The sequence below is a fragment of the Miniopterus natalensis genome, chromosome 22 (genome assembly GCF_054644295.1).
Source record: "Miniopterus natalensis isolate mMinNat1 chromosome 22, mMinNat1.hap1, whole genome shotgun sequence".
NCBI classification, from domain to species: domain Eukaryota; kingdom Metazoa; phylum Chordata; class Mammalia; order Chiroptera; family Miniopteridae; genus Miniopterus; species Miniopterus natalensis.
The window spans coordinates 1,391,758-1,535,936 of NC_142102.1; the positions used below are offsets into that span (position 1 = coordinate 1,391,758).

Here is a 144,179-nt window from a genome sequence, read left to right on the forward strand (position 1 = left end):
TTCATTTATTTTTATTGATTTTATAGAGAGGGAAGGAGGGAGACAGAGAAATATGAGAAACATGGACTTGCTGCTCCGGTCATCCACGCATCACTCTTGCGTGTGCCCTGACCGACTGGGGATGGGGCTTGCAGCCTTGGTGTATCAGGACAGTACTCTAACCAACTGAGCTACGGGCGGAGGGGAGGGGGGTCGCTAGGGTCAGGGGGAGGTTTACTGATTAAACAATTCGCAGGACACTCATGGGAATCTTCAGTGGGGAAAAAGCACGAAGACTGCATACCGGAGAAAACATATAAACAGCACAACTCGACTCCTAATAACTCTCTGCCTGGTCCCGAAGATCAAACACCCACAGTTCACTTTCCCAAGAACGGGAGTGACCTTCTAATACCCAACCTTATTTGGGGGCAACTTTTCAGATTCCACTGCTCTGAAATCTCTCCTATCTAAGACGTCCTTTGATTGCATTTGCTCCAGAGAGGCCACACATGCTGGGCAAAGCCGTCTGCAATCCAGAGAACTTGGTGTGCGTCACTCCCCTCGGGACCTTTCATGTCTACTATCTCTTCCCTGCCCTGTGCCCCAAATGTTTCCCACTGCATCCTCAAGACAAAAAACAGTCCCCATTTCTCCACGGTCCTGTCACGTCCGAATCTCAGCTCCGACGCTCTCTACCAGCCTGGACCCTCTGGCTCTCCACGTCTCAGCTCGGACAGCACCGCCTCCAGGAAGCCTCTCAGGTGGTTTCCAGACACAGAGGCGCCTGAGCCCAAAGCACGTTCCCTATGGCGGTGCTTCTGTCTGGATTTCAGATAAACCGCCTATCTGAAAAATCCAACTGCCGCCAGGAAGAAACTGACAGAGGCACTTATAATTTCCAAAGGCTGAGCACCTGAATTCATCTCAAATATAATCGTATCACTTATAAGTTGCAGAACACACATACTCACGCAAACGGGTTTAAGTTTATTTTTCCGTAAGTTTCTCTTTCCTAGGCCTTTGCCCCTATACACTCCCCTCCATCCCGGACGCAGCAATCAAGGAGGTGACGCAGCGCTGGACAATGTACCCTTGAATGGCCGAGGCCAGGCAGGCCCCACCGGGAGTCAAGATATCTTATCAAGACATCGCCAGATGACCAAGAACAAAAGCTGACGCCTGCGGACCTCCGGGGCTGCACGTAGCTGCATTCCGTTCCCAGCCTCAGTTTGCCCCATTTCCCTAAGTAACCGGATCCCTCGGGCCCCTGCCTAGGACAGGTTTTGGATGCTGTAGGCTCCGTCTCCTGGGTTGGTGGCCTTCTCAATAAACGCCTTAGATGATCCAACCCGGCCTCTGCTGAACTGGACACAGGCAGGCAGCCCAGACCCCACCGGGGCGTCCCAGTAACAAAACCTCCAGGATGAATGGGCCTTTTCTTACCAACTTGTGAGCCCCCACAACATACACAGAGGCCGAGTCTCTGCCCCTCGTGGGCATTCAACAAGAATAGTTTAATTGTGTAAGTCACAGGTCAGCCACCCTCTTCTGGAAAGAGCCAGATAGTAAATATTTTCGGCTTTAAGGGCTGCAGGTCTCGCCCTGGCCGGGTGGCTCAGTGGGTTGGAGCAGCGTCCTGACACGCCAAGGCTGCAGGTTCCATCCCCGGTCAGGCCACATACGCACGAATGCACGAACAGCTGGCACAGCAAGTTCACGTTTCTCTCTCTCTAAAAATCGATCAGTCGATAAAATTGTCTTCAAAGAGCTATAGGTCTCTGTCGAAACTACCTCACAACTTCGCTGTGCTATAAAAGCAGCCGCAGACGCTGCAGAAAATGGGCGTGACCGTCCGGTAAAACTTTACTTGGGGGTGCTGACTTTAGAAGAAACAGAACCCGCCTTTTCATCTTTTTCCAGCTACTTAAAAACATAAATCTCTGTGTGAGCTCACAGGCCGCACACACACAGGCGGCAGTCAGACGTGGCCACGGGTGGCCCTTTGCTGACCGCAGGATAAGTGAGTACAGTTTAGGTCAGTCCCAAATGTGTGTTTCTGGTTTTCCAGTTACCTGCAGACTCTTCCGTATCTTGCCGGAGGACCACCCCGATGGGACTCCCTCAGCGCCTGCCAGGTACCCTCCAAGCGTGTCACCTGCGTATCTAAGACCCCCGGCCTTGCCCCGGCCGCGGTGGCTCAGTGGTTGAGGGTCACCCCACATGACAGAAGGTCGCTGGTTCAATTCCCAGTCGGGGCACGAGCCTGGGTTTTGGGTTCCACCCCTGGTCAGGGTGTGTATGGGAGGCATCCGATTGATGTCTCTCACATGGACGTCTCTCTATGAAATCAATAAAAATATATTAAAAAACAACCACGCCCCCCCCCCCCCCCAGGCCTGGCCTGTTTTCTCCCCACGTTTGCGAGGCAGGTCTTTTGCCTCTTTGGCAGGGCCTCTGATGTGCTCAGGTTCCTGGTCTGTGAACTTCCACCGAATCCCTCCACTTCCATACCCCGGGTGGGCTCAGCCCTGAACCCCAGCCCACTGTCCTCTCCCCTAAGGCTCCCTACCAGGCTACTCTCCTCTGTGCTCCCGGACACCCTGGGCTCAGCGCATCGCCCTCCCTGACAGCAAGTTGTCAGCTGCCCGCAAGAGCTGTAGCTGTCTTGCCAACAAGTCCACAAACGGGCCAGCAAAGCCTGAATTTCCCGTCAACGCTGCAGAATCAAGGTCTCGCCGCTGGGGGACACGTTCCAGTGGAAAGAGGAGCCCACGGAAATAAACTGGACGTCATTTAGGGCACCTGGCATCCTTGCTCGGAGAGATAGGGACGCGGGAGAGGACTGCGACCGGGCAAAAGTAAAGAACGGAGGAATCAGCGGGTCCCTGTGGGTCAGGACAGGCTGGGGGACGCCCGATGCCCGGGGGGCGGCTCCCAGGACCCGGAGCCCCAGCCCCAAGGCCAACGCTCACTGCTGGGAACCTGATACCCGGGATACTGAGATTTTTAAAGAAAAACAGGTAACTGGTTACCGTCCCCCTTCAGGCACAGAGCTCCCAAAAGCCTGGAATGTTCCTTTGATGGGAGTAAGGTGTCTTTTGTTGTGTTAATAAGGTGACTCTGGGAGACAAAGAGAGGGTAGGAGTGGGCTTGGTTGCCAGGGGAACCGAGTGATTGGAACCTTGGAGCTCTGAGTCCCACCCCGGGCCTTGGGGGAGGGGAGAGGGGCTAGCGGTTGCACCGGTTTTTCAACGGTCAACGATAATTTTTTTTATCCGTGCCCGAGGACATGTTTATTTTTATTTATTTTTTTAATTTAAAAAATATATATATCTTTATCGATTTCAGAGAGAAGAAAGGAGAGGGAGAGAGAGAAACAGAAACATCAATGATGAGACAGCCACTGATCGGCGGCCTCCTGCACGCCCCCGAATGGGGACCGAGCCCGCAACCCGGGCATATGCCCTGACTGGGAATCGAACCCCGATCGCCTGGATCCTAGGTCAACGCTCAACCGCTGAGCCCCGCCCGGCCGGGCCCGAGGACGTGTTTATTGATTTTGGAGAGAGAGAATCCAACTTGAGAGAGAGACATCCATTAGTTGCCTCCTGTACACACTCCGACTGGGGGCTGAACCTGTAACCTAGGTGTGTGCCCTCCACCCGAGTCCACGATTTAATGGGTCCCGCCTATGCAATGAAGCCTCCATAAAAACAGAAAAGGACCGGGTTCGAGAGCCTCTATGTTGGGCAACCACAACACTTTCACGTACCACGGTGTCAGGTCTAAATCCATGGGGACGGAAGTCCCTTTGCCTGGGACCTTGCCCCCACACCGACGCCAGCTCTGGAACCCACTGCTGAGGAGACAAAGACCCAGGGGTGGGGAGCTGACGAAACTGGTTCCCTTGGGGTCTTTCCCTGAAATCCTCCAAACAAATCGCCTCCCTTAAGCTTCTTTATTCTCTAACACCTTCTCTGAAGATGTCCCCATGCCCCACAAACCAGGCCTATAACGAAGCCATTGGAACCTACTGTTATAGAAATAGATTTGTGTGTGTATTAGAGTCAGGAATATAAGTTTGATGTGTGTATTAGACTTGAAATAAGTAACTTCATCTTGTGTGACCGAGTGTCACTGTGAGGCCTGCGTGCCACGATAAGATTAACACTTTGTAGCCCTGGCTTCCAAGCAGGCCCGCGCTCTGTAGGACCCTGATGAGACACACTGAAGACGCACCACACCTTCAACTGAACTGTTAAAAGCAGCGGCTTTTCGGCCACATCTTTGGATGCTTGTCTGCCCTCCACAGACTTCATCCCCAGCTCCAAGAAAGCTGACCCTGCCTTGCTCTGCCCTGCACCTCTCTGCGGGAACTTCCAGAGGGCAGCAGTGACCGAAGCCGTCGGGCCGCACCCCAGACCTCGTGTGTGTCTTTCAGCGGATCCTCCGGGTGGCCTGCTGGTGCCAAGAACCATTGGGAACTGGTAAATAAACCCTGTGTGATTTGCTTTGTGTTTGTCTCTGTCTCCCTTCTTGAAACTTGAATTATTGGTTCGGTCTCATTGAATTAAAGTGTCTCTCGACCCTCACGGTGGTATAGCCACGTATTGGGAGTTAGACCACCTGCGTTTACGTCTCCAGAGAAACTGGGACACCTACCCTTTCCGTGTAGACATAGGTCGCTTAATGTTTAAACCGCGGGGCATAGCGAGATGGTGACCAGTCCCTGGGTCGATAACTTGGGACATACTGGTCAAACACCCGCTCGGGGCCAACTATAGATAACATCCCGGTTCAATGTTTCTGTTTCTCCATAGAAAGGAATGGTCACAGGACAGTCATTTACAAGCTGACTTCAGAAAACAGTGGAGACTCAAGGTCATCCCTGAGGCACATGACCCTCCGACAGAGCCTTAGAGTCTAGTCCTGGAGACCTTATCGAGAGACCAAAGACCACAGGCATTTACCCAACTCCCCCTCCCACTCCCCGCATCCCGCTGACAAATCTTTAACTTAGTCCAGCAGTAAATGGACTTGAGGCAAGGCTGACTCCCATCCTCTTGGTGGGTGTAGGCACCCCCTTGATCAATAAACCCTTCCTTACTCCTGACGTGGGGTAGGGCAGGCGAGAGTGATGAGGAAACTGACGCACGATGTCCTCACGGGACCTGGCCAAGGCCTCAACTCTTCTGAAATAATAAGGCTCAGAAAATCCCAGGGGATCAACAAGATGCAGACGCAGACAGCACTGCAGATGTGGGTGACGTTACACATGCCCAAGAGCTCGCTGCAGAATGCGCAGCAGCAACGTGGGGGGACATGGGAGAAGCCAGGACAAGCATCGCTGGTGGGAACTGAGACGCTCGGTGATCCAAAGGAGGAATTATGTCAGCGAGACCTTTGCCCACTGAACTCAAAGGCAGAAACTCCTGAAATGATGCCATTACATGAAGATGCTCCAGGAACATTAGGAAAAGAGTTCCAAAAGCTGAGACATGATCTTTTTTATATATCTTCAGAGGAAGGGAGAGAAACATCAATGATGGGAGAGTCATTGATCCACTGCCTCCTGCACGCGCCCCATCGGGGATCGAGCCCGCAACCCGGGCATGCGCCCTGACTGGGAATCAAACCTCGATCTCCCGGATCCTAGGTCGACGCTAAAACGCTGAGCCACGCCAGCCGGGCATAAGGAGAAACTCTCAATTATCTTGGGGGAGTTTCTAGATTATTTTCCTCTACCTGAGAGAAATGTGAAAAACATTCAAGAATCAATTGCATAGCTGTCAGCCCTACATGAAATAGATGCACCTAAATAGACTATTTGATGTTCAGCATGACCCATAGTCTAGATTAGTGATGACCACCTTACGGTGATCTGTTACTTGAGACATTAAGATCCAACCCAAACGAGAATAGAGGCCTTTCATCAGTAAAAAGATGTCTCTTTGCCTGGCCAGCGTGTCAAGCGGTTGAGCATTGACCTAGGATCCAGGAGATCTGGGTTCGATTCCCGGTCAGGGCACAGGCCCGAGTTGTGGGCTCAGTCCCCAGTGGGGGGTGCGTGGGAGGCAGCCAGTCAGTGACTCTCATCATTGACGTTTCTCTCTCTCTCTCTCTCTCTCCCTTCCTGTCCCTGACATCAATAAAGATATGTTTTTTGTGTTTTTTCTTTTTTTAAAAAAAGGATGGTCTCTTTTCCACACAGGACTTAAAAGTACCTTGTAATTCACAAATATGGAAACATGGAGGACCACTGGATAAGTAACACCAATTGCAAATCAAAGTACCTAGTCTATTTTTTGTTGTTGCTGTTAATCTTCACCGAGGACATTTTTTTCCATTGCTTTTCAGAGAGAGTGGAAGGGAGGGAGGGAGAGAAACACATCAATTGGTTGCCTCCTGCACACGCACCAACTGGGCTGGGGGCCTGAACCTGCAACCCAGGTACCTGCCTTTGACCTGGAATCGAACCCAAGACCCTTTGGTGTTCAGGCCAATGTTCTATCCACTGAGCCACACCAGCCAGGGCCCCTGGGCCATCTTTATTGTATCCTTAAGGTGACACAAGCTGCAACCTGTTACGCATTTGCCAGCGGTCCTCTCTCACCCGGCCAGGCTTCGGCGTTTGAATTGTGACCGACAAGAACACAAGTAAAAAAAATATTCTGCACTTGATCACTGTGAAGCGTTTAATGTACCTCACTTCCTACAATGTTCTTTGGAAGGTTTTTTTGTTAATTTGCAACATCGCTCATTCAATGCTTTCCATTTGAATTTTACGGCAGTTTCTTTTATGGATTTTGAGTTCCACTTGGGGCTCAAACCCTTGATATTTAGGATTATGGAAACGGCATTTAATTTGCACATGGTTTTCAACTGATGCACTATCCGATATGCTAAATGTTTTAAAATATTGCCACCTTCTACATCTGTTCCCTGTGTATTGCCTTTTTTAGATGTTTTAAAATGGAATATAAAAAACTAATGGATAAAGCTAGCATGAAAACCATATTTTAATGAGTATGATACACCAAGTGACCTAGTGATGTTATATATGAAATTTTTTTCTTTCCACCATATTTTTTTTACATTTTGTTTTCCAATTACTTTACATTCAATATTCTTCTGTATTACTTTCAGGTGTACTGCATAGTGGTTAGATAATCTTACACTTTACAAAGTGGTCCCCCTGATATTTCCAGTACCCACCTGTCACCACACAGAGTTATTACAATATTACTGTGTTCCCTGCGCTGTACTTGCATCCCCGTGACTGCTCTGTGACTGCCAATCTGTACTAGGAAATCCCCTCAATTTTCCCCCCAGCCCCCCAGTCCCCTCCCCTCTGACAGCTGTCAGCCTGTTCTGTGCATCTGAGTCTGTTTCTGCTTTGTTTATATTGTATATTAAACTATTGATTCTGTTCATTATTACCAACACGACTGTGTTCATAAAAATCTTACTATAAATAAAATTCTCTATCAACAAAACTCAGAAGCAGCACAAAGCTAACTGTGAAGTCCCTGGTAGCAAAAGACTGTGCAATCACAAAGGAAATGAACGTGAAAATAAATGAGAGCAGCAGTAGAGCCGCTTGCAAATGGCGGGGTCAATGAAGACAGCTCAAGCGGGGCCTGTGACGGGAACTCTGCCGGGTGAGAGCAGCCGGATCGGTAAAATCCCGCAAAACCTGAGCAGGCCATGCAGAGCTGGAGGGAGCTGGGAGGCACCAAGCTCACGGAGGAGAAGGGTGCGGGGCATCGGCGGGAGGGGCAGGGCCCTGAGGCTTGGACCCCGAGGAAAGAATTTGAAGAGGAATCTGATGCCCGATCGCCCAGCCTTTCCCGGCAGCTGTCTTTGGTGGCGCCGAGAACAAAGGCTACGGGGAAGGAAAGAAGAAAGAAAATCCGAGGAATGAATCATGCGCCTGCATATTTCCTCCTGTGGAATCCTGAACAACTTACTTAACGTAAGGCCAACAAATGTAATTTCTTTTTCTTAGAATCACAGAAAATAAAAACAAATAAAATAAATGAGCTTGTAGCAATGTACTTCCAATTACAAGACAGCTTTTTAAAAATCGGTTAGAAGTCCATTCTAATAATGTATAGAAAGAAGGGACAGGACTTGGGGTCCCAGATTTCTAGACACGGCGAACAATCCTCTGAGAATGTAAACTAAGGACATAGGCAGAATGAAAGAAAAATATCCATGATAAATTACCCTTTGCCCTCTTAAATAAAACAATATATTGGTCCATCCCACCCCTGACCTTTAAAAAGTAATAGGTCACCCATTCGGCGTTTACTCAGAGCCCCAACCACGGCGAAAGTTCAATCTTGAACAAACATGTGCTGAATCTTTAGGCAAACTTGTCACCTCCTTAATTCAATTTTACTTGAAAAAATATGTATTTCCCTGGCCAGGTAGCTCAATCGGAGCATCATCCTGATAGGCCAGGGTTGCGGGAATGATCCCCGGTCAGGGCACATACAAGACTCAACCAATGATGCATCAATAAGTGAACAGCAAATTGATCTCTCTCTGTCAATAAGTAAAAATTTAAAAAGAAAAACATGTCTTTTTCCCTCGTGGCAGAGACTGGTGTTGACAGAAAAACCAGCATGCTGACCCTGACCTCATGTCCACTATCGAGCAGGAAACTAAACACTGGGCCCAGCTCAGAAGGAAACGGGCATATGCCTCTCACGGGAGACTGGGTGGCAGCCCACGGAGGGTTGGCTGGGCCCACCCAGGAGTCGGACAGACAGGCTCCCACCCTCATTAAGGGACACCCGAGTGACAGGGTCCCTGCAGCGTCCCCTGAGCCAAGGTCTCTTGAGGTCCTGGGTGCCTACGAGCATTCCCCATCCTCTTTGATGAAGCCCCTTTCATTTCCCTAAAGCCTGCTTGCATTTTTGTGACATTTTCAGTGTTTGATATTAAATCTGACGCCTGCACTGTGCTCCTCTGGACTGGGAACGGAGGGGAGGGGAGGGGAGGGAAGGGGAACAGAGGAGGGGAGGGGATGGGAAAAGACAGAAGGGGGGACACTCACTGGGAGGGAGGGTAAGAATGGGCAAATAAGGAAATCCCTGGGATTGGATTGGGGTTGAAAGTATTATTATGAATACATGAAAACACACACACAGGGTGGGGCAATGATAGGTTTATAGTTGTGAGTATGCAAAACAGAGTTTATTCTAATATTATTAGTGATTATTGTATTATTTGTTATAACTGTACACCTACTTTTGCCTGCCCCTGTATAGTTACACAGAACCACATAGTTATTTATACATATACGTCTATGTATTGTCATATATACAGAGCTTTTTATCTAAAAGCAGAATAAACTGAGGAACAAAACAGATCCAGAGACATAGAAGCATGGAGCAGGCTGAGGGACCTCAGAGGGAAGGGGGAAGGCGGACGGCAGGGGGTGGGGGTGGGAGGAGGGGGTGTGTGGATTGATCAAAGAACATACCCATAACCCATGGACACAGAAAATAGCCTGGAGAAGGCCTGGCAGGGTGGATGCGGGGTGGAGGGGATCAATGGGGAAGAAAGGGGACATCTGTAATACATTCAACAATAAAGATAAATAAAAAATTAAAAATAATAAAGTAGAGACAAGAACATATTAGCAGCACTGAGATACTGGTTTTGACCTTCCCCGGAAAGATTCGGGGGCGAGGCGGGGGAGGAGGCCTTTGTTATGCTAGAGCGCCAGCTACAAAACACTGCAGGAGTCCTGTCGTTTAAAAAATCATTTAGGAAAAAACAAAAAAAAATCATTTAGGACCACGGAAGAAAAACTGCTATAACCACACAAAGGCATCGCCTAACAGTCCCGAGGGCACGTCGGACAGACCCCAGGGTGGGCATCCGTCACTGACCCGAGCTCCCAGGTGATCGCCAGGGGGAAGGCAAAGCAGGCGCCCACCGCTGCAGGCGACAGAGTTCACCAGAGGCAGGGCGGCCTCATGGATCCACAGGCCCCAACCAGACCTTCAGCAGAAAAAAATGCTACAAAGGACGTTAGTGGGACAAGGGAAGAAACTGGAATGTGGGCTGTAGATTAGATGAAAGGGTTGCACAGCTGTTACATTTCCCGGATCAGTAGTAACTGTGCGGTTATCTCAGTGCACGTCCCTGTTCCCAGCAGATAGGCATGTGGTGTGACGCCTGCACCCTTCCCTCACATTCCTCAGGACAAACAAACAAGTTTACACGGGAGGGGAAGGGGAAATGACAAAGCAAATGGGGCGAAACACTTGAAACCAGTGAGTCTGAGGGAAGGGTAAATGAGAGTTCTTGTTAATATGCTTTTTTAAAAAATGTGTTTTTATTGGTTTTAGAGAGAGGAAGGGAGAGGGAGAGAGAGAGATGGAAACATCAGTGATGAGGGAGAAACGTCTATCGGCGCCTCCTGCACGCCCCTCACTGGGGATGGAGCCCGAAACCCAGGCCTGTGCCCTGACCGGGAATCGATCCCTGACCTCCTGGTTCATGGGTGGATGTTCATCCACTGAGCCACACCCGCTGGGCAATATTCTTGCAATTTCTAAAAGTTTAAGGTTGTTTAAAACACAAGTTAAATAAAAACAGCATGACTATGCCTGTTGTTTAGTATACGGGCTGTGGAAGCCAGCACTACACCCATTTGTTTAAAAACAGAATCTGTGCATGTATTTATTTCTATGTACATAGAATTATTTTATTGTGAGTAAAGGTTGGATTTTCAAAGCAGCACAGATATTTACCTTTGTACTTCCAGTGGTACTCACAGATCTACCTAATTTTTCAGAGAGTACTTTATATTCTACTCTACGGATATTCCAATAATTCAGCCAGTTTCCAGGGCTTATGAATATTTAAGTGGCTCCTTATATAATTAGATGCTTACTTTTAATGTATTTGAGTCGCTACTATAGTCACAGAATTTAAAACTCAACATTTATGAAACGATGTACAGTGAGAAGCCGGCTTTCACCCCGATGGCCACGTGTCTCCGTTTCTGGGTGAAGACTCAGTGTACAAGGGCCCAGCACAATTATGAGCAGCCCTTCCTTCTGTCAGAGCTGCGCTGGCCGGGGGGCCAATGACAGGCACGCTGCTTAGGGCCTGATCCCACCACACCGCCACCCGGGACACACAGAGCCACCCGTTACCACCGTCTGCAGTGGTGGGGGAATTTTTTGCTATATAAGTAAACACATCCACAGGTTCTGTTAAAATTGTTTTCTTATTCCTCACCGAAGGATCTGTGTTTTTTAAAAAATTGATTTTTAGCAAGAGGAAGGGGAGAGGGGGAAGAAGGGGAGAGAGGAACAGAGGGACAGAGAAAGATCGATTGTTACCTCCCATAAGCACCTCAACTGAGGATTGTACCCACAACCTTGGCATGTGCCCTGACTGGAATCGAACCCGCAACCTTTTGGTGTCTGGCTCAGTGCTCCAACCCACTTAGCCACCTGGCCGGGGCATAAATTCTGTTTTTTAAAAAAAACAAATAAATGGGTTGGGGAGAAAAAGGAACAACTGTGATACTTTAAACAAAAATAAAAGTTAAAAAAATAAAGTAAAAAATAAAGTAAAATAAAATGGGTATATCCATGCTATTTTTCCTTAACATTAATTTTGAGACTACCTTAAGCATACAGACAACGTAAGAATGTGAAAGAGTTTGCCAACGTGGTTTATGTTCTGAGCCACTGTCACTTTCGCCTGGGTCTCAGCCCCAACCTCTCTCAAACGTCCTTCTAAATGGTTTGGAAAAGCCGATGCTCAAAGAAGACTCCATGGAGACAATAGCGGAAACTTCGTGAAGGGGACACTGGCAGAAACGGAGGCTGTGCCGCGTGGGGGCGCACAAGGGGGACGAGCGACCCTGATTCTGAGAATCACAGGATTGCAAAGTCTGTAGGCACACAGACGCCGTCCTCTGTGACTGAAGCCAGCACTGGAAATCCCTCGCCTCCCAGGAGCCCTTTATAAGCTAATCGCCGACAGGTGCACCCTACACTTGCAGGCACATGTGCAGAGAAAAAACAGACTGAAACGTTCGCTTCTCCTACCTCAGTCCTGAACGACTCCAGCGCAAGCCTTCATGCACGATTCTATTTAAGTCAACAGAGAAAATCATACATGGATTTTGTCCGCATTGTGTTCACAATCCAATAAAGAGCTGGAGCAAGCTGATGGAGTTTGCACTTAAGCAGCCAGAAAAACAGCACAGCTAAACCAGACTCCTCCGCCTCTCCGCCCCCCCGGAGCCTCCTGCTAGGCACGCAGGCCTCTCTTGGTAAGTCGCACTTGCCAGTGTTCATACTGCTAAACGTAAGGGCCTGGTGTCTGCCGATATTTAGGAGCTGAGGGTCTAAGGAGACGCACACAAAGATGCTCACGGCAGCAGTGTCAGTGAGAACGCAGACTACACAGGACCCAAACCGTCAGGTACGGAGGGACCCATCTCTGGGACACGTGCAAGATGTAACGGCATCTGTAGGGTCAAGGGAGGATACAGCCCGATTCCCCCTCCCAGGCAGTGAAACAGCATCCACCTGGCCCGCAGCCACAAGGAGAGGAGCAGCTCACACCCAAGTGTTTCCCACGTCCCCGACAGCTAGCAGGCCTCACCAGGCTGTCTGTCCTTGGCCGGCACGCAGGCCTTTCCCAGCAGAGCTCCCTCACCCTACCCTCTGCTAGATAAGCCCCTAAGCCTACCCTGGCCAGGCGCAGAAACACCCCGCCGAGCTGGCGCCATCGGTCTTCCCCAGATGTAAGTCATCAAGGCTATGACTTTCCCCCTCTGTTCCCCTATGTGTTTTTTTCGGACTAGCAAAGAACGGCGTGGCACTCCCGGGGTTGGAGCTCCTGCAGTACAATCTCATTTACATACATAGACGGATACTTCGCATCACTGTATGTACACAAATATGCGCAAGTGCACAGACATGTACATAATGCATGTGTATGTTCCACCCATACAGACTGGCACAGCTATATACGCTGTGGTCCTAGAGCTTTAATCCGCAATCACAAGGGATACCTTGTAGAGAGCAGCATGGAGGACGCACCTCCACGGGGAGAGGAGGGCGAGACTGGGAGGGATACCTGGCACTCGGGGCATCTTCTATTTCTTTCCCTGGGCGTGAGCCTCTTGTGTGGCACTCATACCACCTGTAACATGGAATATTCCACGGAAAGAAAAATCCACGGCCACACAGAACACATACTCAGAAGATTCCGGCTGGTCCTGGTTCCATTTATACCCCACTGTCCAACAATCTTAGGCTCTGCTCAAAAGCGCACCTGCTTTCGCGGGGCGAGCAGGACCACAGGGAGGTGGTCTGCATGGCTGTGCCCTCTTTCATTTCAGCACAGGCCACTTGACTGGAAAACGCAAAGTAGCAAGCAGGACCGGAACCCAACAGAGAGGCCATTTCCCGAGTCCCAGGCTGACCCGTTCCCTTGGTGTCAGCCCGTCTCTGGCTGCAGCCCAGTAACCACAGCACAACTTGGAGAAACCGACCCTGCGTGTTGCCTGGATTACAACCAACCCACAAGCCCTGGGATTCTGCATCAGTTACTCCCACTACCTTACCTGGAAAACGAGTTGGGCTCTTTGCAGACTAACAGCAGATGCTTCTCAAGTGCAGGCAGCCATGACTCCCAGCTTACTCTGCAGCAACGCTTTTTGGGAAGGACCAGAACTCTCCAGGATCCACAGTTTTCAAGCATCTAAAAGCATGCACCTGCTTCCTTATTAATTCCAAGTCGGCTCAGGGAAAGCTCAGTTCAGCTGTGTAACATCACTCCTCTTTAAGGGCCGCTTCAGACCCCTTCACAAAGCTCAACTGCAGTTCAGTTCCATTGACTTTAGGTCAGATCCTGTCATGCGTGAAGTCGGAAGAGTCTTGGGCAGTTGGAATATTGTCAGTCTTTGGATCTATGCCACTTCTAGAACTTGCGAATGTCCCACCAGGCAAATCCTGGGGTGTCCTGTCAGTTAGAAGCTGTTCTGAGGGCAGGGAAACTAGGACTCCTGTAGGGCATGGGCTTTAACTCCCTCCTACCTGGAAAGGCACCACACCTGCCAACACGAGTGTTCAACAGTTTAGACTTAGAACATAACCATAAAGCATCAGCCCTCCAAGCGGTCTCTGAGCCAGGCTCTGCTTCTGGGACTTGGGATTGGGGAGGCCGTCTAGGGCAGTGCTCTTCAAACTGTAAGGAACATGGGAATCACTGGAGATCTTGCTAGGGTTTGGATTCTGATTCTGTAGGTCCGGGGTGGGAGCTGAGACTTGCATTTCTAACAGGACCCCACATGATGCCAGTGCTGCTGGTTCACGAACCTCACTTGGAGGAACAGAGACTGAGCGTGCTGCTCACGGGCATACTTGTCAGGGAGACTCCCCAGTTTAACTGCTGTGGGACCTTGAACAAGTCCTCTCCCCTCCAGAGTTGAGTCTATGACTAATCCCCATTCCTAATGAGCGAGTTTGAGTTTGTAAAGCCCTCATTTACATAGTAAATCAGGGTTTAGCTCTACAAGCTCAGATGTGGGGCACTTCCGTGGTGTTCTCTACCCCAGGTAAGTGACCCCCAGTCCCACTGGTGGGCTATTACTTTTCTCCAAGTGTCGGCCTCAGGTCCACCCTGAAACTTGATAAAAAGGGCCCCAAATCAGACCTCCTAAATGAGAAACCCTGGGTGGGGAGTTGCGTGCAGTTTTACCAAGCCCTCAGGTGCCGCTAGTGCACAATCAAGGGGGTGGGGGGCACTGCCTTTGCCAGAGATGGATAAAGAGTTGAGCAGAACCACTGCAGAAAAGCAAATATCCAAAACTGAGGAAACAGCTAAATTATGGGGGTTTTATTTGAAATAATAATTGTTTCAGGAATGTGTGTGTGTGTGTGTGTATATATAGATATATGTATATAAAGACGTGCAAAATTTGTGACTAAATCTTTTACTGCATAAACTGCATGGACTAGTCTCTCATTCTAAAAAGGAAAGGGCAGGCTCCTATGTGTACTTTGTAAGGTTTTGAAGTCTTTTTTATCCCCTATAATATGAAAAATGTTTCTGACGTTAAAAAAGCTTCCTAAGTGTCTGTAACGGATGCAGGGTGATGAGCGCAGGGCACCGACAGGCCAGGGCTCGGGTTTCCACACACTTGGGGGACGAGACCCTCGGCGACCGGCGAGGGGGCCGCAGAGCCCTGGAGGGGGCCTGACCCCTAAGCTCAGCCCCGAGCGCTGCGGCCAGGAGGCCGGGTCGCGGCCGGCAGTGAATGCAAATGCCCAGCCAGACAGCCACGCGAGAACGCCGTGTCCTAGGAGAGGGGTGCGGGGGAAAGGGCCCTTTGCAGCAGCCTCGCCTCCCGCACGCTCGCACCTGCCCACGTCCACGTGCCGCCGGGGGCTGCGCCCCCCGGAGCAGGGACGCGCGGGGGAGGCCGCAGGGCGGCTGGACCCAGAGGAAAACGATGGGGAACGCCTGTGAGGAGGGCGCCTCGGGCACCGCGGGGGGTTTACCATCAAACTTACTGAAAAAAAAATCTTATTTTGATAAATTTATTAAAAATGTTCTGGCCACCATGGCCAGAAGAATATACCTAAGGAACTAACAGTACAGGTAGAACAAGACCCCTACTGTACAGGACAAGGCCCGACAAGCCAGCCCAATAATCGCAGCCCCCCCAGTTCCCATAGAAAGAACCAGTCACGCTCGGGCCAAGCATGACCCCATTACTCATTGTAAGACATTGTGTTTAAATCGTTCCTTTTGTGTTGCTAAAGGTCCCCCATTCGTTCCTGTACCCAAAGCTGACAGCCTGACAAATTCTTGGAAACCCCTTTCCCGCAGTGCCTTTGTGGTTCCTGAGCATAAAGTGAGAGAAAAGCTGAGGGCCGGGGCTGCCGTTCAGCCCTTACATGGGGGAGACCGTCTAAGAAAGGCGCCAAAATTCAAACACAAACTCCGGGGGGCGTCTGTCGCGGGTCCCCCCAGAACAAAAACACAAAACGTTGTTTGAAAAGGCAGGCACACAGACAGACTTGCCCCGATGGTGTCTGCGGCCGCAGGATTCACGGAAAACGGTTTCGTTTTGCTCTGTGTAAATCTCTCCAGGCCACGTTTTAAACCCGGGAGGGAAGGCAGCGCGGAAGACTTGTCCTTTAAAACCCGGCTGCTAGGAGTTCCTAAGAGCGGAGGCGCAACCGCCGCCTTAAGTCCCAAACGCCGGACCCGGGACCGGAAACAGCAAAACCAGAAACTAGGAGAAAACGAGCCGGCGTCCGGGCCCCCGGAGGCGGAAACGCGCAGGGAGGACGCAGGAAGCGCCGCGCCGCCGCCTCCCACCCGCAGGACGTCGCCCTCCCAGAGCGCCCCGCGCGCGCGCGCCGGCGGCGCCAGGTGATGACGCGTTTCCGCCGGGCCGCTCCGCCGAGAGGGTCCCGAAAACCACAACAGCGGAAATGAGCCAAACGGCCCGCGATTATTTTCGTTTTCAAAACGGGCTGCACTGGTCGGAGACACCAGCTCGGAATTTCTAGTTATTTAAGGTGATTCCCACGGATGAGCTAAAAAGCACGCGTTGGAAACCATTAAAATGCCACCACCCTACAAGGTGTCCCTTTCGAAAGCGGGGTGCAGCCCCCCGTCCAAGGATCTGTTTACGATTTAGACATTTAATGGTGACAAAGTCCTGTGTGACATTGAAAAGAAATCGTGATTCAGAAGTAACTGAATCACTTAGGGGGAAAACATTTCAAAGTCAGTTTTCCTTACTTTAGTTATATTCCTTTTTTTTTTTTTTTTTTTAAGTATCTGGCCTTCAAAAATTGGCCCTTCAACTTCCAAACTTGGCACAAACTACCTTCTTAACTAATGCACGCGGCCACCGGCTAAATTTAATACAATTCACAGGATGTGAACCAAATTGCGATACAGATAAACACAATAAAGGTATTAAATGTAGGTCTGAAAAGAAGGAAACCAAAGTGCTGATGTGGGCTTTAATTTCCTAATTTTTGAATTGGTTAATCTTTCAGTTCGTCACATTAGCACACACTTCCTTTACAAATAAGTTCAACGTGGCAAAAAATATATAGGCATATATCTGATTATTTAAAAACACTAGAAATCATTAAAGATCATTCCTCAATACGACTCTAGCAAGTGTTTCCTGTTGGAATTATTCCCTGCCTCCCCCTTACCTTTCCTGTAGTCCTAACAGTTTCTATCATTGCATTAAAAATGTTTTTAAGTCAAATTCAAAAAAAAGGGGGGGGAAAGAAAAGGAAATAAGGACTTAATGATTTTTGCAGTAGTTTAGAGCACTGACTGCTCAAACTGTGGAATGCTTTTGCTATACTGTATTTGTAAGATTGAACGAAGTGGGTGGAGACCAGCCCCAGGGACAGGGTCTCTCTCATGACCTTGCTGAGGCAGAAGGGTGACCAGTGTGAGCTAGAGAGGGAGGAAGGGACCAGACACAGTGGGGTGACAATAACGAGGTTCAGTAGCTACTTCAAAGAATTCTGAGACTGACTTCAAAAGTTTGCCAAACCAAAAAAAAAAAAATGTCAAAGAACATTTTTTTTTTTTTTTTACAACTTACACATACTTTATTTACTTGATTGAAAGCCTTCTTATGGTACATACGCTGTTTTACGTAGGTCATCTTGATTTTGTTCACAGTGACTTCAGCAGTTGTCTTTGGGTCTCTGTGCTGGAGACTCTGCTCAGTGGCCGATGTTACGGTGGGTTTGTTTTCTTTCAGGATCGAGGTGGGCGCTTTCACATAAAATCTTGTTTTTAATTCCTTCTCTGGTGATTCTTTCCTGAATTCTTAGCTTTTCATAATTACACCTACAATGGAACCAGTATACGGAAGTCACCAAGATAAATCCTCTTACTCCAACATCACATAATCTTCTAATTCTACTAGTTAACAAACAATGTGAGGCGGGCCACAACAGATGCTAAGGGATGGCTCAGCACCGAGTCCCCCGCACAGGAGGGTCCCTGGCGTCGGCCATTCCCAGGAGATTAGAGGCCCTTCCCGGGCTCTGCAGTTTAGGCACAAGCGGCCGAGGGACGAATACTTGTAAATGTCAAAGAACATTTTTAAAGGTCAAAATTCAATTCTTTTTAACATGAATCTTGAAGCTCAGGTGAAACCTTGTCCCACTTAGGAAAATGTGGAGTTGGTGTGATGGAATTTCTTAAAAAGGAACATACTAAGGAATGCAAGCCAAAACTTAAATTTTAACTTTATGAAAATGGTATTCCCACTTAAATAAACAAAGCATAATAGCTTCAACGCACTTTTTATTTTAAAATTTAGATCAGTGAAATCAGATGAGAAATAAAAACAGTATTATAAATGTTTAAAAGTGGCGTTTTACAGACAATACATATAAAACAAAAAGCCTATGGAAGTACAAGGCCCCCACTTTATTTTTCTGAGTAAAGGCTAATTACTCTATTTGGAAATCCTAAAATCAAACCTAAGAGTCACCCCTCCCCCTCCTCGGAGGGAACCGGCAGGGGAGAGACCGGGGCCGCCGCTGGGGGTCTCCCGGACCCGCGCCAACTGCTCGAAATTCCCCAAAGGAACGAAATCGCAGAACCCGCGGAGACGGAGCCCGGAGGCCGAGGGAAGTGGCACCCGGCCCCGCCCCTCACGCCACGTCATCCCGTGCGGGCCGCCATGTCCCGCCGTCCACGTGACCTCCCAGGCGCGCCGCGCTCCGGGAAGCACAGCGCGCTGCGGGGCGGGGCCCACGTGCTGCCGGGGCCCACGTGCTGCCGGCGCCCCGCCGCCCGGCCTCCGCCTCCCGGCCCCGGCTGCGGCTGCGGCGGCCCGGAATAAGAATATAAATTAACAGAAACTGAAAGTGGCTGTGCCGTAAGAGGTGCTCTTCCCAAGAAGCGCTACAAAGTAAAGCTCACGGTGCGCTGGAGCAAACCAGGTCCCGCGCGGCTGCCCCCGCGTCCACGGGCGCTGACGGACGCACAGTGAAGGCTGAAGTCAAATGAGACAAACACCACATGATCTCGCTTATAGGCGGAATCCACAGAACTTGATAAACTGATGGGCAGAACAGACTCAGTGACACGGAGGCACAGAGGAGACCGAGGAATCAGAGGGAGGAGGCGGGCGGGCGGAGGGAGAGCGACCAAAGGGTTCATAGGCAGATACGCAGGACCCAAGGCGCGGACAGTGGTGGGGAGGCCTGGGGAGGGAGGGGACGGGGTGGAACGGGTCCTTGGGGAGGAAAAGGGTCATCTGTAGTATTTTAAACAAAAATAAAATTTAAAAAATAAAAAAATAAAATGAACAGACTTGCCCGGCGGGCGGGGCTCAGCGGCTGAGCATCGACCTGGATCCAGGCGATCGGGCTCGGTTCCCGGGCGGGGCACAGGCGCGGGCTGCGGGCTCCATCAAGGACTCTCATCATTGGAGTTTTTCTCTCTCTCTCTCCCCTTTCCTCTCTCTGAAATCAATAAAGATATTTTAAAAAAATTTTTTTAAATGAACAGATTTTAGTTAAAGCCTCAACTAAGTGCGGGCTCATCGTTGGGGGAGGAGGGGGGGGGAGTGGGGACAAAACTTTCCCAGAGAATTAACCAGCTAAGCTGGATGCTCTATTTTTAATGCAAAGGGGGGGGGATGTTATTTTCAAACCTAAGAGCATGTTTTCAAGAATTAGAGGAACTCTGATGATTCTGACTCTGATTGCAAAATCATATAGGAAAGTAAGTAAAAGTGGCCGCACAACTGGAGGAAGCGCCACAGGGCTTCAGCTGTCAGGAGGACGGGCCAAAGGGAAGGTCACCCAGCCAGAAGCGGAAGCAAAGGCGAGGCGAGGACGACCCTCCCCCTGCCCCAACTGGGGCTCAGAAAGGTGCACGAGCCGCCTCCAAGGACAGGCCGGGACGCCACGGCCCCTGCGGCCACCGCGCGGCCGAGGAGGGGCAGGTGCGCCCCCACCGCCTGCAGAGCGGCGCTCCCCTCGCCACGGACTCCTGGACGCGTTTCACAGTCAATGAGCTGCGGGGGCGGCTGTGACTGCAGCGCCGGGTGCTGTGGGTGTGCTCAGCCCACAAGCAGGGTGCAGAGCAACCTTAACACTTAGCCACAGAAAGTGGCATGAAAGCTGGATATGGAGCCAGGTTGCCCTGCATTTTTATTTTTAAAAAATACGTCTTTATGTATTTCAGAGAGAGGAAGGGAGACGGAGAGAGAGAGAAACATCAATGATGAGAGTCAGTGATCAGCTGCCTCCTGCACACCCCCTGCTGGGAATTGAGCCCGCAACCGGGCCTGTGCCCTGACCGGGCATCCAACCTCGGTCTCCTGGACCCTAGGTTGACGCTCAAGGCACACTGAGCCACACTGGCCAGGCTACCCTGCATTTTTATTGTGAATAATTCTGAGTTGTGTTTCTCTCTTGGAAGCAAAACATAGCGTTATGTTTCAGTTTAAAAATAAAGATTTAAAAAAACCCACATTCCTACTTGATTGTAGTTATTTCTGGTTCTCAGACCCACTTGTTCTTTTCTCCCTTCAGCCTTGAAAATGTATCTTTCTCTCAGTTTCAACTCAGCATTTTCTCCAGCAGAGACTGAGGACAACTTGCTGGGAGCTTCTGAGTGAGGCTGACTGTGTCCGGATTTCCTCATGCCAGGTGGCACTGCAGTCCAGTGGACCAAGTAAAACCTGCATTCCCGACACCTGATGGATGAAGGCATGCAAGGAACTTGTGCATTGAATGAATATTCATGGTTGACCTGGTGTCCTGCACGGGAAAGTCCAAGCAAGTGAAGAGACTGGTGCCAACTATAAACCATAATTCCCTGTGGCTCCCCCTTGGCATTCAGGGTGTTTTTTCCCTCTCTGCCAAACCCCCTACTTTTTTTACCTGTATACTCTCTCTAAAACCAAGGGTTTACTTTAGGAACTTGTCAGACATCAATAAATAAAACAATTTTCAACTTATAGTCACACAGGTGGCATTCCTATGAGAAAAATGTCAAATGTAGCTAATAATGAAGAAGAATGGCATAGAATCAAGTGATTACAGTCACATTAAATACTCTTGAAGTATAACTCCATCATGTAATCAACTTGATTCAGACATGAAATATTCTCTACATACGGTGTCTCAAACATTTTGTCACCTGTTCATACTGTTTCCTACCTCAAACAGAAATCCTATTTTTGCCTTTCCTGCTCTGTTTTTCTTGAGTTTCTACTACTTAACCCTTTAAGTCTCTAGTCATAATTTGCCTCCTCCAGGGAGCCTTCTCTGACCACTTAGGTGTGGACTACATGCCCATACATCCTCTGAAATCCTCCAGGACTGTGTACAATCCAAATCATAGAATTTCTACTATAGGGGAGCAAAAAAGATTTTTTTGCCGCCTTTCTAGACTCTCAGCTGGGGCTCTATAACAAAAGGCAGATTAACGAGAGAAAGCTCGCTCTCCTTCCCAAAGCATGCCTGTGCCTTTCCCCTCCCCCTCTTCTTCCCCCGGCACGTGACCCATTTGATTTTCCTCTTTCGTAAGCTCCACGGGCCCTTCTTTTGCCTCTGTAACTTGTTTTCTGGGCCCATTTCTTCTAACTCTGACTTTCTAAGTAAACTTTCTCCTAGATTTTGAAAAAAAACAAAAACAAGAGAAAAACATACTGGTTTATTTGTTTTACATGGTACAGGAGGCTTCATAAGGAAAGGACCCATAGAAATGGTTAAAACTGAGTTTTTTATACGAGGTTTGATGAGGAGTGGAAAGTCATGGGAAACTGTGATAGGACAAAGGGAATGAGCTAAGTGTAGTAAACTGAGGAACTTAACAAGGCCTGTTCACTCAGAGTCCTCTTGGTGTCCCTCTGTCTTCAGAGATAAGGATCCTCCTTTCCTCCCAATATAAGGAGGGCACCTCTCCTGCGAGCGTCTTACCACCTGCTTCAGGCAGGAGGGTCAGAGGTCTTCTAGCACCTTCCCTTCATCAAATCCCGTCCGCTTAAATACTGAATATGCCAAGGTGCTGTATTTGGGGGTAGATTGTCCGGACCTCTGTCACTAACCCAAATTTAACTGCCCCCTCATTCACCTGAACTCCCACTCCACTGATGTCAAGCACCAGGGGATGCTCTATTTTTCCTTCACCTGTCCAATCACTACAAGCAACAAAGAACGTCACATGGTTGCCAATCCGATTGTTTGTACACAGGCACAATGTCCTTATATTCACCCTCCCTTCCCCAAATTAGGCACAATTTTGCATGTAAGTAGCATGACCCTAAAATCCAAAAATATCATTAGACTTTTTACCACACTGAAATACCTCAGTTTCTTTTAAATGCACTGAGGTGTGGACGAAAAAGGAGCCACATACTGAACCCGACAAACTCAGGGGAGGCCTGCACGGCAGCCTTACAAACTCAAGAGACAGAAAGTAACCACATAGGGTCGCCTAAAATTCAGACTACCTAACTAAAAGTGAGTCACAGGGGGTAGTCACCACCTAGGCCAGTACGTTCCTTGACAAAGGTCAATATTTGCCTTAACTGAGCCTGTCTGTAGTTTTTGAATCTACAAAGGCCTTTGGAATGTCAGTGATTTCTTTTTCCAGACCCCGCAGGGTACAACCTCCCACCAGAACAGAGACCACAGAGCCCCTCATTGTTAACTTGTTGCCCAAATACCACCTCTGTGTGTTGTAAATGTTAACGATTAACTATCCTGAGCCCACCTATGTAAAAGAAGTATCTGTCTCTGCAGTTTGCTCTCTATCCAGCCCCAAAGATTTCCCAGGTTCCTTTCCCCCTCCTCCTTAATCTATCAACAGTGGATATCATATAACTCTCCTTTTACCTCCTCTTTGATTCTAATGTATAAAATAAGTTGCAAAACTGCACTTCCCGAGCATTTTTTCAATGAGCTGATGTTTTGCTTCCCAGAAACAGTTGTAGTTTGGCTTAAATAAACACATAAAAATTCTCTAAAGGTCTGGATATTTCTTATGTTGACAAAGGTAAAATAACATCAGTGTTTCATACCTGTTTGAAGAGCTTCAAGACATGACGAGATTTTTGTCTCAATGGTTCTAAGACAGATGTGAGAAAAACTGGAAACATTCATAGTAGAAAACTGGCAAACTTCATCATCATGGTTCACTGGGTTGCAGAGAGCTGGGCAGGAGGTTACCCTACAGGCAAGCTCCAGAGGGATCCTGGCTCCCAAGAGAACTGTGGGGACACAAGGGTTACAGTCTGCTTGAAGTCCATCAGGGCATCACAGGTGGCTTCCAGCCCCTCTTTTGCCCAAAGCAGTTCTGGCTAGGAGGGGCAAACATTCAGGGCAACGGGCGGCCATCACCCTGAAGAACAGTGATTTGTCCCAGAGAGTTACCTCGGTTTCAAAGAAGAAATGCTCAACCAGGGGCCACCAGGTTACCATGCAACCTGAGCTGTCCATTATGACCTGGGTGTGATGTCACCCCCAGAATCATAAAGAGGCCAACCGCAGGAGGACTACACCAATTTAAAGTGGTACATACAGGATCGAACCTGGGAGAACCAAAGCAGTAACAGAAGAGTTGGCCCAATTGCCCTCGTTCCCCTCTGCTATGCAAGGGATCCCTCTTTCTGCCTAGACTCGTAGGCTCATGGGGAGCCTCCTGTGACCTGTTAACAGAGGGAAAAAAGGCCAGGAGTGACTTACAGATAATTTTGCATGATATCAATGATCAACAAGAACCAGGACAACGGCAGCACGACAGATAATCTCTAGATATTCCTGGAGGATGGTGGGTAATGTAACCACAACGGGCAGAGTTTGGGAGAGTTCACCTCCTCAATCACTTTGCTTGGATGAGAAATGACCACATATGCAAGCAGATACTGATTCAGGACTCTGGCCGTTATTTTACAACAACAGTCATGGACATGAAAGAAACATGACTGGAAGGTCCTTCACCATGACTATGGGCACAAGTTTGTTGGCCAGTCCTCACTCCTTGGGCAAAAATATCCAAAATCTTTGTGTCTTACATACTGTTCATCACAGTGAAGCCTCCAAGTGGAGGATTTCATCAATCAAGAAGACAAAGTGGCCCATTCTATAGTTTCTATTTTCTGTGGAAATTAAAAACACAAACAAATGAACAAACAAAATCTCCTACATACAGACAAAATCATGGTGGTTACCAGAGTGGAAAAAGCATGAGTGAGGACAGGAGGGCAAAGGGGTCAAATACAAGAGGACAGAGACTAGACTTTGGGTGAACAGCACATATTGGACATGTTATGTTATATTATAAAGTTGTACACGTGACTATATTGATATAAAATTATTAACCATGTTACCAGCAAAAATTTATTAATGAAATAATTTTCCAAAAAAAGTGTTAGTTGTTCTCTTGTCCAAGGAAAGTAGGAAAAACTTGTCCATTTTTGAATACTATAAACATATTTTTGTCTACTTACCTTTTGTTCACTGAGGGTGAGGTGCATCCTCTGCTGAGACTGGGCAGTAGAAGGTGTGCTGTAGGGCGTTAGCTGCCAGACAGTTAAGGAAGATTACTTTATATGAAAAGGAGAGAATCAATCATTAATAGTTCAAAAGTCAATTTCTGATTCCAGAGTCCATCCCACCAAGACAATATCTGAATATTGGCTGCAGCATCATGAGATGCAGGAGTGAAGAGCCTTGGGTCAATCCAATGGGTTTCCTGCTATCTAGTTTCAATGTCTGTAGTAATGACATAGTGGTCCTGAAATATTTCTGAGTGGTCCACAATAGCAGGCACAGACGTGTCCCTTGATTTATATTCAAGACTCCAGGTTCAGCTGGAAGAGCTTTAAGACATGAGTAGATTTTGGTCTCAGTGGTTCCAAGCCAGATATGAGAAGAACTGAAAGGTTCCTGGTAGGAAGCTGGCAAACCCAAACATCCTAGTTCACTGGGTTGTAGAGAGCTGGGAAGAAATAACTCCAGAGGCCAAGCACCACAGGCTTCCTGGGTCCCAAAAGACCTGTGGAGAGGCAAAGGTTCCCGTCTCTGGCTGAAGTCCATGAGAGCATCATAGGTGGCTTCCATCCCCTCTTTTGCCCAAAGAAGTCCTAGCTAGGAGGGGCAAACATTCAGGGCAAGGGGCTGCCATCGCCTGAAAATGGACAGTGATTTGTTCCAAAGACTTACCTTGGTTTCAAAGAAGAAATGCTTAACCAGGAGCCACCAAGTCACCATGCCACCTGAGCTGTCCATTATGACCTGGTATGATGTCACTCACGGAGTCATAAAGAGGCCATTCAAAGGAAAACAACATCAATTTAAAGTGGTAGATACATGATCAAACCTGGGAGGACCAAAGCAGCAACAGAAGGGTTGGCCCAATTGCCCCTGTGGTTCTCTGCTGTACAAGGGATCCCTCTTTCTGTCTAGACCTGTGGACTCAGGGAGAGCCTCCTGTGACCTGTTAACAGAGGAAGGAAAGTCTTGGCAGGGGTACAGATAATTGTGCATATCGATGATCAACAACAAAGTGGACAGTTGCAGCACAACAGATCGCTGGACATTCGCAAAGGACAGTGGGTAACGTAACCTTCACAACGGGCAGAGTTTGGGACAGTTCACCTCCTCAATCACTTTGCTCGGATGAGAAATGACCACATATGCAAGCAGATACTGTTTCAGGACTCTGGCCGTTATTTTTCAAAAGCAGTCATGGACATGAAGGAAACATGTTTGATAGGTCCTTCATCATGACACTGGCACAAATTTCTTAAACAACTCTCATGCCAAGGGCAAAAATATCCAAAATCTTTGTGTCTCACATACTGTTCATCACAGTGAAGCCTCAAAGTGGAGGATTTCATCAAGAAGACAAAGTGGCACGTTCTATAGTTTCTTCCGTGGAAATTAAAAAACACAAACAAAACGAACAAAGAAACAAAATCTCCTACGTACAGACAAAATCATGGTGGTTACCAGAGGGGGAAAAGCATGAGTGAGGACAGGAGGGCAAAGGGGTCAAATACAAGAGGACAGAGGAGACTAGACTTTGGGTGGAGAGCACATATTGGAGCATGTTTTGTTATAAAGTTGTACGTGTGACTATACTGATATAAAGTTATTAACCACTATTAACCACGTTACCACAAGAAATCTCTGAAATAACTCTCCAAGAAAACTGTTAGTCGTCCTCTTGTCCAAGGAAAGGAGAAAGTTTCTGCTTTTGAATAATATAAACATATTTTTGTCTACTAACCTTTTGTTCACTGAGGCTGAGGTGGATCCTCTGTTGAGACTGGGCAGTAGGTGTGCTGTAGGGCGTCAGCCGTGAGTTAAGGAAGATTCGTTGACATGAGCTGCAGCATCACGAGACGCAGGAGTGAGGAGCCCTGGGTCAATCCAATGGGCTTCCTATCTACCTTCATCTTCTGCTGTGAGGACATAGTGGTCCTGAAAAGTTTCTGAGTGGTCCACAACAGCAGGCATGGATGTGTCCCTTGATTTATATCCAAGACTCCAGGTTCATCTGGAAGAGCTTTAAGACATGAGTATATCTCAAAGGTTCCAAGCCACATATGAGAACAACTGAAAACTTCCTGGTAGGAAGCTGGCAAACCCGAACATCGTGGTTCACTGGGTTGTAGAGAGCTGGGAAGAAATAACTCCAGAGGCCAAGCACCACAGGCTTCCTGGATCCCCAGACACCCGTAGGGAGGCAAGTGTTCCAGTCTCTGGCTGACGTCCATGAGGGTATCACAGGTGGCTTCCCTCTTTTGCCCAAAGTAGCCCTGGCGAGGAGGGGCAAACATTCAGGGCAAGGGGCTGCCATTACCCTGAAGAAGGACAGTGATTTGTCCCAGAGAGTTACCTCGGTTTCAAAGAAATGCTCAACCAGGGGCCACCAAGTTACCATGCAACCTGAGCTGTCCATTATGACCTGGGTGTGACGTCACTCGCAGAGTCATAAAGAGGCCAACCGCAGGAGGACTACACCAACTTAAAGTGGCACATACAGGATTCACCTTGGGCAGAGCACGAAGGAACAAAGAACCTATGTAAGCAGTGGCCCAAATGCCCTTTTCCCTGTTGCTGTATAATGTGTCCTCTCTCAGCCTAGCCCTTGCCCCGGGGTGGTCTCCCTGTGAACAGTAAACAAAGCCTCCTTCCCTGGTAGTTTTGCACATTATGAACAGAACTCCAGAGACTGGACAGCAGCAGCACAACACACCATCTTTGGTAGCCCTCCCAAGGGACATAATTTTGGGCAGTTCAGCTCATCCCTCACTTGTCTGGGAAGAACCAGATATCGAATCGCAGGCTGATTCATGAGCTCTGGCCAACATTTCCGATCAACGATCAGGGACCTGGAAGAGTATTATCTGAACATGCTGACGTGAGAGCTGGGGAGGAGGTTGGTGGATAGATCTCCTCAATGGGCAAAAACACCCTGAAGATGTTTGTGTCTCACGTGATGCTTGGGACAGTGTGGCTTTGGAAAGGAAGATTTCAATAATCGGGCCGATAGGATGACATAGTCTGCCATTTCACTCATATGTGGGATATAAAACTGAAAGCCACAGACAGACAACTGAAAAACCAACTCACAGATACACATAATGAAATGGTGGTTAGTAGATGGGAAGGGGAATGGGAGCAGGACAAGAGGGCAGAGAGGGTCAAGGTCAAGGTGATGAAAGATGAGGAGACTTTGGGAGGTGAGCACACAACAGAGTATGCAGGAGCTGTGGATTATGAAGTTGTACCCTTGAAATTTATATAGTGTTATTAAATAATGTTACCTCCAAAAATTTAATTATAAATCATTTTAAAAGGACCTTCTGCCCAGCTGGGCAGGGCTCAGCAGTTGAGCATCGGCCTACGATCCAGATCGAGGTTCAATTCCCAGTCAGGGCACAGGCCCGGGTTGTGGGCACCTCGATCCCCAGCAGGCGGCGAGCAGCAGGCAGCCGATCAGTGACTCTCATCATGGATGTTTCTCTCTCTCTCCCTTCCTCTCTCTGAAATTAATAAAGATTTATTAAATAAATAAATAAAAAGGACCTACTGAGCCCCCCTTTTCAAGAAAAGAGGAAACATGGGAGGGGGTGGCAGGATTGAGCAAAAAAGGAAAAAAAGTGAGAAAAAAATCATGGACCTGACAACAGTGTGGTGATGGCTGAGGAGAGCGGCAGGGGGAGGGCGAGGAGGGTAAAGGGGGGACGAATGGTGATGGACAGAGTCTTGCCTTGGGGTGGTGAGCACACAATACAGTGTCCAGATGGTGTGCTGTGAGACTGTGCACCTGAAACCTGTATAAATTTGTCAACCAATGTCACCCCAGTAAATTCAATAAAAAGAAAAAAAATCACATGCAATGAAAAAGAGAAATGGAGACATCCTTCTTTCTTTGAAGTAACATGAGACTGTTTCCATTCCATTCCCATTGGTTTGCGTAGGGTCTGGAGAATCGTGGTTGAACCCGGCGGTGCAGGACGTGCCGTGTGGTGAGGTCATCAGACATTCAGTGAGGGACAGTTTCCATGAAAATAAAAAGTACAAAGGTTAAGAGTTAAAAAAGCAATTTCTAATTCCAGACGTTAGAGCGTCGAGAAAATGTCTGGATATTGGTGTCAAGCATCCCCGGGCGGAGGAGTGGGGACCGCCGTGGCAACCTGGTGTGCTTCCTGGCCTGCAGTGTCATGTGCGTGCTGACGGCAGAGACGGCGTGAAATTCCTGAGCGGCAGCAGGCATGGAGTCTCTGGTTCACAGTCACTGGTGGGCTCCTAGACGAGTCCATCGAAGTGTCCACATTCAGCTGGACCTGCTTCAGTAAATGAGGTTTAGTCCTCAGTGGTTCCAAGTCAGACAAAAGCACAAAATGAAGGCCTAGTCTGGAGAGTTGTAACCATACACTGGAGAAACCTAGAATAGTTAAGGATGGTCCCAGAGTGGGAAAATGTGAGGAGGAAACACAAAAGGGTCCTAAGCGTAGTGACCACGCCCGGGGCAGCTGCCACCTGAGCAGGACTCAAACCGCAGGAGGGCCCAAAAGGTGGGCATCAAACAGTGACCTTGAACAAGCGCTCATCTATGAAAAAAAATTGAATTTTCCAATTTATTCAAACAGAAAAATATGGACTATATGAGGGAATGTCTAAGGGGGAACATAAATTAGGATAGGAACAAATTAATAATTTTAGACCCAACAGAGTCAGAATTTAGATCTATGGCTTTGGCCAATAGAAAGAGCTCTAAGAGTGTGTTCGGATTGAAGGTGCAAACACAACTGCACACGTTACATGCTCAGTGACATGGACCAGCGTCTTCTCCCTGCGAGAGACACGGATGGGCCTCTTCTCAATGCCAGTAGCATGGACCTTCTGTATCGCTGCCAGTGACAAGATCAGCCTCTTCCCTCTGCTAGTGACATGACCTGTTCTTTGCCCCTGCCACTGACATGGAATGAACCCAATTCAATGCCACTCCCTTGGACTTGCTCCATCTCCCTGCCAGTGACACGGATGGGCCCTTCCCAATGACACTGACCTGGAGCCGGTCCTTTTCTCTGCCAGTGAAATAGATCGCCCCTTTTCTCTGCTGGTGACATGAACCTGTTCCATCTCCCTGCCAGTGACATGGATCAGCCCCTTCTCTCTGATAGTGACATGGACCTGTTCCTGCTCCCGCCCAGTGACATGGAGAGGGATGTTCTCAATGCCAGTGACGAGGACCTGCTCCCTCTCCCTGCTGGTGACATACATTGGCACGTTCTCAATGCCAGTACCATGGACCTGTTCCATCTACCTGCCAGTGACTTGAATGGGCCACTTTTCAATGTCACTGACATGGACCTGGTCCTTCTGCCTGCCAGTGACATGGGTAGGCCCCTTCTCAATACCATTGATGGAGCTGTTCTTATTACTACCAGTGAAATTGATCTGTCCCTTCTCTCTGCTAGTGACAGGGATCTGTTCCTTCTCCCTGCCACTGACATGGATCGGTCCACTATCAATGCCAGTGACATGGACCTGCCTCATCTCCCTGTCAGTGACAAGGTTCATCCAATTCTCAATGCCACTGACTTGAACCTGCCTCATCTCCCTGTCAGTGATATGGAACTGCCCCATCTCAATGCCAGTGTCTTGGACCTGTCCCATCTCCCTGTCAGTGACATGGATCAGCCCTTTCTCAATACCATTGATACAGATGTTCCTTCTCCCTACCACTGATAATGATCAGCCCGTTCTCTCTGAGAGTGACAGTGATCTGCTCCTTCTCTCTACCATTGACATGGATCAGTCCCTTTTCAATACCAGTAACATGGCCCCGTTCCACCTACCTGCCACTGGCATGAATGGACCACTTTTCAATGTAACTGACATGGACCTGCTCCATCTCCCTGCCAATGAAATGGATTGGCCCCTTCTCAATGCCAATGACTTGGACCTGCCTCATCTCCTTGCCAGTGCCATCAATCAGCCCCTTCTCAATGCCAGCAACATGGACCTCCCTCATCTCCCTGACAGTGAAATGGATTACTCTCTTCTCAATACCACTGATAGAGCTGTTCCTTCTCCCTGCCAGTGAAACTGATCAGTCCGTTCTTCTCCTTTTCCTTCACAGTGACATGGATCAGCCCCTTCTCAATACCAGTGACATGGACATGGTCCATCTCCCTGCCAGTGACATGGATTGGCCCATTCTTAATGCTACTGACATGGACCTGTTCATTCTTCTGCCCAGAGACATGGATGGGCTCCTTCTCAACGCCAGTGACTTGGATCTCCTCCATCTCCCTGTCAATGACATGGAGAGGCCCCTTCCCAATACCGTTGATGGAGATCTTCCTTCTCCCTGCCAGTGAAATTGATTGGTCCCATCTCTCTGCTAGTGACATGGATCGCCCCTTATCAATCCAGTGACAAGGACCTGTTCCTTCTCCCTCCCAGTGACATGGAGAGGCCCTTTCTCAATGACAGTGACTAGGATCTGCTCTGTCTCCCAGCAAATGACATGGATCAGTCCCTTCTCAATACTAGTGCCTTGGATTTGCCTCATATCACTGTCAGTGACACAGAACGATCCCTTCTCAATACCACTGACATGGAGCTCATCCTTTACCTGCCAGTGATACGTATCAGCCTCTTCTCTCTGCTAGTGATATAGATCAGTCCCTTCTCAATGCCAGTAACATGGACATGTTCCACCTACCTGCCAGTGGCCTGAAGGGGCTACTTTTCAGTCACTGACACGGACCTGGCCCTTTTCCCTGCCAGTGACATCAACGGGCCCCTTCTCAATATCAGCGACTTGGACCTGCACCATCTCCCTGCCAGTGATATGGATTGGCCCCTTCTCAATACCAATGACTTGGACCTGCCTCATGCCCCTGCCAGTGACATGGATTGGCCCCTTCTCAATGCTAGTGAAATAAAACTGACGCTTTTCTCTGCCAGTGAAATTGATTGGCCCTTTCTCTCTGCTAGTGACATAAACCTGCTAAATGTCCCTGCCAGTGATATGGATCGGCCTCTTCTCTCTGTGACTAACATGGATCCATTTCTTCTCTTGGCCATTAACAAGTATCAGTCCCTTCTCAATGCAAGTGACATGGACCTGTTCCTTCTCCTTGCCAGTGCCTTGGATCAACCCCTTCACAAAGCCAGTGACTTGGACCTGCCTCATCTCCCTGTCACTGACATGGATCGGCCTCTTCTCAATACCATTGATAGAGCTGTACCTTCTCCCTGCCAGTGAAATTGATCGGTCCATTCTCCCTGCCAGTGACATGGACCTGTTTCTTCTCTCTCCCCGTTATTGATCGGCCCCTTATCAATACAGTGACATGGACCTGTTCCTGCTTCCTGTCAGTGACATGGACAGGCCCCTTCTCAATGCCAGTGACTTGGACCTGCCTCAGCTCCCTGTCAGTGACGCAGAACGAAACCTTCCCAATGACACTGACGTGGAGCTGATCCTTTGCACTGCCTGTGAAATACATCAGGCCCTTTTCACTACCAGTGACATGAACCTTCTCCATTTCCCTGCCAGTGATAAGGATCAGCCCCTTCTCTCTGTTAGTGACAGTGATCTGTTCCTTCTCCCTGCAATTGACATGGATTAGTCCCTACTCAACCCCAGCAACATGGACATGTCCCACCTACCTGCCATTGGAATGAATGGGCCACTTTTCAATGTCACTGACATTTACCTGGTGCTTCTCCCTGCCAGTGACATGAACAGGCCTCTGACTTGGACCTGCTCCATCTCCCTGCCAGTGACACGCATCCACTCCTTCAAAATGTCAGGGACAAGGACCTGTTCCTTCTCCCTGCCAGTGACATGGATCGGCCACTTCTCAATACCAGTGAAATGGATCAGTCCCTTCTCAATGACAGTGACTTTGACTTGCCTTATCTCCCTGACAGTGACATGGATCAGCCCTTTCACAATGCCAGTGACTGGGACCTGCTCCATCTCCCTGCCAGTAAAAGAGGTTGGTCCCTTTTCTCTGATAGTGACATGAACCTTCTCCATCTCCCTGCAAGCGATAAGGATCAGCCCCTTCTCTATGATAGTGACAGTGATCTGTTCCTTCTCTCTGCCATTGACATGGATCGGTCCCTTTTCAATACCAGTAACATGGACACGTTCCACCTACCTGCCATTGGCATAAATGGGCCACTTTTCAATGTAACTGACACTTGTCTAGTGCTTCTCCCGGCCACTGACATGAACAGGCCTCTGCTCAATGCCAGTGACTTAGACCCGTTTCCTTCTCCCTGCCAGTGACATAAACGGGTCCCTTCTCAATGTCAGTAACAAGGACCTTCTCCCTGCCAGTGACATGGATCGGCCCCTTCTCAATACCAGTGACAAAGGCCTGATCCATCTCCCTGCCACTGACACAGACTGGCCCCCTTTTTCTTACAGTGACATGGATCAGCTGTTTCAATTCCAGTGACTTGGACTTGTCCCTTCTCTCTGCCAATGATATGGAGTGGGCTGTTCTCAATGCTAGTGAGAAGGACCTGTTCATGCTTCCTGCCAGTGACATGGATTAGCCCCTTTTCAATGCCCTTGACATAGACCTGTTACTGCTTTGTGACAGTGACAGGGATCAGCCCCTTCTCAATACTATTGAAAGACCTATTCCTCCTCTCTGGCAGTAAAATTGATCAGCCCCTTCTCTGTTAGTGACATGGACTTGTTCCTTCTCCCTCCCATTGAAATGGAGAGGCCCCTTCTCAATGCCAGTGACTAGGACCTGCTCCATATAGTGTCAGTGACATGGATCAGCCCCTTGTCAATATCAGTGACTTGGACCTACCTCATGTCCCTTTTAACCCCTTCTTAATACCAGTGGCATGGACCTGTTCCTTCATCCTGTCAGTGACATGGATCGGCCCCTTCTCAATACCAGTGACATGGACCTGGTACTTCTCTGTGCCAGAGACATGGATCGGCCCCTTCTCCATGACAGTGACTTGGACCTACCTCATCTCCCTTTCAGTGACATGGATCAATGCCTTCTCAATACAATTGATAAGGATGTTCCTTCTCCCTGCCAGTGAAAACGATTGGCCCATTCTCTCTGCTAGTGACAGTGATCTGTTCCTTCTCTCTGCCATTGATATGGATGGGTCCCCTTTCAATGCCAGTGACATGAGCACTTACCTGCCATTGCCATGAATGGGCCACTTTTCAATGTCAATGACATTTACCTGGTGCTTCTCCCTGCCAGTGACATGAACAGGCCCCTGCTTAATGTCAGTGACTTGGACCTGTTCCTTCTCCCTGCCAGTGACATGGATCGACCCCTTCTCAATGCCAGTGACAACTACCTGTTCCTTCTCCCTGCCAGTGACATGGATTGGCCACTTCTCAATACCAGTGGCATGGACCCGGTCCTTCTTCCTGCTAGTGACATGGACCCATTCCTTCTCTAGCCAGAGACATGGACTGGCCCCTTCTCAATGACAGTGACTTGGACCTGCCTTATCTCCCTGTCAGTGACATGGTTCATCCCCTTCTCAATGCCAGTGATGTGGACCTGCCTCATGTCCCTGCCAGTGACATGGATTGACCCCTTCTCAATACCATTGATGGAGTTGTTCTTTCTCCCTTCCAGTGCAATTGATTGGTCCCTTCTCTCTGCTAATGACATGGATCTGTTCCTTCCCTCTGCAGGTGACATGGAGAGGCCCCTTCCCAATACCATTGATGGAGATCTTCCTTCTCCCTGCCAGTAAATTGATCGGTCCCTTCTCTCTGATAGTGACATGGACCGGTTCCTTCTCTGTTCTGGTGATATGGATCAGCCCCTTCTCAATTCCAGTGAGTAGGATCTGCTCCATCTCCCTGTCAGTGACATGGATCAGGCCCTTCTCAATACCAGTGACTTGGACCTGCCTCATTTCCTATCAGTGATATGGATGGGGCCCTTCCCAATAGCAGTGAAGGGGACCTGGTCCTTCTCTCTGCCAGAGACATGGATTGACCCCTTTTCAATGACAGGGACTTGGATTTGGTCCATCACCTGCCAATGACCTGGATCAGCCCCTTCTCAATACCACTGACTATGACCTGCCTCATCTCCCTATAAGTGATATGGATCAGCCCCTTGACAATGCCAGTGACTGGGACCTGCTCCATCTCCCTGCCAGTAAAAGAGATTGGCCCCTTTTCTCTGATAGTGACATGAACCTTCTCCACCTTCCTGACAGTGATAAGGCTCAGACCCTTCTCTCTGATAGTGACAGTGATCTGTTCCTTCTCTCTGCCATTGACATGGCTGGGTCCCTTCTCAATACCAGCAACAAGTACCTGTATCACCTACATGCCAGTGACATGAATAGACCACTTTTCAATGTAACTGACATGATCCTGGTCCTTCTCCCTGCCAGTAACATGAACAAGCCTTTTCTCAATGTCACTGACAAGGACCTGGTCCTTCTCCCTGCCAGTGACATGAATCAGCCCCTTCTCAATACCAGTGACATGGACCTGGGACTTTTCTCTGCCAGAGACATACATCAGCCCCTTCTCCATGACAGTGATTTGGATCTGCCTCATCTCCCTGTCAGTGACATGGATCAGCCCTTTCTCAATACCATTGATCTAGGTGTTCCTTCTCCCTGCCAGTGAAGATGACTGGCCCATTCTCTCTGATAGTGACAGTGATCTGTTCCTTCTCTCTACCATTGACATGGATCAGTCCCTTTTCAATACCAGTAACATAAACATGTTCTACCTACCTGCCATTGACATGATTGGGCCACTTTTCAATGTCACTGACATTTACCTGGTACTTCTCCCTGCCATTGATATGAATAGGCCCCTTCTCAATATCAGTGACTTGGGCCTGCTCCATCTCCCTGCCAGTGACATGAATCGGCCCCTTCTCAATGCAATGACGTGGACCTGCCTCATCTCCCTGTCAGTGACACGGTTCATCCACTTCTCAAAGCCAGTGACTTGGACCTCTCCCATCTCCCTGTCAATGAGATGGATTAGCCTCTTCTCAATACCATTGATAGAGATGTTCCTTCTCCCTGCCAGTGAAACTGATTGGCCCATTCTGTCCGCAAGTGACAGTGATCTGTTCCTTCTCTCTGACAATGACATGGATCGGTCCCTTTTCAAAACCAGTAACATGGACATGTTCCACCTACCTGCCAGTGGCATGAATGGGCAACTTTTCAATGTCACTGACATTTACCTGGCTCTTCTACCTGCCAGTGATATGAATGGGCCCCTTCACAATGCCAGTGACCGGGACCTGCTCCATCTCCCTGCCAGTAAAAGAGATTGGTCCCCTTTCTCTGATAGTGACATGAACCTTCTCCATGTTCCTGCCAGTGATAAGGATTAGGCCTCCTTTCTACTAGTGACAGGGATCTGTTCCTTATCTCTGCCATTAATAAGGATCAGTCCCTTCTCAATACCAGCAACAAGTATTTGTTGCACCTATGTGTCAGTGACATGAATGGGCGACTTTTCAATGTCACTGACATGGTCCTGGTCCTTCTCCCTGCCAGTGTCATGAACAGGCCCAATCACAATGTCAGTGACAAGGACCTGTTCCTTCTCCCTGCTAGTGTTATGGACTGACCTCTTCTCAATACCAGTGACAAGAACCTGGTCTTCTCCCTGCCAGTGACATGGATCGGCCTCATCTCCCTGTCAGTGACATGGATCAGTCCTTTCTCAATACCATTGATAGAAATGTTCCTTCTCCCTGCCAGTGATATGGATCGGCCCCCTCTCAATACCAGTGACAAGGACCTGGTTCTTCTCTCTGCCTGAGACATGGATTAGCCACTTCTCAATACCAGTTACTTGGACCTGCCTCATCTCCCTGTCATAGAATGACGCCTTCTCTCTGATAGTGACAGGGATCTGTTCCTTCTCGCTAGCATTGACATGGATCGGTCCCTTCTCAATACCAGCAACATGTACTTGCTTCACCTACCTGCCAGTGACATGAACGAGCCACTCTTCAATGTCAGTGACAAGGACCTGTTCCTTCTCTCTTCCAGTGACATGGATTGGCCCCTTCTCAATGGCAGTAACTTCAACCTGTCCCATCTCCCTGTCAATGACATGGATCGGGCTCTTCTCAACACCATTGATAGAGATGTTCCTTTTCCCTGCCAGTGAAACTAACCAGGTGGTTCTCTCTGCTAGTGACAGTGATCTTTTCCTTCTCTCTACCATTGACATGGATCGGTCTCTTTTCAACACCAGTAACATGGACATGTTCCACCTACCTGCCAGCGGCATGAATGGGCCACTTTTCAATGTCACTGACATGGACCTGGTCCATCTCCCTGCCAGTGACATGGATCGGCCCCTTCTCAATGACAGTGAAATAAAACTGATGCTTTTCTCTGCCAGTGAAATTCATCGGCCACTTTTCTCTGCTAGTGACATAAACCAGCTCCATGTCCCTCCCAATGATATGGATCGGCCCATTCTCTCTGCTACTTACATGGATCCATTCCTTCTCCCTTCCAGTACATGGTCCAGCCCCTTCTCAATGTCAGTGACTTGGATCTGTCCCATTTCCCTCTTGGTGACATGGATTGGCCCCTTCTCAATACCAGTGAAATGGAGCTGATCCTTTCCTCTGCCAGTGAATAGATCGGCCCCTTCTCTGTGCTACTGACATGGATCCATTCCATCTCTCTCCTATTTACATGGATCGGACCCTTCTCAATGCCAGTAACAAGAAACCTGTTCTTTCCACCTGTCAGTGACAGGAATAGGCCCCTTCTCAATACCAGTAACTTGGACCTGCTCCATCTCCCTGCCAATGACATCCATCGGCCCCTTCTCTCTAGTAGTGACATGCACCTGCTCCTTCTCTCTGCCAGTGATATGGATTGGCCCCTTCTCTCTCCTAGTGACATGGACCAGCCCCTTCTCACTACCAGTGACACGGACCTGTTCCTTCTCTCTGCTAGTGACATGAATCTGTTCCTTCTTCCTGCCAGTGACATGAACTGGCCTATTCTCAATGCCAGTGACTTGGACCTGCCTCATCTACCTGCCAGTATCATGGACTGGCCCCTTTTTAGTAACAGCAACATAAGTGAGATCCTTCTCTCTGCCAGCGAATTAGTTGGACCCCTCCCTTCTCAATGCCACTGACTTGGACCCGTTCCATCTCCCTGCCAGGGACATGGACCTTCCCCTACTCCCTGCCATTTATCCGAACATCCCCATTTTGTCTGCCAGTGACAGGACCTGAACCTTTTGCCTTCCAGTGACATGGACCTCTTCCATCTCCTTCCTATTGATATGGACCTGTGCTTTCTGCCTGCCAGAGACATCGAGCTGCTCTTTGTCCATGTTAGTGCCCAGACTAAACGTTCATTGGGAAAAAGAAGATAAATAATTCCAAAAGCACAAGTAATTTTCCCTAAACTGACATTATTTCTATAAGACCCAAAATATTACTGTGACCCTACGCTCAGAGATGGTCTGTTGAGGGTCAGGTTACCAAAGGACGTTTAACTCAGGTCCTTCTTATAGTGGGTCTATTGATTCCTGGAACCCCTCCTGTGTTTGGTCCTGGTCCTAGAGTGCACAACTGAAATAGGCTCAGCTGCTGAAAGAATCCCCTCACTGGGCCACTGAGTCGGGAGTGGTACCCTGCTGGGTCAGAGTAAATGAGGCATTAGATCTGCCTATCCCCAGGTGAGTAGTAAATCAAATGCTATTCCACATACCTGGAGGAACAGATTTGTGCCACCACGAAGAGTCTGAACGAGGCAGGAGTGCTGATTTGACCACATCTACATTCAACTTCTGATTTGGCTGGTACAAAAGGAGGGAGGGAGGAGGGGAAGAAACTTACTAAATGGCAGCAAATTATTGCAAACTTTACACTTAGGTGGCTCCAAGGCTAGGGTACAAATGTGGTTTCATTGCTTAGCAAACAAACACATCCCCTTGTTCCCATATGCACCAACTGTTCTGGCAAATGCCTTCCCTGGTTTCCTTCCAACTGGTCCATTACCAGCATGATGTTATGCTGGCTGGACCCAGTGAGTGGGAACAGTACTACTCTAGACTTGATGCACTTTTAGAGTCAGAAGTTAAGGAATAACTATGACTAAAAGAATTCTTGTCACTCAGTGAAATATTTTGGGTCCAGTGATACTGAGCATGAGAGGTAACTGGTTTGAAACAATAATCAGCGCCCACTTGCAACCAAGATGGGGGCACAGCACCCAGTGGGCCCCTGGATTTTAGAGGCGGCATATTCCTCAGTGGAGTGTGTGACTCCAGGAAATTTATGGAGTGACCTGAAAGTCTGCTCCTTTTAAGTTGGAGGCTGACAAAGAGAGGGCACTGTGCCAGGTCCAGGCTGCTGTAGAAGCTGCTCTGTGAGCTGGGCCTTATATTGCAACGGACTTGATGGTCCCAGAAGCTTCACTGGCAGATACAGATTCTGTTTGGAGCTTTAGGAAGACGTGGAGGTGAATCACAGTGCAGATGCTTGGGATTTGCAGCCAAGGCCTTCACATAATGCACAAATAACTATCGCTCTTTTGAGGAATATCCCTTGGCCTTCTTCTGTGTCATTTGGCAAAGAAAGTTCTTTTACAGAAATAGAGCCTTGTGGTTGGACCATCAATCCACAGCTGAAATCATCACTCAGAAAACAAGCATTTAAGCATCCCCCTCTTGTCACTTTCATGTCCTGAATGAGAAAGGACATGGAGACCAGAACATAGGGCAGCAAGACCCTCCAAAATGTTCATTCCTCCTGAGTCACTGAGAAACAGTGAAAATGGACCCAGATTGCTGGCAAACCTGATCAGCATGGTTCACTCATTGTAGAGAGCTGGGCAAGAGGTTACACTACAGGCCAAGCTCCATAGGGATCCTGACTCCCCAGAGACCTATAGGGAGGCAAGGGCTCCAATCTGGGGCTGAGGTCTGTCAGGCATCACAGGGGTCTTCCAGACCCTCTTTTTCTCAAAGCAGTTCTGGCTAGGAGGGGCAAACATTCAGGGCAAGGGGCGGCCATCACCCTGAAGCTGGATAGTGATTTGTCCCAAAGAGCTACCTTGGTTTCAAAGAAGAAATGCTCAACCAGGGGCTACCAAGTTACCATGCAACCTGAGCTGTCCATTATGACCTGGGTGTGATGTCACCCCCAGAATCATAAAGAGGCCAACCACAGGAGGACTACACCAATTTAAAGTGGTAGATACAGGGTCGAACCTGGGAGAACCAAAGTAGTAACAGAAGAGTTGGCCCAAGTGCCCTCGTTCCCCTCTGCTATACAAGGGATCCCTCTTTCTGTCTAAACCTGTGGGTTCATGGAGAGCCTCCTGTGACCTGTTAACAGAGAAAGGAACATCGTGGCCTGGCTGAGAGATAAGTTTTCACGATATCACTGAACCACCAGGAAGTGGACAGCTGCAGCACCACAGACCATCTCTGAACATTTGTGAAGGATGATGGGTAACGTAACCTTCACAGTGGGCAGAGTCTGGGGCAGTTTACCTCATGTTTCACTTTGCCTGCATGAGAAATGAACAGGTAGACATGCAATTACACAGTGATTCATGGACTTGGGTTAATGTTTGGATCAGCAGTCAGGGACTTGAAAAAACATGACTTTAAAATTCCTCACAATGAAATCTGGGAAGAGGGTTGTGGACAGTCCTCAACAGGCACAGAAACCCCACGATACCTCTGCCTCGTGATGCTTAGAACAGGGTGACCTCACAGAGGAGGATTTCTATCATCAAGCGGGTGGGATGACACATTCTGTCATTTCCCTCATATGAAGGATACTAAAAAATAAGCCATAATGAAACAAACAAAAAAACACCTCAGAGACAGGAGTATGGTGGTCACCAGAAGGGAAGGGGGGTGTGGGGGGCAGAGAGTGTAAAGAAGGTCAAATACAAAGTGACGAAAGAAGGGAAGACTCTTGGGTACGAGCACACAATAGACGTGCAGGTGCTGTGTTATAAAGTTCTACACCTGAAATTTATATGTTATTAGCCAATGTTAACTGAGTAATAAAAATTTTAAAGAACCTTATTTTGTCCTGTCTTTCTCACGAGAAGAGGCACTCTTCTGTCTTTTTAATACTATAAGTCCATTCTGTGTGGTTACCTTTTGCTCACGAAGGTTCTGGTGCATCGCCTGTTGGACTTGGTAGCAGAGGATGTGCTGTGTGGTGCAGCCCTCAGACGTTTCTTGGGGATGAGTTCTATGAAAACAAAGAAAAAACCCAAAGTTTAATAGTTTTAAGAAATCCCTGGGTGGAGGAGTGGGGACCGCCGTGGCGACCTGCTGTTTCCTGGTCTGCAGTGTAACGTGCGTGGTGATGGCGGAGACGGGGTGAAATTCCTGAGTGGCCTGCACATCAGCAGGCATGGAGTCTCTGATTCATAATCACTGGTAGGCTCCTGGAAGAGTCTATCCAGATGTCCAGATTCCGCCTGAAGTGCTTTACAAAGAGCAGTTTTAGTTCTCGATGGTTCCAAGTCAGACGTGAGAGTCACTGTGAAATGATATGTAGTTATCCAGTTAACCCAAGTGACCATTAAAATATGTTATAGGCACATATACCCAGTTACATAGTTGTAAAACACCTAGCTCTTTTAATATTAATAGTTCGGTTTTTAAAATAACAAAAGCCCTGATAAAGACAATAGGAATCACAGGAAAGTTATTTTAACATATAAAATACTGGTTTCTCAGGCAGAATAATTGAAATGTAAAGATAAACTATTTTCCAATATCTTATTAAGAGCAGACTAATAGTCTAAGTAAACCTTGTGTTTTTAGCAGAGAAAGAGAGCCAAATCCTAGCTTTGCATTCATGTACTATTAATTCTAGGGGGGAAAAAATCAAAACCTTATAAATATATACATCCAATGTTAGCTAGCTCTGACCACACAGAGTGGTTCCTTTTCCAAGATTCCTTTCCCGCAATGCTTCGATTCCATTGTGGCTTGCTTTCTTATTTCTCATTCTCATTCAGAACAAAATTACTCTTCTTGTGTGTTTCTTGTGGGTTTTTTTAATCATCACCCAAGGATATTTTTTCAATTGATTTTTAGAGAGAGTGGAAAGAAGGGAGGGGAGACAAAGACAGAGAGAGAGAAACAGATTGGTTGCCTCCCACACGGGCCCCAACCAGGGCCGGGAATCAAGCTTACAGCCCAGGTACATGCCCTTGACCAGGAGTCAAACTGATGACCTTTTGGTGCACAGGCTGAAGCTCTAACCACTGAGAAACAGCAGCCAGGGCAATTAGTTTTTTTTTCAGTTTCAGGTAGTTGCTTTTGGGATGGGGGGTCCCTGAGTCTGAGTGCTGGCTCGCCTCTGATGACCAAGTAGGGGGTCTACATTCTAGTGACTCTAGGAAATTGAGGAGCTGGCCAGAAACAAAGGTCTGGCAGGAGTAAATGAAGCAGGTAAGGAGGTAAGGAAGGCGTATGAAAGGATGCAGAGAAGCCGAAGGGAAGCTCACCAGTGGTCAGAGGAATGCAGAGGACCAGAGCCAGAACGGAGAGGATTCAGAGGAGTCAGTGTGGGGAGAGTGCAAGTTCCCCAAAGAAGCCACACTGTTCTCCCTGTGTTAACACCAAGAAAAGAGTTAGTGACATAAAGCCATGCCAGCAGGTGGAGTGTGAGAAGGGAGGGTTTCAGTCAACCAAGAAGTTCCCACTTGCCCGGCCAGGTGTGGCTCAGCAGTTGAGTATCGACCTAGGAACCAGGAGGTCACAGTTTGATTCCCGGTCAGGGCACATGCCCGGGTTGTGGGCTCGATCCCCAGAAGGGGGCGTGCAGGAGGCAGCTGATCAATGACTCTCTCATCATTGATGTTTCTATTTCTCCCTCTCCCTCTCCCTTCCTCTCTCTGAAATCAATAAAGATATATTTTTTAAAAAGAGAGAGAAAGAGGTTCCCACTGGAGGAGCCGGACCCCTCATTACGAGCCAGGATTAAGTAGCCAACAGAAATTATTAAAAAGTCAGAGGAAACAAGTGTTGACCAGGATGTGGGGAAAAGAGAACCCTCATGCATTAGAATGTAAATTGGTACAGACACTTGGAAAACAGTATGGAGGTTCCTCAAAACCTTAAAAATAGCAATTCCCCATCTGGGAATATATCTGAAAAAAGTGAAAAACACTACCTCAGAAAAGCTACATGCACATCCATGTTCAATGCAGCATTATTTGTAACAGCTAAGACATGGAAGCCACCCAAGTGCCCATTTATGGGTGACTGGACGTGTGTGTGTGTGTGTGTGTGTATGAATATTACTGTCATAAAAAGAAGGAAATCCTGCCATTTGTGACAAGAAATAGATGGACCTCGAAGACGTTATAAGTGAAATAAGTCAGAAAAAAATGCTGTACAATCTCACTTATATGTGAAATTTTAAAAAGTAAATAAAAACAAACACATAGATACAAAGAACAGATTGGTGGTTGCTAGGGGCGGGGGGAGGAGGGGAGGGCTGGTGGTGTTTGAATTGGGTGAAGGTGGTCAAAAAGCACAAACTTCCAGTTATAATATAGGTCCTGGGACTGTAATGTAGAGCATGGTGATTATAGTTAACAATACTGTTAACAACACTGAAAGGTGTTAATGTTAAGAAAGTAAATCTTAAAAGTTCTCATCACAGGAATAAAAAGTGTAACAATTTTTGGTGACAGATGTTAATTAACTGCATTATTGATAATCATTTCACACTATAAATATATATCCGATCATATGTTTACACCTAACATTAATACAATGTTATATGTCAATTATATCTCAATTTTTTAAGAATGAGGCCAGGGAAACAATTTTTCTACAGTCCAGCAGTCAGGGCATGAACCCCACTATAAAAAGGCGCCAGGAAGAGCTTCCTCTTTAAATACCTTCTGCAGGAAGTCTGAGACTCTAACCTGGTTTTCAGAGTCTACTCAGAATAATAAATGCAGACAGCACTGGATCAGGAGTTGGGCTCACCACCAGACACCAAAAGAGCAGGAGGAGCGGGACCAGGCAGAGGTCTCTTGGCAGCTGAGATGCCCAGTTGTCACGTCTGACTGTCCAGTGATGGTTCTGATCCAGTTCCAAGTGTGGGGCCAGATCACTGTCAAAGAGAAAGCCAAACACTGGTTTAAGTGGCCGGGGCAGATTTTATCAGGCGTATACTATTGCAATAGGGAAAGAGTCCAGTATGAACTGAGCTCAACTTGGGATTTGCTCAGAGGTGACAGCCTTTTAAAGGCGAATGAGCCAATGGGGAGGGAGGAGAACGGGGACTCAGCCAGGGAACTGGAAAGTTACAAAGAGGTAAAGAGGGTAGGTCTATGTGTAACCCATCTGGGTTGGTTAACCAGCACTCATCAAAGTTAGGCCCCTGCCTTCCTGCAGAGGCTGGGGATAGGGCCCTACCTTCAGGAGCTGGTGGGCACTGTAACTTGCTGAGTTTTCTTCGGCAGGCGCTTTAGGGGGTCCCAGGGTCAACCCAGGGGTGCAGCTTGAGCTCTTGGAAACTGTTCGTGTCTATCCACGTCTTCAGAGGCCAAGGTCGCCAGAAGCTGGACGGACAGGAGGGCTCAGAGGAGCCTGGCTGGGGGGAATCTTCGTTAGAGGCGACATGACCAGAAAGAGGGGCTGCGGGAAGGGAGGGAAGGAGAGGAAATGAGGCAGCTGAGAACGATTAACATCAAGCAAAAGCCTGCCAGGCTGGGCACTAGTATGGGTCCCCCTCCCTACAAGGTACCAAGAAGCCCCCAGGTTAGCTTTGCTAACGAGGCATCGGCCAAACAGTGTCGGGAGACAAAGCAGTGGGAAGGCCTCTGCGTGAGACAATGGGGAAAGCCTGCGGTGCTTGTCCTAGGAGAGGCGCAAAGCGGCCTGCAGCGCAGGGAGGGAAGGTCCTGATAAGGCCCGCAGGCGCCCCACCACGGCACCTGGGCGCCCCCTACCGGCCCGCCGGCCACCTCCCGTTCCTGCCGCCCGGCCCCGCCTGCAGGTGCCTGGTGGCACTGTGAGCGGCCGCTCAGCGTGGTCAGCGCCTCTGTCCCACCTGCAGGAGCAAAGCCACTGAGGCCCGCGCGCAGGCGGGATGGGGTGGGGGTCGGGGGGCCGGCAGGAGCGCTCCCGGGCCCTGCCGCGCACACCGGGCGCCCTCCCTGCCCCCTTTCCTCCCCCCCCCCCCCCGAACCCCTCGTGACTGATAATTGACCCTCAGTTACCACGCCAGTGCTGTTCACATTTTATAAAATTTGTTCTATATCTAGTCATTCAAAAATATATATCTGATATCAAAACTGTTCCAGACGGTTAGAGAAAATGGTGATAAAGCTGCGATCAAAACAAGAAATCACCTGCGCTCGGCTGTACTGCAGGGCGCCTGCTGCCTGCTGTCTCCAGGCGTGTGGGCCGGTGGGACATGAATTCTTCCCTGGTGATCACGGCCTCTCAGAGCAGGTGTCTGTTCAGAGGCAAGTCGGAGAGAGAATGACAAATACTTTAGGACAGCGCATGTGTGTGGAATCTAAACAAAGCCAAGCTTGTAGAAACAGAGAGAGGAGTGGTTATCAGGAGCCGGGAGTTGGGAGATGAGGGGATGTTGCTCACAAGGTACAGACACGCAGACAAAGATGAATAATTTCCGAGTGTATCACACACAGCATAGTGATTACAGTTAACAATACTGAGTTGTACCCTTCGAAGTTGCTAAGAAACCAGATTTTAAATGCTCCCACCACCAGGAAGAAATGGTGAATGTGCGATGCAATGGAGATGTTAGCTAACTATGGTGGCAGTAAACAAACGTATCAAATCAACACCCTGTACACCTTCACTGACATCTCAGTAAAAATTAGGACTCATTTTGAACCCCCATGAAAACACAATTTGGACATAAACTTGCAAGAGATGCCCTGTGCCACCTAATGCCACAGTGAGAGCAGGCCCCTCCATGCCTCGGGCCCCCACCCGCCGGGACTCTAAGCAGGCCTGCAGGAGCTTTCGAGCTGCTTGTGTCTGTCGTCTTCTAGTCTAACGAAGGAAACACCCAGTCCTGTGTCCAACGGAATGTGACACGGACCTGTAACAGGTACACAGTCTCTCCATAAGAGTGTGTCCACGGAATGCATTGCTATAAAATGGGAAGATCATAGAGGGGCAAAGGAGAAGCTGAGGCAGTGAAAGGGCTTTTAAAGGAACAGTAACTGCCCTGGCAGGTGTGGCTCAGTGGTTAGAGCATCAGCCTCTGGACTAAAGGGTCCCGGGTTTGATTCCGGCCAAGGGCACGTACCTCGGTTGCAAGCTCAGTCCCCGCATGCCAGAAGCAACCAATCGATCTCACATCGATGTTCCTCTCTCTCCTCCCTCTCTCTCTGAAAAGCAATACAAAAAAAAATCCTCAGGTGAAGATTAAAAAAATAATAAAAAAATAATAATAATAAAGGGCCCATAATCATGCCATGTGTTCTGGGATGACAATGAACTTAATGCTGAACAGCAAGCTCGATGGTCTCTGCTGCGTGCCTTCACATTGCCATCCTGCCACTGAGGGCAGGGTCCCAAACAAGAGATGTGGCCTCATATAGTCTCAGCTCATCTCCAACATGTGGAAAATTAACGTAGTATTGGGATTTTTGACGATGAGAAAATAAAATAAATGTGTGATATAATTAGTATCATCGCTCCTACTCACTGAGCTCATTGTTGGTGCCCAACCCTGTTCAGAGCCATTCTCACAAACTGTCGGGCACAGCGATGTGTGCTATAGCCTTGTCTGACCATCTGCCACCTATGTGGGCATTTGATGGGAATCCCATTTTCCTTCAAGGCATCCTCCAGAATCGGAGGAAGAGGAGGAAAGCTACCCACTAGGGTGCAGAAATGGACAGGAGATGGGTGTTGCGTCCATGAGGACATCTAAAGTTCAGAGGGTCCTCACCTGCTCATCCTAGGATTTTCTCATGCATGTAACTAACAAACTCATTGCTCCCATATGCAACTATAGTAAGATATTGTTTTATACCTTCCTACTTAAAACATGTCCACAGAACACCTGGACAACAGTCTAAAACAACAACTCACGAGATGCAGCCACGGCGTCCTTCCCCAACATTGTCTCCTCTCCTCAGCCTCTGCAGCCTCCTCTGGTTACTTGTCCCCTGAGGATCGAGTGAAGGGCTGACCCAGTGCTGCAGAGACGTGAGAGACATTCAGGTAAGAGAAACAGAGAGTAGTGAAATAGCCGGTAAGAACAAAATGGTTAAATTATTCAAAAATTCTATATCAGGGGCTGCATACTTTATAAATATGGAAATGAATCTGAGTCTATCTAGAAAAGTGAGTAAAAAATAATTGTGCCATCTTACGACACTACGAAGATGCAGAAGGCAACTGGGCAGAATTGAAAAGTATTCTAGCCCGGCCGGGCGTGGCTCGGTGGCTGAGCATCGACCTAGGATCCAGGCGATCGGGGTTCGATTCCCGGTCAGGGCACATGCCCGGGTTGTGGGCTCCAGCCGATCAATGACTCTCTCATCATTGATGTTTCTATCGCTCTCTCTCCCTCTCCTTTCCTCTCTCTGAAATCAATAAAGATATATTAAAAAAAAGAAAGAAAAGTATTCTAAAGGAACCCCTCATTCTAGGAGTCTCTCTAACAAAAATGTGTACGTGGGTTTACTTGTATGTCTAGGGACATTTATTCCAACAGCGTGTCTCCTAGCAAACAACAATGACAACCAAGTGAAAACTAAATATTGAAATACCAAAACAATAGTAAACTGGGAAACCGCTGTGGCCCATAGATACAGTGAAACACTAGGAAAACTTTTGTCCACGACAAACCATTAGGAGCTTCAGAAGTTCCCGGGGGGGGTCCCAGCACAGTGGTGAGGAGCCTGGTCTCTGCAGAGGAAGCATGGGCTCAATGTCACGACCTTAGCGCTTCCTGCTTCTGTGACTTTGCAACTGAGTCCTCCTTACCTCTCTGCAGACTTACCATACTGCACAATGCATGCGCTGGTCATCAGTATTAATTCAACGGTGGGAAACATTTAACATCGGTACCTAGGATAGTCTACATTCCTGATAAATACTAGCAGTCATTAATATTATTACAATTCTATAGTGCATAACCACAGGTGGATGGATAAAGAAGATGTGGTAATAAACAAGCATACAGCCCAGCCGGGCGGGGCTCAGCGGTTGAGTGTTGACCTAGGATCCAGGAGACCGGGGTTCGATTCCCGCTCAGGGCACAGGCCCGGGTTGCGGGCTCGATCCATGACTCTCTCATCATTGACGTTTCTATCTCTCTCTCTCCTTCTCCCTTCCTCTCTCTGAAATCAATAAAGATATATTTAAAAACAAAACAAAAAACAAGCATACAATGAAACATTATTCAGCCATAAAAAGGAGGGAATCCTGCCATTTGCAAAAGTTGACAGCGTTATGCTAAGTGAAATAAGTCTGACAGATAACAACAAATACTGTATAATCTTATTTGTATATGTAATCTAAGAAACTGGAACTCAGAAACAGACAGTAAGGTGGTATTTGCTGGGGGCTGGGAAAATAGGGAGATGTGGGTTAAAGAGCACAAACTTCTACTTATAAGATGAGTATGTTTTGGGGATCTAATGTACAGCATGGTGATTATAGATAACAATACTGTATTATATACTTAAAAGTTGCTAAGTGAGTAGATCTTAAATGTTCCCACCACACAAGTGAAATAGTAATTATGTGACATGACTGAGGTATTAGTTGACAGTAAGGTGGTAGTCATTTTGAAATACGTAAGTGCATTAAATTAACACAGTGTATACCTTAAACTTACGTAATGTTATGTATCAATTATATCTCAATAAAGCAGAAAATTTTAAGTCATTAAAAAACATGTCTGCTAAAATATTACAAGTAGACAACCATGCAAATTTTAGGTGGTAAGTTTTCTTTCCGGTTTACCTTAATAAGTTTTAGTTAAAATCTCAATCTAGTGTGGCTTAATTTTAAAAATACCTTTTTTTTGGCAAATAATTAGAAATGATGGTCCTGGAAGAAATAAACTTCTATATTTAATACTCGACCATTCATTCCATAGAAGAGAGTAAAAATTCAAATTCAGTGATTACAGCACCAACAGCTTCAGAGACGAAAGAGCACAGGATGTGCAGAGGAGACTAGAACATGAATTTGCAGGTCCCTCTACGGTCTAACTCTGAGAGCTTCCCAGGGATGCTCAGGTGGCCAACTGAAAGCCTGTGGCCACTTCTGATGGGAAGGACGTCCTGGCTTTGCTCCTAATTCTCCTTTGCTTTCACAGACTCTATCCGTAAGGCCCACACTGATTTAGTACCTGAGACCCAGGCTTGACAATTATATGCACAGCATTCCTAAGACAGACACCTCCAATAAAGCTGAAGAATCGTTAATAAAGTCAGAACTCATGAATATGGCATCCGACGATTTCAAACCTAGGCAGACTTTATGTAACAGTTAATATTCCCACAGTGCCTGGACTTTTTATGCTGAGGCTCATGTGGCAGCACTGTTGTTTTTTTCTGTTTGTTTTTTCGCTCTCACACATGGTTCTTAGTGGTGTGGTATAGTCTGACACAATACATAGACTGGGTGACTTAAACAACAGACATTTTTCTTATGGTAAGTCCAAGATCAAGGTGCCAGCAGATGTGGTTGCTGGGGAGGACCCTCTTCCTGGCGTGAAGACAGCTGCCTTCTTACTGTGTGCTCACATGGCCTTTCCTCATCAGTGCCCTTGAAGATTTATGGTTTTATGGGGACATAACCATTGCAATTTGAGGAGCATACGTGTGTTTAGCAATAACTAGCTTGATGATGAACAAAAATAGTATAGGCCCTCTCTGTGTGTGGCTTTTCACTTTCTCAGCCCACTCTTACTCTAGATAGAAAAATACCAGGTCAGGGGGAAATCAACAATTAATATCTATGGAACCTGTAGTCTGCTCCAGTCACGATGAATTATTTAGAGCTTAGTGGGGCCTCCTGGTTATTGGATTTAACCAAGAAGAAATTAAACACTCTGTCTCTCCCACTGCATTTTCCTGTTGACCATTTGCATCGCTGATGAAATATTTTAGGGTTCAGAGATCTGTGAAGTTCGAGAGTTCATGGTGTTTTGTTTTGTTTTAACTTGAGACTAAAACAATGACAAAGTATGATTGAATTGACCATAGATCAGTGCAATATTCAGAATCTGTGTGAAAGATACACACCCGGTAAAGATCCGGAAATCCAACTCTTTTCCGTGAGCAAGGACTCTGCTGTGGGTGTGAAGACCCTGTGTCCAATTCTGAATGTAAACTGTAATTGAAAAAAAAATAAAAGAATGGGGAGAGAGTTTATAAACTTGTGTTTTGATCTATGCAGTTAAAATACTACTAATAAAGTTTGCCTTAGAAATGCTAAAAAAAAACCCAAAAAAACAAAACAAAAAAACACCCCTGTGTCCCAAGTCCTACAGACAGGAGAAAACCCTCAAACAAATAGCAAACAACAGGCCTAAAGTCCTCCCATCCCCCCCAGCTCCTGGGGCCTTAGGGACTTGGAGCTGCGTCCTGAACAGATACCTGCTCCGGGCTGTTCCATGAGGAAGACGAAGTGAGACAAGCAGCTTGGAGAACTGCAGCAAATGCCCAAGAGCCTGAAAAAACTGAACCGATATAAGGCATTTATCCAACGACATGGTGAAGAAAATGGTCTCTGCATTTAGAAAGATGCTTCAGTGTTTGACTCTATCCATTAAGGCCTTTATGAAGCTGCACCAGTTATTCTCAGAAGTTTATACTTAATGTCCTCACTCATTTAAAGGAAAAGTAATAGTACATCATGCACATTTTTTTTGTGATAAAAAAATCTCCCAAAATAGAATTCATGGTGCCATTAGAGTTCTGTGTATAATCGTCGTTTCTACCACTGTTACAGTCACATGTGTATTCACATACATATACACAAACACACATGTATGTGCACACTCTCATAGGAACACCCTCAGAAAAGTAACTCACAGAAGTATTTTATAAACAAAGTACATGTTTGGAAAGGAAACACCAAGACTGTCACACCGGTCACCACTGAAAGGGGAAACAGAGAGAGGTTCGGGATTCATGCAGATTTTCACGGTCGACACTTGATACTTGCAACATTCATAAAACAAAATTAAAATCCAGGAAGTAAAAGATGTATTTATATATTCATGAGCAAGTTGTTGAAAATTTAAATAATATATAAGTAAATCAGAAAACATGTCTAAGGATGACTCCTGTCGGACTGTTTTTGATTATAGTCTGTGTGCTCCTTTGTTTTCTACACATTTTCTACAACTTTACGAAAATTCAAGTAATTACAACTAACTTTCACAAAATGGAAGCAAACACACACATTACATTCTGATAAGAACTGATAAGAAAGAAAAAAAAATTAAAATGTAAACACATATCATGCTAAGCAAAATAAGCCAGTCAGAGAAAGACAAGTATCACATGATCTCACTCATACGTGGCATCTGATGAACACAATAACCTGATGAACAAAAGAGATCCAGAGACACAGAAACATGAAACAGACTGAGGGATCTCAGAGGGACGTGGGGAGGGAGGAGCGGGACGAGATTAACCAAAGAACTTACATGCATAAACGCCTAGCCCATGGACACAGAACAGTTCCGCAGGCCTGGGGGGCGGGGCAGGTGCTGCGTGAAGGGGGTTAACGGGGGGGGGGAAAAGGGAACATCTGTAATATTTTCAACAATAAAGGTAAATTCTTTAAAAATTTAAAAATAATAATCAAGATCATCTAGTAACCATGATCGTGATAAGAGCAAAATTTACAGGGTATCACTGCAGAGCCTTCAGGAACACCTTAGTCAGGAGGCTATCAGCCCAGACAATGAGAACAGCGCTGGGATCCTGCGGCAGGGACGACTCCAAATGCCTGCGGGGAGGAGCGCACATCCCTGCCACCGTCACCTGGGGGAGGAGGGTGAGAGGGCACATATAAGGGGCACCACGAGTAGATGTTACTTTTTCCAATTGACTGAACACTGGAGACACATCCCCCTTCTGGCACAAATACATGTTCACCAAGTTCTGAATTTTAAAGTAAGCTCCATGAAAACCTAAAGGGCAAAGTGCCCATTTTGCAGCTGGTATAAAAACATCCATTATATTTATTTCAAAAATTTGCTGGGTGAAACAACATGTTTTAAAATTAAAGAAAGCCATGCTATGTAAAGTTTATGGAAATTTAATAAAATATAACATAAGACACAGCAAAACCTCCTGCCCTTCTTGATAAGCACTAGGTTTATTACAGTGGAAAATTATAGAAATACGTGAAAGGGGAAACATTTAGTAAAATCTGCATTTCATATTGAAAGCGGCAGTTACTCAAACAACAAAAAATGTGATACTCAGCATCATTATAAACATTTTAAAATTTACATATGACTAGATTAAAACTGAATCAAGAGTCCTAAATCCCAAAACGAAAAACTCGGGTTTCACATGATGTTTTATGAGTTATGAATATGCTCTGTGAACATAAATATACCTTTGGCCCAAATTTAAAAGGTGGGACAAGCTGCCTTCAGGGTTCCCGTCCCTGGTAAGGTGGGGTAAGCACGCCGTGCCCTGTCTGTACCACTGCATGGAGCTAAGTTTGAAGACTCTGAAAGTAAATAGTAACAGGGGAATGGGGAAGAACCCTTGACTGTGAACGGCTGAAAAGGGAATAATGGGTGCAGAGTTTTCTTTCCTTTCCCCCCTGCATCTCCTAGCCTGAACTGAACACATCCAGAAACCCAGCAGTGAGCGCTGCAGTGAGAAGCCCTCCCGGTCCAGTCTGAGGATTCGAAAGGAAACCCCTAATGCTCAGGGACAGCACTTTCCCTCCCCTCCCCCTTTTTTTTCCACCTCTCTCTCCTTCAGAGATCAGGAGGTCACCCTGTTGTCATGGTGACAGTGGCAGCCAAGGGAGGTCTCCTCCGTTGGGAGGAGTTGCAGCTCCAAGGCACTGGGGACAACTCTCATTCTTTTTCATTTTTCTCTCTCTCTATTCTCTGACCACTTCACCCAGACATGGTCAAAATCATGGTCAGGGGATTGAAAAGTAAAGCAAAAGTACTGGGAAGCGTGGAGAGAGGAGCTGGAGAGTGAAGTTTGTGAATTCACAGGACCACCGGCTCCACTCTCACTACCCTAGCACCCCAATTAGTGTACCAAAGATGGAGCCACCCAGGCTCCACACTGAAATGTGGGTGGTATAAATAAATGCCAGATAGTAAATAATTTTGCCTTAATGGGATATATAGTCCGTCTCAAAACTACTGAACTCTCTCTCTGCCATTGCAGCATGAAGGCAGCTGCAGAACATTTAATGAATGGGCATGGATTCCCAATCAAATTTTATTTATAGAAAGGGATTTGGGACAGAAGTTATCTCTCAGGCTATAAATCAACAGAAATATGTGGTGATGTTCATCCCAGCACAAGCGTGAACAACAGGGCCTCTGCAGACAGAAGAAAGAATGATTTTGTGTGCTCACTCCACCACTAATTGCTGATTTAAAATTTTAAATACATTTTACCTTTTTCCCCTCATCTATACAAGTTAAATTCACAGAACAAACTACACATATATTTTCTGAGGTTTGATTTTAGGACAATAGCTAGAACCTAGTAAGTACCTGCTTAATTTAATATTACCCTTATATACTATGACTAATATATTTAAACACATATAAAAAAACAGATGTAGTGAAACACATTAATGTGTTTTATAAACATGTATAAAAAAGTCTTAATAGTGGTAGTGCCCTGGGCTTTGGCTGGGTAGCTCAGTTGGTTACAGAGTCATCGCAATACTCCAAGAAGAAACTCATATAATTCATGATTTAGGATGTTGACTGAAACAGTACCTAGATTTCAAACTCCAGGGAGGCTGAGTTAAATGAACAGGGAGACAGAGTAGCTTAATCAGTTAGAGCACTGTACCAATATACCAGGGGTGGGGAACCTTTTTTCTGCCAAGGGCCATTTGGATATTTATAAGATCACTCAAGGGCCATAAGAAATTATCAACTTAAAAATTAGCTATGAAAAAAAAGTTCCTAGATTTATTGAATTTTGAGTCCCACCTGCAGTTGCCTTGGCAGGGCCAGACCAGATGATTTCAAGGGCCATATATGGCCCGCGGGCCAGGTGTTCCCCACCCCGGCGGTACACCAAGGCTGTGGGTTCCATCCCCAGTCAAGGCACATACAAGAGTCAACCAACCAATGAATGCATAAGTAAGTGGAACAACAAATTGGTGTTTCTCTCTCTCTCCTTTCCTCTCTTTATAAAATATCAATCAATAAAAATTAAAAAAAAAAAATACAGGTTTAAAAAACAGTGGCTGTGCACTGCAATGATCAATTTCTGGAAATCACTGGTATAAGGTGGAATTTCCTTAACTGAAAAAATTACAATGTTTTTCTTTTCCATCTTGTTTCTTTTTTGTTTCTGCAAAAAAACACATTTGTCTGACCAAACTTCAGTCAGTCTCCTGAAACTCCCCCTACTTCCATCTATGCACTTCCTTATAAAATCCAGTTTTAGCAAGAACTCTGCTCAGTCGCTTTAACCACAACCTCCCGCCCCAGATGACTGATCACCTTCCATATCTAACCAGGTTCCTCATCCTCCACTTTCCCCCAGTTTGTGTCTGACAAGCCCCGTGTCTTCAGCAAAAATCTCTCTTACTCTTGCTGTTTCCTCTTAGTAATTTACTGTTATTATTATTACTTGTTAATCCTCACCTGACAATATTTTTTCCATTGATTATTAGAGAGTGGAAGGGAGGGAGGGAGATAAACATCGATGTGAGAGAGATGCATTGATTGTTGCCTCCCACATGGGCCCCAACCGGGACTGAGGGTGAATCTGCAACCCAGGAACACGCCCTTAACCAGGAATCAAACCCAAGACCCCTTGGTGGTCCGGCCAAGGCTCCAACCACTGAGCAACATCAGCCAGGGCTCCTCTTGGTAATTTTTTATATGCTGACTCCTTGGCTATAAATTCTCACTTGCCCTTGCTATATTTGGAACTGAGCCTAATCTCTCTCCCTTACAGTAAAATTCCATTCCACCAGTCGATAAACCTGTTACAATGGTCCTGAATAAAGTTGGCCTTACCGTCTTTAACACGTGTCACTGAGTTATTTCTTTAACATTACCATCGGCATATATCCCTCTTTCAAATAAACAATAGTATACTCAAAATAAAAAAGTATACAAGGTTACGGAACAAGAGAACCAACTAATTAATATACAGACCGGTGTCTTTATGTTGGGATTCTCTCCCTTTCCTTTACCTTCTGTAGTGTTGCTTACACATTTCATCACAAAGGACAAAATGGAGGTAGAATCAAAATAATTAACAACAAAAATAAAAACATACATGACTTTTGAGGTTGTATATACAGTGTTGCTGACCCTGAGCAAGGAGCTGGTTAAGCTGCAGGGTCAGAAACCACCTTCCACGGTCAAATCGCACATTTGTGCACAAAGCGCGGCTGGAACACAGCCCTGCCCTTTCCTTTATATGTGCTCGGTGGCTGATTCCACGATGGAACCGCAGAGGTGAGCCACTGCCACAGGGACCAGAAGGCCCCCCCAAGATAAAATATTTACTATTTGGCTCTTTACAGGGAAAAAAAAAAAAATCCCACCTTTGAATTACAGCTTGAGGAATATTTTTTAAAAAGAAAAGCCAGAACATAAGTCAACATTGGGAGAAACGCCGGGAGGGGCTGGGGCTGGGGGACCAGCTCTCAGGGGAGCGCGAGGCGAGGCCTGAGACGCAGCAGCTGCCGGAGGCCGGCACCTGCCACCCGCACAATTAAAAATAAAAATAATAAAGGATTATGAGAACATGGAGACGGGGGTGAGGTTGACTTTGAACCCCCTTAAAAGTCCCGCATATAAAAGACGCTTTGTTGCAACATATTTTAAAAATTAGACTCAACAGAGAACTTGAAAGACAAACTAAAAAAGATGAAAGCGGCATCCCATAGAAAAGACACTCCAGTCCAGCATTATTAGAAATAGGACGCCTTCCGCGTGAAGGCAACACACAAACTGAAAAGGATTAATATTTTAAAAGGAAGGGCACGAATTTACAGTTTTAGGCAACGTTTCTGTAACTATAAAAACAGGAAGGGGGGTGTGGAAGCGCCCAGAACATAGTTCTCTGGAAGGGGGAAAAAACACACAAAAAAAACCAAGAAAAAACAAAACAAAACCAGAGGTTACTACAGAGTGAAAAAATCAGAACGAAGACAATGACACGCAGCCTAGAGAGGAAAACTTTTGGTGAGGAAATACTCATTTTTTTAAATGTCTTTGTGGCGCAAATGACTGACAGGAAATCCGCCGCGGGAGCCTTAAAGCGGAGGGACCGGGAGAAAATGGCGGAAGCGGAAACGCGCCCGGGAAGAAAAGGGTCCTGCACCTCGCCCCGCCCCGCCCCCTCGGGGCCGACTCGCACAGGATTGGCCAGTGGGGCTGCCCTTCCTGCGAGCCACGTGACCTGCCCGCGGAGCACTGAGAGCGAGCGGGCTGCGGCGGCGCCTGTCGGGGCTGCGGCGCTAAACCGGAAGCTCCGGCCGCCGTCCCAGCGCCGGGGTGGGGCCCGCGGGGTCAGGGGCGCGGCCCAGCAGCGGGGCCCAGCACAGCGGCGCCAGCCCGCGGGTGGGGCTGCGGACGCTCCACACAGCAGCCCAGCGGGGCCTTCGGGAGACCCGACTCCTGAACTACACGCGGTCGCGGAGGGAGACGGCGTTTCTACCCAACGCGCGGGCGCAGGGCGGGGCGACCGTGGAAGGCGGCGGAAGTAGTTCCACAAGCAAATGGGTCCGGGTCACATGTGTTCGGGGCGGCGCCCCGCGCCCGGCTGCTGACCGGAACCGGTCGGCGAAGCAGCGGACGCGCCCGCCGTTACCCCGAGTGACGCGGAGCTGGGCGGCCTCCCTGAGCCTTTACTGAGAATAACTGGGAATCACCCCCGGCAGCGATGCATCACGTGTCACTTATGAAATAAATATATAGGGCGTCCCAAAAAAATGTATACGCACTTAACCGATAGCTCAGGTGACGTTCCTTTCTTTTCAGATTTAACCCATTGGAATGAGTAATTATGCAAAGTGTGTACACATTTGGGGGGGCACCCTGTATTTAAAATCCTGGCTAAATGAACACAGGCATTTCCGGCTCCTGGATCCCACCTTTTCCCCTGAATTTTTTACTCCGCTCGTCGCTGGCCTCCCGCTCCTCCCGCCGCTAGATGGCGCTGTGAGCCCGGGGTCCCTGTCGCCCCAAAGCTGCGTGGCACGTGCTCAGGGCATTTGAACAGGTGAGTGTGAGACCAGAAGGTAACCTGCGTCTGGGGCTGAGTCGCCTCTTTCTAGGAAGCGCGTCCACGGTCTGACTCGAGCAGCACGGGGCTGTTCCCTGACGACCGTGAACTTTCTGTTGGTTTCTCTCTCGAGTCCCCGCCCCACACTCTCCGTTTTCCTCCGCAGACTCCGGCTTTAGACACCTTATTTTTCCCCCTTGAAATTTACACCACTCCCAAATTCTCATCTTAGTTACACCAGCTGCGTTCCTGGCAAGCAGACCCTGATAAAGCATAAACAACTATAAAATCCAAACACATTAACATGCAATAAAGTCCTACAAAAGTCTAGCCCAGGCATGTGTTTCCAGCTCTCCCCAGGTGCTCTGAAACCTCTACTTGCCATGTGACAATGTTGACTTCCCTCCACGAGCACAAGTCCCCCTTCTGTCTTCTTTCGCCCTCATTCCCATGCCTTCTGCTGCTTCTTCATGTATTTAATCATAAACTGCTTCCTCCAGGACACCTTCAGTGACCATTTAAATCCCAGCTGTGTGCCAGCACGTCCTGTGTATTGCAACAAACTAATACACGTTCCTCCCTCCTGCACGTCTAGTCTGGTTCCCGTTGCTGATTAAATCTGTACTTGATGAGGTCTCCTGTAAAGGAGAAACTTTCTCTCTTGTTCACTTATCCAACCTCACATGTAACAACCCTCACATGCCATAAAGCTGCCACTCAATTTTTTTTTAGTTTTCAAACATGAATGTGTCTTCATATATGCCAATAATGAATAATTGGATATAGAAGTTAAAAAAATACAGAGTGTCCCCAAAAATGTATACACACTTTAATAGCTGGTAGCTCAATTTTAAAAAGGAAATGTATTTTAATAAACACTGCCTTTATAATTATTAAAAGCGTGTGTATACATTTTTGGGGACACCCTATATTTTACAACAGCATCGAAAATATGATACCCATAGGGATAAATTAAAAACGGGCACAACAGAAATTTTGGGGGGTGATGAAAAATGTTCTGAATCTTAATTATGGTTATGCTCACATGAATGGATGCATTTGTTGAAATACATTGAACTGTCTACTGGAAAATGTTGAATGTCACCTTAAAAAAACAAACTTAAAATTAAATTATCACATCAATTTCCTTATTTTTGTTCTTTCCTTCTTTATATTAGTAGTGCCCCCAAAATATTAAATATGATTATCCTTCATAGTAGAGATTTTAAATTGACACCTCCTACCTAAAGTGCTACCTGCACACTCAAACATATCTCTTGCCCCAGTTTCCACTCCTGTTTTATGAACAGGTCATTCTTCTTGCCTTGTTACCTTTGAACACCTTTACCTCTTAGTGGTCGTCCCATTGTTTCTGTAGCCTTGAAATCAATATTTGTGCTTGTTATGTGCTGTGTCTGCCCAAAATTCATGGGTTGAAGCCTTAACCCCATACTTTAGAAGGTGAGTGCATTTGGAGATAGGGCCTTTAGAGGGGCGATTAAGTTAAAATGAGGCCATTAGGGACCTGGCCGAGTAACTTGGAGCAACATCCATACAACAAGAGATTTGGGGTTCGATCCCCAGGCAGGGCACATACAGGAGGCAACTGATAGATGTTTCTCACATCGATGATTCTCTTTCTCTCCCTCTCTTTCTAAAAAAATGAATAAAAAGATTTTTTAAAAAAAATGAGGCCAGTAGGGTGGGTCCTAATCCAACCTGACGTGTTCTTACAAGAAGGGAAAATTTGGTCACACAGAGACTTCAGGGAAGATAACACAGGGAGGAAAGACCACATGGGAACACAGGGCAGGTGGTCTGGGAGCCAGAGGAAAGGACTCGGAAGTAACCAAACTGTCAACACCTTCATCCTGGGCTTCCAGCCTCCAGCACTGTGGGGAAATAAGTTTCTGTTTTCTAAATTACCCAACCTGTGGTATTTTGTTATGGCAGCCCCAGCAAACTGATACAGTGTTCTAATAACTCATTCAGCCATTATCTCCATTTAGAAACTGACTCCTGAAAACTCAGTTGTTCTTAGATACTTTTCCCTTGGATTAATAAAACACACTGAGCTGGGTTCTGCTTCTCCCTTCCCCATTATAATATCACTTTTTAATTGTACATCTTGCTCAGTGGCTCTGCTCCCATTTAATATTCTTTTTTTTTTTTTTTTTTTCAAATCCTTACCCAAGGATATTTTTTCCACTGCTTTTCAGAGTGGAAGGGAGAGAGAGAGACACACACACATCGATTGGTTGCTTCCTACACACGTGCCCCGACGGGGGCCCAGCTTGCATCCGAGGTACATGCCCCTGGCCAGAATCGAACCTGAGACCCTTCAGTCCAAAGGTCGGCACTCTAACCACTGAACCAAACCGGCCAGGACCCATGTAATATTCTTAATTTGTAAAAAGCTAATCATGCCTGGCCAGGTGACTCAGTTGGTTGAACATTGCCCCATACACCAAAAAGGTTGCCCGTTTGATCCCCTGTCAGAGCATGTATAAGAATCAACCAATGAATGCATAAATAAGTGGAACAGCAAATCAATGTCTCTCTCTCCCTCTCTGCCTCTCCCTTTCAAATCGATAAAAAAAATTAATAAAATTTTGGCATTTCAGTAGACACCATATAATAGGTTCTTTGATTTTGTGGGCTGCCATTTGCTACCATAGGCCACAGCTTGAGGCCACCCCCTATAGAGAGATTATTAGGAAAGTTGTTGTCACCAGGCCACAGGTGAGGTACCGAGGCCATTTTTCAATGTGGTGGTCAAAGAATGTGCTGCTGAGGGAGGGAAGCAGATAAAACATTTAAAATTCCAGATTTTTTTTTTTCTACTTACCTGTCATTGGCATTGGGCTTCCATATTGAGGAATGAGACTTGTGGAGTCTGACTGCCTGGGTTGATTTTCCAGTCCTGCCATTGTCTGTGTGGCTTTGGGCAAGTGTCTTAACCTGGCTGTGCTTCAGATTTCCGATCTGTAAAATAGTAACCAGAGTCTTGATATGAAATTTTGAAACTAAGAGGTGAGAACCCATTGAGATATTAATATCATGCCTGATATATTCTGGTGTCTGTATTGTCGAGTGTGGATATAGGAACTGTCCATGGATGTTCTCACTGCAGCTCTCAACAGCATGGGCACTGGGTCTTAGTTCAGGTTCTGTCCCCTGGAGTGAATCCACAAAACTAATGCGAGCAGTCACTTTTCTATGTGGAGAGTCACAAACCAGATTCCCCATGTCCATCTGTCTAGATGACTATTCTGACTCTACATTCAGAATCCCTCCTGGGGGATTCCCTCCTGACTCCTGATCCAGAACCAAGCAGTAAGTTGTATAAATAGGTCAAACCACTCATAGGGACGCTAATCTGCCTTTTCAGCGGTTTCTTCTTATGTGTGGCCGATAAACTGGCAACCTTATGAAAAATTCGAGTCTTCTATTTGTAAGAGCAAAACACAATTATCATTAAAAGAAAGAAAAAACAGCCCTGACTGGTCTTGCTCAGTGGTTAGAGCATTGGCCCTCGAACAGAAAGGTCATGGGCTCAATTCCAGGTCAAGGGCACATACCTGGGTTGCAGGTTTGATCCCTGACCCTGGTTGGGGGCCTGTGGGAGGCAACCAATCGATGTGTCTCTCTCACATCAATGTTTTTCTCTCCCTCCCTTCCACTCTCTCTAAAAATCAATGAAAATTAACAAAGAGCGAGCAAGCGAAAGAGAGAGAGAGAGAGAGAGAGAGAGAGAGAGAGAGAGAAACCAGTAAGCAGTAAGGCTCATCAATTCTTTTTTTTTTTTTTTTTTTTTAAAAAAAAGCCCCTCCAGTTTCCTTTAAACTCAGGTAACATATTGCTACATAAATGCCACAGTTTATGTCGTCTGCATGGAGCATGGATTGCTCTACATGAAGTAAAATTAAGGTGAATGGTCTAATAGGAGTGAAGATGGGGGGGGTCACTTTTTTTTACTGAGATCTGACCTTTAGATTCTGTCTATAAAGTTACGACCCCAGAGCCCCTGACTGCAGACATACACTTTGGAGTAAAAACATCCATAAAATAACAATGTTTCCTCTCTGTTCGTTGCTCACATTATCATAAACCCAGAACAAACGGTCCCTCCAGAAGAGTTCTTAGGCCATTAAATCAAAGATTGCATTACTTGCGTAGCAGACAAACACTATCGAGTCTCAGGGATGCTCCCCCTGAGGCTGCTTCCTGGACAAGAGAGCGTGTGTCTTTCAACAGGACCCTGCTGGCATTAGTGGCCCCCACATTAAAGGCCCTAAATAGGTCCCAGGGCGCTCCCTGGAGCCTTGAATTGTTCCTACCCCGATGTTGCTTTTGTGTCTCTTGGTTTTATGGGAGGAAATCTCTGTTCAACACAGATGGAGGACTCCCACTCCCCAGAGCACGCAGCAGCCTGTTCCCAAGGAACTATGTCAGACAGGGGTCGAAGGTTGAGCCCCAAACAATGGACATCCATGAGTCAGCCAAATACCAGAAAGGTGGATAATACAATTTCTGGAAAGCAGTAAAACAGGGCAAGCGCAATGTCTGCCTTTCCAAAGATAAAAATAAATAAAAATATCCGTTCTTTACTAAATTGTAAAGAGCGATGCTTAAAAAGGTTACAACAGAAAAGTCTTTGAAATACAATCATGCACACCATGCAACATACAGACGACGCAGCGCAGAACCGCGCTCTTGAAACCCATATAATCCCATGAACCAATGTCACCCCGATGCATTACAATTTTTAAGAAATATATGACTCTGGTCGCACGCAGATCACATTCCTGCAATTTAAAACAAGGCGAGTCTGCAGCCCGGAGCTAGAGCCGTGCGCAGGCCAAGCGAGCACCAAGCAGGAGCGCAGCAGGCAGGGCCCGAGGCGGCGACGTACCGCAGGCGGGGGCTTCTGGGCGGAGTCTCCCGGCGCAGCGGGCGCGGAGCCCACCGGCCCGAGCAGGGCGCCCGCGGGGAGGCCGGCGGCGGGGCTGCAGCGGGCGCCGAGCCCAGGCCCCGCCTCGGGGGGCGACGCGGGGGGACGGGGCCGAGCGAGGGAGGCGTCTGCGCTTGCGCCCCGGGCTTGGCTGCCGGGGGCCGGGAGCGGCGCGCCCGCGAGGGAACCAGCGGGAAGGTCCCGGAGGATTGCACGGTGCCCGGCGCTGAGAGCGTCTCCAGTGTACGGGGCTCCGGGGGCGCGCACCCCAACACCTGGCGCATCCCGCCGGAGGCTGGGAAACGGGATGCAGGCGCGGCGGGGCGGGGCGGTTGGCGGGCGCGGGCGTGAGGCTGCGGGGAGCGAGCCGTCCCGCGTGGCGCCTTCACGCTCGCGCGCCAGGCGGGCCGCCCGCAGCCCCGAGCCCATCCTTTCGAGCCCGGGGGTTCTGGATACGGCGCCCACTTTCCAATTCTTTCCGCTTTTCTATTTAAAAAAAAACAAACAAAAAAAACGTTTGCATGAACGTTTTTTTAATTCAATAAAAATGTCGCGGGCCAAGTTACGTCCTGGGCTGCCAGGGGAACCGGGACGCGCAACCCCGCGCATCCCTTCGCGCCTCCCCGCGGTCCGCGCAGCATCGCCGCGGGGACCAGGCTCCGCCCCGCCCCGCGCTCCGCCTCCCGCCAGGTGGCGCTGTGGGCCGGCGCCGCGGAGGGGGACCCGCGAGCCTCCCGCCGGCGCGGCGCGGGAGCCTGTCCTCGGGGCTGGGGGTGCGGGGTGCGGGGCGCGGGGAGGGGCGCGGGGGGCGGGGGACGAACACTGGGCGCTCTGGCCCTTGCCGCGCACACCGGGCACCCTCTCTGCCCCCCACCCTTGCCCCCTCCCGTGCGCAGAACCCCTCGTGGTAACGTCCAGGGGCTTCCCAAGTCGCCGGGGACCGTCCTCACTTCTTCCGTCTTCCTGACCGGCTGGGGGGCAGCGTTTCAGGAAATGACACCCAGACACGCAGGGGTCCCCACTTTCCCTCGCACCCGCCCAGCCCCAGGGTCCGCGCTGCAGGCCCCGGACGTCCTCACACGTTGCTGTCCCCACTCGCACGCGCACCGGCCTCTTCACGCGCCCGCCCGGCGGCGGGGACACGCCGTCCCTCTTCTGCCCCGTCCCCCGGGCCTCCCCCGCGCGTCCCGCCCCGCGTCTGATCCCCGCGCCCGCGTCCCCAGGCGCAGCTCTGCGCCCAGTTAGGCCCCAAGTTCCCCGAAGCCCCGCCGTCCCGGACCCCGGAGAGCACGGGGCCTTCGCCTGCGTCGCCCTCTGTGGGCTCCCCCGGGGGCAGGACGCGAGCGGCAGAGGAGGTCCTTGTACTGGCGCTGGAGGCAGGTGAAGCCATCGCGCCGCCCCAGGCCTCGCCCAGCCCTGCTACCTGCCCCCCAATCCCCAAGCCGGGCAAAGGCGAGCGGGATCCGGCTCCGAGGATGTCCCCGCAGGGTGCGCGCGACAGGGCGAGGTCCTGCCCCGGCCGGGCGGCGCCTGCACCCGGGCGCTGGGCACAAAGCGAGCCGAGGGCACCCTGCCGACAGAAATGCATCTCAGGTGCACAGGTGTGAGCAGGGCCAAAGCGAAGGGAACCGCAAATACGTGCCCGCCCGTGGAGACCTTTGCAGAGGCTCTGCCGGCAACGCTAATACCGTTTAAGGCCAATGTCACACCCGCGGCAGCTCCAAGGGCGCGGGAGACTGCTCCACGGTGCTGCCCGCCAGAGCATCGAGCGACGTAACAGTCCTGATCCGTCACTAACATCGGGGCTTCAAAGCGTGCGCCCCGGAGAAAACACCCACGGCCTCGGGGAGACAAAATGCCCCGGGCGCGCTCCAGGGCCCGCGCTCGGGGGGCGCGTCGGGAGGGGCCGGTGCGCGCAGGACGAGGGGCGCGGGAGCGGCTCTAGCGACCCAACGGCCAGGCTGACGCCCGCAGGCCCGTGCGCCCCACCCCGGGGGCAGGGCGCACCCCTCTCAGGGGCAAATGGAGCATCTACCCCAATAGCCTGGGATCTAGGAAAGTCTCAGTAGATCGTTACAAAGATTCAAGGCATTGACACTACTGTCAGCTGTGGATCAAGCCGACCAGAGGAGTGAGGAACCCGAAGAGGGGAAGTCCCTCAGCCCCGTAAGGCGCATTCACAGCACCCACGGCGGCGGCGTGCCGGCTGTGAAAGTCGGGGCTCTCCCTGCAGGATGAAATGCAGCCAAGACACCCCCTCTCGGCGATTCTCCAGCATAGTCCTGGGGGCTTCGGCTGAAGTAATCAAGCAAAGAGAAGGGAAATGCAAGTCGTACAGGTAGGCACAAGGAGGGAAAAGTACTTTCCAGAGGATATGCCAGCTACGGAGACAAGCTCCAGGGGTCACCCAACAGTACCTGCAACGAATAAGTGGCTCTGTGCACACTGTCAATAAAGTGTGTGTGTGAGTGTGTGTGCATATGCACGCACACGGCGAGCAGAACAAATTAAACACAGAACATCATGCCCTGGCAGGCGTGGCTCAGTTGGGTGGAGTGTTGTCCCATACGCAGAAAGGTCAAGGGTTCGATTCCTGGTCAGGGCATATGCCTGGGGCAAGTGTGAGAGGCAACTCATTGATGGTTCTCTCTCTCTCTCTCTCTCTCTCTCTCTCTCTCTCTCCATATATATATATATATATATATATATATATATATATATATATATATATATATATATATATATATATATTCCCCCATCTCTCTGTGTGTGTCTCTCTCTGTCTCTCTGTCTCTCTCTCTCTCTATATATATATATACTCCCCCATCTCTCTCTGTGTGTGTCTCTCTCTGTCTCTCTCCCTTTCTCTCTGTAAAAAAAAAAATCAAACATATCCTCAGGGCAAGGATTAAAAAACAACAACAATATCATAAATAGTAACATCAAAAAAAATCTTAAGTGTAAGTCTAATAAAACTTATGCAGGATCTTTATGCTGAAAATCACAGAACACTAATAAAAATCAAACAAAGCCAAAGTCAGTGGAAAGATATACTTGTTCACATAATGGACCATTCATCATGGCAAAGATGTTGATTCTTCCCAAATTGATCTGTAGATACAAAGAAATTCCTACAAAATTTCAGCAAACATTTTAGGCATATCCTAAAATTTGTATGGAAAGGCAAAGTAAGTAACTAAAGTAGCTAGAATAATTTTGGAAAAGAACAACAGAATTGGCGGAATCACACTGCATGATTTTAAGACATTGCTTAGCTGTGAGAGTGGAGGCACTGTGTGATTTGTGGAGGGATAGAGACATACATCTATGGAACAGCATAGAGGTTGTAAATAGACATACACAAAAATAGCCAAAACATTTTTGACAAAGGCATAAAAGGGATTCAGTAAAAAAATAATTTCTAAATAGTTGATGTCGGCTGTATATCCAACGTGCACAGACACACGCAAACACACGCACACAAAATGAACCTCAACTCACACCTTACACGAAAATAAACTCAAGTGGACCATTTATTGACATTTAAAATGTTAAACTGTAAAACTTCAAGAAAAATAGGAGAAAATCTGCTGACTTAAATTAGAAGAGATTTTAGATATGACACCAAAGGCACAATCTAGAAAAGAAAAAAATTGATAAATTGGGTTTATTCAAAAGTAATAACTTTTACTCTATGAAAGCTATTAAGAGACTGAAAAGTCAAGGTGAAAATATATGAAATCGGTGAAAATATTTGCAAATCATATGTCTGACAAAGGACTCATGTCTAGAAAATATAATGAACTCTTTAAACCAAATAGTAAGAAAATAAAAAATCTAATTAAATAATGGGGAAGCCGTGAAGAGACCTTTCAACAAAGAAAAGACATGAATGCACATAAGCACATGAAAGATACTCAATGTCCTTAGTCATTAGCAAAATTGATGCAACCATGAGATACTACTGTACTTAGTAAAATTATTAAAAGAAAAAGCTGACAGTATCAATTGGTGTTGGAAATACAGAATTTGAAAGCCACTCTGATAAACAGTGTTTCAGTTCCTTATAAGGTTAAAAATACACTTACCATATGACCAAACAATGTTACTAATGGAAATGTCTTTTAGAGAAGTGAAAACGTATGTCCACACAAAAATCTGTGCACGAGTGTTCACAGCAGCTTCCGCTGCAATTTTCAAAAACAGGAAATAACCCAAATACCCTTCAACGGGTGAAAGGAACAAGTGTATCTGTCCATTGGAATACTACTCAGCAGTATGAGGTCATACACTATTGATACACGATTGATACACTGTCGATGACGTGCTTGAAACTAAAAGTAGAGTCACGGAGAACAGAGCAGGGAGGGAGAGGAGTCGGGTTGGGAGGCGGTGTCACTGTCACGGAGCAGCAATGCAAGAGGATTTTCGAGGGAAATGGGAAGGTTCCGTGTCCTAAAATGCAAAGGCTGTTACACAAATCTATAAATGTGATCAGAATGTCATAGAATTAAAAAAAAAAAAAAAGGGTGCATATAAAAATGGGTGCAGTTAATGGTACCGTACCAAGGCGGGTTCTTGGTGTTGAGCTGGGGGCCTGGAGGAAGGGTCCACGGGGCCCCGTTTTCATGATCCCTCAGGTATGTCACGTGAAAAATGCAGGTTACGGTTCTGTTTCTGCCAAGCAGGTTCCCAGCAAGAGCCCGCATGTCCTTTGTGTGCTTTTACACGTGCCAGTACATTCCCTCAAATGAACGAAACCCCTTTATGGACTTTCATAGAACTATCAGAAGCGATGGATGTTAAACCACATTTCCCAGAAAACGCCGGGTCCTCTGAAAATCCAGTATCAAAATCGGAGGGACCCGACCCGAGACGGAAGCAGCCCCGGGAACCCGGCGCCCCCGGGCATCTCCACCTGCCCGGCGCTAATACAGGTGGGACCCGCCCCGCGCGCGCCTGAAACCTGAACGCACCGGGCGGAGGCGCCGGAGACGGGGGCCCAGAGGGACCAAAACGCCGCACCCAGTCCCGCCCGCCCACGCCGCTCGGGCGCGCACAGGTTGGGCCCGCGCCGACCACCGTCCTCCCGCGCGGTCACGTGGCCCTCGCCGCGCTCCGCGAAAGAGCCGGCGGCCGTGTTCGCGGCTCGGACCTCAGTGTCCGGCGGTCGGAGGCTCGCTTTGCGATCGCTTCGGGCTGGTCATAAGTCAGGGGGGAAAAGAAAAGGAAAGAAACTGTTTCCAGACGCCTCCGCCCGCGGTCAGTGCCCGCGGCGAACATAAGTGTAAAATAAACCCCTGGCGGTGGTTTAGGGGCGGAGCGTCTCCATGGCCAGCCTCCGTCTGCGGGCTTGGCGGCCGCGTCCTGCGGGCCGGTGGGGGGCGGGGCGCCGGGCAGCGTCGCCGTCGGGGGAGCCTCGGGCTGCGGAGGCGGCGGCAGCGCCCGGAGCAGCCGGTACCGGCGGCGCGAGTCGCCCACGGGGTCGGCGCCCGCCTTTCGCGGGCCCGCTTTCTATAGATGCGCGGAACCGGGCTTCACGGACGCGAAGGTCCCGGTAACACCCGCCCCGGGAACGGGTGCGGAATAGCGAGGGTTTAGGAATAACAGCCCCTCGTCTATAGAACGACCCCAGACTCTCCATTCTCGGCCGCGCGAGCGCCCCCAGGTGCTGGAGGAACGGGGTGCGCGATACGGGGGCTGTGGTACTTAGGGCCGTTCTCGGTGCAGACCGAGCTCAAGTTAATGGGAAAAACAAAAGCAACCGGATTGTAACGTATTAAGTCGTGCAAACAGGTGGTTTTCAGAAGGGAAAACCAAATTAAGGCAATAAGCACGGTGTCCTCCCTAAACTAAAGCGAGCCCCTAAGAACGAGCACAGTAGCCCCATCGAGGGGAAAATGAATCTACCGATACCCAGGCGCCGCACCTGCAGGCTTGAGACTCACACATCCTGGGATCGGCGGTGTGTTGCTGTAGCCTTTTCTGACCTGCCAATTCTATTTTTTACCAAAGGGTGCAATTGATAAGAATGTTCTTGGAAGCATTTTCTGCAAAAGTGAAGAATAATAAAGTAAAAGTGTATGCACTGGGCGTAGACAAATTAAAGAGCACGCATGCAGAGTTCCAAATGCCAACAAAAATAATGTAGCTGTATAGCTAGTAAAAAACAACATCAGTTTGGAAAAAGAAATGTATCACATATATCTCTAGTTCTATCTATTAAGCATATATATTTCTACATATTAATGATATAAACGTATGTATGTTCAGTTGGGTATATTTGAAAATGTTATGAAAAATGTGATACCCATATTTACATCTAGACCTGTGTCCAAATCTCTTTGTATAAGCATATGTAGATACTAATATAGATCCTGTCTAATATATTGGTAAGTGTCCTGAAAAATCTGAATGTATACACAAGTTTAAAAGGTAGTATGGAATGAAATAGTAAGACCACACCATTATGGTCGATTAATATTTGACAAAGGAGGCAAGAATATACAATGGAGTACGGACTGTCTCTTCAATAAAAGGGAAAATTGGACAGATACATGCAAAAAAAAAAAAAAAAAATCACCGCCTTACACCATACACAAGAATAAACTCAAAATGGATAAAAGGCTTAAATGTAAGTCATGAAACCATAAAAATCCTAGAGGAAAACATAGGGAGCAAAATCTCAGACATCTCACATAGCAGAATTTTCCAAGGGCAGGAGAAACGGGAAAAAAATAAACAAATGAGGCTACATCAAACTAAAAAGCTTCTTCACAGCAAAAGAAACGGACATTAAAATGAGAAGGGAGAACATATTTGCCAATGGCACATCTGATAAGTTAATTTCCAAAATATATAAAGAATTCATACAGCTCCAAAGGAAGACAAATAACCCAATTAAAAAATAGGCACATGCCCAGTAGGCGTGGCTCAGCAGTTGAGCATGGACCTAGGATCCAGGAGATCGCGGTTTGATTCCCGGTCAGGACTCATGCCTTGGTTGTGGGCTCGATCCCCAGTCAGGGGTGTGCAGGAGACAGCCGATCAATGACTCTCCATCATTGGTGTTTGCATCTCTCTACCTCTCCCTCTCTCTGAAGTCAATAAAGATATATTTTAAAAAATAGGCACAGGACCTGAATAGCCACTTCTCCTTGGGTTCTGATCTCTTTCCTCACAAAACCGACCCACATCTTCAGCAGCGGGCTGGGCGCCTGGGTTCTCAGCAATTTAATTCTATCCTGCTTGGGAACTTCCACTTTTGGATGACAGATGGCGCCCTAACATGGCTCTCGGACAGGTGCAGGCAGTTCCAGCACGGACGCGCCTCCCGTCGGAATGGAGTATATTTGCACTAGGAAAATGGAGTTATTCTCAGGGCTCACGCATGCCTTGAGGACGGATACTGACATCAATTTTCGCCAGCAGATTTTAAGCAACAGGGGAGTATAGGGTGCTCCCCCTGTGCTGAGAAAAGGCCGCAAACCTCCTATAATCCAACATTTTCATTTTCTGGGGCTCAGGCTATCTTTCAGATGCCAAAGTTCCAGGAACAGTAACTTAATAAACAGTGGTTCTGGGAGGAAAAAGTTGGTTTTTATTTTGAATTTTTATTATTATTTTGTGTGTGCATCTTGGTTGAAATATGCAGAAAAAAGGCATGATGAAGCTGTGGGAAAGGTACTGGAAGACTGTGAGTTAATAAAACAAATTTAAAGTGAAGGACTTGAAATGACAGGTCAATGACTCACAAAAAAAAAATTGGGGGGCCCTAGCAATTTTATTTTTTTAAAATATATGTTTATTGATTTCAGAGAGAGGGAGAGAGAGAAACATCAATGATGAGAGTCATTGATTGGCTGTCTCCTGCATGTGCCCTGCTGGGGATCCAGCCCGCAACCTGGCATGTGGCCTGATCGGGAATCGAACTGCGATCTCCTGGATCATAGCTCTATGCTCAACCGCTGAGCCACGCTGGCCACGCGGCCCTAGCAATCTTAAATCCACGAACAAGCTCTTGCTTACCCCACTTCAGTAGAAGGTCTTCCCGAGGGCTTATGGGCTTACAGAAGCCCCTGCCTCTTGCTTTTATTAAGGAGTTTATCACCTCAGGGTGGCCCATGGTGGAGAAGCGATAAAGTGAAAGTAATATTGAACAGAATACAACCCCTGCATGTCTGAAGAATTCACATATCACAAATAGGATTTCACATCAGAAGAGCAAGGACTGAAGAGTTCATTTTGGAAGCAAAATAACGTGGGAGTAAGGAAGTGCTTGAAAAACATGGGAACACATCCAAAGGTACGGAAGCCAGGCGGAAGGAGGCAGAGCCGGGGAATGTGTGAATCAAAATAAATAAAGTAGTGCTGGATTTTATCCCAAAACATGAAAATCCATGCGTCCATACTTCCATAATAAGTAATGTAACGAATGAACCAGGGGGGAAATAAGACGACCACATAGAAGAACCTTGAGTGACTTGTGTACATATTCCTACCCCCCCCCCCCCAGCTGGTACAGCATCCTCCACACTCCCCGAGTGTGGGCTGCTCAGAGTGACTTATTTCCAAAGAGAAGAGTAGGGAAAGCAGAAAAAAAGTGACTTTATAGTGGAGAAACCCGGCAAATACTACGTCAGCCAGCTGTTCAAGGTCAATATCAACAGTCATGTTAATAGTACATACCACTGATTCAACAACAAAGATAAATTTAAGAAAATGGTATATACCATTGAAATGGTGTGATGGAAATGGTACTTTTCCTCTGTGAACCTCCTCCCCAAATCCACAGACCCAGTCTAATCATGAGAAAAGCATCACATAAATACCAATTGAGGGACATTCTAGAAAATACTGGCTCAGCAGTCCTCAAGAATGTCTCATCAAGCCTGGCCGGTGTGGGTCTGCGCTTGAGCATGGACCTAGGACCCAGGAGATCGCGGTTTGATTCCCCGTCAGGGCACATGCCCAGGCTGTGGACTCGATCCCCAGCAGGGGGCGTGCAGGAGGCAGCCGATCAATGACTCTCATCATTGATGTTCTATCTCTCTCTCTCCCTCTCCCTTCCTCCCTCTGAAATCAGTAAAGATATTTTTTTTAAAAAAGTATCATAAAAAATGAGGAAATTCTAAGAACCTGTCATAGTCAAGAGGATTCTAACAAGACATGAGAAGCTAATGTGATGTGGGATCCTGGGTAGGATCCTGGAACAGATACGGTTCATCATCGGGTGAACACTAAGTCTGAGTTTTAGTTAACAATGTATCAATATTAGTTCATTAGCTGTAATACATGTGCCATACTTATGGCAGATGCTCCTGATAGGGGAGCTGGGTGTCAGACTCTCTACACTCCTTCAGTAGGAACTTTGAATAACAATGTAGGAACTCTCCGTACAATCTTTATAGTTTTCCTGTAAATTTAAAACTATTTTAAAAAATAAAGGTAGTAGTAGACTTAAACCCACTGAGAAAATGAGAACCATGAGTCTACACTGATATAAACAGTAAGTGAATGAATGAGGGTGAAGGAAAAACTCTCCTAGGCGTTCGGTTACTGACAACTAAGAAAGACTGATGAAGGAGTTGGAAAGTTATCAATTTGTGCTCAAACAGCGAGTGCAAAAAGTATCTCCCTACAAGTTATTTTTATAATTACAAAGGGAAAGTGTTAAACATGGAGAAATTAACTTTTTATTTTAATCACGAAACCTAAGTTAGCATCACCGATATTGGTATGAACCAACGTTATAAGTCACCTGAAATTATGCTTTGAGAAGGCCTCGGCATCCATTTAGTAACATTCTTGCTAAAAATGCATAACACAAATCTAACCGGGGACAAACACAAATCGAGAGATACTTCACAAGAGATACATCACTTGTACGCTTCGAAACACAAAAGTCAAGAATCACAAAGAAACCCTGATGAATTCTCTAAACAGAGACTAAAAAGACGTGAAAATGGGCTGTAATATGTGATCCAGGGTCCGAAAATATTAGTTGTAATGGACGTGATTGGTACAACTGACAAAATTTGAATAGAGATTATAGATAAAATCATAGCATTTAATCAATCCTCACTTTTCTGAGTCGTGGTTATGTACCAGAATATCAGTGTTATTGGAAATGAACTCCAAAATATTTATGTTTGAAAGAACATGATTTATCTAACTGCTTTTTAAATGTTTTGGAAATCAGTTGTGTGCATTTGTGCGAGCGCGTGCACACGCACATGTCTGGGTCTATATCCGTGTCTATATACACAAAGAATGGTGAAAATGATCGATGAAATGGGGGCCAACTATAAACATCTGATGAATCTGGGGAAAGAAACAGATGAGTCCTCTGTCCTATTTTTGCTACTTGGAGTAGAACACCGGGTACAGATAAAAAGCACAGTGAAGAAACCTCTAGGAAAGACTGGAAAACAGTGAGTAAACATGCCCTGTGTGGAGGCTCAAAAAATGGCAAGGAAACAAATCTCCCAGGTTGGGAAAACAGTGACCCATGCTGTGTTGTGTCATGGTAGGACAAGGGGTAAAGCTGTCGCCAGAGGTAAACGGGAGGCTCTACCTAATGGTTTTATGTACATTAGCGAGATGATTTCCACTGAGCTCTCTAAGCTAAGTATACGGCACAAAAGAGGTAGCTGAGCTAAAAAATGAACTGTTCAGCCCTGGCTGGTTTGGCTCAGTGGTTAGAGTGTCAGCCCAGGGACCAAAGTGTCATAGGTTTGATTGCCAGTCAAGGGCACGCACCTGGGTTGCAGGTTTGATCCCTGCTCCGGTCAGGGTGCCTGCAGGAGGCAACCAATCGATGTGTCTCTCTCCCTCCCTTCCACTCTCTAAAAATCCATGGAAAAAATATCCTCAGGTGGGGATTAACAACAAAAAAGAATGAATTGTTCATAGATAAGCAAAACTTACAGGGAAACAGAGGAATCAGAACATGTTGGGTTGGAAAATAAAACTATTTCTCATTTACAATTTCAAGCAAACACTGAGAATGGAAATAATAAATGATTATTGTTTTAAGACACTAAGTTTCGACACAGCAAAACTAAGTGCTACATCATGGCATCAAATAGTATAGGCATGTGAATTAGTCCACACTTTTATCTCTAGAATGTCACATACACATATCCTACCGTTAACCTGAAATACACTTCCCTTTCCACAGATTTCTTCCAGATATAAAAAGTCAGAAATTGAACTCCACATTTCTCTGCTTGCTACCTACCCCTTCCCCACTGCTCTACATCTCAGGAAATGCCATTGTCTTTTTTCTGGGTGACTCACTTCCTCCACCCACTCGCCCTGTCAAATTCCATCTATCTACCTTGAAACACACAACTCAAATCTACATACTTTTTATCACTAAGATAATTCAAGCAACATCATGTCTTGCCTGCACTACTGCAAAAACCTGCCAACGGCAGGGAAGTATTTTAGGATACAATGGATTTTTTTTTTTTTTTTTTACTGATTTCGGAGAGAGGAAGGGAGAGGGAGAGAGAATCATCAATGATGAGAGTCAGTGGCCGGCTGCCTCCCGCACGCCCCCTGCTGGGGATCCAGCCTACTACACGGGCCTGTGCCCCGACCGGGATCGAACCGCGACCTCCTGGATCCCAGGTCTATGCTGACCGCTGAGCCACGCTGGCGGGCATGGAGAGTTTTTTTAATTCCTCCCAGTTTTCCCTTCATTTTCTCCATTCACAGAGACAGTCATGTTCCTGCTCATTAAGTAGGTGGAGGGCTGAGCAGGGCTCCGCGCTGGAATCCCCTTCAGACCTCCCCACCTTCCATTCCCTGAAGCCCACGCCCCACACGGGAGACAGGATTCAGTGGTGAAGTTGAGTTACCTCCGTCGGAAGCAGGGAGGGAGGCTAAGCGACTCCGTCCAGCAGGCCAGAAGGAGAGTTTCATGGGCTGAGGGAAGAAGTAAAGACGAGGACCTGGGCCGAAGGGCCTGGAAACAGAGGGGACTTGGACTCAGTGTCTTCCGTGGCCATAAATGCCCCGTGGGGAGTGGAGGGGAGGCGTCAGGGCAGGCGGCCGCTGGGTATAAGGTCTGTGCGAACCAAGAAGGTGTTTTCATCATGACGCCCTGGGCACTGACATGCGTCCCAGTGGGCACCCAGCAGGCTAACACGGGGGCACAGGCGCGGATGATCCAATGAAACGCAGCTGCACAGCGCCACCCAAACAGCCCGTGTCGGGAGGCCCCGAGCACAGGGGGCTGCTGGGGTCTCCTGGTCTGTGGACACCCACCCGTCAGGGGCAGTTTGCACAGGAACAGGTCTGGGCAACGGGGTTCCCAGGACGCACGAGCAACTGTTATGCCCGCTGAGGAAGAGAAGCCTCTAGCTCCCGCTCGCCCACAAGCAAGAAGGGGGTGCGAGGGGCTGGAGGCTCAGACTGAGAAACCGGCCTGGCTCTCCGAGCCCCCCTGCGCTCGCAGCCAGCCTGCGCGGCGTCCTCGGGCCCCCTCCGGCCATAGCTCGGCCGTGTCAGTCTTGCCTGCTGCCCACGCCAGCTTTAGCCACAGGCTTCCCTGCGCCCCAGGGGGAAGCCTGCGCCCCAGCGGAAAGCCTGCGCCACAGCGGAAAGCCTGCGCCCCAGGGGGAAGCCTGCGCCCCAGCGGGAAGCCTGCGCCCCAGGGGGAAGCCTGCGCCCCAGGGGGAAGCCTGCGCCTCAGGGGAGAGCCTGCGCCCCAGGGGGAAGCCTGCGCCCCAGCGGGAAGCCTGCGCCACAGCGGAAAGCCTGCGCCCCAGGGGGAAGCCTGCGCCCCAGCGGGAAGCCTGCGCCCCAGGGGGAAGCCTGCGCCCCAGCGGAAAGCCTGCGCCCCAGGGGGAAGCCTGCGCCCCAGCGGGAAGCCTGCGCCCCAGGGGGAAGCCTGCGCCCCAGGGGAGAGCCTGCACCCCAGCGGAGAGCCTGCGCCCCAGGGGGAAGCCTGCGCCCCAGCGGGAAGCCTGCGCCCCAGGGGGAAGCCTGCGCCCCAGCGGGAAGCCTGCGCCCGCATCTGTGGTTCCCGTCGGGGCACAGGCCGCGGCTGCGGGCTCCTCGGTCCCCAGCGGGGGGCGCGCGGGAGGCAGCCGGTCAGGGGCGCTCATCACCGATGTTTCCATCTCTCCCTCTCCCCTCCTCTCTCTCAAATCAATAAAAACGTATTTAAATAAACACAGGACACAACACAGTAACCATCATCCCTCCTCGAAAGCCCCCTCCCCAAGTACTGAGTCTTGACAGCCGCGAGGGCAGGGGCACAGCGAGGTCGCGGACGGGACTCGGGGGCCCGCCTGGCTCCGGGTGCGCGGCGGTGTCCCTCCCCCCGCAGTGTGTCCGGAGGCGACACCCCCCTGGGTCAGGTCCTGGCAGCCGGCTCGCCCATGGGTGCCGTGGGAATTCCCAGCCGTCCTGTGTCCAGCAGGGGCCCTCGGCGCCCTGTCCGGGCCCGGCAGGGACACGAGTGGACACCACTCGGCGGCCCGATAACCGGGGGCCGCGCGCCCAGGTCCAGCTGGACGGCCTGGGGTGCGCCGAGGGCTGCACTCCTACAGGGTCCGGCGGGGACCCGGCGGGGACCCGGGGGCCAGAGGACACGGGCGCGGGCTCCGCGCCGAGGGGCCACTTCCCCGGGCCTTTCGCCCCCGGCTTGTCCACCCGCCCCCCGCCTCCGCGCAGCTGCGCTTTCCAAAATTAGGGCGAGTCCTTCGACCCCGGCCCTGCTCCGGTGACCCGCACAGCTCGCTGCCAAGCCCCGCACCCCAGGGGGCGGCCAGGGGACAGGGAGGGCCGCGCGGGCGCCGCGGGGTTGCGGCGACAGGTCAGAAACGAGCGCTCGGGGGCTGCGAGCGGGAGCAAAGTGACCGCGACAGGGCCAAAGCCCTCGAGTTTTCTGGAAGGTGCCAAACCCGCGCGGCCCGGGCGCGGCCCCGCAATGCCGAGGCGCCAGTGCGCAGGCGCGGCGGAGCCCCCTCCCCAGCGAAGCGGGACCCGCAGTGGGTCCAGAGTGCGCATGCGCCAGGAACCCCCGGGGAGAAGCGGACCCCGCAGTGCGGCGGGAGGAGTGCGCAGGCGCAGGAGGCCCCCCTCCTCCGCGGGGCCGCGCGCCCGTCGCCCCCCGCCCCCCGGGGCCGCGCCCGGGGTGGCCCGAGCCGGAAGCGCTGCGGCGGGTCCCGGGAAACGGGCGCCGCGGACGTGCCCCGACGCCCGCCTGCCCTTCCGCCGACGGGAGCCGGGGGCTCTGACCCCGCGGGGCGCTCCCCGAGCCCCGGCCTTAACCCGCCCCGGCTCCTCTACGCCCCGCCCCGCTGCAGGGGCCCCCGGGCCTCTCCTGCCTCAGGGTCCCTGCTGTCCCTGCTGCAGTGTCCCCTGGCCCCGCACCCCGCCCGGCGAGGCGAGGGGCTCCTTCCAGCCCCCAGGGCCTCGCGGGCACCGGTCGGGATCGCGGGCGAGCGACCTGCCGTCCTGCCGAGGGCGAGCCCCGCGTGTGGAACCGGGATCCCGGGCGGGAGAAGGGGAGCGAGCGTGGCCCCCACGGGCCGTCCCCACGCCGCCCTCGACGCCCGCCCCCTCCGCCGCGCCTGTGCCCTCGGGGAGCCCGCCCGGCGCCCGAGGGGCTCGGGGAGCTCGCAGGCGGTCAGCGCCCGCCCGAGCGCGGCTGGGCGGCCGGAGGAGACAGGCCCCGGGGCGGCGCCCGGCCCCTTTCCCGCGCCTCCAGCCCTTCCTGGGCCGCAGCGCTTTGCCGACTCAGACGCTGCGGGCACCGCACAGGTTATGCCTCCACCGTCCATGGGGCTCAGGTGACCTCCCCGTCCAACAGGCTGAGCAGAAAGCAGCCAGAACCTGGCCTGCAGGTTGCTCTGGTGGCAGCCCCACCATGGCTCCCTGGGGTCACCGTCCCGGCCCTGGTCCTCCCCTTGCCCCTCCCCACAGCATTCCCTTGACGCCAGGAATGGCTCTGAATGACCCCTGTGACTCCAGATGCGCTCCAGCCACGCTGTCCCCCCGCCAGTCCCGTGACAAATGAGCTCTCTGTTCAGCACGACCCCGCGCTCTCCAGCTCCGTTAACTCTTTCCCTCCCTCCCGTCTGCTCCACATTCACCTCGGCGAGTCCTGTCCCACCTGCCCTATTCAATCTCAAAACGTCCATTCCCCCAGACAAGCGCGCTCCATACACCTGTCTTTCTGCCCATCACCTGCTTACGACTCTATAATTTAACATACATAACATGTAAGTATGTAAATGCATTATACTTGTAAACTTGTGAGAGCAGGGAGCTTAACCGTCTACACGCATATATCTCAAGTCCCCAGGACGGTGCTCGACGCGTAGAAGGCATTCGACACATATTTATTAGATCAAGAAATATTCCTATCTCAAGAGTAAGAGGAAATGGAATGCCAGCTTAGAAACCACGAGCTGAGTGGGAGAAATGGATGGCAGGAGTAAAAAGTGGCACAGCAGAAACCGCAGGCTCCTGAGCAGCCTTCCCAAACTGTCCTTTGTGAGAAGACAATTCCAGCATAATGAGGCCGTAAGGAAACGCGAAGCACAGACGAGCCCCAGACAGACAGATCCTGAAGAGGGTTCCAGCCTCTCGGCCGCCGCCTCCCCCCGGCCTCAGTGAACCACCCCGCGGGATGCTCGCTGAGCTTGCTTCTCTGCAACAAAATCAGTAACATTTTGGCACGAAACCTGCTTTCCCTTGAAGGCCTCGGTTTCACAACTAGTGGCTTCACTTTGAGTGTTTTTGTCTCTACACATCGAAATCACATAGCCTGTTGCCAGAAGTCCACCCTGTCCCGCAGCCGGACGGGGCTTCCAGGTGATTAGCTGTCCAGAAGGAAGACTGGCCGGAGGCACCGCTTTCCTGCTGGGATCGGGGGACCTCAGAGGAGCCTCTTCTGGGGCTCATGCTTTTGTGTATCTTGCAAAATGCGAAATGTGCCTACACTTAGACGTAACTATTTTATTTTTCCATAAATAGATCTTGAAAAAGAGCAGGAATGGCCACTGCAGCATTGTTTGTGAGAGTGAGGAAATTAGAAATGATCTAATAATCTATAAATAGATGAATGACAATGAAACAAGGGGAATATCATACTGGATGTCACATAGATAAAAGGAATGAAAGAGCTATCTATGGCAATGTCGAAAATAACTAATTAAAAATAAGTTAAAAGCAACACGTGTATTTGTGTAGGGGCTTTTGAGTATATTTGTATAGGCATGAATGCCTTTGTAGGCTCTGGTCAATTTGTAACATTGATGACATCTGTTAAGTTAAATGAGACAGGAAAATTGGGCGTATGATTCATTACTACATTTACACAACCCTAGTTTGATTTAATGTTTGCAGCAACTGTGAATCAGTTTTGTTGTTTTAAACTCCCTGCTCCACTGACTTCCTCCGCCACTACATCCTTAGCCCCTCTGCACCTTTCCTGGGTCTGTTCTGGCCCCCTCCCCTCAATTCAGAACCATTTTCTCCCGCAGTTCCTGGGATTTTGGGGAGCAGTTCGCCTCTTGCGGGGAACTCCCAGTTTTGAGTGCTAGATGGCGCTGTAATCCGGTGGGTGAAGACTGTCCCAACAAGGATACCTCAAGTGGGAATGAAGATCGTTTTAAAGCAACGCATTCGGGTGGGTTAGGGGTTCACGCCTCACATTCATAGAAGGGGTGCTGGTGACCTTGTTCCAAGGCAGACATTTGAGGATTTGTGTGTAGGGGACGATTGGGGACCCTCCTGGGGCTGAAAATCTGTCAGGTCCATGATCTCACTCAGCAAACAAACAATTGGGGGCATGTTAGGTTGGAATCTACAGAAATAAGAAAATAGGCCCTGGCCGGTGTGCTCAGTGGTTAGAGCGTCGGCCTGCACACTGAAGGGTCTTAGGTTTGATTCTTGGTCAAGGGCATGTACCTGGGTTGCAGGTTCGATCCCCAGCCCAGGTGGGGACGTGTGCAGGAGCCAACCAGATACATCAATGTTTCTCCCTTTCTCCCTCCCTCCCTCTTTCCCTTCCACTCTCTCTAAAAATCAATGGAAAAAATATCCTCCGGTGAAGATTAACAACAAAACCCAAAAAGCCAACAGGAAAAGCCCAGAGGGGTTTGTTGACATATTTTGCAGCCAAAAAAAAAACAAAAACAAAACAAAACAAAAGCAAAACAAACTAACGAACAAAGCACTTGAAATAATAGACTTTAAGTGACAAGAATGGTCAATTTGAAAAATATAACCCTCCCCTCCCGGATTGTAAGTATCTTTAACTTAGTTGTTTTAATGGTGTGGTAACAACTTGATGTAAGTGGTTTTTTGGAGAAGTTTTGGCTGCTGGTACCTGCAAAAACCTCAATCTGGAGGTTGTTTTTTTAAAAGTTGAGAACGTCTGGATAAATTCTAAATATGAATGATGAGTTAAGAGGAAAACAGCTTTCAGTCTGTGTTTAAATCTAAAGTGTACATAGAAATTAATTCAAACTACTTAGAGCATCCCTAATCAGATAAAATCAAGGCATTAAAAAGAAAAATTGCTGCACCATTTGGTTGTCATCCACTTGAAATAAATGTAACTAAATCCCTATCTTAAATCATTTATAAAAATAAATCACAGTGGTCTAAAAGCAGCAAAGGGTCATAAGAAAGGGGGGAAGCCACAGGCATGGTGGACATATTGGTAAATTTCCTAACTAGATAACATAAGGAACTTCTATCAATTAGCAAGCGAAAAGGCTAAGACAGCAGTGGGAAAATGGGCAGCTCACATGAAAATTCAAAGCACAGCAAAATGGGATACAATTAAACATGTTTATCGCAATTTGGATTCCCATGTCGCTATTCTAGGCAAATGTAAGCAAACATAAGCTACTGCCCTGCAGCCAGCCGTGGACACTTGCCAGAGGTCAGGGTTAAAGGGAAGTGGAAATTCTGGAAGCAAATGCTTTTAATGGAGAAAAGCGAGTCTTTTAATTTCCTCGACATTTTCTTCTTGCGTGTGATCGTGAGGAAGTTGTATGTTTAAAAGCGTATTAGAAAGCCCCGCGGGGAGATTACGGATGACAGATAAATGAGACGCATTCTGTTACCTTTATCTTCGGGAAGTTCAAGTTGGTCGCGAGCAAGCGATATGGGAACATGTGTGAAATTAATATTTCTTGACAATTAAAATGTCACAATTTTCAGAGCATATGATACATTTCTCATCTTCGATGGGGATGCATTTTTCTCTAATCTACACCAGTTTTACGCTCACCCTCCCCAATTAACTCCTGACCGAATATTTTTAAAATGTGAGTTGGAGGGTCATGTTTCTCCCAAGTGTGAGGCTCTCAGCTGGACCTATCCATCCACAAGCCCACTCTGGGCCCCCTGCCAGGACAAGAATAGAGCCTGAAATGGTATGTCTTTGAAAGCCACAAAATATGTCAAGAGGTTACCAATGTGCCCCTTGGGGTCGCTGGGAGTTAGCACGAGAATGTCCGCACGTGGTCAGTAGGCTGCTTCCAGGAGTCCAGTTGGAGAGGATGGGGGGGGGGGGGGCTCCCGAGAGAGATGGGGTGCGGAGAGAGGGTCTCTCTATATGGCCATGAAGTGTTCACTTTCCAGTTTGCTTTTTAAAAAAATACATATATATAATATATATATTCTTTAAATATATTTTTTTATTTCAGAGAGAGGAAGGGAGAGGGGGAGAGAGAGAAACATCAATGATGAGAGTCATTGATCGGCTGCCTCCTGCTCGCCCCCTGCTGGAGATGGAAGAGCCCATAACCCAGGCCTGTGCCCTGGCCGGGAATCGAACCCCAATCTCTTGGATTCTAGGTCAACGCTCAACCGCTGAGCCACGCCCGGCTGGGCTCCAGTTTGCTTTTAAGGGGTGACTTATCCGCCCCTTGAGCCCAAGACTCTTGCCAAGGTCGCTGCGGACCCGCAAGCTGCGGACCCTGAGGCCTGGCAGCACCGGCGAGGCGCCGCCTCCCCTCCGCCCCGCGCCCCGCCGGGCCCTCGCTGCTCGCTCCTCTTCCTGCACTTCCCCAGGCCCGCGTGTTTGTTTGTAACTGTGTCCCTCCCGCATGAAGTCGCGCTCCCCCCGAGCTCCCCATCCACCCCTCGTCCCGCCCCAGCTTCTCCGCGGGCTCTCCCCGGGGAGGCGGCGGCCGGGCCACGTGCAACCCTGGCCGGTGGCACCGGGCGGCCTCCTCGGGCAGACGCAGGCGCGTTTCGTCTGCGGCCGGTAAGAACCCGAAGGTGAGCGCGCCACCGCGAGCCCAGGGAGGGGAGGGGGCCGAAGGCAAGGACGCAGCAGGCGCGACGCTGCACCCCCGGAGCCCCCGGCCTGGCACGCTGGCGCAGGCGCAGAGGAGACCCTGCATTGCGCCAGGACAACTGCGCATGCTCGGGCAGGGGCCGTCTCCTGCGCCGCGGGCGGGGCCCAGTACCCTTGGCTCCCTTGGCAACCGTTTCCCAGGAAACCTGATGTGCGCTTGGCTAGAGGGGCGGGGCGGGGGGCTGCAGGAAAATGGCTCTGAACCCCAGGTTTCTTCAGACAGGTGCAACTGGAGGCTTCTGGATTATACCAGATCCCGTCTGACACCCAACTGCTGCTTCTCTCGCTCCCCCGCTGTCCAGGTCCCAGCTATTTCGGGCCTCTGGTCAGAGAGGAACAGAGGTGACCAGGTGAAACATCAGTTTTTTTGGTGTGTTTTTTTTGCTGTTCAGTTAATTCAGGCTTCCAGAAACTTCTTGGCATCCATCTTTAAGTACTCTTGTGAAAGACGCGGCTGCCTTTGCTTTCCGCCACCATCGGGTCCATTTCCCCTGTGACCGCACTGTCCCTCCCAGGTTTGCTGGTCAGGGCATCCACTGAATGACGAGGGGACAGTCCCTCTCTAGTTACAACGAAGTATTTTTCTGCACATGGAAAACACTGTATGGCAGGACAGTGGCATGATTCAGGAGGAATGACAGGGAGGGACCACAAGGAGCTTCTGAGATGCCAGCAGTGTTGTGCTTCTGGACCCGAGCGCTGGATCCCCAGGTGTGTCCACCTTGTGAAAATTTATTAAACTTAGAGTGTGCAATTTTCTTTCCTTTTCCAAAAGAAAACAATGCACCACCACCAACAACAACAACAAAATAAGAGACAGCCCGGCTGGTGTGGCTCAGTTGGTTGAGTATCTTCCCACCCACCAGGTGGTTGCTGGTTCCATTCCTGGTCAGGGCACATGCCTGGGTTTCAGCTCCATCCCCAGTAGGGGGCGTGCAGGAGGCAGCCCATTTATGTTTCTATTTCTCCCTTCCACTCTCTGAAATCAATAAAAAAATATTTTAAAGAAAGAAACAAACAAAACTTAGGAGCCATGAACTTTTAAGTAGAGGGATGAGCAACCAAAGACACACACGCGCACACACAGAGGTAGGTGCCGCATCACACTTCCCTGCCTCGCCCCCAGACATCAGGAGGGAGCCCAGGCAAGGGTGTAAGATCCTCAATGCTGAATCAAGAAAAAACACGGTTGACCCCGACCCCTCCCAGCAAAGAGAGCTCTCTTCTGCCTTTCCTTCAACCCACCTACCACTGACATGCACCCTCCCTCTTTATCATCAGGTACAGGACTGGGCACTCCTTTTTTTTCTGACAGCCTCAAATTAAAATATTCTGGTCTCTACTTCAGGCAGTACTGTACCTTTATGTGTCCCTATCAGAGCCCCCCAGCTAGGCAAGGCCTGTGGAAATCAAAGCCCTGAATGGGGAGTGTGGTTGAAAACAGCACAGCTCGCTTCTGCGCCCGAAACCTTCGCACCTGCTTTGTCTTCAGGCAGCCTGCAGCCATTCATTAGGCATTTTGTGTATGGTTGTCACCATGGGCCTCCTAGTCATTTTAAAGACCATGTCCTCGATAAAGGCTGCGGTCTCTGTTTATTGTCTTTGCTCCTGAGCGTGCATCCCATTTTCCTGCTTCTTCATATGTGAATAATTTTGGATTGTGTCCTGGACATTTTGAAAGATAGCTATAAACAATCTTGACTGAAAAGTTTTCTGAATGGTTTATGTGTGTGAGTGTGTGTGTGTGTGTGTGAGTGTATGTGAGTGTATGTGAGTGTGTGCGAGTATCTGTGTGTGTGTGTGTGAATGTGTGTGCATGAGTGAGTGTGAGTATATGTGTGTGAGTATATGTGTGTGAGTGTGTGAGTGTGTGTGAGTGTGTGTATTTAAGGCAGGAGGTTATTTTAGTGAGACAATGACTCTGACTCCACCTCCCTGCTCCTGCTGCGGTGGGAGTGGAAGTCTTCAGGTCTCAGCTGGGTGGCACGGAGTCTGCCCTGCACCTACCTCAGGGGTCGCTCACAGAGCTGGGGAGAGTGGGAGCAGAATTAGGCGCCTCCCTCCGAGGGTCTTCGTGCTGAGGCCGCCTCATTTCCAGCTCGTGTGACTGCCCAGTCTCTGTGCTCGGCTTTTTCATGCCCGCAAAGCTGCCGATTTCACTTTTCATGGGCATTTTATCAGCCCTTCATGGACAGGGATGGAACTGCCCTCAGGCTAAAAACACCTTCAAAACCATGGGCTGACTTTTTTTTAAAAACTTCACCTGAGGATATTTTTTCCATTGATTTTTAGAGAGTGGGAGGGGGGAGAGGGAGAAAGAGACATGGATGTGAGATGAACATCCGATTGGTTGCTTTCAGCACGAGCCCCGACCGGGGCCAGCTTTGGAACCTGAAACCCAGGTATGTTGCCTTGACCAGGAATCGAACCCTCAACCCTTTGGTCTTCGGCGACGCTCTAACTGGGCCACAATGGCCAGGGTGTCAGGTCAGCTGTTTAATATCTGCCTGCTTTTGACTGCTCTCTGGTGACTTCAGAGAGTTGGTTTATATTTTACCTTGTATTTCAATCTACAGTTATATTATAAATTTTAAAGAATAGATTTTAAAGTATTTTACTATTTATGACAATGCAATATTAGTGCTATATTATTAATACAATATTTGCATGAATATAACATATTCATTTATAATTAATAGGAAACATTTAAATATCATATAGATATTTATAATTCAGTGTTTAAGACTAAATATATTTACTTAGTTTTTGCTATCTGCAGGAGGGTTTGTCCAATAGGAGTACTTGGCCATGGCCTGAAGCCAAACCCCAAGGACTGACCCGAAGTTTCATAAAGAGCTAAACATGTCCAGGGAAGACAGAACAGGTTCATTTCTATGACTCCATGGCAGAGCCTCCCACTACATACAAATGCCAGAAAACTGCATTTTCAGGCACCACGAGTTTTGGCGGGGAGTACAGGGAAAAGAGAAAGAGACCCAAAGCCAATATAGCCGCTTCCTGCACAGTCGTCTGAAAGAAAGACACAGGAGAAATGAATGACCTGCAGAGGAGCACGGAGAAGGGGTGGGCTCCTGAGACAGTGCTCCGCAGCCCGGCCGCCTGCGCCCCCTCCCCTCTCGCCCCTCACTCCAGCCCCTGTGGCCTGAGACGTGGCTCCTCGGGTTCACGTGACTGTGCTCCGTTGTCAAAAAATACAAAACATCATTCTTTGTTTTAATAAACAAAATGACACAGTCCATCCTACAAACTATACTCCCAGCTTTAGGCAGAAGCCAATTAAGGGAGCTGGGGACCTGGAACAAATAAAGCAGCAGACAGGAAACACGGTTCTGCTTTCTTTTCGTTTTTTCCTTAGAGATTGCTGTTCTTTCCACTCAGCCTCATAAAGCATCTAGACTCTCCAAGAGCTGACCTCACCCCTCGGGAAAACTCGGCGTCAATTCCACTCAAGGCTTACATCGTGGAAAACTTTCTTGAAAATCTTGTTTAATACGAAGTTTGTTTCCACAATACCTTACGCTCTTGTGATGTCTCAGTCACCTTTTTATGAAACATCTTTCATCATAGGTGCGACATGTTTTCCATTCAACTGGCACCCTATGGACCCCATCCAGCATGGGTGCCCTCTATGGCTCATGAGCACCTGGGGGCAGGTAAGAGGGTGGGAGCTTGCTGTGAAGCCACGTTTGTATTTGATCAAGGAGGGACTGCACAAGTGGAGACTGAGGATGGGTGAGCCCAGTGAGTTCTATGTCCTCAGGGTACAGGAGTGGTCTTATAGTGATCACCAAGAAGGTCCCAGAACAACGACTGGCCTGGAGGCAGAAGCATCCTGGGAACACACAGCCACCCCCATCTATTTAAGTCATATTGTAAGATTTGCCCAAAATCGAAGCTTCAAATCTACTCTAATTTTGTTTTTTAAAATATGTTTTTATGGATTTTAGAAAGAGGAAGGGAGAGGGAGAGAGAAAGATAGAAACATCCATTGGCTGCCTCCTGCATGCCCCCTACTAGGGAATCAAGCCTGCAACCACAGGATTTGCTCTGATAGGGAGTCGAACTGGCGACCTCTCTGTGCATGGGATGAAGCTCAACCAACTGAGCCACACCAGCCAGGGCAAATCCACTCTAATTTCTTACATCAAATCATGAATTAAGATTTGAGGCTAAGTTTAGGGAAGAAAAGATTTGAGGACCTGGGGCCCACGCCTTAGTGAGCAATAGTGTCCAGGTCTAGAATTCTGAATGGACAAATATAGCTAGCAAAGCACACAGTTCATAGAAATGTAATTATATTTTCCTGCCTGCAAAATCATCCTAAAAATCATGTGAGATGCGGTGTCATGTAGTCAGCAACTTATATCGTGAGTTGATCACTCAACATCTACTTCAGGACCCTCCATATGTCCAACTTCAACACCCCAGAGTTTCACCTGGCCAGAGCTGCTGGCTGTGGGCCACGACTGTTGCCATGGAGCCCTATTAACCCCTTCCCTACAGTGTCAGGGGGTGAAGCGGGGGAAAGCAGCTGCCAGCGAGCTCGGCTCATATTTCTCAGATTCGGGCAAAGCTTCCTAAGATTCATCTGTTTTCTTAATTCCGTCTTTATGGAGCCATAACTCACCTCCGAGGCTTTAACTCACTCGCTCCTTGCCAAAATCAAGGCTCTTTTCTCCCTCACTTTTTAAGGTGGAGTCCAAAACCTAACCAAGGAAATATGCCTCTCCAATAAAACAACATAATAGTACCCCAAACCCGGTAAAACACCACCACCACATAACTGAATCTGTAGGGGTAGGGTGCAGTGTGGGCCACGGAAATGAAACTACAGTAAGTCTGATCTTGTACTTTTAGATAAGAAAAGTACCTAACCAGTCCCAGGCATGTTGGATGGAGGGATAGGCAGGGAGAAGGGAATGGGGGTGGAACTCAGCACCTATCAATTTCTCTCTCTCCTAACTGCCCAATGCAGCGTCTTCCGTCAGTAGAGAGGTCCAGGTGCTGAGAAGGTGCCCATACTGCCCCGTGAACATGCGCTTGACCCTGGAAGGTCATTCTCAGCTGGTCAGTTGCCTCTCTCGTTGCCTCCTCCCCAAATGCATCGTATCAGCTTTGTTCCCAGGAACAAAGGACATAGTTGTGGGACTGGGTAACACATTTCTGCTGAAATCCCCATATAAAAAATTCTATAACTAATCTGATCAAATCATAGTCTTGTACTCAGCACCCCGTCGCTGGTCCTGGACAAGCAAAGCATCTGAGGTTCAGAGGCGAGAGAGAGAAATGCAACTAGAAGGGCACAGTGTGTGCATCGGATGCACGAACGGTACCGGCAGAACCAGCCATTGCTTTTCATCATACATTCCTGGTGGGTTCTCCTCGATTCACCCACCACTGTCTGAACTCAAATTCAATGTCCTCTTGCCCTGGCTGGTGTGGCTCAGTTGGCTGAGCTTTGTCCTGGGCACTGAAGGGCCGCTGGTTCGATTCCGGGTCAGGGCACATGCCCGGGTTGCAGGATCGGTTCCCAGTAAGGGGCGTGCAAGAGGCAGGTGATTGATGTTTCTCTCTCTTCTTCTCTCTCTAAAAATCAATAAAAATACTTAAAATTTTCAATGTTCTGTCATTTTTCATCATATAGCAAGGAGCATCAGGTTTATCTTAAACCTGCACCCCTAAACCAGAGATTGCCGTATCCCAGGCTCACTCATCACGCTTTTATATAAACATGGTAGCAGGTAGGCAGTGCGAGGGAGTTTACTTTTTGAGGAGGTATTTCTAAGCCAGGGATCAAACAAACAAAAACACTGATTAAAAATTGTAGGCATATAGGGAGAAGATTTTCAGCAATTTCTTCTCAAAAATCAACCATGTTGCTGTAGTTTAATACAAGAAAATTTGACCCATTTTAAATGTAGAGTTCAATTAGCTTTAAAAACATTGATTACACCTATGTAACCACCATAGTAATCAGTATAAAGAACTTTTCATTACCCCCAGAAGTTCCCTCTTCTTCCCATTCAATGCACCCCCATCCCTAGATAGTGTTGGGGCGCCAGTGATAAGGGAAATGTAAGTCAAAACCACGATGATGACATACCACCTCCCACCTGCTAGAAAGATTACTAAAAGGCTACAGGAAATAAACAGTGTTGGGAAGCACATGGATAAAAGGAACCTTCATACACTGCTGGTGGGATGTGAAATTGGTGCAGCCATTACGGAGCAAACTGTATGGAGAGGCCTCAAAAACATTAAAAATGAAACTATGATGTGATCCACCAATTCCACTTGTGGGTATTTATCCAAAGAACACAAAAGTACTCATTCCAAAAGATCTATGCCCTTCTATGTTCATTATTTACCATAGCCAAGATATGGGAGCAACCTGCGGGTTCGTCAACAGACGCGTGGATAAAGAAGATGTCACGCACACACGCACACGCACAGCGAAATACTACTCAGCCATAAAAAAGTCAAAGTCTTGTCACTTGTGACAACATGAGTGGGCCTGGAGGATGTTATGCTAAGTGGAATAAGTCAGGCAGGGAAATACAGGTGCCATACGATTTCACTCAGATGTGGATTATAAAACAAAACAAAACAGACTTGTAGGTGCAGGTGAAGGATTGGTGGGAACCAGAGGGGAAGGGCGTGGGGGTGGCAAAATAGGTAAGGGGGTCATTGTATGGTGATGGGTGAAAACTAGACTTTTGGTGGTGGGAACACTGTAGTGTGTACAGATGTCAAGTTATTTTTTTAATTTATATTTTTAAAAGATATCTTTATTGATTTCAGAGAGAGGAAAGGAGAGGGAGAGAGAGAGACAGAAACATCAATGATGAGAGAGTCATTGATCGAGCCCGCAACCCGGGCCTGTGCCCTGACTGGGAATCGAACCCCGATCGCCTGGATCCTAGGTCGACGCTCAACCGCTGAGCCACGCCGGCCTGGCGATGTCCAATTATAATGGCGATCATCTGAGACTTACATGCCAGCCAGGCTCTTGTGTGGGTGCCCACACCCTCAGTTACTTTGAGGTTTGTCAATTAGCCATTTCTCTGTGTTCTCACCCTCACGCCTTTCTCTTCCAACATACAGGTAGGGAAATGGGGGCCTTCAATCTACCAAGAACGCAAAGGAGAATATATTCGATAAGGTCTGTTAACAAGCTGGCGGATTTTACTGGCTAGCTGCTTGATAAATTATTGAAAGTCTCACCCCTATCCCACCTCTTTTCCTCCTTCCAAACTGGTCTCTTTTCTGAGCCGATGTCTTTCTTAGATATTTCACCAGCTGTAGGAAGAGCTGCCAGCTTCAGCCCCGGGATTCCGTTCCCCAAGTTTCCCGAGCTGCTGGCTCAGGAAGCACGCGGTTAACCTCACAGCTCACTGCAGGCAGCGCAGCAGCTCTGTCATTTGCCACCGCAAAAGAGAGATGATCATATTTCTGGGCTCCGATATCAGTTTCTGTACTTTCTGCTGCTTACCGATAAGCTAATACCACGTGTTTTGGCTTCAGTGTTATTGTAGCATGCTGATTCTCTAGTAATTCTACATTACATCGAGCTGGGTTATATTGTGGTTACAGGCTTAACTGAAAGCATCCGTGGCTTAACATGCCATCAGTGTGCCACATGCTCATGCTACACAAACCACATAGGGAGGTGCCTGTCCCCCATGTGTTCTCTCAAGGACCCAGACTGCTAGGACTATGACCCTGATGTAGCCTTTTTGCTGTTCCATTAGGCTCTTACCTCACATATCGTCAATGTTGAGCCTTATGTGGGAGCAGTTATCCCCCATCCCACCTTATTGTACTTGAAGCTGTAGTCAACAAATACTCTATTTTTTTTAAAAAACCTGTCTACTGATTTAAAGAGAGAGGAAGGGAGAGATAGAAACATCGATGAGAGAGAATCACTGATTGGCTGCCCCCTGCGTGCCCCCTACTGGGGATTGAGCCTGCACCCCTGGCATGTGCCCTGACTCGGAATCGAACCGCCGACCTCTTGGTGCATGGATGAGGCCCAACCACTGAGCCATGCCGGCTGGGCACAAATAGGCTATTTTTAAAAATCAAATTCAGTCCAAAATTTATTTCAAATCATGGAGACAGGCGAGCAGTAAAGATGAATGGACACATGTTTTAAAACCATCATTTGTAAAAATTAGGGAATAACTGGAGAAAGCGATTGATGAGCTCAGAAGCCTTCATGTCAAGAGCCAGGAAGTTGTCCTGCAAAGCGATGACTAGTGGGCACAATCACAAACATCACTCAGGGCAACAAACATGAAGCACATGCTGCAAGTCCACCCTGCTGAGCATAGATGACCAGTAGGAAGTCGTTCAGGGAAAGGCTGGCCCGAACTAGTGTATTCTCGAAACAAGCAAGTTCTAAAAGTGCAAACATTCGTGTATCTTTTAGACCCAAACATGAAGCAGTGACCCTGGCCCCTGCCTCTGTCTTCCATAAGGAGTGTCTTGTAAGGGTCAGATCATGAACTAAAGAGGTGTAGCTGGTCCACACGTTTCTAGGACCTTCTCCGGCCACGCCATCTACACCTCAGAGTCGGCTCATTCCATCTGGTGTGTCCCATAATTTCAGGTGGAAAGGTTATGAGTAGAGACACTCCTTTGAAGGTTTGTTGAATAATTCTCTGCACTGAGAGTTATTTGAATAACGATTTGAGTCATCAGACCCAAAAACACCCTAAAACACTAAAAAATGGCCAAAGGATTTGAAGAGATTTTTTTTAAAAAACATGCAGAAATGGCAAGTAAGCATGCAAAGGATGCTCAACATCACTAATCACTTGGGAAACGCAAACAGAAACTGTAATGAAATAGCACCACATACTGTTGTGGAAAAGTCACAAGTGTTGGTGAGGGTGTGAGGACACTGGAACACCTGGGCACTGCTGGTGGGAATGTTAGACGGTGTGTCCACTATGAAACAAAGCATGACAATTCCTGAAGGAATAAAAAATAGAATTACCATATGGTCCAGAGCTTCCTTTTCTGCATAAATACTCAAGAGAGTTGGACGCAGAGTCCTGAAGAGATATTTGTATACTCATGTCACAACAGTAAAAAGGTGGGATCAGTACAAATGTCCCTAGGTGGATGACTGGATAATCAAGATGCATTTACCTACAATGGAATATTATTCAATCTTTAAAAGGAAGGAAGGCCCGGCTGGTGTGGCTCAGTGGTTGAGCGTCGACTTAGGATCCAGGTGATCGGGGTTTGATTCCCGGTCATGGCACATGCCCGGGTTGTGGGCTCGATCAATGACTCTCTCATCATTGATGTTTCTGTCTCTCTCTCTCCCTCTCCTTTCCTCTCTCTGAAATCAATAAAGATATATTAAAAAAATAAATAAAAGGAAGGAAGTTCTGACACGTGTTTCAACATGGATGAATCTTCGGATGTTATGTTAAGTGAAATAAACCAATCACAAAAGGACAAATATTGTCGATTCCATTTGTGTGAAGTGCCGAGAGTAGTCAAATCCACAGAGACAGGAAGCAACATGGTGGTGGCAGGAGCTGGGGGAGAGGGAAATGTGGGGTTATTGTTTAGGGGTCTAGAGTTTCAGTTTTGCAGGATGCACAGGATTCTCAGATGGATGTCAGTGATGGTTGCAAGACACTGTGAATGTACTTAAATCACTGAACTAGGCACCTCAGCGTGGATAGCATGATAACATTCATGTTAAGTATATTTTATTTTATTTTTAATATATGTTTTATTGATTTCAGAGAGAGGGAGAGAGAGAGAGAAACATCAATGAAAGAGAGTCATGGGTCAGCTGCCTCCCGAACGCCCCCTGCTAGGCCCTGACCGGGAATGGAACCAGGATCTCCTGGATCCTATGTCGAATCTCAGCCGCTGAGCCACACCGGCCAGGCCCTGTTAAGTATATTTTACCACAATTTAAAAAATCAATTAAGAACAGTTGGAACAGCATGAGCAAAGATATCAAGTTAGGAGTAAACATGACATGTTACAGGGGCATAAAGAGACCAACTTTTCAAAGGCTGCGAATGTGTCGGAGAACAGGGGAAAATACAGTAGAATAAGTGAAGAGAAACCGAGATGAGAGGGGCCCGATTTCACATAGAAGGACGAGGGGTGACATTACAAGTGTCGGCGAGAACATGGAGAAATCAGACTCCTCATTCATCGCTGGCGGGATGACGCAGCAACTTGGGAAAACAGAGTGGACGTGTCTACAAAGTTAAACATGCAGTTATCACTTGACCCGGTAATTCTATATTTACATGTATACCCAAGATAAAGGAAAATATATATCCACACAAGTACTAGTACATGAATGTCCACAGCAGTGTTGTTCGTAATAGCCCAAAGGTGGAAACAACCCAAATGCTCATCGACTGAATGAAAGAAAAAATAAAATGTGGTATGTGCATACGATGGAATACTATTTAGCCACAAAAAGTAATAAAGCGCTGATACATGCTACTACATAGTTAAACTCTGAAAACATTTCGATGAGTGGAAAAATCTAGTCACAAAAGGCCATATATTTTACAGTAAATGTTCAGAGTAGGAAAACCATGGAGACAGAAGTAGAATAAGTGACTGCTCAGGAATAAAGATGATGGGTGAAAACCCAAGGTAGGGGGTTCTTTTTGTTGTAAATGTTCCACATGTGTTTTAAATTTTTAAATTCATTTTAGAGAGAGGAAAGGAGAGGAAGGGAGGGAGGGAGGGAGGGAGGGAGGGAGGGAGGGAGGGAGGGAGGGAGGGAAACATCGATTTGTTGTTCCACTTACTGATGCATCATTGGTTGCTTCTTGTATGTCCCTGACCAGGGATTGAACCCATGATCTTGTCATATCGGGACGACACTCTAACCAAATGAGCTACCCAGCCAGGGCTATATGTGTTTTAAATTTGATTCTAAATTGATTGTGATAATGGTTGCACAACTCTGTGAATATACTAAAATAATATGGAATTTTATACTTTAAGTGGGTAAATTGTATGGTGTGTGAATTATACCTTAATAAAGTTGCTACCCCCCCCCCAAAAAAAAAACCCCCAGCAAATGGAAAGGGCTTTAGGCTACAGCAGATGGAGGGGCAGGCAGAAGGCAAAGGCTGGGTCACGGCTCTTCCTGCTGGCCCACATCCTGCAGGCACAGGGACCACTGGGCTCCCCCAGCCCCCACGCAGACCGTCCCCAGGCCAGACAGCAGCTCGGCCCTGACATGCTGTCTCCTGCTAACTGCTGCCTATCACCAACCTTTATTCTTAGTAACCACCATATGTACAAACAACCAGGTTCCACCGGGGGCACTTATGTCTTTGAATTGGACCCACATCTTGACAAGTCCACCCTCTATTATGACCAATCGCGCAGCAGGTCTTCACAGCCTGCCTCCACCCTTCCCATGAGAAGGCTTCTAGAACACCGGAGACCACCACAGTGCGAGGCGGGAGGGTGCAGCTCAGACCTCTGGGACCTCCGGGCCCAGAATAGCTCTTTAAGTGCAACAGCTGCCCTGTTTATGACACTGTCCCCAGGTCTGGTTCCTCCCAAGCCCCGTATCCATATCGGGCACAGACAGGTGAGGTCATTTATTATCCGAGTGTGTTTTCGCATTCCCCTGCCACTTCCACAGGCCTCGCAGGGCGCTGGGGCCCAGAGGAAAGTGCGGAGAGGGGAAGCGGTGGGTGGGGCTCGCTTTCTGGGTCAGGCCACGTTCTGTTCTCTCCCGAGGGCGGCGTGGGAGGACAGTGTGTGAGGAGGCAAGAGGTGCGTGGGAAGGTGAGCAGGAAAGTCAGGAGGCCAGGTCTGTACCGTGAGAAAATTGAGGGTGGACACACCAAGCTCTCAGGCCACCACACGGCAGTTTCCAGTTTTGTCCTTAGAAATGGACTCTAGCCCTGGCAGGCGTAGCTCAGTGGTTAGAGCGTCAGCCTGCACACTGAAGGGTTAAGGGTTTGATTCTCGATCAAGGGGAGTGAGAACCTGGGTTGCAGGTTCTATCCCCGGTCCCAGTTGGGGTGCATGCAGGAGGCAATCAATTGATGTGTCTCTCTCACACCGATGTTTCTCTCTCTCTCCCCTTCCCTCCCTTCCAATCTCTCTAAAAATCAATGGAAAAAAATATCCTTGGGTGAGGTTAACAAAAAAACAACAACAAAAAGAAATGAAATCTACATAGACCGCATGTCCCCAGAAAGTCCAGATTTATACATTTTATGAAATAGGGGTCCCGATCATGCACAAGGACTAGCATCTGCCTCTGAGTCCTACTCCCACAATATTCTGGGGGATGGAGGCTCTGCCCGTGGAGTCACCATGAATGCACCTCCGAACAGACCAGATGACCCGAATTCTGCTGCTTACACATCTGAGGCCTCATGGAGTGTGCTCATTCCACTAAACACTTGCCTTACGCTGCCAGATTCCAATCTGCTTTTAATTACACGTCTATAAACATTGACGATCTGATGTTTCCTATTACTGTATTCAGAAATGCAGTAACTCAGCCCAAGTCACAGTGGCTAAGATCAAGACAGAAGTGCAAAGTACATGAAGGTGAATTTAAACGGCTGTGCACACATAAAGAAAAAATACCAATTAAAAATCTCCAGCTCAAAGAAAGTTTGGTCATTGTCAGAGAAAGAAGCTATAGATAAGCAAGGGGTAGGCTGGAATGAACCCAAGGTTCTGCACTAAAGTTATAGATATCAGCGTGAACTCGAGGTTAGTTTAGTTTATCTATATATTTACAGAAGTTTAGAAAAATGGATACAGAAGTAAATATAGATATGTGGGTGTACTTTAATGAGTATATACATATATTTCTAGCTCTGTTTGCTGAAAGGGCCTGGAAGGACTGACATGTTAGGGTCAACAAGCACAACTAATTCTGAATTACCATCATCTAACAACAGCAAAGGCAACAACGAAGCAGAGACCCTTGGAGAAATGTTTGATTTCTAGGGATAAAGCAGAAAAAATATAAGATGAGCATTATATTGCCAAAAAGTAAGGAAATACTTTTAAAATGCCATCCTAAGCCCTGGCCGGGTAGCTCAGTTGGTTAGAGCATCCTCCTAATACACCAAGATTGTGGGTTTGGTCCCCGGTCAGGGCACATACAGGGATCAATCAGTGGTGCATCAGAAAGTGGGACAACAAATCTCTCTCTCTCCCCCGTCCTCTCTTTCTAAAAATCAATCAATCAATCAATCAAATATACACGGAAAGTCCATTTTTTAATATATATTTTTAATCCTCACCTGAGGATATTTTTTCCATTGCTTTTCAGAAAGAGTGGAAGAGAGAGAGAGAGCGAGAGAAACGTTGATGTGAGAGAGACACATCGGTTGGTTGCCTCCCACACTTGCCCTGACCATGGCCAGGGGTTGAGTCTGCAACCCAGGTACGTGCCCTTGGTTGGAATAAAACCCAGGACCCTTCAGTCCGCTGGCCAACGCTCTAACCACTGACCCAAACTGGCCAGGGCAAGGAAAGTCCTTTTTAAAAATGCTATGTTATATACTTGAAAGTTGCCAAGAAAGTAGATCTTAAATATTCTCACCACAGAAAAGAAATACTAATTATGCGATAGGATGTAGGTGTTAGCTCACTCAATGGTGGTAATCATTTCACAATATATAAGCCCATGAGAACAACTCACTGTACACCTTAAACGTACAATGTTATATGTTAATTATATTTCAATAAAGTCGGAAAAAATTGGTAAGTCCATACTGATGTAAATAAATAATTGAGTAAATAAGTACATAAGAAAGGACACATCTTCTTTACATAAGAATTCAAAATAATAAATATAAAAGGAATAAGGAAAGTGGAAAATTACCATTATGACACCACTATTATAATCACTGCAGACAAGATCCCCTGGTGAAAGCTGAAATTATCAGGAGAGAGACTATCTAAAGCTAGGAAAAAATGGCTTGTTACATACAAGGAATTCTTGAATGATTAACAGTGGATTTATCATCAGAAAATGTAACACTGGCCTGGCCAGGGTGCTCAGCGGTTGAGCATCGACTCAGGAGATTTCGGTTTGATTCCTGGTCAGGGGAGTGCAGGAGGCAGCAGATCAATGACTCTCATCACTGATGTTTCTCTCTCTCTTTCCCTGTCCCTTCCTCTCTCTGAAATCAATAAAAAAATATATTTTTTTTTAAAAAAAAGAAAATGTAATAGTGGATGAAATATTCAAAATGGTGAAATTTTGAATGTCCAATAAGAATTTGATATCTACAAAGCTACTCTTCAACACTGAGGGAGAAATTAAGACACTCTCAAAATCAAAACAGGGAGAGCCCTGGCCGGTGTGGTTCAGTTGGTTGGGTGTCATCCTGGGCACCGAAAGGTGGCCGGTTCAGTTTCAGTCAGTGCACATGCCTAGGCTTCGGGCTCCACCCCCAGTAGGGGGCGTGCAGGAGGCAGCTGATTGATGGATGTTTCTCCCTCTCCCTTCCTCTCTCTCTAGAAATAAATGAAAAACAAACACACACACACACACAAAAAAAAAAACACAGGGAGAATTTACCCTTAATACTCATGCTCTACAAGGAAATACTAAAAAAGCAAGTCCCTTGGGGAGAAATGATAAGACACTATAGTGGAACTTGAATCCACACAAAGAAATAAGAGTAGAAGTGAAGATAATTTCATAGGTAAATATAAGAAAATATTGTTGGATTTTTGTAACATTTTCTTTGCTTATCTGATTTAATATACACCTTTATCAATCATTAATTATAAAGCTGTGTTGATGAGCTTATGGTGACTAAAGCTATAGTCTGTATAACAACAGGACAAAGGATTGGGGGAAGGAACAGTTACATAACAGCAATTTTATGCAGAGCGGTGAAATTACATTCATATTAATGTGAATTAGATCATTTCAAGTTAAGATGTTAATTGTGATCACCATGACAACCAATGAGAAAATGATTCCTAAGTACAGCTAATGAAGCGCCAAGGGGATTAAAAGGGTACACTAGACAATACAAAGGAAGTAATGGTGGCTGGGTGTAGGACAAAAGTGAGTTAAGACATATCAAACACATACAAAACAGAAGATATAATGCACCCTTCTTCAACTGGAACCACATTGATAATATAGAGATTAAAAATCCTATCAAAAGGCAAACAGTGTCAGAATTGATAAGAAAGCATGATCTGAATAAATGTTTTCCATAAGGGAGACATTTGAGAAAGGGTGGAGGTGGTAAAAGGGGGGAATGGTGATATCTGTAATAGTATCAACCATAAAAATAAAGCAAAACAAATGATGAAAAATACATACTACGAAAACATTATCCAAAGGGGAACTAAAGAGCTATACAAATATAGGCTGTCCCCCAAAATGCAGACACACTGTGAATGATTATAAAGTCAGTGTTTATTAACACATGGTTCCTTTTCAAAATTTAAAAGAATCTACAGAAAGGAATATATATATATATATTTGTCAACGCCTGTTTTCAAACTGATGACCATTCTGGTCCAGGCCCTGCTGATAACGGGAAGCAATGGAATTGCAAACATCAAGGATCGTGTAGTTCAGTATTTGTGCACCCTGAATTTGTCAACTGTTGCCGGTTTTGTCCCGCAAACTTTGCCTTTTATGTGTCCCCATAAAAAAGTCTAGTGGATATATTTTCTTTGTTCAAAGCTGCCTCTGGCTTCACCCATTTTTTCAAATCAGTTAAAAGGAGTGAAAATTAAGTGGCTTATCAGCTGTTAAAGTGTGTATACATTTTTGCCCCCCCCCAAAAAAAAAACAAGGACACACATTTTGAATAATTATACAGGCAGCATTTGTACTTCAACTGCGTTTTCTAATTTCCGGTAGTATCTTAGGGTGAATTTCCTTTGTTCAAAGCTTAATTTCGCTGAAAAGAAAGAAACACCAGTTGAGCTGTCAGCTGTTAAAGTGAGTATACATTTTGGGGGGACACCCTGTATTAGACAAAAGTAGATTTTAAGAGAAAAATGTTACTAACGAGAAAGGACTTTATAATGATAAAATGGTTCACCATAGCCCATTTCAATTTGAAAATTAATAACTGGTCAGAGTAGCAAGTGGGCAGAGAAAACATTTTTTAAAAATTTTAATTATTATTATTATTATTTTAATTATTTTTGTTTGTTTTTTGTTTGTTTAAAATATTATAAATGTCCCTTTATCTCCCCGATGACCCATTCCACCCCATCCCACACCCTAATTTTTATTTTTAAGATGTCTTTATTGATTTCAGAGAGAGGAATCGAGAGGGGGAGAGAGAGAGAGAAACATCAATGATGAGAGGCATTGATCTGCTGCCTCCTGCGCGCCCCCTGCTGGGGATCCAGCCCGCAACCCGGGCCTGTGCCCTGACCGGGAATCACACTGTGATCTCCTGGATCCTAGGTCAATGCTCAACCGCTGAGCCACAGCAGCTGGGCCAGAGAAAACATTTTACGACCCTGATGCACCTGCCCATTCACGGACCATCATAAAGAGATTGGTATGATCATGATCCGTCTGACTGGAAGGAGAAATGGGAAAGCAGAAAAGATACACAATTGTTACCGACCGAAGAACCGAACTGGGAGTGCCGCTTACAGGGAGCACTCCTCGTATTTTTAAGATTAGGACAGAAATTCTCAAGATACAGCTTCTTCAAAGTCTTCAGGAAGCTCCCACTGCGGTGGAAACTTTGAACCGACTCCCAGCCATTCCCTCCTTCCTTCTCGGGGGATTTCTCATGCCCTAGTTTATAAAATCACCACTCTGTAGATAATCTAGGAATTTCTGTAGCTCATTAAAGACTCTGACATCTCTAACAGTCAGGGAGAAGGCGGACAGAGGTGGAAAACTTATACAGAACTACATTGAAGCATGTTTCCTAAATAATAAGCCAGAATGTAACAGATGAGCCACTATGAGCCTCTGAGAAATGGGCAGCCACAGAGAAAAAATAATGTCTTCCAACTGACGCTAGGATGCGCCTTTCCACGTCTTTCCACTAGGGATGTAACTAAAAATTGGATAGTATACAAACATGACTGGGCAGAAGGACACAATGAGGCCGTCAATAAGTGCGAAGACATGAACTTGGGCTAAACCCCTTCTGCTGACACCTTCTGCTAATATCAGAGTCAAAACTTGCAGGAGGTTGGTAGCTAATCTCACAGAGCAAAGTATATGACTCTCAAGAAATGTCGCATCCCCAAACTCCTGATGAGCACAGATGATGGGGGGGGGGGTGTCCTGGCAGCATGAGTTGGAAAGTGTCTCAAAGGAGTCTGACTCTGAAAGATAAATTTTAGAAATACATTCGTCAGTGCATTTTGCTTACATTTTCCATCTCTTGTCATTGCAAGCGTGATAGAAAACCAACATCCATGTTTATGTAAATTTAAATGAGCCCTTTCAATAATTATATGATAAAAATTCTAAGTAACAGGAATTATTCGTGCCACAGCTTGTTGATTTTGTTCTTTCCGTGTGACGCACGCACTAATGATGCAGATCAACTTTGCAATTAGAAAACGCTGCCAGGATGAGCAAATACTGATTACTGGTTAATACAGACTGGGCATTAGTCTCCACGCTCTATGTATTATTAGTTTGTTCCATCCTCAAGTCTCAAGACATAGGTCCTGCTATGGCCCCCAAGTTCCAATTCTGTGTCTGAGCTGAAGACCTACGAGAAAGGATGGAAGGACCTCACTGATGACTAATTCTGCCTGGAGTCTTTGCATCAACTGTGTCAGACTATAGTTTCTCTTTTATGGTAAACACTTTCCACGTCTATTTTAAGAAACTTTACCCAACCCCAATGTCATGAAGCTATTTTCCTAAATTAGGTTCTCCATACTGCATTAAATGGTTTTCATATTTTAGGTCTATGATTCACATGGAATTAATTTTCTGTGTAATGTAAGGTCAAATGTCAGATTTTCTTTCCCTCCATGACTCTTCAGTCCATTAGGACATTAATTGAAAAATCTCTTTCCCCCATAGATCTTTAAAAAAAAAATATATATATATATATATCTTTATTGATTTCACAGAGAGGAAGGGAGAGAGAGAGAGATAGAAACATCAATGATGAAAGAGTCATTGGTGGGCTGCCTCCTGCAGGTTCCCCACTGGGGATTGGGCCTGCAACTTGGGCATGTGCCCTGACTGGGAATTGAACCATGATCTCCTGGATCCTAGGTAAATGCTTAACCACTGAGCCACACCAGCTGGGCCCATAGATCTTTTTAAAATACATTGTTGGCTTTTATATGCATGTCTATTTTTGAGCTCTCTCTTCATTTTTTCATTAATTTCTCTAGCTTTGTGCAAATGCCACATTGAGAAAGCCAGGCCCTATGCCAATCCTGGTCCATTCCCCTCCTTGGAGGGGGCCCAGCTTGGGTGTGACACCAAGATTCCTCCTAGAGTGGTGCCCTCAGCAGCATCAGGTATCCACCCTGACGCCTGCTACTGAGCTCTGTCCTCAGCAACAACATCTGTACAGACTTGAAAATGAGTTTTCATTAGAGTCACTGATTGACAAAATCTCATGAGTATTTGAAGCCTCAGATTTGTACCAGGCTTAATCAGCAATCTGTCCCCTTGCCATTAGTGGAAAATGATTCTAGGAAACTATAACCCAGAACGAGGAATTACATTAACAGGGAACATGACTCACGGCTCTGCAATCAGAATTGCTCATTAGCAGCAGCCAGCCTGCTCCTGGGCTTTCTGGAAGTGAAAGGACTTCAGGACCCTTAATTCACCTTTTATTAAGAGTTGTTACTCATTTCCTGGTAAATTGCACAGTCTCACCCACGGAAATCTTTATGAGTGTCCCAAAGCTCAGCGCTGTGACGCACACATGCATTTTCATCAGGCAGTAGTTCTATCTGATTACAAAAAAGAAAATAGAAAATATCCCCCAAGGACCCAAGAACTTAGTGGAGGGAGAAGATGCTAGCAAGGGCCAGGTAGCCCCCCGTCTTCTCCTATACCATGGAAGCGAGCTCAAGGTGCAAGGCCCCTACCCCCTGGAAGAAGTCATGCTCCATAGAGCCCCTTCCAAGTACTACAGTAAGAAGTGGGTCCTATTTCCCACCACCCAGCTGGCTCTCTGCACCTCCGTCCCAGGAAGATAATCTACAGAGTTAAGAGCCCAGGTACCTCATCCTCTTAGAAAACTCAGTGTCACATGGCTTGGTAAACTGTGGTCAGGTCCTGAGCCTTGGGCCTTGCCCGTGGGACCTCTGGTGGTCAGAGGTGTGGCTCAAGGGTCTCCTTCACCGAGACCACCCCTCCCAGCTACGTCAATCAGCAGAGTGGGCTGTCGAAAGTGCTGTTGATGTCATCTCAGCTTTCTAAGGCCACAGGGACCACCAAGCTCATCTTGCCTTCCCTCAGCCCCTTTTTTATTCAATACCTTAAAAAAAAAAACCCAACATTCAGAATTTGTCTTTTCCCTTCACATCTCAGGGACCCTTATATTCCACCCCAGATCCCAAATCTCAGATATGTATTTAATTCAGGCCACTGATTTTTAAATGCACCACTATTTAATGTAACGTTAAGAAAAACAACAACAAGGGCATAGCTGATTAAATAGTGAATTCCAAGATGCCACTTTCAAAGACATTAAAATGTGAAAACTTGGTATGCTAAAATAATAAGTATTTCTGGGTAAGGCCAGAGGTGGGTGAAGCGGGGCAACAAAACTGTAAAGATATTTATGTGGATTATGCTGAAAAGGGAGTTAATATCGCTGATTGGGAACCATATGAAATGAAGGAATATATATGGATACAATAGCAAATCACGGTCCCCAGGCCCACCCGACCTTCTCTATGGCCCAGGAAATCCCTGGGGTCACCAGGAGCCGGTGCGGGATCCAGGAACATTCAGCCAAGAGTGAGCAGGGTCAGGAGCGAGCTTTGGGTTGCTTTTCGGTTCTGGACCAGAAGCCACCAAGCACACAGTGGAGAAGGGATGTGCGTCCTAAGATCTGAGCAGCACAGGGACTGCATGCCAGCGACAGGGGACTGGATGGCCTCATCTCCCAAGCTCTTGAGGCACAAACATCCTCCTTTCCTTTGGGAAACTTGAGGGTGTAGGGGCCATGGAGGGTCACAAGAGGCCCCATGGACACCAAGCAGGCACCAGGGAGAGCTTTCTCATCGCAAAGGCTCGCAGACTTTCTCCATGTCCCCATGCCCCCTACGCACTTGTGTGATACCAGCTCACTTTCTCCCGTGGGAAAATGGAACCACAGGCTTAGGAGTTTCGAACAAACTTCCCTGGCCGAGCCCATTCCGCAGCGTGACTTCAGCCCCATGGCAGCCTCCTAGGCGGAGAGGGATTAGAGAGATCAGAGGCCGGTGGGAAGGGCTGGCTGGCAGGCGGGCTCCGCTGCCTGGGATCTGCTTTCCTCGGGCGCAGTTGTGCTTTTCATTAACCCGCTGCCTCCCCTCTGCCCACCGAATCCTTGCACACACACCTGCCGGAGCTGCGGCAGATGTTTCCCTTGCATTTATAAAGTTATGAGTTACTGGAGTCTCTCTCTCTCTCTCCCTCTCTCTCTCAATATATCTTTATTGATTTCAGAGAGAGGAAGGGAGAGAGAGAGAAACATCAATGACGAGAGAGTCATTGATCGGCTGCCTCCTGCACGCCCCTGACAGGCAACCCGGGCATGTGCCCCGACCAGGAATCGAACCCCAATTATCTGGATCCTAGGCTGATGCTCAACCGCTAAGCCACGCCCAGCCGGACTCTCTCTTTTTTTTTAACCCTCACCAGAGGATATTTTTCCCCTGATTTTTAGAGAGCATGGAAGGGGGGGAGAGAGAGAGAGAGAAACATCAGTGTGAGGGAGACGCATCAGGTGGGTGCCTCAGGCAACTGATTGGGGCGGGGGATCGAACCTGAAACCCAGGTACATGCCCTTGATCAGGAGTCGAACCTGTGACCCTTTGGTGCACCGGCCGATGCTGTAACCACTGGGCCACAATGGCCAGGGACTGGAGTCTCTTTCTCACTTCTCCGTCAAGGCACCTCCAGAGCCTTTGCCTAATAGCTCCAAGGTTCATGTGGAGGAATCACAGATGGGCAGAAGGGGAAAAGTTCTGAGACATTATTCAGATGGTTGTTTTCACAGTAAAAGGTCAAAAAAAACCCCACAGAGCTTGACAAAGGATTCGCTCAGAGGGAGGGGCCTGTAGGGTGGGAATGAAGCCACCAGCCCTGACATCCGTGCCGGGGTCTTCAGGGAGCCCAGATTGGGCAGAGGGCAGCAGGGGGTGTCACAGACAGTGACACTCCAGAGAAACTGCTCAGCTCAGTCACCGCTATGTATCTTCAACCCCGGAGAATCACTTGTCTTCTTTCCTTTCCCTTCCTTTCCCTTCCTTTCCCTTCCTTTCCCTTCCTTTCCCTTCCTTCCCTTCCCTTCCCTTCCCTTCCCTTCCCTTCCCTTCCCTTCCCTTCCCTTCCCTTCCCTTCCCTTCCCTTCCCTTCCCTTCCCTTCCCTTCCCTTCCCTTCCCTTCCGTTTTCCTTTCCCTTGGGATATTGGTGTCTTTGTTGCTGGTCTCTAAGAACTCGTTTATGATGAAGATGTTAACCATTTCTCAGGTGCTGCAGATGAAATACCACGTTTTTTTGCTATCATTTTACTGTGGTGCTTTATTTTTTGGTTGTTCAGAAGCAGTGTACTGAAATATAATCATGTTCTGTTTAAAAAAACATAGGCACAAAAAACAATGAAGGTGTCACAGAGAACCAAAAAATAAAAATAAAAATCTCCTCTCCAGCCAGCGTGGCTCAGCGGTTGAGCATTGACCTAGGATATAGGAGACCGCAGTTCGATTCCCGGTCAGGGCACATGCCCGGGTTTTGGGTTCGATGCCCAGTCCTGGGTGTGCAGGAGGCACCCGATCAGTGACTCTCATCGTTGATGTATCTCTCTCCCTCTCTCTCTCTCTCCCCCCTTCCTTTCTCCGAAATCAATAAAAATATATTAAAAATTAAAAATAAAAATCTCCATATCCTCCGTCCCAGCTCAGAGGACTGCAGGATTATCACAGAGACAGTTTGCTGAGACATCTGAATACCAGCCATACCCAAAGGCTTCTATTTTAAACAAAAATTGGCTGATTGTGAACATTCTTCTCAATTCCAGACTCAACATCCACAGCAGCGGGTCCACATCCTAAGCCAGCATGTGCCTTGAGGAAGCAGCAGCCTGGGCTATGGGACGAGGGGGCTGGATGGGAAACCAGCTCATGTTTGCGGTCAGAGGGGCTGCGGAACAGATGGACCCTCCACAGCCTTCTGGAAACCTCGCCACTCCCAGGCACGCGCTCCTGGACCACCTCACCTTTCACACACACCTGTCAGAATGCAGCTGTTCACTCGCTCCTTTGGCTTTACTGCGGGTCCTCTCAGCCCGGCCCAAACAATGCTGACAAGTACACGGGGACAGGGACCACGGATCCAAGCACAGCACCCTGGCTAGGTGCCATGGTTTCTCCTGATGGTGAAGGGATGAGCTTAGGGCAAAGAGCCAGGCAGGTAGCACCCTCTCCACCCCTCTGCTCCTCGGGTCAGCCCTGGAGAGGACAGACAGAAAGTACAGGGGCAAAGGAGGGTCTCCAGTAAGCCTCCGGAGCCAAATCTTGACCAGTTGTCTCCCCCAACTCTCAGCTGCCCGCCACCTGCCACTGGTTCTGTTTTCAGGAACTGCGTCTACCCAATGCTGAGTCTATAGACTGAGTCTGTGAATTAAGCTTCACAGCTTAATTTCTCCGGATAGTTCCATTTCAAATGGTTCCAACACTTTGGGGCCAAATCACAGATAAGGCACAGCATCCCCGGTCATCGGACAGATGAACCTTCTGGGGGTCAGAGGCCCGGAACGAGGACTGTACAAAGCATGGGCGCCAAGTAGTCGCCATGGTGGGCGGGGGGCCAGGGAGGTCCTGTCCTTCTCACTCAGTGTTGGCACCACGCTCTTTTCTTGCTGCTGTTAATTCTCACCCGAGGATATTTTTTCCATTGATTTTCAGAGAGAATGGAAGGGAGGAAGGAGAAGAGAGAGGGGGGCATCAGTGTGAGAGAGACACATCAATTGGTTGCCTCCCACGTGTCCTGATGGGGCCAGGGATTAAACCTGCAATCTTGACTAGGAATTGAACCCAAGACCCTTTGGTGCTCTGGTCAATGTTCTAACCACTCAGAATGCAGGCCAGGGTAGCACCAGGCTCTTGGCTCAAACATTTTTAACTTTTGTTTTATTAATTTTAGGGAGAGAGGAAGGGAGGGAAAGAGACAGAGGGAGGGGGGGAGAGAGGGAGAGAGAAAGAGAGAGAGAGAGAGAGAGAGAGAGAGAGAGAGAGAGATTTGCTGTCCCGCTTATTTATGCATTTACTGGTTGATTCTTGTATGTGCCCTGACTGGGGATCGAACCCGCAATCTTGTCATATCTGGACGCTGCTCCAACTAACTGAGCTACCCAGCTGGGCTACTTTCTTTACTTTTTACCCATGTCTTGAATTGCTATCACAGATTTTATTATCATTTCTTACTAGCCCCACAGATATCAGGACTTACTTGTAATCCCAGTAGAGCCTCGCCTACTCCGGGTAGTAAAATGGTTTAGGGGATTGACAAGGCGACAGAGTGTAGCGGGAGCGGATGAAATGTCTGATCGTCCGCATGGGGACAGACACATGGCAGCAGACTTGGCCAAGACCTAGCTGCCCTCCCTACACGTGCTGTGAGCACGGGCACAGGTACCGTGGAGACGAGCGGGGCGCAGGAGCCAGCTCCGCACTGGAGCAGAGCAGGGCGGCCCCTCGCCCTCACGGGCGAGGGCACATCCCGAGGAAGTCGTGGGGAGTCGCTTTCCACTGGCTTCCTCCTGAAGTCTGGGGCGCCCTTACTCACCTCAGTGCGCCAGCCGGCTCTTAGCAACCCCTGGCGAGCTCGGAGCACACACAGCGCGGGCCGCAGCCAGTTTCTAATTCAGCAGGTCTGGGGTGTGTTCTAAGAACGTGTTTCATTTTGTTTTACTTTATTATTTTACTTTATTATTTTATTTTTTTTGTTAACTGTCACCCAAGGATATTTTTTCCATTGATTTTTAGAGAGGGAGGGGGAGAGAGATAGAGATACACACGCGCGCGCACACACACACACACACACACACACGGATTGGTTGCCTCCCACATGTGCCCGGACCAGGGCTGGGGATCGAACCTGCAACCCAGGTACATGCCCTTGATCAGGAATCGAACCTGCGACCCTTCGGTGCACGGGCGATGCTGTAACTGCTGAGCCGCACTGGCCAGGGCCTAATAGCCTGTTTTAACCCCGGGCTCAGCTACTGGCCAAGTCCCATTCTCTTTCACTCCAGCTTCCCACTAATTTGTCAGTGTTCAGACCAGGATGCTGTCCCTCCTAGGCCCCCAAAGAGCCCAGTGGAAGCAAGGTCACAACCAGAGAGATGGGAGTTAGAGGGAGGAATGATAGGTGGGGTCACACTGCGATCTGGCCAAAAAGTGACTCCACACAAAATGACAAAACAGAGCAGAGAGTGGGGGCTGTGTTTCCAAGAGGAGGATTTTCACTGAGCAGCAAACCAATATGTGGGCACCAGGTTCCACTGTGCCCCGAGCTCCAAACAGGGGGGACAGGTGCCGTGGGAATTCTAGAGGAAGGGGGAGCACCCGATTACCCCGTATCGCCCCACGCTGCCCGCTGCCAGCATATAGCGATATTGGCCAAGACAACAGTTCTCAGAAGGCAACCATTTCAAACGCGCACACATGCATTACACTGGCATTTGAAGCCACATCTCAATGTCACGTTCCCACCCAGCAGCAAGGAAAGGATTCCGGGGATTAGTAGCCTGAGAGGAGGAATGTAGCTGACCAAGCTCACAGCTCAGATTTCCACATCCAGGAATGTTGCTTCTCTCTACTCAGACTTCATGAAGCTCCCCTGCACCCTGGACAGTCCCCTGTGAGACTCCTGGCATAGGTTCACCCCAAACATTAAGTAGGCACTATTCATATAACTCCAGGTTTCTTCCTTTTTTTTTTTTTTTTTTAATCATTACTCAAGGATAGTTTTTCCATTGATTTATTTTAGAGAGAGTAGAAGGGAGGGGAGGGAGAGAGAGGGAGAGACACATCAATTGGTTGCCTCCCCCACTCGCCCCAAGAGGGGTGGGGATCGAACCTGCAACCCAGGTATGTGCCCCTGACTGGGAATCAAACCCAGGACCCTTCGGTGCATGGACCAATGTTCTAGCCACTTAGCCACACCGGCCAGGGCACAAACACTGAACATTTTTATAAGGTTACACATACCAAATACACGACATTATTTATTAGACCCATGGCTCCCTTTTCCAACCACAGTGGGAAGACAGATGATGATTAATTACCTTCAGAACCTCTTTAGAAGTGAAAAAGCATCACTTTAACAATAATGTTGTCAGACTCCGGCAACTTTCCTTTTTCTAAATCAGTTTTACAAGCAGTCGAACTGTTGAGCCTTGGCTTTTGTTCACTGATGCAATTTAAGCATCATCTTTGACTTGAGAAATCCTTCATTGTGTCTGAGTATCTAATTCACGCTCCTTCTCATTGATTTCCTTTATGAGGAACACGGCAAATGAACAGAGAGACATCATTCTGGGAGGAGGCAGGCACCCTCGGGAAGGATGTGTGGGCTCCAAGTCTCCTCTGACTGAACCTCATCGCATTTTAAATATCAGTAGCTGCAGGAGCGTGTAATCTTTCCCACCCAGAGACTGGAAAACATGATTGACTACGACAAATACATTTTCGGCTTTTAGGTGAGCTGATGTCCAACTAATTATTTTTGTACTTTACCTGAACCCAATCAACTCTTCGCAATCAAAAAACTGTTACTGACCGCTGGGCGGGGAGGTTTAACTCACCACCCGAACCTTAAACAGAGAACTTGTCCCAACAAGCAACACAACACGTTTCCTTAACTGTGGCCCTGCTGTCCCCTCAAAACCACCCCCTTCTGCCCTCTTTATGCCAGTTTCTCATGTCTCTCTCCCAAAGTGGACGATCCAATGACACGAAAATGCATGATGACAATGACAATAAGTTGGGCAGAGAGGAATTAATGTAGTCCCGATGTTCAGAGAGATAGAAAAGAGGTAATAAGTGTCCGAGAGAACTCTGGGGCAGAGGGAAGTCTTGTACACCGTTGCTAAGGATATAAATTGGTGTCGCCATCATGGAAAACAGTATGGAGTTTCCCCTAAAACTTAAAAGTAGAACTGCCATACGATCCAGCAGTCCCATTCCTGGGTATGTATATATATCTGAAGTAAATGAAATCACTGCATTTTCTTTTTTTAAGAGAGAGGAGAGCAAGGGAGAGAGAAACATCACTTTGTCTCCTCACTCACTTATGCATAATTGGCTGATTCTTGTATGTGCCCTAACCGGGCCTTGAACTCGAAACCCTGGGGTTTGAGGGTGAAGCCCTAACCCACTGAGCTACCCGGCCAGGCTCACTAACTTGAAGAGAGAGCTTTACTCCCATGTTTGTAGCAGGATCAGTCATAACAGCAAAAGCATGGAAACCACCTGTGTGTCCATCAATGGATGAATGGGTAAAGAAAAGCTGGTATATACACACGTACATATACATAATGGACTATGTATATAATGGGATATTATTCAGCCACATAAAAGAAGGAAATCGTACCGTTTGTGACAACGTGGATGAACCTCGAAGGCACTGTGATAAGTAAAATGACTCAGACAGAAAAAGACAAGACCGTATGGTCTCATTTATATGTAGAATCTTAACAAGCTGAACCCGTAGTAACAGAGCAGGACGGTGGTTGCCAAGGGCTGGAGAGTTTGGGAAATGGGGAGATGTTGGTCAAGGGGTAAAAATGTCTAGGTATAGCCCCGGCTGGGTAGCTCAGTTGGCTGAGTATCGTCCCGATATGCTGGGGTTGCGGGTTCCATCCCTGGTGGGGGCATTTCCAGAAGTCAACCAGTGCGTGCATGGATGGGTGGAGCAGCAGATCGATGTCCCCCCCCCCCCCCTCGAATCAATGGATAGAAATTTTAAAGAAACTCCAGCTGTAAAATGAACAAGTCAGGAGATGTGATGTAGAGCATGTTGATTGTAGTAAGAATACTGTACTGTAGACTTGAAAGTTGCTAAGAGAGTAGATCTTCCATGTTCTCACAACATCAAAAAATGTAACCATGTGAGCTGATGGAGATGTTAACGAAACTTACAGTGGAGATCACTTCATGATCTGTATGTGTATGAAATCGTCATGCTGTGCACTTAAACTGACACATCCTAGATGTCCATCATAGCTCAGAGAAATGCACCTGAGATGAACATTGCTCATATTTCTCAGATCTGGGCAGAAGTTCCTAAGAATCAGCGTCATCTATTTAAACACCTAGAAAACCAGCTCCCAGTTCAAAGCTCAGTTCTTTCCAAGCCTTTAGCCTTTGAGTCTCAGGGTAGCACTCATGTCTAAAGAGAGTCTCCCTCCAGCCCTTACAAATCTTAGAAGCTGTCCTTGTGTCTCAGTAGAGATCTGTGGAGGCCACCAAATGGTGGACAAGCCAGCATGAGGTCACTGACAGGAGGAGGCAGGTGAGAGTGGCAAAGAGGCATCTTGCTCCTGCTGCCCCACACCTGCTGCTCTTCCATGTGTTCCCGGCACTGGGAAGGGGACACAGACATCAGAAAATTCTGTTCTTCGGGACAGTCTGTACCTATGAGTCCTATTCCTATGTCACAGGGCTTCCAGAAAATTCCACCAGGCACTGTAGGTTATCTTCCAGGATATTCTATGCACTTTGCCTGAAACCCCTTCAGGATGCTCGACACCAGCTTTATTCTCAATACTTCAAAAAGTGAATATTCTCGCCAGCTGGTGTGGCTCAGTGGTTGCGCGTTGACCCACGAACCAGGAGGTCTGGTTGGATTCCCAGGTCAAGGCACAGGCCCGGGTTGCCGGCTCGATCCCCAGCAGGGGACGTGCAGGAGGAGCCGATCAATGACTCTCTCATCACTGATGTTTCTCTCTCTCCCCCTCTCCCTTCCTCTCTCTCTAAAATCAATAAAAAATATTTTTAAAAAGTGCATGTTCCCAGAGGACCTCCTCATGTAAAGGAAACTGCAGTGTTCTTGGTGGAGCCCTCAGCTCAGACTCACCTGTTCCAGCCCCTCCCAGGGGCTGGCTGGTACCTCATCTGTTCTTCGGGACAATCTGTATCTAGGAGTCCAAAATGCTCCCACCCAGGGGTCCCGGGCGCTTTTCTGAATGCGCGCATAAGGCCGAGGCTGCAACACAACACAGCGCGTCGTCTGCCCCCTGCCTTGAAATCATTTCCAAGATTTAGCAGCCCCCCCCCCCCCCCCCCCCGGGTAAGGGGGCCGAGGGCAGCTCTGTCCCCACCAGCTCCCCGCAGGCCGGCGGCCTCCACGCGGGCTCCCGACCCTCACTCGGCTCATCCCCCCGCTTCGCACGGGCGCCACCCGGAGGCAGGCAGGTGGGGACGAGCATCGGGGCGCAAAGCGCGCACCTCGCGGGAGAGTCACGGTTCCGCCCGTCTCCACGGCGACGGGAAGGTGCAACCCCGCAATCGCGGTAACGAGCCCCGTGGGCGTGGGCGGGACGCTGCGCGCGAGGGGAGCCGCGGCGCCCCCTCTCTCTTCTCCGCCCACGCGGTCTCCCCGGGGCGCCGCGCGTCGGGGCCGCGGATCGAGGCCCTCTCGGTCCCGCCTGCCCCGCGACCCCCTCTCCGCGGAAGAGCCTCCACTTCAGCAACCTGGTGACAGCGTGGCCGCCTCACGACACACGACGAGTCTAACCAGGGGCTTCCGGGCTCTGCGACTGGACAGTGGGCAGCGCGGCAGGACGGAGCGCGGCGCGCAGCCCCGGGCAGGGGAAGGCCGCCGAGCGCCCACCCTGTCAGCGGGCGCGCTGTCACCGCTCCGTGCGGCCGCCTCTCTGCGCCTCCGACAGAACGACGCTGTCGGCGCAGCCAAGAAACTTAAGGTCAGTTCGACCGCGTTCACCGCGGAGATGGAGCGTACACTGCCCACCGGCCCCAGTGTCTGTCACAGCTGCTCAAGCTGCGGCCGGCCCAGAACGCGAGCCAGGCGCAGGGGTGGCTTTTCATGGTTCTGACTCTCGTGCTGTCATGCTCGCCTCCCGTCCCCGCACGCACATACAAGCACACACATGCACACACAAGCACATACACGCACATGCATGCGCACACAAAGCGCACACAAGCGCACACATGGACACACAAAGCACACACGCACATACAAACACATGCACACACAAGCGCACACAAGCACATACACGCACACACATGCACTCACACAAGCACACACGCACATACATGCACACACAAAGCGCACACAAGCGCACACATGGACACACAAAGCACACGCGCACATACAAACACACATGCACACACAAACGCACACAAGCACATACACGCACACACATGCACACACAAGCGCACACATGCAAGCACACGCACGAGCACACACATACAAGTGCACGCGCACACAAGCACACACACGCACATGCAAGCACACACACATGCAAGCACACACACAAGCACATACACGCACACTCACACACATACACATGCACACACGCACACACGCACACACGCACACACGTGCTGGTTTTTCATGACATTGCTTGTTTTCTGAGTCCTGCCTTGCTCAGGGCTCTGCAGTTCCCCCATCAGATGCCGTAACGGGTGTGGGGACGCTTCCCCTTTGCGGTGCTTGAGTTACCTGTGAGGTGATGCTTTGAGACCACACGACTATCCGGGCACCTAAACCGCAGTCTTAATAGATGATCTGGCCTGAATCGGGCATTACTTTGGGTGTTGGAAAATACTAATTTTTTCCTTCTGTCTCTCCTCTGTAGCTATTACCTAGCAGCAGGAAGAGCTCTGGGCCCTGGCCTGGTGGCTCAGTGGGTTAGAGCATCCTCCTGATACACCAAGGTTACAGGTTCCATTCCTGGTCAGGGCACATACAGGAATCAACCGGTGATGCATCAGTAAGTGGGACAGCAAATCGATGTTTCTTCATCTCCTCTCTTCACTCTCTCTCGAAAATGAATTTTTTAAAGAAGTCGTCAGCTTTAAAAAAGAAAGAAAAGCTCTTCCTTCAGTAACGCTATCATCTGTCTCTCTAGCCTCTATGACATACCTGTCTATCCCTCCACAGATCTATACCTTAGAGAGTTAAAATATAAAAGCAGCAAATATTTAAAATGTAGATTTTGATGAACATTTCGTGTCTATACAACCATGAAACAATCACCACAATCCAGATAACATTTTCATCAACACCCCTCCCCCCCAATTTTTGTGACCCTTTATAATCTCACTCCAATTTCATCGCTAGGCAACCCCTGATACGCTTTCTTCCACTGTACATTAGCTTTCACGCCTTGGAATTTCATGTACATAAAATAACTCAGCATGTGTGTTTTTCTGGCTTCTTTACTCAGTATAATGGTTTCAACGCATCTATAATGTGTATATTGATAGGTTGTCCCTTTTTGTTTCTATGTGGTATTCCATTGTCTTTGTAACATTTTAAAATTTAAAATAATTTTAGCCTGGCCGGTGTGGCTCAGCGGTTGAGCATTGACCTAAGATCCAGGAGATTGCGGTTCGATTCCCAGTCAGGGCACAGGCCCGGGTTGCGGGCTCAATCCCCAGCAGGGGGCGTGCAGGAGGCAGCCGATCAATGACTCTCTCATCACTAATGTTTCTATTTCTCTCTCCCTCTCCCTTCCTCTCTGAAATCAATAAAGATATATTTAAAATAATAATTTTAACTCTGGCTCGGTGGCTCGGTTGGTTGGGCATCGTCCTGTACACCAAAAGTTTTCAAATTCAATTCCCAGTCAGGGCACATGCTTAGGCTGCGCTTTCAATCCCCAGTATATGAGAGGCAACTGATCAATGTCTCCCCCCACCTTTCTCTAAAATCGATAGACATCTCTAGGTGAGGATAAAAAATAATACAAAATAACTTTAGATTTCCAGAATGATCGCAAAGGTAGTACAATGAATTAGCTTATACACTTGTCCCAGCTTCCCCTAATGTGAACACTCTATACCATGGACCATTCATCAAAATTACGACACAGGGCCCTTTGCCCATTTTTAATCATTATTTGTTTGTTTGGTTGGTTCTTGCTGTTGGGTTCTTTGTATGTTTTGACTATCAACCCCTACCAGATACGTGGTTTGCAAATATTTGCTCCCATTCCACAGGCTGTTTCTCCACTCTGTTGGTTGTTCCCTCAAAGAACATGCCAAGGCCTGCAGGTGTATAAAAAATTGCTCAAGGTCACTCATCATCAGGGAAATGCAGATAAAAACCACAGTGAGAGATCACCCCATGCCTGTCAGAAATGGCGATTATCAAAAAGGCAAGTGATACAAGTGTTGGTGAGGGTTTGAAGAAGGAACACTTACACGCTGTTGGTAAGGATCTAAATGGGTGCAGCCGTTATGGAAACCAGTAAGGAGGTTTCTCAAAAATTAAAAACAGAACTACTATCAACAAATGACACCTGCTGGGGAGGGTGTGGAGAAATGGGAGCCCTGGCACACTGCAGAGAAAGACAAACATCACATGATCGCACCTATATGTGGAATCTAAAGAACTTAATAAACTGATGAACAGAAATGATTCAATGACATGGAAGCATAGATGAGACTAACGAATGTCAGAGGGACAGAGGAGGGCGGGTGGGTGGAGGGGGAGAGAGTAACCAATGAACTTATATGCATATATACACAACCCAAGGACACGGACAATGGTGGGGAGAGGGACTGAGGAGGGGCTGGGGTGGAGGGGTCAATGGGGAGAAAAAGGGACATCTGTAATAGTTTGAACAACAACAAAAAATAGAACAACTATATTATCCAGCAATGCCGCTTCTGGGCACATATGCAAAGGAAAGAGAATCAGTACCTTGAAGAGATACCTCACCCCGTGTTCGCCGCATTACTCACAACAGCCCCGACGTGGAAATGATCTACGTGTCTAGGCACTTAGACTCAGCGATCATCTCAGACACTCAGCTTGACTGACGGACACGGAGACGGACTGGCACACACTTCGGCTGGTTCGTCCATGTTGTCACAGATGGCAGTATTTCCTTTTTTCTCTCTTTAAAAAAAGTTTTTAAACATATTTTTATCCTTGCCCAAGGATAGTTTAATTTAATTTAATTTATTTTAATGTAATTTATCTTTTTAGATGTTTTTAATTGATTTTTAGAGAGAGGATGAGAGAGGGAGAGAGAGATAGAAACATGGATGACAGAGATACTTCATCCATTGGCTGCCTCCCGCACGCCCCCTGTGGGGACTGAGCCGGAAACCGGGCCTGCGCCCCGACTGGGACTCAAATCCGCCACCTCTTGGTTCCTGGGTCGATGGTCAACCGCTGAGCCACGCTGGCCGGGCGTGACACATTGCGTAAGATGGTGCCTGCCAGCTTTGTCCACTGCAAAGCTGCCATTTTTCTTTATTTCTATTTGTTTGGTTTTTGTTTTGTTTGTTGTTGTTAGTCTTCACTGGAGGATATTTTCCATTGATTTTTAGGGAGAGTGGAAGGGGAGAAGGGGTGCTGGGGGGGAGGGAGTGACAGAGAGAATGACGTGAGAGACCCACATCGGCTGGTTGCTCCCACGCGTGCCCCAGCCCGGACCGAACCTGCGGGCCCTCGCGTGCTCTAACCAGGAGCACAGCAGGGACAGGCGCCACCTCTCTCTTCCCTGCGTTAGAGACCAGGTTGCCAAGCCCACGTTCAAGAGCAGAGAGCTAAGCTCCACCTGGCGGAGGAAGTGCTGCCTAGGGTATTCTGGAATTCTTGTGCAAGGTTCTGTCCATTCTCTGCTGCTTATTTGTGTGACATTTATTTTTAAATACCAGTGCAGACTGATAGGGGTTTGTTTGATTCCTCTTAATTTTTAAGTTTTATATATGGTTGGTACACAATCTTATATTGGTTATATTAGTTTCAGGTGTACAATATAGTAATTCGACTGCTTTTTTCGAGAGAGTGGAAGGGGGAGAGAGAGAGAAACACCCATGTGAGAGAGACACATGGGTTGGTTGCCTCCCGCATGTGCCCCAACCTGGGCCCAGCCTGCCACTGAGGTCCCTGCTCTTGGCTGGACTTGAACCTGGGACCCTTCAGTCCATGGACCGACGCTCTAACCACGGAGCCAAACTGGCCAGGGCAGTAGTTAGACATTTTTATACCTTACAATGGGATCACCCCTCTAATTCTAGTCCCCACCTGTCACAATGCAAACTTATCACAATGTTATTAACTACATTCCCCTTCCCCTTTTCACCCATCTCCCACCCCCTCCCTTCTGGCAACCTTTGGTTTTTTGTTATAATCCAAAACTATTGTTCCAGGTTCGTTTGTAGCTCTTTGGCCTACTCCTGTGTCCCTGTGACATATGCCCATGCTTTTTTTTTTTTTTTTAATTTCCTTACTTTCTGGCACTATATGATGCTTTAGGTTCGCCCTATATTTTTCTGTCCCAGCCCTGGGCTCACCAGAAGCCCTGGTTGCTTTACTGGGAAATAGCATCTAGAAACTAGGATGTGGGTATGGTATGTGCTCGTTGCTACTGGGGTGTTGCCACTTCTGAGCCCTCTTAGTAAATGGAATTAGAAACTACACTGTGCTTCGTCTTCACTGAGCTTTATGAAAACGCTCATCCCAGCATGCTCCGGGCTTCCCTTTGCACAACTCTGCTCTCTTGGTTATTCCAGGTCTTCAACTAGAAAGCAACAAAGTTCAACTTCCCCTTCATGCCTTAACCAGAGATAGTAATGTTCTGTCAACACGAAATCCTCACAATTATGTACAGATGGGCTACAAAGTAAGTGGAATTGGGCAACGTATATGGAATCAAATGAAAGAGTCTGTGTTGTAAAAAATTACAGTGTGTGTGATCCAAGAGGGATGAATGGTCAGGCAGGTCTCCAGCTTAGCTGCCCCCAAACCTCCCCACATATGCTCTGCACCATGAACACATGATCCCTGCTGTGAGGGCCCATTGCACGGTGCACAGGGTACAGTGTGGAGGCTCCAGGAACCTCCCCTGGCCCAGTGTGGGCTCTGACCTCATATCCTTAGGGGGGCCATACATAATTACCCCCGATCCCGGGGAACAAAATGTGAAAAACTGGGGTTGTGAATCCCAAATGGTTCTAGACAGAAAATGTCTGTAATGTTTGGGTCTTTGCACCCATACGGCACACAGTGTGTTTTCAGACTTTTGTAGTTCCCAAGGGGACATGGAGGCCAAAGGGGGGATGCTGATAGCAGAGAAGACAGGGCACTTTGGGGGCTTTACTGGACAATACCATATTCTTCATACATTGTCCTCACAGGCAGATCTCAGACCTCCAATGTCTGTCCCTGAAACTACAGCTGCCCACCCATCCCAGAGCTCGCATCCTGGAATATCGAGGAGCTTGTGCACTTCATACATACATCGGGATGTGCAGAGTCCCACCCCAAATCCTGGACCAAAGACCTACATGTAGACAGAGACGCAGATGAACAGGACAAGACAGTTGTTACGAACCAGTGTCTCCACCTCAACAAGAGTATGTACAGTAGGAAAATCCCCCAGAAACCGTGAGCTTTGGGTGAGTACTGGGAGAGGGGCCAACTGGGGTGGGGAAGAAAACAGAAAGACAAAAAACCTTTCTTTCCTGTCCCCACATGTGACCTAAGGGAAAGGTACAGGTTTAAATGAATGAGCAGGAGGGACAGAAAGGAATTTGCTCATGGAAGATGCTCTCACGTGGCCAAATGAGCTGCGGCTGCCCACCTCCCTCCATCATGTGCGCTCACCTGGTTGGACCCCTCCTTTCCCCGAGAGGTCCAACCTGCCTAGATTTTCACTGGACACCACATATTCCCAGACACAGTTTCCAACTGTGGCTCAAACCCTACCACCCAGAGCAGCATGGCCTCCCCTTACTTCAATCCAAACCACCTGCCCCAGGGCTGGACCTGGGGTGAGAACAGCAGCTGGCGAGGACACGGCTCATGTTTCTGAGATCAGCAAGGCCATTCCTTAGGTGCTGCCGTTTGGACCATTTGGCCACCAGGAACCCCTCTGGCTCTCTGGGCTCTTACCTCACCCCTGGTCAACTGTCACAGGATTTTCCATTCCTTGTCTTAAATAGACCATGGGCAGCTGTTCCTGTCCTTTTGGTCTCCATGCTGCTTAACCCCTTGTCAAGCCTCATTCTCAATGTTACTTTATTATTATTACTTTTTAAATCCTCACCCAAGGAGCGAGGATATTTTCCCCCCATTGATTATTACAGAGAGTGGAAGGGAGTGGGGAGGGGAGAGAGAGAGAGAAACATTGATGTGAGAGAGACACATCCATTGGTTGCCTCCCAAACTCACCCCGACCAGGGCCAGGGATCAAACCTGCAACCCAGGTATGCGCCCTTGACTGGAAATTGAACCAGAGACCCTCCGGTGTGCAGGCCAACTCTCTAACCACTGAGCCACTCTGGCCAGGGCTCATTCTTACTTTAGACACTATGAGAAACAGCAGAGGATTGTGGGTAGGCGCACAGAGTTGGCTCTACAGCCATCTGGGTCAAACGCTGATTCTGCCTCTCATTAGCTGTGTGACTCTCTGTAAATCATTTAACCTCTCTGTACTGTTATTTGTAAAGGGGGAAAACGGTATAGTACTGATAACTTGGGGTTCTAATGATGTTTAAATGAGTTAATTGGAAAAAGTCCCGGGAATGCTACTGTGTGTGGAACTGCTCACAAGCCTCCCCCAAATCCCAGCCACGCCCAGGAACAGGACAGGCAGGAGGTCTGACACCACAGCTTAATGTGTTCCAGCCCAGTAGGCGCTAACCACAAAATGCTGAAGACCAGAGGGTAGCATCCAAAAGGGAAAGGCAGCCCTGGCCTGTGTGGCTCAGTGGTTAAAGTGTCAGCTCCCAGCACCAAAGGGCTGCAAGTTATTCCCGGCCCCAGACGGCGCTCATGTGGGAGGCAACCAACCAGTGTGTCTCTCACATCGACATTTCTCTCTCTCTCCCTCTCTTTCTCTCCGCCTCCCTCCCACTCTCTCTAGAAATCAATGGAAAAAATATCTTGGGGTAAAGATTAACCAAAAAAAAGAAAAACCCAAAGGGTCAGTGAGTTTCCCCCAGGGTGTGCCAATATGAGGGCAAGTAGGTATTTTGAAGGCCCTGCCTCTTCAACACGATCTCACAAATATGTGGAACTGCAGGCAGCTTAGACCTAATACCTAAGTTTTAAATTGTTACGGCGATAATTTCTACACCAAACATTCCCAAAGGAGGCTCCACATCCTACCTCCCAAGAACACATTCAGTTGCACAGAGCAGAGGTGGAGGGTGGCCGCAGGGGATGGAGAGAAGGATATTTGGGGATGAAGTTTACAGGGAGCACGTTCAGCCTCCTATCCATGGGTCCATAATGCCTTCTCCTCCCAAACTCGCACAGGCAATGAGCACAGCGGGGTCACAGGTACAACAAAGTACATGTCCTGTTCCCACTAAGACCCCTCACGTCCCAGAGCATTGCCTACTGGCTTCCTCCCACCCCAACGCCTACTCTGCTAACTGTCCTTGTAGGATAGTCATCTTTGCCCTCAACAAGCCAGCAAACCAAACCGAAACAGCAAGACCATAGCTATATTCTCAATTACATTTCCTGTTGAAATGTTAAACATTTTTTGCCTCTATATTTTCAAAGATTAATATATATTTGCCTCACAATAACTTTCACAAATAAATGCTTTTAAGGGAATACCTTAACAAGTCAGTTGTCTTTCTTTATGATTGTTTTGACTGTTTTACCAAATAGAGGTGTGGCAAAATCATAGGGTTCTCAACTCTATTCCATGGCAGTAGAGAACAGAAACATATCCAGGTTCAGGAAGATTTTAAAAAAGAGTATTTCCACATGCTGTGATAGTTCAAAGAACAAGTTAAAGATTTAAAAATTAGATTGCGTTCCCACTGTTGGTGGTAATGCAGGCTGGTGCAGCCACTATGGAAAACAGTTTGGAGTTTCCTCAAAAAATTAAAAATGGATCTGCCATTTGACCCAGTGATCCTACTTCTAGGAATACATCCTAAGAATCCTGAAACACTAATCAGAAAGAATATATGCACCCCTATGTTCACAGCAGCGTTATTTACAACATCTAAGCTCTGGAAACAGCCCAAGTGCTGGTGAGGAGATGAGTGGATAAAAAAGCTGTGGGACATTCACACCATGGAATACTATGCAGCTGTAAAGAAGATGGATCTCATACCCTTTGGGACAGTATGGAGGGACCTGGAGAGTATTATGCTAAGCGAAATAAGCCAGTCAGAGAAAGACAAACATCACATGATCTCACTCATATGTAGAATGTCATGAACAAAATAAACTGATGAACAAAATAGGTCCAGAGACATGGAAGCATGGAACAGGCTGACGATTCTCCGAGGGAAAGGGGGGGCGAGAAGAGATTAACCAAAGAATTTATATGTATGGACACAGACAATTGTGCCCAGAACGCCTGGGGGAGGGAGTGGGGTGAAGAGGGACAATGAGGGATAAAAGGAGGGAACATCTGTAATACTTTCAGCAATAAAGACAAATTTTAAAAAACACACAAGATAAAAACCAAAATAGAAACAGAGGCATGGATACATGGAACACGGTGACAGCTGTCAGAGGGGAGGGGTTTGGGGGAGACTGGATGAAAGAAGGTGCAGGGATTAGCCAAAGAACATAAATGCATAACCCATGGACCCAGACAACAGTGTGGTGATGGCCAGAGGGAAGGGGAGCAGGGACTAGGTGGAGGTGGGCAACAGAGGTGGGAGGAAATGGGGACATTTGTACTAGTGTAAACGATAAAAATAAAGTTAAAAGATTGGATTGCACACAACATTTGAGTCCCCAAGTTTTCATTTGTTGAGCCTCCCCTTGCTTTTTCTCCTAAAACCCTATCAAAATAGAGAAAATTGCCATCAATGTAGAAAGTTGCCTCCTGTTTCTTCCCAGTCAATTCGCAGCAACCATCGTTCTGATTTTTATAACAAGAGGTTATTTTTCTTGTTACTGAAAATCACGGATTTATAATCAAACGGTACGCACTGCTTGTTTTAGATTATTCACCAGCATAACGTTTTTTAGGTTTTCCCATGTTATTGCATCTGCCAGCACTTCAAGCTTTTTCCTTGCTGAGTAGTATTCCATTGTACACCAAAGTCTCCACGCCAGGGCTGTTTGCTATTGTGTATAAGAAGCATGAATGAAAAGATGAGCCCCATCTGAAGATTACGGACCTAAACTCAGAAAGGGGAGTGGGGACCCATCCCCTCCAATTCCTCATTCTGACATCTCTAATCTTAGTGATTTTGATGAGTTGGCTGTTGAGAAAACCCTGTGTAGTTTGTACAGAGAGATCAGGATATCAGAAACTTGGGTTGCATGTGAAAGGTAGGTGTTCAGGTCATCTTTTCTAAGATTCTGTTTCTCAAAACAAAGCTGGGAACACTGCCTAGTGTGTGGAACATGTCAGGTGTTCGATTGAAGAAATCTTCGTTTACCGCAAAATCAAGAAGTTATTTTCATGTTTTATTTGGGGAAAGATTTTCTGCCTTTACCATTTACATTTGGATCTGAAAGCCTTCAACAGTTGATTTTTTGTGTGCAGTATAAGGTAGAGACCATATTTACAGGGGGAGCCAAAGCAGGTTAACAGATGTAAGTATGTGAAACAGAGTTTATTCTTATAGTATTTATTAATTACTGTATTATTTTCCATATGGACAACTGTAAACCTACTTTTGCCCACCCCTGTATATTTCTTCTTTCCTTTCTTTACAACTTTAAAATCAATCCAGTATTTCAGTCATTCGATATTATACTACAATTGCTATTTTTGCCATCTTCCTAGTAATGATAGAAATAGGAAATACTTCAACACAACTCTTTTGCATTTTGCATTATTGTTGCCTTGCATTTAATTATTCTTATATTTCCAATCCTACAGGAGCTTAGCATCATTGTTTTGTACACAATTATCCACTTATATTTAAAGCACATATTTAGCCCCTCTTTTGCCCTTCCTATTTCCTGTATTTCTCGTCATTCTCTTAGAGATTATTCTGCCTGACAAAGTCCTTTTGACTTTTCTTTTAGGACAGGTATGTTGGAAAAAATTTTCAGAAGACATTTATTTAACCCAAATTTAAAAAGATATTTCCACCGAATATAGACTTCTTGGTCAGCAGCTATTTTCTTTTATGACTTTAGAGAAGACATTCCATCGTTTCCCGGCTTCAATTGTTTCTGTTTAGAAATTGGCTTGTCTTATTATTGCTCCTTTAAACACAATGTGTCTGTTTCTCTCCAGCTTTTTTCGATATCTTTCTCACTGAATTGTAATCGGTGCTTTTACCATTCCTGCCACAGGTGTGGTTTCCTTTGTGCGCATCTTGCTTCGTTTTCACTGGGTTTCTTTCATCTGTTGATTGACGTCTTCATTTTGGAAAAGTCTCAAGAATTATTCTTTCAATTAATGATTTAACCCCCATTTATCTCTTTTCTACATTTTCAAATTCTAATTCCAAATGTGTTAGGTATTTTCACTGTTCCAGATGCCTCAAAAATAAAATTTCAATTATTTAGTCCCTAATTATTTTCATAAAATTGCTATTGGTCCACCTTTTTACTATTCAATCACTCAAGCTTTTATATTATCTGTGGAGTTCATAATTTTATTTTATTTTAATTTTTTAAAAAAATTATTTTATTTTTTCCATCACCATTGGAGTTCATAATTTTAGCTATTGTATTTTTATTTCTATAATTTTAGTTGAGAGTCTTTTATGCACCTTTCAACTTTCAAAAATTTTATTTTCATCTCTTTTTACATTTTCCTCTATTTTAATAACCATTTAAACCAAAATTATTGCTGAGAATATCAACTTACTGATTTAAAATATGCTGTACAGAAAAGCGCTAATTTAAGGTGTCAATCATTTCAAAAATTTGACCATGAAGTACAACCAGCAATAATATTTGGGATAATTTTATGAAAAAATGGCTTAAGTTGCATTTTCACACCTATTATATTTCAAAGCACTGGCAAATGAATTTTCACACAGATGTGGCTGGGAAATAAACTATAGTGTATGAGTAAACACCATGAGCTTCCCTATTCAGAAAAATCATACAGAAAGGATAGCAGAATGGGTTAATTCGAGATATCAGTGTTTCTCCAAATTGACAGTTAAAAATAACCTTGTGAGAGAGTAACCTCAGGCAGGGAGGGAGAGATCCGCTGACACCTTCCTAGAGCTAATCCTTCTGGAGGGAGGCGACCTGACTGTGTGCAGCAAGAATGTTTCCATGACAAACAAACAGCCGCGTACACTCGGGTCAGAGTCATGACCCTTCTGCCCCTTCCTCACTGACGTGCTCCCAGGCGTCTGTGTTTAAACTTCGTTATCAGTAGCAAAATATTGACAAATAGACCTGAACATTGCTTTTTATTTGAAAGACCTACTTTTTAAAAAAAAAAACACCCTGGCCCCAGGTCCACATGTTTTGGCTTCTAAAAGTGTGAATCCCACCACATGGCCTCAACAGCTGCCCCATCCCGAAGCCAGAAAATGCTTCTAGGAATCAAGCAAATGGGACAAGGAGAGCGACGAACAGGACAGTTTAGACTGTGGGGACAGTCCTCCTCACAAGGCATGGCCCTTCTGCTCGTGAGAACGTCCTGTCGCTTCCTTGTTTTCCTCAGCTCCTAGCCTGCTCCTTAGAGAATTCCATACTTCGTGACTTATTTTTGATCACCGATTGTCACGGTGTTTTTGTACACCTTCGTCAGGGATCAGCTTAATCCATTTCAAAGCCTGGTGACTACAGTGCGTGTCTACGGGGAAACAGGTGGCAACAGGGAGCACATATTGAGTCATATTTTGTTCTGTCTCCATAGCAACAGGATAGAAAAAGGCCCATTTGGATACATGGGCTCCAGCAAGGCATAAGATGCTCTTTCCTTCTTTCCACGTATCCCCAGCCTAATCGCACCCCTTTTCCTCTGGAAAAAACATAAAAAGGGGGGGCACAGGTAAACCAAAAAAAACGATTTATTACACACATATCACCATGTGGAGTCTGTGAAGATATCTCAAGATCAGGACTTCTTGTGTCCCTGTCACATGGCAGCAGATTATATTATTGGTACCAATTATTGACTCCCACTAGCTTATTAGGATATTTCTGTCCCAGTTGGTGCCTGTGCATGTGACCTGCTGTTGGCAGTGGAATGCGGGCGGCAATGCTGAATGCCACACACATGCATAAGCCTAGGCGTCATCGCGTGCCTCTGGGATTGCTTTTGTTCCTTCTGTCACCGGAATGCCATACCCTTCCATGTGGACCCTAAAATAAAGACTGTCTGTGGAGAACTGTGCTTGGCCCCCATCCGACACAGCCACTGTTTATGCGAATGGGGAAATAATGCCTGCAAGTCTGAATACTTGAGATTCAGAGGTCGTTTCTAACTGCAGTGAGGAAGAAATTCGCAACAGTTGTGAAGTGCCACCCAGACATAAAACTAAGATTCATGACAGGTCCAGACAACAGGCACTTGCAGACCTGTTATTAATGCCTAAAATGCGGAGTGACCCATGTTTTATTGCTAAAACGCTTGCTAAAACTGTTGCACATGAAAAGTTGGAATAAGCACATGGATTTTGGGAAGAGGTGGAAAAATGAAGGTAACTGGCGTGCGTTAGCTGACACCCCTACTCTAGAGAAAATGTGATATAAAGAAGGAATTTCAGAAAGTCTCCTGTGAATGTGGCAGCAGGGTTGAAAGATGGAATCATTTATCGTCTCCAAACGACGACAGGTGAAATTGAGAAACAAAGGTTAAAACTCGGTGTTACAGCAAATAACCAAATCAAGAGCTTGACCTCACAAACTCCATTACAGCCTTTGTGCCGATTAAAGGGATAGTTGGTCAACAATTTTATTTGTATAAAATGTCTCAGGAAACCAAAAGGACTAATAGTATGACTCCTCCCCAGAGGCCTGATGACTTCTGGTTACTTCAATTTATTTCAGATTACTTTAAGCTAAAGTGGACAGTGTCTTAGAAAGAGTTATGGGTGTAGCCATGGGCTCATTGGAATTACACAGAATGAAAGCTAACTGAGTTTGAGACAGCCATGCTGTCAGAGCCACCAGCCTATATCAAATTAGCCTGTGGCTGTTGGAGACTGAAGATGATCTTTGGGCCACCAATATTGTATTTGCCCTCAAAGAGGGAATATTCTTTTTAAAAAAATGATTTTTATTGATTTTTTCTGAAAGAGAGGAAGGGAGAGGGAGAGAGAAACATTGATGTAAGAGCACAACATTGATCGGCTGCCTCCTGCACGCCCCCTACCAGGGATCAAGCCCACAACCCAGCATGTGCCCTGAAGGGGAATCGAACCAGCAACCTTTTGGTGCCCAGGACGATGCCCAACCCACTGAGCCACACCAGCCAGGGGAAGAGGGAGTATTCTTTAACACTCTATGCCATTGTGGCTAAGAAGGGTGATGTAGAATGATGGACCTCTCAGAGGGTAGAGCCAAGAATCAGAGAGACTTGAATCCTGATCCAAGGGAGAAGACACTGGGACTAAAGATTGTCTACCAGTTAGCTAGGAGGCCTTCTAATGTCCACCCTGAAGGATTTCAAAATTCCTGCAAGGAAAGCCGTGTGCCACCCAGTGTTCCCCTTTCTGAATGAGAGTATTTATTGACATAACCCTGTTCCAATACTGTATGTTCACTGTGTAGGGGGTAGACAATTTACCTTTTTTATATCTCTCCACAGTGAAGGACCAATGTAGTCTAGAGTGTTATCGAACACAGGACTTTAAGTCTGATGGTGTGATTAGATGACATTTTGGAGATTTTACTTAGAGGACGAGTGAATTCTGCATACTTGAAGGAAAAAAGGAATATTTTCAACAAGGGTTAAATTGTTTTAGATCCCACTGCTGTTCCAAATCGTTCCTTCCCCCTCATGTAAAAAGGATATGCTTTATGTCCCATGGACATTGGCCTTGGCCACGGGAATGTAAGCTGAATCAGTGAACCTCACATTCAGCTGGATACTTGAAGGCCCACAGTCAGGAGGCCAAGGCAGAAAGAAGACTGCAGTGCACCACGAAGAGTGGGCAGGTGTCAGGAAGACCCTTCCCATCCCAGGACCAAGCCCACCTGTCTCCTACATCGAATTGTCCAACATAGGTTTGCAGAACCATAATTCCACAGTTTTCCCTGAAGAGAATTTTTATCAAGGGACACCAATTTCAAAGTCTCTGCGCACTGGCCCGACACAAGCAGCCGGCTGCCAGGCAGTGATGCAGGAAATTGGCAATAGGGATAAAAAGTCGGACCAAGAGCCTGACTCATGGTTTGATAGCTGGGCTCCTTAGACCCAACTGCCCTCCTGCAAACCTTCCAGGGCAGTAAACAGCTGCCCAGCCTGCAGGGCGGCCTCCTGATGCTACAAAATGAGGCGTTTACCCAGTTGGGGTGGCCTTGGGGACCAATCCTTCTGCAGAACAGCAACTCAGAACATCGTGGATCCAATCCAATCAATTTCAAACATGCTGCCCTGGGCTCGGATGCGTCACACACTGTGCCCTTGGTGTCTCATCCCTGTGTCCGCTCAGAAAAAGGATCTGGACAGCAGCAGGAGTGGATTTGGTGGAAGAGCTTTAATTCTCCGGTGCTTTCTTCATTCAGTCCTCTGGAAATTTCGTCCATGCAGGCCTTACGCCGACCTTTGTAAAAGTGCCAGTCTCAACAGCCTGCCGCAGTTTTCTACCTTCTGAAAGTTTGTTGAAAGCATAATTTTCTTTCTCTTTTTTTTTTAATGCTCACCCAAGGATATTTTTTCCATTGCTTTTCAGAGAGAGTGGAAGGGAGAGAGAGAGAGAGAGAGAGAGAGAAACACCGAAGGGAGAGAGACACATCGATTGGCTGCCTCCCGCATGAGTCCTGACCAGGGCCAGGCAGGATCGAGCCTGCAACCAAGGTATGTGCCCTCGGCCAGGATTGAACCCAGGACGCTTCAGTCTGTGGACCAATGCTCTAACCACTGAGCCAAACCAGCCAGGACCCCTTTTTTTCCATTTAAAAAATGTTTTCAGTTACAGTTGGCATTCAATATTATATCTGTTTCAGGTGTACAGCATAGTGGTTAGACATTTACATAGCTTACAAAGTGATCCAACGGGGCCACATCAGAGAAAACCATCCACAAAATATAAAGGCGACCTACTGAATGGGAGGAGATATCTGCCAGTGATAAATCCAGTAACAGGTTAATATCCAGCACTTATAAGGGACTCATACAACTTAACACCGAAAGACAAACAATCCAATTCAAAAATGGGCAGAAGGCCTGAAGATGCATTTCCTACGCCTCCAACTCTAAGCTCCATGCCTTCCTCCCGCCCTCCATGAGGAGTTAAGAGAAGGATCAGCACCTAGAAAGTCCTCTAGCCCTTGAAGAATCATCACACTTCAGGACACTTCCTGCCCAGAGCTGCCTCGCCCCACGGCAGGGCTTGACCCTGGTCCCCAAGACAAGATCAGTGCAGACATTCTGGTATAGATTTGAAGAGCTCATAGACCCTGTCCCGAGTGCCAGCTTCAGAAACGGGCATCAGAGGAAGAAAATGAAGAACAGGACAGACAGTAAGCAGAGTTTAGATTTCTGACCTTGGTTTTCCTTCTTAGTTTATCTCTTCAGTTGTTTCCCTCCTCACTCCAACCCATTTGAAAGTCCCATTTACTAAATTTCATTAGCTGCCCATTCATTCAAAACCAAGTTCACAAAATAGCAGGGCTTAAAAATGTTTATTAGAGTCCCATGGCCCATGCCAAACTATACTACCCCTCGGTTATGTTTGTTTTTCTGGCAGGAGGAAGCTGAGGGAAGTCAAGTTTATGATCACCTCTTTGGTGACACCTAAAAGATGTTGTGGGAACACCACGAGCTCAGAGAAGTATAAGCAGAATCTGGCAAACAGACTGGCCGGCCACTTTCAATCAGCCTGCGGGAGATGGGGGAGAGAAGGACCCCCCGTCAGCATGATCAGAGGACAGCTTTGCACTAAGACTTCTAGACCAGAGAGAGTATTGATTGCCTCCCCCCCCTCCCCCCCCGCCAGACAACACACAGACTGTCCTCCACCAGCTTCATTTTCATGGAGATGGGCTTGAAACCTCGGGAATCTGGAAGGTTTTGTGTTGTTTTGTTAATCCTAACCCAAGGATATTTTTTCCATTGCTTTATTTTTTTTCTAGACAGAGTGACAGGCAGGGAAGGAGGGGGAGAGAGAGAGAGAGAGAAACACCGATGTGAGAGACACATCGATTGGTCGCCTCCTGCACGCGCCGCAGCCAGGGTCAGGGATGAACCTGCCACCCAGATACATGTCCTTGACCGGGAATCAAACCTGAGACCCTTCGGGCTACAGGCTGACACTCTAACCACTGAACCATGCCAGCCAGGGCAAAGGTTAATTTTTATTTCTTTTTCTAACATAAGTATATATTATACAGGGTGGGACAAAAGTAGGCTTACAGTTGTGAGCACATGAAACACAGAGTTTATTCTTGTATTATTATTTATTATTATTGTATTCTTTTCCATATGAACAACTGTAAACCTTCTTTTGCCGCACCCTGCATTCAGTAAATACACAAATCTTAAATATACAGCTTAATGAAATTTTACCCAAGTGCACACCCATGCAACCAGCCACCTAGACCAAGATAGAGAGCATTTCCAATGCCTTGGAAGGTTCCTCTGTGTCTAGCTAGTGGCCTTCTGGATCTAAGCATTATTCTGACTTACATCACCAGAGACTCATTTTGAATGTTTTTGAGCTTCCCTTAAATGGAATCATGCAGTATGTGATTTTTTTAGCCAACATTTTTTCCATGCGGTAAATCTTTGTTATTACATGTATCTGGTTTCCTTTTTCATTGCTGTGTAGTATTCCAATGCATGACTATGTCACAATTGATTACCCCGTGGTATTGCTGATAGACTGTAGGATTGTTCCCAGGTTTGGGCTATTATTAACGAAGCTGCTATGATATCATTGTGTCATTTGGTAGCATAAGCAATCACTTCTCCTGATGGATGGAATCTGATGGGTCATATGGTGCATGTATACTGAGTTCCACCAGATACAGCCAAACGTATATTCAAAGTCTTTGTACCACTTTTTATTCCCACTTGCAGTATTTAAGAGTTTATTTTCTCCATAATTGGCATTGTTGGTCCTTTTAATTTCAGTTACTCAAGTGGGAATGTATCTCTCTATTTTCATTTATATTTATCTGAGTGTCGATTACTTTCTCATATGTTTGTTGGCTATTTCAATATCATCTTATTAAAGTGGTTGTCTAACTTTTCTTAGTGATTTTAAGTTTGCTTGTTTTTTAATAAATTTTGGCTATAAGTCTTTTGGGGATATAAAGTTCTTAATTTTTATGAAGTCCAAATTATTAATCTTTTCCACAATAATTTCTGCCTTAATATTGTTTAATAAGCCTTTCCCTGCCCAATGTTGTAGAGATATTTTCCTAGTCCTTGTTATTTCTAAAAGTTAAACTGTTTTAGCTTTCACATTTAGGCTCCTAACTAATTTCAAATTATTTGTTATACACAGTGTAAGTTGAAGGAGCAAATATATGTATTTCTTGCCTGTTATGGGTTGATGTGTATTGAAAGACTTCAGTGCTTTATTTCTGTTCACCTGCCAAAGTTTCTTGAAATTAGAAGCAGACGTCAGGCTAAAAATAAACCTAAAACTTCCCCTCCAGAAACTCCACCAGGTTCTCAGCATGAGCATCTCACAAGGAGCCACACGAAGCCCTTGGGGGAGGGAAATACAGCCAGAGAGAAACGCACCCAGAGCCTTCTCCACAGGGTAGCCACTTTCTACGGGAAAGGACCTCACCAGCGCACAGTTTTGACACCATATCCTTACTGGGAGAAGGGAACTATTCTCTATCTGTCCCCCTCCAGTCTTTCTGTCTCATCTAAGGGAAAAGCTAGAACAAAACAGAAAAATAGTCAAGGGATTCAAGGGAAAATGTTCATAATGCTGTAGCCATGGAAGGGGGTAGGAATCAGGCTGGGGAGACTTTACTATTGACGAGGGACAAAGACACTTCAGGAAAGCCCTGTCTCCCTAGACGTGAGCAAACCAGCATCCCTATATTTACCCAGAAGGGTAAATGACCCTATGACCACGCCAAAGCAGCCCCAGATACAAACAGCTGCAAGACACAAACTAGTTCAAAGTGGTAGGACCTAGGGAACGTCCAAAGCTAAAAGAGTCAAAATCAAGGTCACTAAAGGAATCCGAAGCCTCTGGTGCCTATAGACACAACCATCATTAAACAAGACACAAGTCCTGGCCAAATTAATACCAAGCTTCACACTACAGTCCTAGGCATTTCCGTTCCCATTAGATAACAGAACATGTTTAGCTTTCAATGAAAAAAAAACAAAACACACACACAACAAAAAAACCCATGCCAAAGACAAGGAAAACACAGGCCACGTAGAGCAATCAGCAGAAACAGACTCAGATATGACACAGATGTTGAAATCATCAGCCAAGGGATTTAAGAGACTTCTGATTAATATAACAAAGGCTCTAATGGAAACACTAAACAACAAGTAACAAGAGGTAGGCAATGTGAGCAGAGATTTGAAAACTCTAAGAAACGAATCAAAAGAAGCATCTTTAACTTTTAATTTTCACATGAGTCATGTGAAAATGTTTCAACAGTGAGAGTGCAAGCAGCAGGAAAGATTAAGTACCACTGCCTGGCTGATATATAGGATTCTTCTAAGTGTCTGTCTAACCTGTTGATGTGATACGTTAAAGAGACACCCAAGCACCAGAATACCCAGCTAACTGGTGCAGTATTCTAAGGAGTGGAACCAAGGAAAAAAGAGAAGACCTCTGGGAACACGCATCTTCGTGAGGCTTGTTTTGGGGGGTTAATGAAGTCAGAAGAGGATTATGAAATGTAGAAGGAGAAGGGATGATTCTCGTTTATATAGGATTTATTTATTTTTAAATGTATTCTTTGGAGTTAGCCTCACACCAATTTCTCTAGCTACCGCGTTCTAAATATGACATTAATAAATATCCCAATCTCCTATTAAAAAGGAATCAAAAGAAAATGCTAGAAACAGAAAACACAGTAGCAGAAATGAAGACTGTCTCCGACAGGCTTTGACATGGCTGAGGAAAGAATCAGTGAATCCAAGGAGAAGTTGCTGGCATCTTCCCGCTGAAAAACAAAGTCAAAGGAGCAACAACAACAAGAAGGAAACAAAACAGAGTGTCGGGAAACTGTACGACAATAGCAAAAAGATATAACATATGCATAATGGGAGCAAGAGAAACATAAGACAGAGAAAATGGAGAGAATTAGTATTTGAAGTAAAAACCCTGACCTATAAAAGAGTAAATATCTGAAGTTTAAAAAACCTACCTACAGCCTGGCTCAGCGGTTGAGCATTGACCTAGGATCCAGGTGATCGCAGTTTGATTCCCGGTCAGGGCACATGCCCGGGTTGCGGGCCTGATCCCCAGCAAGGGGCGTGCAGGAGGCAGCCGATCAATGACTCTTATTAGTGCTTCTATCTCTTTCCCTCTCCCTTCCTCGCTCTGAAATCAATAAAAACATATTTAAAACAAACACAAAAAACCTACCTATAAACTTACTCCTCAAAGGAGAAATAAAGTGGAAAGCAACCAATATGGTCCTTTGAAAACCTCTAGTTAGGGTATCGAATAAAAAAGAGAAAAAATGCAAATAAATGGCATCTAATAAAATAGAGGAGGTCACACTGACCCTATGGATATTAAAGGGGTAATAAGGGCATATTATAAAGGATTCTATGGCCACGCGTTTGATAACTTAGATAACATGGACGACTTAGTTGAACGACACAACTATGGAAACTCGGTGAAGGAGAAATAGATAATCTGAGTAGTTCTGTATCTATCAAATAAATTGATGATAATTAAACCCTTCCAAAAATAAAGCATCAGGACCGGGCAGTTGTAGGGGTGAATTCTAACAAACATCTAAGGAAGAAATAATACCAATTTTTTACAATACTTTCCCGAAAAGAGAAGTTCATTTTACAAAGCCAGCACTTCATTAATATCAAAACTGAGCATTGAAAGAAAACTAAAGACCGGTATCTCTCATGAACACAGATACAAATATCTTTATCAAAATATTATCCAATAATATATTTTTTAACAAAAGGTTTATAGCACAACCGACGTGGATTACATTTGGGAAGGCAGCCCTGGCCAGGTGTCTCAGCTGCTTGGAGCACGATCCCATGCACTGAAGTGCTGCAGGTTTGATTCCTGTACAGAGCATGTACCCAGGTTGCAGGTTTGATCCCTGGTTGGGGTGTATACAGGGGGCAGCCAATTGATGTTTCTCTCTCTCTTCCTCTCTCTCAAATCAATAAAAACATATTTTTTAAAAAAAGAATCGGCAGGAACATCTAGGCTAAAGATGCCCACTCTGAGGAGGGTGGGGTCGAGCCCTACACCAGGATTCCCAGCCCAGAGCACCAACGGTGGAAAGAGGGGTCCCCACAACATCTGGCTGTGAGAATCAATAGGGAAGCCATCAGGCTGAGACAGAGGGCTGCCAGAAACCCACGCATCCTCTTAAAGGGCCTGAGCAGAGACTCACTCACAAACTCTCACCCTAAGCTCTAGCATAGGTACAGCAGTTCTAAGAGCCCCAGGGACACATAAGGAGAAGCTGAGTTCTTTGGCATCATGGTGGGGGCTGGAGGGGCAGGTCTCCTGGAGATGAGAGTGTTGGCAGGTGCCACTGTTCCTTTGTGGAGCCCTCTCCCCACAAAGCCAGCAGCACAGACAAGCATGAAGTCCACCTACAACCAAGACTACTCTGCCCAGCAAAGCTATCATTTAGAATCAAAGGACAGATAAAGAGCTTCCCAGACAAGACAAAGTCAATGAAGTTCATCAGCACCACGCAGTATTACAAGAAATGTTAAAGAAGCTTCTTTAAGAAAAAAAATAAAAAAGATAAAAGTATGAATAATGAAATGGCAATCACTACATACGTATCGATAGTTATGTTAAATGGAATCAATTAAATGCTCCAATCAAAAGACAGAAGGTGTGCCCTAGCTGGTTTGCTCAGTGGTTGGGGTGTCAGCCTGAGGACCTGGGTTGCAGGCTCAACCTGTGGCCCTGGTCCAGGCACGTGCAGGAGGCAACCCATCGATGTTTCTCTCTCTCCCTCCCTCCCTCCACTCTCTCTGAGAAGCAATGGAAAAATATCCTCAGTTGAGGATTAAAAAAAAAAAAAAAAAAAAAAAAGACAGAGGGAGGCTGAATGGAGAATAAATGAGATGCATATGTATGCTGCCTACAAAAGACCTGCTTCAGATCAAAAGAAACACACAGACTGAAAGTAAATGGATGGGAAAGATATTTCATGCAAATGGAAATGAAAAAACAGCTGGGGTAGCGATACTTATATCAGACAAATAGACTTTAAAACAAAGTCTATAACAGCCAAAAAGAAGGATATTTCATATCCAATAGCCAATATATGGAAGCAACCTAAGTGTCCATTGATAGGCAATTGGAAAAAGAAGTGGTATATAGATGATGGGCTATTACTCAGCCATAAAAAATAATAAAATATTCCCATTTGCCAGGACATGGGTGGACTTAGAGGGAGTTAAGCTAAGTGAATAAGTCAGAGAAAGACAAATACTATATGATTTCACTTACACGTGGAATCTAAAAAACCGAAATAGACAATCCAAGGAGAAACAAACTTAGAGATACAGAGAACAAACTTACGGTTGCCAGATGGGAGGGATGTTACAGGGCTGGATGAAAATGGTGACGGGATTAAGAAGTATGAATTGGTAGTTACAGAACAGTCATAGGATGTAAACTGCAGCACAGGGGATACAGTCAATGACGCTGTAATAACTACGTGTGGTGCCAGGTGGTACTAGACTTACTGGGGGAAACACTTTGTCAGTTACATGAGTGTCTAACCACTATGCTGTGCACCTGAAACTAATATAATATTGAATGTCAAGTGTAATTGAAAAATAAATAAATAAAATAAAAATAGGGGAATGCATAATGGAATACTTTCAACAAAAAGAAATGAGCTATCAAGGCCTGCAAAAACACGGAGAAATCCTAGTGTATATTGCCAAGTGAGAGGAGACAGTTTGAAAAGGCTCCATACTGTATAATTCCATTTACATCACATTCTGGAAAAGGCAGAAGTGTAGAGACAGTAGATAGATCAGCGGTGCCAGGGGTTCAGGGAGCCGAATGACAGACCACGTGAAGGACAGGGGATTTTTAGGGCAGCAAAGCCAGCATTCTCTATGGGACAGTCATAGTGGATAAATGACACTTGGCATTCATCAAAACCCATAGAACCGCAACACACAACCTTCCAACACCCCACATTCACAGTCAAAGCCAGTAAGTGCAGGAAAGACCTTACTATCTCCATGAGCAATTTTTTTTTTTGGACTGGAGGACCATTACTCCCCAAAGAGAGGTGGAGAGGTCACACCTACCCCACCCCCATTCTCTACCCCAAACTGTCCCATTAAGATGCCACCGCCTTTATCTCTCAAACACAAGCTCGCACAGATTCCCCTCAGGGAGGCCCAATGTAAACATTCTATAGGCGCCTGCTGCCCAATTGCCGCCCCCAGTCTGACCCAGCTCCAGGGATTAGAGGGTTAACTGAGGAGTGGTGTCCACAGGAAGCAGTGATGGGGTTTCTCTTCAGGCCCTCGAGCCTCTCGTTACATTTCGTGAAGCATCAGTCATTCCTTTATTCCATAGCATAATTCCCGGAAGGCCAGGGTATTTTAAACTCATTTGACGTCTGAATTTGAGACACTCACTGCCCACCGCAGATCCTAGCCCACCGGTTCCCTGAATAGGAACCGCAAGGCTTGCGCAATCCTGGTGAAGTGTTTACCTCGGCAGCGGTAAGTGGGAAATGGTTTATTAATAATCGTGACGCCAATAAGAGGGAGGCAGGGGAGGGGGGGTGCGGGGAGGTGAGGACAATGCACAAGCAGCAGCCCCTCCCCAGAGCCCAGAAGACTGCGCAAGCCCAAGAAGACCCCTCCCAGAGCCCAGACGCAGCCCCCCCCTCCTCCTCGGCTGCAGACACGTGTCTCAGGAGCTATGCGCTCAGGGTCACAGCCTTTCACCAAGGGGCCCGAAATCAACTTTAACTCGAGTCCCCATTTCAACATCCAGCTCCACTACTCTGAAGGAGGTAGCAGGTGTTTAAAAAACTGTCCTTCCAGTAGACTAATGCCCTTTGCCACTCAAAAGACAGAAAAGGGAAACCTGCAGGGACAGGACGCTGGGCTGACCCAGCTCTGCCTCCTGGGGCTCTCGTGGGATGATGGTGGACAGTGTCTCCAGCGCCCTGGATCAGTCCTGAGCGAGGCTTGCTCATGGGCGTGGGAGAGGTAACATGGAAAAAGGCTTCACTGATCACATGTTTACACGTCTCATAGGAGGCTCTGCTTTTCTTTTGAGTTGTCCTCGAGGTCACCCTTGGCTCTATGAAGTTCTCAACTCACCTGTTGTCGGATTCCATGTGCCTTTTAATTCCACATCTTAAACCACAGGTGGCCAGGTCTTCTCCATTCAGCCACCCCTGACCCGAAGACCCGCAATATTCCATCCCAGAGGCCCACACCCACAGCCGCATAGGGGTGGGGAGCAGATGGGCAGAAAGGCAGCTGACCCGCAGCCACTGAAGGCTGTCTTCATAGTAATGGATCGAAAATGGCTGGTGAATGAATGGCTGGTGGATGAATGACTGGTGGATGAATGGCTGGTGAATGAATGGCTGGCAGCCCCAAGGCAAGAGTGGTGGGTGAGGAGGGTAGGCAGAGCCTCAGCCCTGTGTGTCTCCCTAAGATTCCCACCCCTGCTTCTGCTGTGACCCTAAAGGAAACGAGCACAATGCAGAACCTGCCAGGCATCAAAGGAGAGTGCAAGGCCGGAAGCCCCCTCCTCTCGACAGGAGGGCTCACAGCTAGCCCCTCCCTCCTGCACCCCCTCCTTCCCAGCTCTGTCCACACATTTGTTCTCAGAAACAAAGCTCTCGCAAACGCAGACCTGCACCAGATTTCCTGAGAACACCCCTAATCTCAAATATTCTGAACGCATTGTTGACTGTCAGCGGCAAGCAAACGTTGGGTTTGGGGGGGGTGCGATGAGGATTATGGCACCCGGTGTTTTCGAGCCCCTGCGATTTCAGTCACACTTCACTGAGACCCCTCGCTCTTTCACACTCCTGATTCACACTGTCCAGCCCCAGCTTTCACTGATTCGCTGTCTGCAACCCGGGGGCTCAAGGATTCTTGTTAACCTTTTATCCGCACAGGAACCAGAGATCCCTTTAGACATTGCTGGAGCCAATCAGCAAATTAAGGCAACTTAAGTGGAGGCAATTTGAGTCGGGACAGTTATAGAATATAAAATAGTTGGGTAGTGCTCTTAAGCCCAGGCAGAAGAATGGGCTGGAGGAATAGAATAGAGAAAGAGCACAGCCAGCCTCTCCCCACCCCCTCCTCCCCTCCCCCAGCAATTTGCCCTCCCTGTGAAACAGGAAAGGAACATAGGCACAAAGCGGACTCCTCGCATACAAAGCCCAGGGTGGAAACCTGTCATGCACAAAGCGGACTCCTCAGCATACAAAGCCCAGGGTGGAAACCTGTCATGCACAAAGCGGACTCCTCAGCATACAAAGCCCAGGGTGGAGACCTGTCATGCACCAAGGGGCCTCCCCTTGTCCTCTTTCCACACATTGTGCCCCATGCTGCCAGCAGCTGCACCTCATGCACACGCTCCACACGCTCCCCTTGGGCGCCCCATTATTTGCAGTGCCCAGTTTCAGGTATTCTGCAGGGGGCTTACTCACGCGGTGTCTCTTGAATCCCACACCACCCTTTTCCCTAGGACTGGAGTGTGAAGTGAAGCCAACATGGAAAAGGTGCCCATTTCTGAGGTGGAAGCAACGTTTCCAAAGCTGTTCTAGTCCTGGCACTGTTTCAGCCCTCTGGGCCATTTTTCCATAGCTGGTATAATTAAAATAGCCTTTCCACCCCTAGCTGGGTTGCCAAGTGGTTAGAGCATCAGCCTGGGGACGCGGCACATGTGGGAAGCAAACCAATCGATGTGCTTCTCACTCGATGTTTCTCTCTCTCTCTCCCTCTACTCTCTCTGAAAAGCAATGGAAAAGATATCCTCGGGTGAGGATTACAAAATAAATAAAAAATAAATAGCCTTTCCATTTCCAGTTGTACATGGTCTCAAACGTATCTACTCCAGGGGACCTAGTGAACCGCCTTGGAACTCAGCGAAGAAATCAACCAGAGAAACTGAGTGGGTCAACCATGCGGGGCCAGGTTCATGCTGCTCTGTAGGGAACACAGATGTTGTCTGTGAAAACCCCAAACTCTGCCCTGGCTGGTGTGGCTCAGTGGTTAGAGCACCGGCCCGCAGACCCAGGGGTCTCAGGTTCAATTCCCAATCAAGGACAATTCCCAATCAAGGACAAGTACATGGCTTGCACGATCCTACTCCATTTGGGTTGTAAGTTCGACCCTCGGGCCCAGGTCAGGGGGCACGCGGGAGGCAACCAATTGATGTGTCTCTCTCACATCAATGTTTCTCTCTCTCTCTCCCTCTCTCTCCTTCCCTTCTACTCTCTCTAAAAATCAATGGGGAAAAATATTCTCAGGTGAGGATCAACTGCAACAACCAAAACCCCCAAAACTCCGAGGGAAGGACAAGGGCAGATGAGGGAGGAAGAACAAAAAAACAAGCCTCCGTCACCCGCCTCTGCAGTGAGCAAAGAGATGGCAGAGATACCAGTCTTCTAGAAGCCTCCCCCTTCTCCATTGCTCCCACAGGCTCCCCTGCTCAGCTCTCTCACGCTAGGGTCTCTGTCTTCAGAAATAGCGCCTGTACAAAATGTGCCGCGACACCAGATGTCCCTCGGATTGCCCCAATTCCGAACAGTTCGCCTTGTACCCGCCACATGACTGAACCTCAGTTCTGCGTCTTTCCCCAGGGCCCTGGGAATGAGGAATGCAGCTGGGAGACCGGAGCACAAGTACCAGAGGATAAGGGAAAGCTGCCTGTCTCCTCCCGTAGGTCCTGCTGATGCCCTTTGCCTCTCAAGCTCTTACCCCACTCCCTGCTCAAGTCCTACGGCCGTTGCATTCTGTTTCACACACACACAGCAATGAAGGCTTAATCTTTCCCTCTACACATACATCAGGGATCTTAGTTGTCTATTCCAAATCCCAAGGACCTGCGAAGACATGTAGGAAGAGGGAAAGAGAGAGAAACATGGATGTGAGAGAGAAACATTGATCAGCTGCCTCCTGCAAGCCCCCTACCAGGGATGGAGCCTGCAACCTGGGCATGGGAGCTGACTGGAAATCGAATCGGCAACCTTTTGGTGCACAGGACAATGCTCCAACCAACCGAGCCACACCGGCCAGGGCAAGAAGGCAGAATTCTTGAGTAAAGTAGACTGGTCTCTTTAGAAAGACACCAAATGTGGCTCATCAAGTGCACAGGGCTCAGAGAAAGGGAGTGGCAGGTCCAGAGGGGGAAGCTCCACGAGTTGCCTCTGCTGATGGAGCCCTAGACTCTCTGGTGAGGGCAATGTGAAGGAAACGAGTGCATGGAGAGGCTCTGGGAATCCTACTCCATTGCCCAGGGACAACAGTTGCCCAATTGCTTCCACTTCAGATTCTCTAAACCCACCCGAAGGTTCAACACCACCCGTTGCTTATAAACAGGCTGCTGAGCAGAATGGAGCCATTTGTTTTCAGCCATTCTTATGTTTGATTCCCAGCCAATCGCTGTATGTCTCTAAAACTCAAATTCAAGCATTCCAATTCAAGCATTCATGTTCTCTAGAAAAGCAACGGGAGCAGTCCTTCGATCCTCATGAAATTGCAGTTCTTTTAACATTTACATTGTATTGTCTTTTCACTTTTCGGAGCCCTGTCTCTTCTCCTCCCCTACTCCCCTCCCTTAGCCCAATACGTCCCCATAAAGCCTCACCCTCCCTTCTGTTTACTTCCTGCCCTATTCCTGAGAACCACACATGTCTGAAGGAAATATTCAACCGTGTTTTCTTAGAGTTTGCATAGCTTTCTCAAAATTTTGATAAAATACACATAAAATTTACCAGCTTGACCAATTTTAAGTGTAGTTCAGTGGAATTAAGTACATTCACTATGCCTGTTCATCTTGCAAAAATGAAACTCTGTACCCACTATCAGTAACTCCCTAGTGCCTCCTCAGCCAGGCCGTGGGCACCACCATTCTATTTTCTGTCTCTATGATTTATTACTCTAACTACCACATAGAAGTGGAATCACTATTTGTCATCTTGTTTTGTTTTGTTTGACTTAGCATAATGTCCTCATTTTTCAGTCACGTTTCAGCATGTGTCAGAATCTCCTTATTTGAAAAAGAAGACAGTTGAATAATAGTTCATTGTACACATATAGCACATTTTGCTTATCTGTTCATTGGCCGATAGACACTTGGCCTACTTCCTCACGTTAGCTATTGTGAATAAAGTTGCTGTGAACATGGGTGTACAGGTATCTCTTCAAGATCCTGCTTTCAGTTCTTCTGGGTATATTCCCAGAAGTGGAATTGCTGGACTAAGTGGTAGTTCTATTTTTTTTAAAAAATATATCTTTATTGATTTAATTGAGAGGAAGGGAGAGGGAGAGAGAGAGAAACAATGATGAGAGAGAGTCACTGACCGGCTGCCTCCCACATACCCCCTGCTGGGGATCGAGCCCGAAACCCGGGCATGTGCCCTGATCGGGAATCGAACCACGATCTCCTGGATCCTAGGTTGATGTTCAACTGCTGAGCCACGCCATCCAGGTGGTAGTACTATTTTTAACTGATTGAGGAATCTCCATACTGTTTCAACAGAGGCTGTACCATTTTATATCCCTCCCAACGGGACCCACGGAGTTCCAATTTCTCCACATCTTTACCGACATTTGCTATTTTCTGATGTGTATTTTTTTTGTAGCTATCCTAATGTGTGTGGTATCTCCGTGTAGTCTTTTTCTGTATTTCACTAATGATTAGTGTGCTCAATTCTGCTTAGAAATTATAATCACAGGCTTCTGCAGGCATCCAGGACACAGTAAGTGATTCTGGACACATCCTTCCACTGGAAAACTTAGGAAAAGTGGTAAAAATATATGAAACAACAGTTCCCAGACATTGTAAAATGGGCAGCACAGAACTGCAGATAGAAAACCAGATAGAGGAGCCCCATGCTCGTCCAGGTTTTCTCTTGGAGACACATCCAGGACTGCGGTCCCAGGGTGGGAAGACCATGCGCAGTACAGCACTTAGTAGAGAAAAGGAAGATCAAAGCGTGTGTTGGCAAGAGAAGCAGAGACGAGCGAGCTGGGACAGACATGGATCCAGAAGCCTGCCTAGTGTTCCCCACACTACTGCTGCTGAATGTAAGGCTGCACTTCCCCAGGCAGAGACAGGGAGGTGCAGAGAGATGGTGGAGGGTTGTGTCCTGATCGATTTTCAGAGTGCAGAGAGAGCTGTGAGGCAGAGTAAAGAGTGTTTGTGGAGCACCTAGGACATTAAGTAGAGACACCAGGAGGGGCAGTTGTTCCAGTGGTCAACTATCTCTACAACCAAAGCTACTCTGGACCACAGCAAAGCCTAAATAAGCCTCCGAAGGATCACACCAATTCATAGATATTTTTAAACATATTTTTATTGATTTTTAGGGAGAGAGGAAGGGAGAGAAAGACAGAGAAATATCCATGTGAGAGTGAAACGTCGACTGGCTGCCTCCTGCAAGCCCCATACCTGGGATCAAGCCCAAAACCTGGGCATGCGCCCTGACCTGGAATTGAACTGGCAACCTTTTGGTGCCCAGGGATGATGCCCAACCCACTGAGCCACACTGGCCAAGGCCATACATATTTTAATTGCCTGTCCAAATAACTTCAACATTCTTTAAAAAAAGGCAAAAAAAAAAAAAAAAATCCAGATGATCAACAATGTAAAAACCACAAATTTCAATATACCAAAAAACCCCCCAACCATCCAGATACACAAAGAAGAGCAAAGTAGAGACCCAAAACTAGGAGAAAAGTTAGTTGAAATAAATAGACTCAGGCCTGATAGAGAGTATGGAATTATCAAACAAATTAAAACACATGTTATACCTCTGCCCAAGGATTGAAAGAAAATTTGAACAGAACAGGAACAAACTAGGACCTACAAAAATAAAAAATGATACATGTAGAGCTGGGAAGCATCATAAGTGAAGTGAACCATTCTCTGGACAGGCTGAAGATTAAATCCTTCAGGAAAGTGAGAAAAATGTAAAATATTACAAAAATAAACCACCCAAACACAGGAATGGAGATTAAAAAATAAACAGAGAATTAAGGGACTATGAAAAGATAACCGATGGAATGAGAGAAAATATTTGCAGATCATCTGTGTGATATGAAGTGAACATCCGATATACCTACTGGATACAACACGGCGCAATATGCAGATGGTGCATCACAGAAATGTATGCTTGAAACCTGTATGATCTTATTAACCAATGTCACTCCAATAAATGTAACTTTTAAAAAAATCTTTAAAAAAATCTAATGTTAATAAATGGGCAAAGGATCTGAATAGGCATTTTTCCAAGAATAATATTGAAATGTCCAACAGGTCCACGAAAAGATGCCCAACGTCACTAATCATCAGAAAAATGCAAATGAAAACTCCAGTGAAGTATCACTTCACACCTGGTAGGGTGGCTGTTATCAAAAAGAATGAGATTGGAGAGACCTGTTAACCTTGCCGAGGATGAGGGGAAAGGGAACCTTTATGCACTGCTGATGGGAATGTAAATTAGTGCAGCCGCTGTGGAAACAGTGTGGAGGGTCCTCAAAAAATTGAAAATGAAGCTACATATGATCCAGCAAGCCCACTCCTGGGTATCTATCCAGAGGAAAGGAAATTAGTATTTGAAGAGGTATCTGCACCCTCGTGTCCATTACAGCATCATCCACAATAGCCAAGCATGGAAATGACCTAAGGTCACGGAAAATAACACAATAACTAATAACTAATAAACAATACTGGAATAAACTGTGTTTTGAGTATTCACAACTGTAAACCTACTTTTGCCCCATTGTATATAGATGTGTGTGTGTGTGTGTGTGTGTGTGTGTGTGTGTGTGTGTGTGTGTTGGTGGGACATATGTCATTTCCATGCTTGGCTATTGTGGACATGAGGGTGCAGCTACCTCTCCAAATACTAATTTTCTTTCCTCTGGATAAATACCCAGAAGTGGGCTTGCTGGGTCATATGTAGCTTTATTTTCAATTTTTTGAGGACCCTCCACACTGTTTCCACAGTGGCTGCACTAATTTACATTCCCACCAACATATATATATATATATATATATATATATATATATATATATATGTCCCTGATATCCAAAAGTAAGGTGTTCCTATAAAACTTTTAATAAGCTCATAAACAGAAATGGCATAAAATAAAGAAGCAATTACTGTTGATTTAATGGAAAATTTTTTTAGTGTTCCCAGACCCTGAAAATAAACTACCAAATCATACCAAATAGCACATAAAATCTGCAACCACAGCAACACATAGCAAAAGGAGGAATGCACAACATAAATTGAGATAAAGCCCAGATGTCCACAGACACAGTTCTGAGCTATTGCAGCCTGATGCTGGGACTCTGAGTCTAGTCCCTGGGAAGAGGCGTGGCGGGGGACATTCTCACTGCCTCTATTTTGGCTGCAAAACAACACTAAACACTATTTTCCACTTTTTGCCTTTTTTGGGTAAAAGCAAAAATCCTCTTGGATTTCTTTTGGTCAGTGAAAATAGGTACTGATGTAGGTCTTTTGTAAAAGTGAAGTGGCCTATTGCAAACTTTTGAAAAGCAGGAGGCACCTATTTATATGTAGGAATATTATTCAGGAGGAAAACCTGTCATTTATGACAGCATGGCTAAACCTTGAGGGCACATGCTAAGTGAAGTGATTCAGCCAAAGACAGACAAATACTGTATGATCTCACTTACATGTGAAATCTAAAGAAAGAAAAAAAAGTGGTACATATATACAATGGAATATTAGTCATAAAAATGAATGAAATCTTACCATTTGAAACAACATGGATGGACACAGGTGGTATTATGCTAAGCGAAATTAGTCAGATAGAGAAAGAAAATACCATATGATTTCACTTATATGTGGAATCTAAAAAACAAAATAGACAAACAAACAAAACAAAAACATACTCATAGATACAGAGAACAAACAGATAGGTGTCAGATGGGAGGGGGGTGAGGGATGGGTGAAAAAGGTGAAGGGATGGAGAAGTACAGATCAGTAGTTACAGAACAGTCATGGGGATTAAAGTACAGCATAGGGAATATAGTCAATAATATTGCAATAATGATGCATGGTGCCAGGTGGGTGCTAGAAATATTGGGGACCAGTTTGTAAAATATATGGTTGTCTAACCACTATGCTGTCCACCTGAAACTAATATAAAATAATACTGAATGTCAACTGTAATTGAAAAATAAAAATAATAAAAGAGACGATAGATAGATGACGATAGATCATAGATAGATAGATAGATAGATAGATAGATAGATAGATAGATAGATAGATAGATAGATAGATAGATAGATAGATGATAGATAGATAGATGATGATAGATGATAGATAGACAGATAGATTAGATAGACAGACAGACAGACAGACAGACAGACAGATAGATAGATAGATGATAGATAGGTAGATAGATAGATAGATAGATAGACAGATAGATAGATAGATAGATGATAGGTAGATAGATAGATAGATAGATAGATAGATAGATAGATAGATAGATAGATAGAGATAGATAGATAGATAGATAGATAGATAGATAGATAGATAGATAGATAGAATGATAGATAGATAGATGATAGATAGATGATAGATAGATAGATAGATAGATAGATAGATAGATAGATAGATAGATGATAGATAGATAGATAGATAGATAGATGAAGGAAGGAAGGAAGGAAGGAAGGAAGGAAGGAAGGAAGGAAGGAAGGAAGGAAGGAAGGAAGGAAGGAAGGAAGGAAGGAAGGAAGGAAGGAAGGAAGGAACTCAGAGAAACGAGAACAGATTGCAGGTTGTCATTACAAAAGTTATGGGTACTTCAGGTTTCAAGGTTATTTTATGCCTTTTTGACCATAGGGGCAGTTACAATTATGCCCAATAGGAAGCCAATAATTGTCTCTCAAATGGTTTTAATGTACTACTGTGTCTGGAAATTTTCTGGTTCAAAATCTTAACAATCACTGCGGGGTGGCCCAATCCAAGGGCTTTGGCATAAATTCCAGTCTGCAAAACTGTGATATTCAGATATCTGAGTGTGGATCTTAAGGCCAAAGGCATTAATTAAGCCACCATTGTCTGCAATTCTGACATGGCATGCCATTGTTTGGTCTCACATTATATATAGCCTTCTTTGCAAGCACGGCACTTATTCTGAAAAATTCTACTTGGCATTTAAATGAAAGGAAATTCCTCTTTTCAGGGCAAACAAGCCTTAAAGGTTTCAGTAGTAACCAGTGGGTCTGCAGCAACCCCAGCATACTCCTGAACAGCACAGCATTAAAGATCAAGGTGAGCCTGGTGGGCAGCTCAGCTGGTTGGAGCACCGTCCCGAACACCAAAAGCTTGCAGGTAGGATCTCTGGTCAGGGCGTGTACCGGAAGCAGCCAATCGATGTTTCTCTCCTTTCCTCTCTCTCTAAATATCAATTTAAAAAAAATCAAGGTGACCCCAAAGGCAAGGGAAGTAAAAGCAAAAATAAATGAATGGGACTATATTAAACTAAAAAGCTTCTGCACAGCAAAAGAAACCATCAAGACAAAAAGGCAACAATCTGAATAGAAGAAGATATTTGCAAATCCAAATATATAGCAGGAGCTCGTACAATGCGACAACAGCAACAAAACAAACAGCCCAATTTAAAACACGGGCAAGGAACCTTAAAAGACACTTCTCCCCAGAAGACAGATGGCCAACCGATACACCAAAAGGTGCCCAACCTCACTAGCTATTAGGGAAATGCAAACCAAAGCACAGTGAGATACCACTTCACGTCTGTTAGAACGGCTGCTACAGACAAGACAAGAAATAAGTGTTAGAGAGGATCTGGAGAAAGAGGAACCCTCGTCCACCGCTGGTGGGAATGTAAATGGGTGCAGCCACTACAAAAAAATGTATGGAAGTTCCTTAAAAAATTAAGAAAAGAGCTACCATATGGCCCAGCAATCCCTCATAAATATCTACCCCCAAATTTGAAAACATATATATGATATATATACCCCTTTGTTCTTTGCAGCATGATTTACAGTAGCCAAGACATGGAAACA

The 144,179-nt window shown here is 47.1% G+C and overlaps 3 long non-coding RNA genes across 3 annotated transcripts; all 3 read right to left on the minus strand.

Moving 5' to 3' along the window:
* Positions 1–20,403: 20,403 nt before the first annotated feature.
* On the minus strand, positions 20,404–42,341 carry LOC107527441 (uncharacterized). The gene is made up of 11 exons (XR_015716357.1): positions 40,858–42,341; positions 40,681–40,777; positions 38,271–38,358; positions 36,509–36,628; positions 28,403–28,855; positions 26,290–27,055; positions 25,221–25,494; positions 24,506–25,053; positions 23,430–23,704; positions 23,078–23,266; positions 20,404–20,731 (listed from the first exon to the last, which is right to left on the minus strand). It is a non-coding gene; the product is annotated as an uncharacterized LOC107527441 (long non-coding RNA).
* A 1,667-nt stretch (positions 42,342–44,008) lies between these two features.
* LOC148090708 (uncharacterized) lies at positions 44,009–45,924 on the minus strand. The gene is made up of 3 exons (XR_015716340.1): positions 45,848–45,924; positions 44,913–45,019; positions 44,009–44,196 (listed from the first exon to the last, which is right to left on the minus strand). It is a non-coding gene; the product is annotated as an uncharacterized LOC148090708 (long non-coding RNA).
* A 3,797-nt stretch (positions 45,925–49,721) lies between these two features.
* Positions 49,722–113,595, minus strand: LOC107527446 (uncharacterized). The gene is made up of 3 exons (XR_015716378.1): positions 113,445–113,595; positions 59,842–59,978; positions 49,722–50,248 (listed from the first exon to the last, which is right to left on the minus strand). It is a non-coding gene; the product is annotated as an uncharacterized LOC107527446 (long non-coding RNA).
* Between the last annotated feature and the right edge of the window lie 30,584 nt (positions 113,596–144,179).